Source organism: Zeus faber (assembly GCF_960531495.2).
Source record: "Zeus faber genome assembly, chromosome: 15".
NCBI classification, from domain to species: Eukaryota; Metazoa; Chordata; class Actinopteri; order Zeiformes; family Zeidae; genus Zeus; species Zeus faber.
In genome coordinates this window covers 21,326,191-21,469,187 of record NC_137194.1, presented here as the reverse complement: position 1 = coordinate 21,469,187, position 142,997 = coordinate 21,326,191, and the positions used below count along the sequence as shown (strand labels likewise).

The 142,997-nt window shown below is 45.6% G+C and overlaps 9 protein-coding genes across 12 annotated transcripts in view; 1 reads left to right on the top strand and 8 right to left on the bottom strand.

The window, feature by feature from the left end:
• Positions 1–16,335, bottom strand: part of ift122 (intraflagellar transport 122 homolog (Chlamydomonas)) — a 21,144-nt gene extending 4,809 nt beyond the window's left edge. The window contains exons 1-22 of the mRNA XM_080015783.1: positions 16,202–16,335; positions 14,951–15,017; positions 14,782–14,866; positions 13,802–13,880; positions 13,613–13,689; positions 13,431–13,497; positions 12,986–13,132; positions 12,221–12,296; positions 11,060–11,251; positions 10,554–10,692; positions 9,961–10,163; positions 8,844–8,981; positions 8,592–8,756; positions 8,254–8,451; positions 7,619–7,759; positions 7,408–7,461; positions 6,545–6,706; positions 4,918–5,084; positions 3,807–3,978; positions 2,271–2,373; positions 154–294; positions 1–44 (exon numbers count right to left, since the gene is read on the bottom strand). The exon at positions 1–44 is cut by the window's left edge and continues 54 nt beyond it. Of these exons, the coding sequence (XP_079871909.1) occupies positions 1–44; positions 154–294; positions 2,271–2,373; positions 3,807–3,978; positions 4,918–5,084; positions 6,545–6,706; positions 7,408–7,461; positions 7,619–7,759; positions 8,254–8,451; positions 8,592–8,756; positions 8,844–8,981; positions 9,961–10,163; positions 10,554–10,692; positions 11,060–11,251; positions 12,221–12,296; positions 12,986–13,132; positions 13,431–13,497; positions 13,613–13,689; positions 13,802–13,880; positions 14,782–14,866; positions 14,951–15,017; positions 16,202–16,260 (2,676 nt within the window). The 5' untranslated portion in view covers positions 16,261–16,335. The remainder of the gene's footprint in view (positions 45–153; positions 295–2,270; positions 2,374–3,806; positions 3,979–4,917; positions 5,085–6,544; positions 6,707–7,407; positions 7,462–7,618; positions 7,760–8,253; positions 8,452–8,591; positions 8,757–8,843; positions 8,982–9,960; positions 10,164–10,553; positions 10,693–11,059; positions 11,252–12,220; positions 12,297–12,985; positions 13,133–13,430; positions 13,498–13,612; positions 13,690–13,801; positions 13,881–14,781; positions 14,867–14,950; positions 15,018–16,201) is intronic.
• A 1,716-nt stretch (positions 16,336–18,051) lies between these two features.
• On the top strand, positions 18,052–19,654 carry mbd4 (methyl-CpG binding domain protein 4). Its single transcript, XM_080015759.1, has 6 exons — positions 18,052–18,492; positions 18,616–18,681; positions 18,803–18,937; positions 19,052–19,201; positions 19,298–19,401; positions 19,485–19,654. Exons 1-6 carry the CDS (start codon positions 18,096–18,098, stop codon positions 19,557–19,559), a joined length of 927 nt encoding a protein of 308 aa, XP_079871885.1. The 5' UTR covers positions 18,052–18,095; the 3' UTR covers positions 19,560–19,654.
• A 2,096-nt stretch (positions 19,655–21,750) lies between these two features.
• creld1b (cysteine-rich with EGF-like domains 1b) lies at positions 21,751–27,807 on the bottom strand. Its single transcript, XM_080015798.1, has 11 exons — positions 27,563–27,807; positions 27,138–27,264; positions 25,818–25,900; positions 25,504–25,614; positions 25,165–25,256; positions 24,250–24,429; positions 24,058–24,153; positions 23,874–23,957; positions 23,514–23,609; positions 23,289–23,429; positions 21,751–23,206 (listed from the first exon to the last, which is right to left on the bottom strand). The coding sequence occupies exons 2-11, from the start codon at positions 27,252–27,254 to the stop codon at positions 22,986–22,988; spliced, it is 1,221 nt and encodes a 406-aa protein (XP_079871924.1). The 5' UTR covers positions 27,255–27,264; positions 27,563–27,807; the 3' UTR covers positions 21,751–22,985.
• An 11,827-nt stretch (positions 27,808–39,634) lies between these two features.
• LOC307241259 (interleukin-17 receptor E-like) lies at positions 39,635–42,002 on the bottom strand. The gene is made up of 5 exons (XM_080015299.1): positions 41,899–42,002; positions 41,699–41,767; positions 41,406–41,457; positions 41,175–41,282; positions 39,635–40,903 (listed from the first exon to the last, which is right to left on the bottom strand). The coding sequence occupies exons 1-5, from the start codon at positions 41,899–41,901 to the stop codon at positions 40,077–40,079; spliced, it is 1,059 nt and encodes a 352-aa protein (XP_079871425.1). The 5' UTR covers positions 41,902–42,002; the 3' UTR covers positions 39,635–40,076.
• A 4,660-nt stretch (positions 42,003–46,662) lies between these two features.
• On the bottom strand, positions 46,663–49,026 carry LOC307241258 (uncharacterized protein; the record flags this gene model as incomplete). Its single annotated transcript, XM_080015298.1, has 9 exons — positions 46,663–46,740; positions 46,859–46,927; positions 47,019–47,164; positions 47,369–47,471; positions 47,547–47,621; positions 47,724–47,809; positions 47,941–48,042; positions 48,499–48,514; positions 48,937–49,026. The coding sequence occupies 9 exons, from the start codon at positions 49,024–49,026 to the stop codon at positions 46,663–46,665; spliced, it is 765 nt and encodes a 254-aa protein (XP_079871424.1).
• Positions 49,027–51,114: 2,088 nt separating this feature from the next.
• brpf1 (bromodomain and PHD finger containing, 1) lies at positions 51,115–67,597 on the bottom strand. The gene is made up of 16 exons (XM_080014716.1): positions 67,297–67,597; positions 65,130–65,936; positions 64,033–64,222; positions 63,644–63,931; positions 61,802–62,319; positions 60,038–60,230; positions 59,261–59,392; positions 57,858–57,986; positions 56,085–56,556; positions 55,350–55,658; positions 54,935–55,213; positions 54,691–54,838; positions 54,116–54,249; positions 53,880–53,995; positions 53,149–53,303; positions 51,115–52,207 (listed from the first exon to the last, which is right to left on the bottom strand). Exons 2-16 carry the CDS (start codon positions 65,888–65,890, stop codon positions 52,024–52,026), a joined length of 4,008 nt encoding a protein of 1,335 aa, XP_079870842.1. The 5' UTR covers positions 65,891–65,936; positions 67,297–67,597; the 3' UTR covers positions 51,115–52,023.
• A 2,715-nt stretch (positions 67,598–70,312) lies between these two features.
• Positions 70,313–108,501, bottom strand: LOC307241257 (serine/threonine-protein kinase WNK2; the record flags this gene model as incomplete). Its single annotated transcript, XM_080015297.1, is given in 32 exon segments — positions 70,313–70,411; positions 70,527–70,793; positions 70,946–71,247; positions 71,828–71,872; positions 73,523–73,621; positions 74,348–74,572; positions 74,778–75,007; positions 75,389–76,029; positions 76,308–76,369; positions 76,515–76,572; positions 76,978–77,726; positions 78,112–78,210; positions 78,814–78,865; positions 79,236–79,406; positions 80,752–80,868; positions 80,954–81,113; positions 81,440–81,483; positions 81,686–81,885; positions 83,270–83,415; positions 83,966–84,351; positions 85,573–85,782; positions 86,038–86,475; positions 87,710–87,825; positions 87,931–88,192; positions 89,616–89,835; positions 91,648–91,736; positions 93,633–93,658; positions 93,661–93,813; positions 93,911–93,919; positions 93,922–94,121; positions 96,594–96,766; positions 107,866–108,501. Coding segments are annotated over 32 exon segments (6,684 nt in total).
• A 10,547-nt stretch (positions 108,502–119,048) lies between these two features.
• LOC307240809 (caspase recruitment domain-containing protein 19-like) lies at positions 119,049–123,563 on the bottom strand. 4 transcript variants are annotated; one of them, XM_080014678.1, is made up of 7 exons: positions 123,451–123,563; positions 122,622–122,767; positions 122,351–122,507; positions 121,588–121,656; positions 120,731–120,796; positions 120,466–120,549; positions 119,630–119,739 (listed from the first exon to the last, which is right to left on the bottom strand). In XM_080014678.1, the coding sequence occupies exons 2-6, from the start codon at positions 122,763–122,765 to the stop codon at positions 120,515–120,517; spliced, it is 471 nt and encodes a 156-aa protein (XP_079870804.1). In that variant the 5' UTR covers positions 122,766–122,767; positions 123,451–123,563; the 3' UTR covers positions 119,630–119,739; positions 120,466–120,514. The 4 variants fall into 4 exon arrangements, with proteins under 4 accessions (XP_079870801.1, XP_079870802.1, XP_079870803.1 ...); XM_080014675.1 differs by lacking the exon at positions 120,466–120,549 and having other exon boundaries at positions 119,049–119,739; XM_080014676.1 differs by lacking the exon at positions 120,466–120,549 and having other exon boundaries at positions 119,049–119,736.
• Positions 123,564–125,653: 2,090 nt separating this feature from the next.
• On the bottom strand, positions 125,654–127,648 carry susd3 (sushi domain containing 3; the record flags this gene model as incomplete). The annotated part of the gene is made up of 2 exons (XM_080015296.1): positions 125,654–126,078; positions 127,573–127,648. 2 exons carry the CDS (start codon positions 127,646–127,648, stop codon positions 125,654–125,656), a joined length of 501 nt encoding a protein of 166 aa, XP_079871422.1.
• Positions 127,649–142,997: the final 15,349 nt, after the last annotated feature.

Here is a 142,997-nt window from a genome sequence, read left to right as displayed (position 1 = left end):
CCGCTGAAACTTCTTCAGCATCGCCACCTTCTGCTCTTCACTTTCTAGCTCAAAACACGAAAACACACATAACCCCGATGAACCCCTTCGCAAAAATACCCCCCCCCCCCCACCCCGAGTGTGTTCTCCCGCCGGCTTGGGTTTGGGCCTCACCCCTGGCGATGTCCAGACACTGCATGGAGAGCATCCAATAATAGTAGGCGGCGTCGTTGAACCTGCTCTCCACCACGGCATTGTGGGTAAGCTGTTCCAGCACTTTCACGGCCTCGTTCTGTCGTCCCGCCTTGTGGAATGCTAGAAAAAATATAAAGAAACCTTGTTACCGAGTGTCCTAAAAAAAAACTACAGCAGAACTGGGCAAAATAAATCTGCATCAAAGTCAAGAATCCTATTTTACACCCTACATTGCATCATCAACGCTAACCTTCCAATACTCAACGTCCGTTGACAGGCCAACGTGTACACACACTCTCAGCTGCTGCTGGTTAGTGTAAAGATGGGAGTCGCGCCACACACACACACACACACACACACACACACACACACACACACACACACACACACACACACACACACACACACACACACACACACACACACACACACACACACACACACACACACACACACACTCTTTGTACTTCTCTCATTTTCCACGTGCAATGACCGACATAAGTCCCTCTCCGCCGAGCCAAACTGGCAGGCGGCTCGTAAAAATCAAACAGTGCAGCAGTTGGGACGTTGGAGCACTAATAAACATGCATCCTATTCTTCAGGTTCCTATCAGAGAGACGGGTGGGTGGGGGGGGGGGGGTAATTAGAAGCAGCTTCTTGGAGGCGACCTCTGGCACCGACCTCGCCTCAACACGCCAAAGGGTGGGTCACGACATATTCGCCGCAAATATTTATCAGTCCTCTCAACGGGAAGAGAGAGAAAAAAAAAAAAACTCTCTCAGCTGCCGCTGGTTAGTGTAAAGATGGAGTGCGCACACACACACACACACACACACACACACACACACACACACACACACACACACACACACACACCTTTAGCTGCGTAGACGTACATCTGCTAACTATGATAAATAATATTTTATAAATATATTTCATCTGAAAATTTAAAACAATTCAGGGCCAGTGGAGCGTAAGCCTCAATTAGACACTGCTTCATTATTTTACCACCACAAACTGTTTATTTAAATAAGACTCATGTAAAAAAGCTCCTTCATTTTGTGAAGAATCTTGAAGATCTTAGCCACTTTGGGAACCACTGGAATTTATTTCCCACTATAACTGCCCCATAATTGCCCCTTACGCCCACTATGCGTACTAACCAGGTATTAATGAGGTACTAATGAGATTTATTAAGAGGTCCCGGTCGATCCAAATCACTAGTGATGAGACACAATGTTTAGTCTACAACTAAAAGCACACCATCAGCACGCTGCACAGCCGTCGTAATCAGGCTGGTTGAGCCCGGCATTCCATTCCAAGACAGGCGGAGGGAGATTATGCAGAGTGGGGAACGAGCTGGCTTGGATCATAATTATAAATCTATGAGCTGATTATAACTATGGTTACAGTTGGTAATCACCGTCGGAACAGCTTGTAGTAGTGGTGATTACGGGCACGCTTTGGATGTTGTTGCTTTTAAAAGAGGCTGGGCTCCTCCACGAGGATCATGTTTTGCAGCGGAGAACAGTCCAGAAAATCAAGAGGAAGTAATGAAATATGTCTGGGTCCGGAGCACGCCAGGCCTTCTGGTTTCCATATGAAGCACACACACGGGGCCTGCCATTATAGACTCTCGTATTTATAGATAGACCGATCATATTCGTTCTATATTCATCCCCGGAGGGAAAGTGCAGTGTCACAGCAGCTCACATTAAAAATAGGCAATAATAATAATAATAATAATAATAATAATAATAAGGTAGTAAGAATAAAAATAGGAAAAAGAAAATGCCAATATGCAATAAACCTTAGAATTTGCAGAAGAAATTGGCAATAAATAAAGTGGCAAGAATATAAATAAAAGAAAATGTAAAATATAAAAATATACACTGAACCCAAAAAATAACAAACATTGACAATAAACCTAAAAATTTAAGTAGAGCAATAAAATAAACACAAAAAAAAAAAAAAAAAAATTGGCAGAAGAAAAAATAAAATAAAGAAAGAAAGAAAAGAGAAGTTAGAAAAGTTGCAATGGTCCGGAGTAAAATTTCAGAAAAGATCTCCAGCCGGTCGACTAGAGCCCCACTCACCCTTCTGAGCCTCCTCGAAGCGGTCGTTCTCCGCCAGCCACTGGGCGTAGGGCACGTAGACGTCGTCTCTAAACTGGGAGTGTTTCTCGACCAGCGAGAAGGCCTGAAAAGGGGGAGGAAGATGGATGAGCGAGTGCCGAGGGTCCGAGCAGCCAGCCCCCCCCGCGCCAAACACACTCCATCCCTAATGTGTGTGATTACCGAAGCCATCGGGGCCGTAGCTCTTAAAACATGGAGGGTGTCCAGTGTCCTGCAGGCACAACGCCCAGGACTTAAGACTGAGAAGCACGGTGTGTGTACTGCATATATTTAATTATTTATTTTCAAACCAGCACAACGTTGTTAGAGAACAAACCGCAGGTGAGCCAAGTGGATTTCACACCAAATGTAGACGTCAACCGGAGCCGATTAAATGACGGGACGCCGGGCACCCTCGGCGTGTCTGTCATGGAAGCTGATTAACCTTAATGTCCTCCGCCAAAACAATCATAACATTCTGCTCGGTTAAGATTTCAACTGTGTGTGTGTGTGTGTGTGTGTGTGTGTGTGTGTGTGTGTGTGTGTGTGTGTGTGTGTTTGGTTTAATTTTATTGTTAGGCTTCTTGTATATTGAACGTTTAGGCATGTTTTTTTCTTTTGTTAATTCTATCTATCTAAACCCTGTGGAAGTAATGAGAGGAGGGAGCAGCATGATCTGGACACTGTCCTTTTCCCACTTCCTCACAGTGAAGGACATGAAGCTCTCCATGAACCTCACCCTCTGCTATTCGTTTCTCCCCCTCCATCTCTCCATCTCTCCTCTATCGGATTGAGTAAAACCTCCAGGAGGGGCTTCCTTCGACACGGGCGTGCGGAGGAGATTTGATGTTTTCCCGTTCTTGCAAAGCGCCCGTCCGCATCTTAGTAACGCCTCTAACCCGATTAAGGACTGCCGGCGGATTAAGGAAATGCAATATTTTCTTTCCAAATGTGCAGTATGAGGCGGCCTGACGGAGGGAGTTTGATTGGAAGCAGAACAGAGCTTTAGTTTAGTACATATGAGTGTTTTTTTTTGTGTGTGTGTGTTTCTCACTCTCTAATCATAGCGCAGGCACCGATTCAGAGGAATCTCCGCGTTGCTAATTACCTCTGGTGTTGTGAGCTTGGGTTCATTTTTTTGTCTTTGTATAAGGAAATTATACAGATTATTGTTTCATTGTTTGTATTCCGCGGTGGGTACTATAGCCAAGACAATATATACCGTTTCTGGAGGTTGGTGTTTGGATTACGGGGCTTAGGACATAAACAGAATTCTGCTTCATGCAGCTCAGCCCTAGAGAATGGCCACCCCCAGCCGGCTGCCGGCCGGATGTATCCATTCATTCCGTTCAGATAAGCATGGACCGGTCACTAGCCTCTCACGGACCAACCGGCCATCCTAGGCGGCTACATCTGTATAAGGTCCACATCACAAATTTCCTTTCCGTCTTTCTAACGCTATATATGCCACGGTGAGCCGAGCAGGCGCGTCCTCCAGGATGCAAAAGTATGTCAGACCTCGTCCCAGTGGCGCGCCTCCACGTGCAGCTGCACCAGCGCCTGCTGGTCCCCCATCTTGGAGTAGGTCTCCGAGGCGTAGCCATGGTGCTTCAGATTCTTGAAGTAGAGCGCGCACTTGGACAGAGGTTCCCGCTCAGCTTTGTCCAGCTTACGGGCGATGTCGATTAGCCTGAAAGGAAGTAGAGGCACAGGTGTTCACAGTAGGGAGGGGTGTCAAATGAGGGAACCCAAGAGCCGACGGTCTATTGTTGTGGCCCAGATTTTGCCCCGGTGGTCCCAGAAAGGTCCCGATACGCAGCTAATAGACAGTGGGTCATTTGGGAGTCTGATGGGAATTCTACCCATCGGCCCTCTTTACAATCGCACACACCACTCCCATCAGTGTGAGTGCGCTTTTGAAAAGAGTTGTTCTTTGTCAGCTTTCACTCTGTACTCCTTCTCTTTTCATAAGCCAACGGCACAATTTTGCCCTCTGTGTTAGAGGATTGGTGTCCAATATTAACAGTTATGTTGCAATAGTATGCAATAGTGGTTTTACAGGAATTGCATAATGAAGTGTTCCTACTTAGATGGAGTGAAAACCAAAGCTTGGGATGGTCAGTGAAAATGCAGCTAAATGTCATGGCAGGGCATTGCACTCGAAATAAAAAGATTTTCAGTGTGGCCATGCTATGTACATACGGTTTCTAAGAAATTCAACAAACTATCCCACATTACATCACAAAATGTACGCTTTTTTTTTTTTTACACACACACACACACACACACACACACACACACACACACACACACACACACACACACACACACACACACACACACACACACACACACACACACACACACACACACACACACACTACATTACATTACATTACATTACATTACATTACATATATCCATCCATCTCTGTAGGCTAACATTCCGAACTGTGAATGTTTGTTCAATTTTATTTTATCTTTTTTATTTTAGTGTGACCCATTATGCATGTAAAATGCTGGAGTTGTGAAGTGGTAACACAGAATCAATTGAAAAAAAATCAATTGAAAACTGAAAAAATGAAAATGGAGGGTAGAACCAATTGGTCTGGATTGAGAATAACACCCACATATCGGCCCAGCCGTGCTCTCCTATGATGTCGATGGCTTTGAGGTGCTCTCCAGCCGACAGGTACATCTCTGCCGCCGCCCGGGGCTCCTTGGTGCTCTTAGCCCAGTCTGCCTGCTTGGACATTAGCATCCGAGAGTTTTTGGGATCTGCTGCCCCTATGAAGTCCTGCAAGGCAAGAAAACATTTAGAGAGATGATAGAAGGTCATGAAGGGCTTTAAAACCCAAGACACACTAATCTAATCTAAATCTATTTACATTCAAGAGCAAGAAAGCCACGGAGCGTTACTAACATTACATGGTGAAATCCAGTGGAAAACCAAAATCAGCACAGCTGTTTAGTGGCGAGCCACGGAGGTGCGGTTGGAATAAGACAGACAAGGACCGAGCGAGGAGAGACTCTCCCGCCGTGAGCATCCTACCGAAAACAAACCACCTATGGGCCGGGTGGCCATGGAGCCACATAAATACACAGCAGGCCACACACACACACACACACACACACACACACACACACACACACACACACACACACACACACACACACACACACACACACACACACACACACACACACACACACACACACACACACACACACACACACACACACAGCGCTGAGTGAGGAATGAGCACGTATAAACATACAAAGTTGAAATTCTCTCAAAGTATATGGCGGTCTGTGCTAATTTCTGTGCTGTTTATAGAGGTGTTACGATTCTCCAAATCCACGATTCGACTCGACTCTTAGACAAGAGTCTTGATTTGTAAAAAACAAACAACACTTGTTTCTCAACAAGTAACATTTATTTGAATAATAACAATAATAAATAATAACAAAAATATATATATATATTTAACACACCTAAACAGTTTAGAGCTTTACCAAAACTAGACTCTGAAATAATAAACAGTTGAACATTTACCACGCTATTAACAATTTACACATTTATTTTATGCCCTGACAACTGTCGAATACATTTTCAAATTCTTCTTGAAGAAGATGAGCATAGCCTCGACTGTGCTGCGACTCTGATGCAAAAAAAGTCTTATTAAAAGTGACTCCACTTCGGGAAACAAACTGGCAGTGCTGTCATGATGAATCCGCAGCAGCAGCAGCAGCAGCAGCAGCAGCAGCATGACTTCCCCGATCCCGGATATAAATCCAAAAATGTCGGACAATATTACCATCGCAAAAGGCAAAAGTCGCAAAACCTGTGTGATTTTGAAGTTCGAAATCGAATGCTCCCTGATCAACTTCCGATTTAGAATCGGAATCATGACACCCCTCACTGATTAAGATTGCAGGTGTGTGTGTGTGTGTGTGTGTGTGTGTGTGTGTGTGTGTGTGTGTGTGTGTGTGTGTGTGTGTGTGTGTGTGTGTGTATGTGCACAGATCAGATGATATATGTATGGGTCGGAGTGATATACAGTATGAGCAGATGCAGGACATGCTGTGAGGGAGGTCTGTTGGAACACACAGCCACAAAGACCCTAACTTGGCAAAACCCCACGCGGTGAAGCAAAAACACATGTTCTCTGCAACCGTAAAACAAGGAACGCTTTCCGGCTCGTTCTCTCCGCGTCGCGACAAAGCTACGCCCGCTTGAGTCTGCGATCCTCTCACCTTGGCGTACTCGAACAGCCGCAGGTCGGTGTACATGCTGAGCGCCCGGGCGTCGTGGCCGGTGCGCTTGTAGAGCTTGGCCGCCTCGTGGAACTTTCCCTGGTAGGCGTGGACGTCGGCCAGGAACAGCTCATTGTCGCTCTCGCCGCGCTTCGTCCTCTCCTGCAAATCGGCAGGAGGGAGGCATTGGCGCAGAGATGAATTTATAGACCCGCGCACGCACAAGCTCACAAGACACGCGGCCACACGCAACAGATTAATGGACGCGCGTGCGCACACACACACACACACACACACACACACACACACACACACACACACACACACACACACACACACACACACACACACACACACACACACACACACATAAAAATGATTGACTCGCAGGACGAGGTCAGCATGAGCCTAAATCAGCCCTCACTAAAGCAGAGAACCACAGTCGGAAGATAGAGAGAACAAATGGCATTTTTGTGCAATTCAACAATCCTTTCTTTCCGTATCAAACATAGATCGCCGAAAAAGAAAGGGCTTTTCAAAGACTGGCTCTTTGCCCTATTCAAAAAGCTAACGCTCAGGGCAAATCTTATCTTACCAAGAATATCCGTGAAAATATAGAAAACACATGAATGCAGTTATAGCGGCCGTCATTAACCGGAACCCCAGAAATCTGCTCAAGTTCACATTTAACACTTTCCTCTCCCTGTCAGAGCTCCCTGTACGTGTGTGTGCTGAGCAGATGAATGTAGATGTGGGGATGAGACAAGGTCATTCAGATGCAGGTCCTTCCCTGCCTGGGGTTGGTAGTGAAAGAAAGTCACTCTCACTCCTTATATTCCTTTTTATAGGATATTGTGTTTTACCTCAATGCTGTTGATGAGCTCCAGGTAGCGCAGGTCCCTCACCCTAATGAAGGCCTGCCCGTGGGAGGAAAGGGAGAGGCGACATGGATCAGACGCATTATTATCCCGTATAGGACAGGAGCAGGGGGAGAGAGAAAAAGAAAAAATAAATAAATAAAAGAATAATGCTGCTTCAGCGAGTGATGGGCCGTGGAATGCGTGTCTAACTGGCCTTCTTGGCAGTGTCGAAGTCCAGTCCCTCCAGAGCCTCTGTGGCCAGGTCCCTCCAGTCGTTGTCCGTCACGCCCAGACAGGCGATCTGGTACGCCTCCTTGAACATCTTCTTCTCCAGATACTGGTACATGGGCGCGGACTGGGGGGGGCAGAATGCATCATTAGGCAGTGCCACTTTTACCGTGGAAATACCATCGGGATATCAATCTCCCCTCCCAAACGCTCAAGATCATGGAATTTTATACGGTGATTAATTGCAACAAACAATTAAATGATTTATAGTCAATATATATATTATGTAATAGTTTGAACCAATTACAGTGTAACAACACACATCCACTTAATGAAGGAGTCATTTATTGAAATTGTACAATGGAGCATAAATATTCAGTCAAGACAGTCAATTTGCCCCAACTCAACTGATGGAAATGAAGTGAATTCAACAGCTTAAAATGTCTCTTAAATCTGTATGGAAACATACATATTCAGAAATCCAAAAATGATCATGGTCTGTTTAAATAGCTGCTATCGGGCAAATATGTAGTAATTGTGGCGGCCCTAGCTTCACTGACACACAACATCAAATCAATACACCGGTCTCAGTTGTCTTTCAAAAATCTCAGCTCCCAATACCTGAGGCACCTCCACCGCCGACATGGAGTAGACGTGGAGGCAGAAGATCTTGGAGCCGTTGTACCCGACAACGAAGCCCTGCAGCTTCTGTTGGTGCACGGGGAAGTTGCTAGCCTTGATGTTCAGGTAGCCGCTGCCGGAGAAGCACAGCATGTCCTCGCACTGCGTGTTCCAGGCCACGCTGTTAGCATTGGGCTCCTGGGGCCCCGAGGGCGGAAGGGAGAAGTGAGTTTTGGGGGGGCGGAAACATATCTATAACATTTTAGCGCTGAAACACAGTTGACATGAAAATAAATAGATAAATTAAATTAAATTAAAAAGCCTGGAGTCTGTGCGACCTGGAACAGCAGCTCCTTGGTGTTGATGTCGTACACCAGGCAGGTATTGTGTTCGTCCACCACGGCCAGCTTGCTGCGAGACGTGCTCATGTCCAGGCAGCGGACGGATGTGGACAGCTTCAGCAGAGTGATGGCAAACGGGTTGTCGACAAAGATCTTCAGGATCTGCGGTGGAGGAACAGGGCCCACGTCCGTATGGGCGTCACGTCTTCATCTCAATCGCGTAAATAACTACCCAAGGTCATTACTCACGGCTCCGTTCTTCAGCCCCACCAGAAGACCCTCCCTGCCGGGGGGTCCACCAATCACTTTGATGTAACGAATGAGAGACTCCATCAGCCACTCCTTCTCCTTGACACTGGTGAATGACAGGCACTGGAGCCTCTTCTCCTACAGGAGACAGATGGAGTCTCATTACATTGAGCACATGGCACGCGTCCACATCCACACATCTGGAGCCCCGTTTAGCGCGGCCCCAGACAAATAATTTTGGTTTTATCATTTGACAGCCCCTTCATCTGGCTGTGTTCTTTGTTTAAACATCCTCTTAAATATCCCATAAGCCATGCCACATTGTTCCGTTTTTCCTTCAAACACTGTGAAGTCTGCTGTAATATCAGAAAGAAATACCACAAAGACAATGTTGATTTGAGTTGGCCCGTACAGGCACGGCCCATTCCTGTAAGGCATGACACATGAACCGGCCTATTTGTGAGATTCTTAGAATTTCTTTCAGACACAGGCAGATTAAAAAAAAAAAAAAAAAAATTAAAAAAAAACAACTCAGAATTAAGGCTACTCCTCCTCAGCGCCTGCCTCCATCGAACACATAGAGAGAAGAGGCAGAGAGATATGACCAGAGACACAGAGCGGCCGGGCCTCACATTCCTCTGTTTTTTTCTTATGACGTCTGCAAAGCGGGCGGCGCAGGCAGAGGCTGATCCTGCCGAGCATGAAAACACAGCTGGAGCCTTTTACAGAGCAGGCAGGAACATCTGGGAAACCAGCAAAACCGCAGGGCCCCCTATCTTTCTCTCTGGGTGTTTGGAGGAGCAGCTACTAATTCACCCCATTTACATTATGGTAATAGTGCAAAAATGTCTTTATGGGTTGTTTCGTAAGCTGTCAACCAGGGTGCGTTAGTGTATGATTACATAGGATAAGATTATAATAGTTGTCCTATAATAGGAATATAATCCGCGGGAAAAAAAATAAGGAAAAGCTGTGTTGATGGAGAGCATTTTTTTGGGAGGACTTGACTAAACAACCGCAGGAAGCAGTAATTGGGCAGTTTTACCGAGGCGCCATGTTCTGACAGGCATTGTCAATATCTTAATATCAAAGGCATGGCATCCCTCCTTGACCTCACCTGGCACAAGATGATGTGCTGGGAGCAAACCACCAGCAGGTTGCACTCGTACTTCTTGCAGATCTTCTCCTTGATGCGGTAGTGCATGTCGGAGGAGTCGTCCGAATACAGCTCGTAGATGAGGATCTTCTCCGGCAGCTGGATGGCCAGGCGGTTCCTGTAGATGGCGATCTTCTTCACCAGCTCCCGGCACTTGATCCTGACTGTGCAGGGAGGAAACGAAGGCACGGAGTGGACGGGTGAAAAAAAATATTCGGAGGTTGCGCTGTTTCGGTTGTATTCAGATCGCTGCTACGCAGTCACAGTTCTGTTTACAAAGCGTCCTGCAACTCCTTGAGGAATGTGACAGTTGAGGAAAAAACATGAAACATCCATAAAAGACCATGTGAAGTAAAAAAGTGATGATCTTTAATTTTTCTAAATTCTAAATCGACATTTTTTTTCTCATCTTAAAGATTGATTAATTGGTTCTGTTGAAACATTGGTACCACACAAGATGCTGAATTTTTATTTTATCGTGTTTTTTTTTTCCCCTTCATCGTGTTTTTTTTGGCAGCTTCCAGCTTGAGATGAGACCCACAGTGAGAGCGCACCTTTCTGTTCGGTGATGAGATGCTGGACGATGACATCGGTCATGCTGTCTCTGTAAGCGTAGCGGTCTTTATAGAGGCCGTGAACCGTGCTGAAGATGAGCTGGAAGAAGGCGATGGTCCCATCCTGGCAGCCCAACACCTAGACAAGAGTTAACAGTGTAGCGGTACATCCCATTATCGCCTCTAAAATAAGAGCCAAAGAGTGGGAGATGTTCCTGTTGTTACATCCCCGTCTAGCATGGCACATCGTCTGCCGGCAGCTGATTCCCCCTCACACACCCTGTCGCCTCCAGTTGAATATGGTAGAGGTGTTATTTTGAGCAAACAACGCATTAAATACGGTGGAATGAAGTGGATTGTGCGTCTCCGAGTTTAAGCTGTTCCCGCTATCAAAATCAGACAACGTGGCAAACGTGTGGTGCACTGATATCCAAACCGAAATACACAAGAAACAATAGTTCTTACTACGTCGCTGGACATCTGGTCTCCAAAGGACCTGGACCTACCACGTAATTGGAGTCCGGCTTTACCCGGCAGGTCCAGACCCAGGAGTTCTGCTCCCCGATGGTGCTGAGCCGGACCCCGTCCTTGGTGTAGAGCGAGGCCTGCTTGTCCGAGCCGCCCATCACGATGTACTCGCCCTTGGAGAAGTAGCTGACACAGCAGGGGTCGTAGGTCAGCGTCCTGTCTTTCCCAATCTGCGAAAACAAAGCAAAAGGGGTTTCTCTCATTTATGAACTCGAGGCCCGACCGGGCCTGTGCCTTTCCCCGTCTGAGCCGACACGCACATCAAAGTCCACGATACAATAAACCATCCTCCAGAGGGTCTGACCAAAAGAATCTAAAAAAAAAAAAAAAAAAAAAAATACAAGAAAATGTTCTCTCTGTCTTCTAAATAGCATCTATTGTACAGTCACTTGGGTCCATTACACCACAACATATCAGTTCCAGCATTGTGCATCTGTTTCTCCTCACACTGGGAAAGAAAAAGAAACAAAAAAAAAAAAAAAAAAAAAAAAAAAAAAAAAAAAAAAAAAAAAAAAAAAAAAACACATCTGAGAGCCTGCTTATGTCTACGCCGAAATACCGTTTTAGACGAGATAGATTTTCTTTTATTATAAGCCAGTTACTATCTAGCGCCGTAATCAAAACAACATGTTCACTTAAACAGATAAAGCGGGGCCGGGGACAATGCATAAGCAGCCGAACGATGGCAAAGAATTGAAGAGTGCATAATTGTCCATAATTACAGTTATTGCCCAAGGAGATTACTGAGGGAGGAGAAATACCGAGGGAATCATTATTGGGAGCCAAGCCGGATCACTTCCAATGCGCTGTTATGGTCTAACAAAGCCTGACGGCCCGGGAAGGGAAAAGTGTTCGGAATAACTCTCGCATTGGACTGTGCAATAAGGTTATTGTTTTCGTTCCCTGTAGCTCAATTGGGCTATTGGAGTTTCTTAAATATACTTACGTGCCCTTAGCCATGGAGGTCGACAGGCTTCTTTAAGCTGCTACCTTGAACAGATCCTCAATTTTTCGGCGCAAATATGCAAATTGGAAGCCCGACCGTCAACGGGACGGAACGTCAGGTCATCCAGCCTGTACTTGTGATTCTTGTGTGCCTTTAGCAGGTCAGCGTCGACACGAGGATTTGCGCGTCTTACCTGCCTTCCGCTAAGCTGATAGAAGGACAGCTTCTGGCCCCAGTCTGCCACGGCCAGGATGTCATTGTGCTCATCCCTACGAAAGAAGAAAGAAAAAGAAAAAGAAAGGAAGAAAGAAAAAAAGAGTGAGAAATGACTTTACACTATCAGCACCCCTGTCGCTGATGATGGCCCCCCGCGGCTGGTACATCACATCCCTGTGGCGGGTATTTTTCCCTTTTCCCTTCCTCCTCCTCCTCCTCCTCCTGAACTGGCTGTTGCTGCTTCTAAAACACTTACTCTGCCTGTAGCGGGCATCAGCGAGCAAGCCAGTTCTCCATGCATCGTCATCCTCTTACTCACAGAAAGAAGTATGCGGCGTCTGGGGTCCTACTATGTGTATGCTTAACCCCAAACTAAGTCCTGAGTGGCTGTAATAAGCGGCAGCTGTTGTTTTGCATCTCTCCATTCTTTTTTTATTCATGAATGTAGACTTTTTTTATTTTGTTTGTGTGTTTTGCTCACATGAATATTATGTACAATGACTCCTCCGGGCCATTGTACACTACACACGCTAAGCGATGGAACACCGCCTCCTGCTGGCGTTTCCTGATCCCTACACCAGAGTCACCCTCATACTCCCATACTAATGTTATTAACTACAGCCACGGTGACCTTGAACTGACAATGTGAAGACAGGATTTCTCTATCGGTGTATAAAAGCCACACTGAAGGAATGAACCTCAAGTTATTGCACACTTCAGCGGAAAACCTAGGAAAACTGACTTGGATGGATTCCAGGCGATGGACCAGATCGGTGAGGAGGAGCCCCCGGGTCGTTCTATCTTCACCTTCTCCTCCCCATTCTTGTTCCGGATGCTCACAACCCCGTTCATCATGCCAAGGGCCAGGTACTGGCCATCATTCGTCCATCTACAGAGCAATAAAAAATAAAATTATAAAAAAAAAGGAGGATAAGAGCTAATACTAGGAATGGCCACACTTTCTCCATTAGCGATACATATGCCAAACCCATAGTAAGCAATGACATGCTATAAAAAAGAAAAAAAAATCAAATTATAAGAGATGTATCAACAGCATGAATTTCTCCTTAGAAGTCACTCGCAGGTGAAAATAAATGTTCTAGTGGGCCAAAATAGGCCAACAGGCTCAATGTAGGCAGGTCTGGGGTAAATCTTATTATTATTGTTACAACTTCAACATGACTTACCCACAACATGTTATCTTGCTGCTCACTTTATGCTTGGATACAGATTTTTGTTCAGGGGACCATAAACCTTAAAAAGAGGAAGAGGAATTCCATAAGAACTTGATGGTCGAACACAGATACATTATTCAGTTAAATACCATAATGCTCTTTGCAGAAGCTCACACACACACACACACACTTACCAAAGTCCCCAGAGGAGCAGGAGGCCAGTTGGTGAGTGACAGGGTTGTAGGCAACACACTGGATAGAGTCATTATGGCTGCAAGCGCAAGCACAGACACAGACACAGACACAGACGGACACACTTAACGTAACTTAACAGAGACGGAGAGTACTGTAAAATTAAATGAATGTTTAAAGATGACACTCACGTGTATTTCAAAATACCCTCCAGTTTAGATGTCCATATAATGATACTTTTGTCCGCAGACCCTGAAGCAAATCGTTTACCTGCAGGAAACACAGTGTGGTTTAAAACGGTGTGGCAGATTTGAGAATAGTATATCCTATAAAGCCCCTTGAGTCTGTTCCCACTTAGATGACTGTTACGGATACATGGCCTCACGCTCGCGCGAGAGGTGTCTGATATCATGCGAGACCATGCAGCAGAATCGCTTTATTAGACCTGCGCTTTGCTCCCCGTCTCCCCGTCCCTGGACACAATAACCCTAAACGCAAAGTTATTAAATCAGTGTGATCATTTTCAACCTGTCCTACACTCTCTGCCTCCGTAGAAGGAACGTTCTCCACCCGTTCTCCCTCTCCCCGTCCGCTCGCTCCCCACCTCCGCCCTCTGGTGCAGCCAGCGGGCAAGTGAAGTGCTTGAGCCCGATGTCCCTGCACGGTCGCACCCCTAACCGTAAAAGACACGTCCGGGGTCCGAGTGACAAATAAAATTAAAAAATAAAACGTAATGTGAATTTTAAGACCTGTCTCCATAGAGATTGGACGTATTTCTGTTTCCCATCTTTGCAGCCGGACGTCACAGTTTGCATCGGACTCAACATTTTCCATAATGGTTTTTTTTTCCTTCTCGAAAACAAATAACTTTTAAAATATTTGTATAAATAAATATCTGTAAAAAAAAACAACACTATTTGTGCTCTATTTGGATTCCGCTCCACCACTACTTTAGGGAAATGTTACTGCTTCCATTCCCACACACTTCCAATCGCAGCCGTTCCAGCAATTTGCCAGAAATTATACTACTTCTACAGTGGGGAAATTTACATCGACACTGGCTCCCATTCCCACGTGACACCGATAAGGAACAATGCCGGTAGATTTACGGCTTCAGTGCAAGTGGGAAAGTGGCTAAACACAGTGAAATAAAGGATAGAAAATGATTTACCATCTTTGGCATAGGCCACGCAGTAAACTGTGTCTTTGTGTCCTTTAAGGGGTTGAATGAGAGTTCCATCAGATGTGTCATACACCTGCAACAAAAAGCGTTATTACCATGAGTTAAGTATTTCTTAGATCTGTAACGTGATATAATAGAATATACAGGTCCGTCTCACCAAAACACGATTTCCTGCAGCAACGATGAGTTGGCTCCCATCTGGTTTGAAGGCAAGGTCATAAATACTGAAAAAGAGTAATATTCGCCATCAAACCAGAAAGACTAACTCTGGCCAAAGATTCCAGCCTAAACAGAAAAAATTGAAAATGAAATGGGTGACGATCACGATCATGATCACGTCACTATTTTTAATATACAACACTAACAGGCCAGGGAACCTTTCTTACAAATATGTATATAAATACTTACGTAATACAGAGACATGTTATACATTTTAAGACCTTTCTCCAGACAATTTGAGTGAAATGTAAGACTTATTATTGGACAACGCCATCCCACTCCTATTCAATAAAATACTCCAGGTAGGTAAAATATATATAAGGTACAGGGCAGAGGTAAGTATTATGTAGAAATTAGCTAGTTTATGTACTAGATGAGTATGAACTGTTATTATAACAGTTTCAAGGTAAGTAATTAGGAGGTGTGGACAAGTACAAGGACGCTGTTGCATTTCTCTCTACAGACATCTATGTACAAAATGAGGTGGGTTCATCCAGAACCGGTGGGTTCTGGATGGAGAGTGTTGGGGTTTAAAAAACATCAGAAATGTTGACTATGTTGGTGCCGAAGAACTCGACACATTTTCACAAGTAGAAATATACGGATGAACCAGACAGAAAGTTTGTTTTGGAATTAAGACCTCGTGCATTCAATGTCAGGACTATTTAATGACTTTGGCCCAGTACGCTCGCAAATACAAGGCATTGGAGTCGCAGAGCAACGAATGTATTTCGCAAAAAATAAAAAAAATAAAGAAGTAAAGCAAAGATTTTGAAAATGATTTTTTTTTTTTTTTTTTTACATAAAACATACAAATCAAAATAAAAACGTAAGTGTGCAAAGGGTCAGCGCTGACTTTCAAAGGACCCACGGACACGCTGTAGACTTGATTATGCTCAGCTCAACGTGCCTAACATACCGCACGACTAGTATATTCAAATATCAACATGACACTTAATAATCTCCGTGAGCAATGAAAGGCGTCGGAAAAGGTGACTCTGCGCTAATACCGAAACACAACTTATTCGCACGGAAAAGAAAAAAAAAAACAGTCAAACACAAAAACACCATCATACTGCGCGAACGCACGTTGACATGGCAACGGCCGTCGCTACCCACATCCCCAGCGCCGGGCCTCGCCGCGGGTCGGAAACACGCCGCGCAGCGGGTGAATAGCGCGGATCCTCACCACTGTTCGATCTTGTCGCGGTCGTGCACTTTGTCTATCCACGCGGGGACCGCTCTCATCGTGCCCGCGGGCTGTGCACTTCGGGGATCTGACGCCCGACGGCGGCGCGTCGACGCTCGTTCTTCTCCGGGAAGCTTTCGCGGCTCCTTCCGGCGTCGGGGGGGGGGGGGGCGGAGCTTGTGACGAATTGGGATCACGTGACTGTGACGCCACCGACCCAGCGGAAGTGGCTGGATAGGTTTGAAGGTCTCGGCGCCATCCCACGAGACAACAAAAAGTTAAAAAAAAATAAATGAAAATACACAATTCATGTAAATATTAAGTCATTAATGAGTTAACTAACTTACCTGATTATAGGGCCTATACTACTATAAAAACACATTATAAGCTTCCGTTTATTACGGTTAGTACCGCCTTTCACACTTTTTGCTTCCGTCGAAACAAATACTTTAAAAATAATTTAACACGAATACCATAAAATCTGATTGGAAAAACGAAGTCTTCTCATGGTTTTTTTTAATATATTTTTTTTATTGTGCGCATAATTACAATGAAACGGGAATCAACAAGCAGTTGTATCCAGAGCTCCGTCTGTAAGTCTCCGGATGAGGTGGCTGCTGTGACTCCTGCAGAGCACCAGCCGTCGCTGTGTACTCCGTTTTCAATGCCCCGAAGCGTCGGCACAAACCGGGGAGGAGGGGGGGAAGCTATACTATGGAGCTTCACTCCGTAAGCCTTCAGTGTGTGTCTTCTATAAACATGTCTTCCGCCCTCGGTCCAGTTCGCTTGGTTTTCTTCGTACCGAGTCCGCGCTTCCACTTCCCGTGTTTGCACGGGTGCGCGGAAGTGACGTAAACAACGCGCCGCCATGCTTGTGTCGCTGACGACAACAATCCTTCCAAATAGGTTTGTGACTCACCGTTTCCAAGGCGATTAGATGTTTCTAGGCGTTTTTCGTTTCAGATTAACGCGGTCTCTTGTGTGGAATAATGTAGACCATTACAGATGCTATGTATAATATGTAATTTCTTATTTCTCTCATTCACGAATGTATTGCTAGACTCCAGTTCCTACATTAGAAGAGCCGATGACTGCTGGTGTGGGGTTGATATCTGTAGATCCAAACACGGGCTGGTCCACCTTAGCCTCCAGCACTGCTACAACCGGCTTCAGCTCCAACGCAGACTTGAAGATGGATCACACGTCTGCATGTAATAGTCATTTGGACACCACAAAAGACTTGATACATGAACAGAGTACAAAGCACAAGGGTGACCCATCCCTTACCCCCCGAATGACCCCTGGCTGGACCAGGGTGGTGAGGCGGCGCAGAACAGGCAAGACCGCCGGGAAAATGGATGTTTACATTACAAGGTGACCCAGTGTTTTTTAACGCTGACTGCGTCAAACTAAATGCCTAATGCATTGCTGGTGATTTGATTAACAACGATGGCAATAACATCAAAACATGTGTTGTTACAGTCCACAGGGGCAGACGTTTCGATCCAGAGCATCCCTACAAGCTTTCCTTCTCAAAGCTGAAATGGAAGACTTGGATATAGACCTCTTCAATTTTAGCACATCTGACAATCGGACGAGCAAGACCTCTCCGGAAGCCCCCCTGCTTAAGAAACACGGTAGTAGGAGAAAGAAGGAACGTGCAGTCGGACAGAAAAGGACGAAAGAAAACGGGACGGGAACATTGAATTCATCTCCGGGTAAAACCCACAGAGCCTCTCCCGCTCCAACCTCGGAGCGCAACATCAAAACCGGACGTCCGAGATCCTCGCCGCCCAAACTTGAGACTTCCCCTGAGCCTTCTCAGACCAGAGCCGATATCAAAAAGGAACCTGAAAGGCGTTCTGGCGGTGATAATACTGAGGCCAGAAACGAGATGAACACACAAGTGCTCGAGCACGGCGATTTTGAAACTGTCAAGCCTGTGGATTCCTGCAAACAGACTTCAGTGGATGGAGCCGAATTCGGGAAGATCCCTCAGAGCGGGGGACGTCTGGGAGAGAAACGACTCGGGTCGGCCACTCCGACCGTACGGCCGAGCGCCGTCGATAGTCGACACGCCTGTACCGTGAATGTTCAGCCTGCCACTGAGAGTGAAAGTGAAGGAGAGGCTGAGCGGGACGGCCACGAGGAAAAGGTTCCTGTAGAAGTAAACAAAGATTTGAATCCTGATTTGGAGGCTAGTATTGACAGAGAGCGGAAGGTGGAAGAGGAGTCGCTGCCGTGTGACATTTCCGTCGCCCTCCGTTCTCCAGTGCGGGATCCACAGAATAGTATGTATGGCCTTTGCGCTTCAAAATAGTGTGCGTGACTTAAAATTTACTTGAGGATTTATATAGTTTTCTTTCAAGCAGAGACACAGGTTTTATGCTTTTCATGCTTTTCTGTTTGTCCAGAGTCCAAGACCTTGAGCGACAAGCGAAAGACGAGTCCTTACTTCACTGGGAAGTCACTAAGAGATGGTAATAGTTAAAATGGTTAATTCATGCAGACGGGATGAGGCAGGTGATTTCTCTAAAACGTGTTTGAAGGCACAAACGTCTTTGAAGAATTTGAGAATACGTGTCTGCTACTCGTAAATAGGCATGAGCCCTCCAAGGAGAAAAGCTTTCAAGAAGTGGACCCCGCCACGGTCCCCCTTTAACCTGGTACAAGAGACGCTCTTTCACGACCCCTGGAAGCTCCTTGTTGCCACCATCTTTCTGAACAAGACCAGTGGTGAGATCAAATAGAAACACTTGGAAATATTAACTTCCACACACACATGGGATTTTATACTCATGCAAACTTTTAATATGTACACTTTGTCACTATTGATTTTCTATTCTCCAGGTAAAATGGCAATCCCAGTGCTTTGGAGGTTCTTCGAGCATTACCCGTCAGCTGAGTTCACCAGGGAGGTGGAGTGGAAGCCTATGTCTGAACTCCTGAAGCCACTCGGCTTGTACGAACTCAGAGCCAAAATAATCATCCGCTTCTCAGGTGATGATTAGGTGTCATTCATATATGCCACTGCTGGTGTTTTTTTTGGTGCCAAAATACAGTATGAAGACCCCTTCTCCTTTCTCTCCTGTACAGATGAATATCTTGCTAAACAGTGGCGATACCCAATCGAGCTGCATGGAATTGGGAAATACGGCAACGACTCATACCGCATCTTCTGTGTGGGAGAGTGGAGACAGGTACATTAGATGTATAATTATCTAATTCTGTGGTTTACGTAGTGGTGTTGTACAACATTTATTATTTTGTCATTGTTTCCAAGGTTACCCCTCAGGATCACAAGTTAAATAAATACCACGCCTGGCTCCTGGAAAACCATGAGAAGCTTGGAATATGAAACCTCGGAAAGGAATCGGCAGGAGCTGCTTGATTTGCACACACAAGTAGTGGATATGTATCAGAGCTGCTATTATTGAGCGGTTGTTGAACAAAAACTTGTACCCTTTTTTTAAACAATGCAATGTAAAATAATACATCTTTACGAAGTACTATATGTTGAATAAAATAATGTTTTAGAAAGTTTTATTTGTGAGACTTATCCATCTATCTTTCTACCTAATTGCCTGACGATCGGTTCCTCCAGTTGAAACCTGTAATCTTTTTTTTTAGCCATGTTGGCTTTTATTTCAGATTAAATGTTCTGTTCATGTGCACAGTTGCTCTCAATGGGGGTGGCACGGTAACTTAATTCCCAAGGAAACCGCAGCCTGATGCACAACACAGAGACGGCAAAGGCGTCTCAGTTTAATGTGTAACTAGTAGCTACTGTATGAGTGGGAAACTTTTTTTTTTTTCTTTATTTCATTATTTTTGGAATGGTTTTATTAATATTAACTTTTCATTAAATTGAGGAGTGGGGCAGTGGACCCCTGTCAAATTTCACTTTGAAAGATTGGACTTTGCTGACTGGTGAACGCAAGTGACGGCTTGAACTTCACAATGAAACTGCGTAAGGAAACTTTCTGTTTGTTACGTATCACCATGTTGTTAGTAGAGTGTTGGAAACTTAAAATGGTTTATTCTGGTTTGTTCTTGGTTGATATTGAAGCGGCCTTCTGCGTGGCCTCCACTCCAGTGTCCATGCCTCATAGCAATCCTCCTTCACGCCAGAGTCATTGCTTAATGGTCACATCCTTGTCTCTGCCCAAAATCTCAAGTGCACCCCAGTCCTGGACAGGCGTTCAGGTGAGCACAGGCTGCGGATATATATCGGACCATGCACACTTTAAGGCGCTTTCCCCCTTTTGATAAAAGAATATGGTGTCTAGAGCATCCCCAGACTGAACCCTCTGCATCCACCTCTGGTCTGGAAACGCACAGTCAGCCTGGAAACGCCGGCGGTCCACCATCACAACCAACAGAGGATGCTCTTCATGCAGCGCAGAGAGCATTACAGGTACAGCCTGGCCAGCCAGCCTTGAACTTTATGACTGACAGCAGAAACAAAGGAAAACCACTCATGCACAGCATTGCTCAGAAATGTCAGTATAAATTAATTAGCTTTAATTTTCTTTGCCAGGTATCATCAGGGGTGGCGAAAACCCTTCTATGGCACCAGCACAGAGAGAGAAGAGTACAGGTAAGAAGGACGGCCATATTCCCTGAACATCATCAGCACCTGACAGACTCCTCCCTGAATTACGACCATACCTCTTTGTGTGACACAAAATGCATCCATTAGTCCTACAGATGAAAAAAAAAACTGCCTTTGCAGCACCACCCATTATGAAAGCTCTGCAGCATTTATTGCTCTGAAAGCAAAAATGTGTCTGTACTAGGAAAGATCTGCGGGAGCAGCTGAAGAGACAGATGGAAGAGAAAAAAGTGGAGTTCAAACGTCAGCTGGCCAATAAAGTGAAAGAATCTGAGTTCTTATGCGAGTTTGACCGCCTCGCTGTGTCCAGAGAAAGAGAGCAATGGATTTCACACAGCAGAGCAATGACAGTATACAGGGACGAGAATAAGAAGGTACACGTTTTCATGAAACTGCTGGACATCGTGTTTACACCACATTTCTACCACCAGTAAGCGGAAAGTGATTAAAAATGCCACTGTAGAGAGTGCACTCTACTCTGTAAAATGAGCCGGGCAATGCTCGATGTTTAAATGTATTTCTGTGTGTGTGTGTGTGTGTGTGTGTGTGCGTGTTAGTTAATGGAGCAGACTTGGAGAGACAGAACTCAGAGCCGTTCCCTCGAGGCTGTGAAGGAGAGGGAGCTGCTGCGCCTAAACCCCATTAACTGGAGTGGAACACTGAAATAGGCCTCACCGTGCACCTCTGTCCTCGGCCGTCTCAGCGGCTGTTAAGACACTCATGCGTGCGGCACGTTGGATGGACTGGCATTGCTAATGGCTGTTGAATAAGAGAATATCCGTAATCGACAAAGTAATTGGTGAATTTCGGTTAATTGGACGCTAACGCTTGCATTTCAAAATGTACTTGCTTTGTTTTGCGTTGTGCTTTGCCAGAGAATACAATTTTAACAATAACCGTTTTTATGCATTTTGATTTTATTGTAAGTGCAGGAAAAAAACTATTGGACGTGACTGAAATGAACATTGAGTAACTCAAACAAACACAAATAAGGAATTTTAGCCTGATGACCCCCAAGCATTGTAATCTTTGAGAACAAAACAAAATGAAATTATGAGAATGAAATATCTCAGTGGCTTACTGAAAAAAGACCATTCTATAAAATAAAAGTGTAAATAAATAAATGACAAAAAACATCACCTTCCAAAAATGTTTGAAAATAAATAAATAACCTGTAGATAAAATTATTATTATTATTATTATTATTATTATTAATAGTAATAATAATAATAATAATAATAATAATAAATAGATAAAAAGTACCTTTCTATTGTTTTTTTTAAACCCAATCTCATCCCTCACAGACTTGTTTGATTTGAAACAGTGGTAAAAACCAATGATATCCACACTTAATCTGGCAGCAAAAACAATCAATCATAATACGCATAATATAATAAACTTTCATTGCAGACATCACATAAATTAATTTTAAAATAATCTTTTCACAAATAGGCAAGTTAAAAACCAAACTACAGACATACATGAACAGTCCTTTAAAACGAATGGATCCCAGAGTTTCAAGGAGCTTTCTTTCGCATGAGGGAAAGAAAGCAGCTAGCAGTGGTTCAATAACCTACCCAGTCGAACCACATCCCTAATCTACCATTCATCCCAGGAGAAAGCCCCCATTTCAAAGCATTTCAAAATAAATAGAATGAACAAATAAAATCGAACATACAAACAAAATGAACGTGGTAAATGCTAAAATGTTCAGATAATGTGGACGTTTGTATTGCGCAAGTTTTTTTGCTTGATGACAAATGAAAAAGCATAATAAATCGGTGACAATCAGTAGTGGTCGTATTCATTTCACCTTCCCCTGTTTTTAGGGTAGGGGATTGGGTTCAGTTCCATAGTCTCAGTGCACTCATTTTGCCAGTTTCTCTTCCAAGGTTGGCAGCTACCTAGCTCTGCTCCCAGCCATAGCCTTGGTCTGACTTCTTTTTTTCCCCAGCTTCTCAAATAATCCTGCATTGTCTCCCATTGGTAATAAGATAATTGGTATTGCAGACTCTTCCAAGTAACTCCCCCAAACTGAAAGTAGCTTCCTGATAGGCTCACACGGCGGAGATGGTCTGCCGCCCCAAAGGACTCCTCTTCTTCTTCTTATTTACCTCTACTGGCTTTGCACGTCCTCATTTCCTTCCCAAAACTACCGTTCTCCTGGCACTAGCGTCCCTTCAGGAATCCATCCAGCATGGAGTCTCCTTTCTCAGAGAACCAGTAACCGGCCATCGCCGCCACGCCCCCGATGAAGATAGCGGTGAAGGCCATGTCGCCCTTGGCGGCGAGCGTCGCCAGGGCGCAGATGACGACCCCGAAAAACATCTGCTGCAGTACCAGAACCTCGTCGTCGGTCAACTCATCGAACAGACCTTTCTCTGGGCCGGCTGAGGAAGCAGATCAAATGAAATGTAACTGCACGTCTGAAAAACCGTTGGCAGTCTGTGTACAACACTGGTGCTTACTTACTGGGGGGCTTGTTCTCCACACAGATGCTGTCCCTTCGAATAAAGCCCTCGGCACAGTCGCAGTGGAAGGAGCCCTCCTCGTTGATACAGGCCTCGTTCAGGCCCGGGCAGGCGATCGCACGTTCACTACACTCGTCTACGTCTGCACGGGTGGGAGCGGAGCGAGGGAGTGAGTAAAATGCCAAAATAACAAACAATGGAAACAGACAATTTAATATTCACATACCGAGACACTTGGCTCCTTGGGTTCTGTAGCCACGGGCGCATTTCTTACAGCGGGCTGGACCGCTGCCCATGCAGCCCACACACGCCTGGTCACAGCCTGCACACAACACAACCACTCATTTGACTTCACACCGGGCATCCCAGGCTCCGAAAACTCCATTTTGAATTGATTCATTCAAAATAAAAAATTAAAATTCATGCAGATATTGCGACAAAGCCTGCAGCAATAACATACATTTGAAAGTTATAACTTTCAACTAGATTCAATTTTGAACAAGATACCCTGATGACAATTAGATAATTAGTAGATGAGGAACTAACTTAGTAGTTAGAACATTAAAAATGGAATAAGAGAACTGACCTCTGCATTCATATGACCCATCCGTGTTGTGACAGTAGGTGTTAGCCGGGCAGCGTGCCAGCTCTGTGCCGCATTCATCAATGTCTAGAACGAAACATGTCGAGAAGCCAAGTCAAGAAACACCCGTAGGCTTGGCACAGGACTATCAAATAGTTCACTATTTGGCCCAAGAATCCAGACTCACCCACGCACTTGTTGTCGTGAAGAATCCAGCCTGGTTTACATTCCAGACACTTGTAGTCTTGCGGCGCCGAGCATTTCTTACAAGAATGGTAGCAAGCTACCCATATCAGGAGTGAGAAAAGAAACAACATTTTCAGAATATAATGTTCAGAGTCCTTGTAACAACCAGTGGCTCGTTCCATCCCCCCGGTACCTGCGCAGGCTCCGGTGCTGTGGTTGGAGCTCTTCTCTCTGTAGTATCCATCAGCGCAGCTCTGGCACAGCTGCCCCGCGTATCCCGGGTCACACACGCACTCTCCATCTCCCAGGCGAGTCCCTTCTCCCTCACAGCGTCCGAGACCTCCACACACTCCGCCCGGGCCCGTCAGACACTCTGCCGGACAGGAAGGAACACACAAGAGCTGGGGCGGGGTACCCAAAGCCGGTTCTACTTTGCCGACTTCACCGGAATCCGAAAACCCGCCCACACTAATAATTCATCTCATTGATGTCGACCAGTTGATGAATTAATAAATACACCACAGTTGAACAATAACATAACCAACAATACAGGACAGTGAAAAAGGTCACATGCACATAGAATGGAACCGAATACAGAAAAGCACAAACTGACTGATAACCAATTCAAAATGGTTGCCTTCTCAATTGTTAAAATCCTAAAAATACTCAGCCACAGGTGTGGTGAAGTGTCTAGAAGGTACAGTGGTACCTCGACTTACGACTGTATAAGAACGGTCGTATTTTAAAACAGTCGTATGTCGAAGCAATTTTTCCCATATAAATTATGAAATCATAAAGGGTGAAAATAAACAAAATACACAGCACAAACACAATAAATGTGAAAAAAAAAACATCAATAAGCCACGAACTACGTGCACACACCATGTAGGTCGTCCGCCGACTGACTGCTGACTGGCCGCCGATGCACCAACTGCAAATTTCCACGGTCATATCTTGGTAGTAGTCGATCGCAAGTCGATACAAATTTTCATGACTATCGCTACTCATATCTTGGATTAGTCGTAAGTAGATGCAGTCGTAAGTCGAGGTGCCACTGTACTACATTCTGATAAAAATGGGGTATCCCATGTGCATTTCTTTCTCTTACCTTTGCAGTCGGGTCCATAGCGTCCTGGTGGGCAGCAGAGTCTAAGCTCCTCTATACACAGCCAGTCGAAAAGCTCTGGAGCTTCCTGCTGCCTGCAGCAAACACACACACACACACACACACGCACACACACGTCATTAGATATACAGTGCATTTGCTGCAAAAATAAGTGAATACATTTTGTTTTTTACAAATATGTTTGAAGCGGAAATGTATCCTTATGATGCTGTGACTTATGATACAGTAGAACACACACACACACACACACACACACACACACACACACACACACACACACACACACACACACACACACACACACACACACACACACACTACCTGTGGAACCACCATGTCTCCACCTGATCCTCGATCTGCTCCAACAGTTGGTTGCATTCAAAATCTGTCTTTTCACACGCAGACTCTACGATCTCTAGAAGCCGAGTTTCACTGAACGGAAAGACAGTTAGAAATGGCATTTTTAACACTGTTATGGTTATATTCATACAAACATTGGCTTGCATTGGCCCTCTTATGTGTATATAACATTTCACCTAAACTCTGCGTGTTCTACGTAAAATTGACTTGAATTGAGTAATTCAATTAGTATACACTAAAGTTCCATAATAACCCTTCCCCCCGGTCACCCTTACCTGCGGGTGTACTTTGCCAACTTCTCCTCCTCCCACGCAGTATTGCCACCTCCAAAGTTCTTATTGGCTGTTCTCTCCAAACCCTGTGAGGAGTAAAAAGTAGATGCCTTATCGTGAACATTAAAAAAAAAAAAAAAAAGGAAAAATGCGAAAGATTTATTCATTTTTGTTTGTTTTAATGCTGTTTTTATACTCTCTATACTCGACACAACATAATTAGCACAGTTTAAACTTTTATTTGGGGACTGGTCTAGTTCACCTGCTGTAAATTAAAATGCTTTTCCACCTGTCTTTTGGAGCTGGACCAATAGTAAATTCAGTAACTGTACGTTCTGACGAAGGCCCCTTTGGGACCAAAACGTTAGTAATGGATAAAGAAAGTGCTGTGTTTTAGCGAGGCAGAGTGGCACGGAGTTCTTCCATTTGACTCTCTCCATCCACCCGCTAAAAGGATAGACAGGGTTCTTCTGGTATTACAAAATCTAGAACTTTCAAGTAATTTCTAAACAGTATTTTTTAAATTTTCAATGCAAAACAAATATAATCCGTTTTCAATGTGATGTATATAATGTAATCTTTATCTCATTGCCTAATATTTTTCATTAGATCATTATATATGCACATCTTTTATTAACCTCATTGTCTTAAGTTTCTATTTCAAACCATGCCGGATTAAATGTACAATTCTTTGGCATAATCAATGTCGTGAAAGCAATTGTGGACAAATGTTTATTATGTCACGATTTGAATAACAAAACCAGGGAATATCACAGGTTTCAAGATTCGAAAATCATTATTGTCACATTATACAGATACAAGGGAGTAAAATAATTTTGTTTCGGCTCCACAACATTGCAGAAATAGGAGGAGAAAAACACAATCACAATAGAACAGATTTAAGTAATTAGAATAAAAAAATAATACGATAACATTTTATAACATAATGATAATGTAATAACAATGTGCAGTGTGCCTGCGCAAGGTGCTTTGTGCGTGTTTATCAAGCACTTCAGCACAAAGGAGGCTATTTCCCCACATAGTCCCGTACTTCAAATTTCAGAGGACGAAATTCAAGATCCTCAAGCACCTCAAGGACCCGGGTAGGAACCCTGGGTAGACATGTGCGCAAATACATCCCGGTGCTCTTCGACCCTGCAAAGCCCCAAATAAGGGATAAGTGAGAGCTCAGTGGAAAGTTGGCCAAAATGGACCCAGATCCACGAACACTAGATGTCGTTTTTAAAAGAGCCAAAAGTGGATTTACACTCGTGTTATTATGTCGTATTACACCCAGGGGCTTCACAGGCAGCACCGCGGTACCTTGATGAAGCTGTGGGTGAGCTTGGTGCAGGTGTGGCAGGGCGCCGGGTGGACCCCCAGGACACGGAGAGCCCAGAGGAGGAGCACCGGAGGCAGGCAGGACCCGGACCACAGCATCGCTCCTCTCCTGGACCGGGGCGCACAGAGGACGCGGACACGTTAACCGTACACCCTGCGCCGTTTGAACGGTAAACCGACGTCGTTTGATCAGAGACTCGGGACTCGGCGTGGGGCGCAGCGGGGCGGTGGAGGAACCGGCCGAGCGCCACAGCCACGTTAGCTCACTAGCGCCGGGCTAAGGTCAGGTAGCTGCTAGCCTGTTAGCGGGTAGCATCTAGTTTACCGACGGGCCGCAGCTTCATAGCGCATCGACGTGTCAACGGGGAGTTTAGACTTGGCCCGTCCGGTCTCCATCCCGGTCCTACCGTGATTCCAAACGGGCTCGTCCGCGGCACGAAGCGACGATGCGGCTCGGCTTCTCTGGTTTTACGGTTGGAGCGTCTCACCCTTCCGGATGTTTCATTCCACAGCTTTGAAACCAGACGGATGGAAAACTTAAAAATAAATAAAGTCAATTAAAAAATTGTGTGTCCTGGATTTATTCAGCACCGAACCAACACTGCGCCCGGGTCCGGGATGGATGGATGGATGGATGGACGCGCACTGCTTCTGGTTGTTTCTCCTGCGCCATGCAGCAGGCACCGCCCAATCCCACTGGGACCGACCCCACCAACCAATGACTGAGCGCTAAATAAATAAAGCGCTAATCCCTAAGATTATTTTGTTAAACAAAAAAAAAAATCCCATATTTGATGTTCATCCAATATTTACCGAGCGGGCACTGTAAAAGAAAACAGCCATTCAATGTAGTTCCTCCTCTATGCGCTGTCGGCGGCAGGGTCCGCCTTTCACCGGCAACAATGCAAAGATTCGGAAGAAGTGAAAGTTGGTGGCGACGCCACCCTAGAATTATAAAATATGCCAACCACCTCAAGAGAAAACGAAAACAGATTTGTTTTTGCAACTTTCCGACACTTTGATAAAAGACTTTTTAAATGTTGGTATCTCATTTAAAGAAAAAAAAAAAAAAAAAAAAAGTAATTCCCAAATCACAAAAGGGGAAATTGTCCCAATTTTGTCCAACACAAAACATTCTGAACAAAACAACCAGAGTTTGAGAAGAGGAATGAATCCTGTGATTGAAATACATAACTCCCGAGTTTCCCCTCGGAGATCAATAAAGAGGCACTGAAAGAGGGTTTAACATTCAGAAAAATGTGTGTTTTATCAGTCTTCACATGAAACCCGTTTATTTTACCGAAACTAACTCGTTTCATAACACACAAGATTATTAGAACTTTGCAATTCTCACAATTAAACGTTGGAAATACTCTTGTGCAGAGCTTTAGAGAGCGGGTTTCGCTGCTTATACAAACATTGGTGTGCTATAATAAATCGTTACTTATACTATAATACTTCACATTGTGTTGAATATATGCATCGTAAAAAAAAAATATATATAAAATACTGAAGCAAATCAGTCAAACACACACGTATGCAAAGGCCTTGGGCTCAAACGAATGACGTCACTGCAAAGACAACAGCACCATGTCACGATGCGGTCATGATGAGGTTTCAGGGCCCTTGTTCCCGCGTGTCCCCCTCCTCCTCCACCCCGACACGGTCCCGGGGCAGCGACGCGGGGCGTAGCGCGGCCGACCCCGCGCTACACCCCGCCAGTCCTCGGGCCAGCGCTCGAGATGCGATCCTGAGCCTCCCGGCCTTCCTCCGCCTCACCCACGGCGAGGTGCCGCGCCGTCCAGCGACCAGTTCTGTGAGCAACCCCAGGCTCTGGGACGGGAGGCTGTAGAGATAGAGGCCACGGAACAGCTCCGGCAGCGGCCCGCCGGAGCCCGCGGGCTGCGGAAGGAGGGATGCGAACTGCACCAGGACAAAGCGCTCACCGGCGCGGCCCTGGAGGGAGTCCGCCAAGATGCAGCTTAAGGACGCGTGGAAGACATCGACGTGCATGAAGGTTCTTTTTTCGGCCTCCTCGTCCTCCTCTGCCCCGTCGCTATCCCTCCCCTTGGCTGTTTCCCACTCCTCAGCCCTCGCCAAAGCCGCCTGGGTCAGGACCAGCACCACCTTCCCTCCCTGTCTCTGCAGCCGGTCCAGCTGCGAGTGGAGCCAGGGCACGGGTCCCAGGGCGCCCAGCTCGGCCTGGCTCCACAGGTCGAGGGACACGCTGAAGCCCAGGGCCTGGAGGGACGAGCCGAGGTGACACATCTGCACCGGCAGGGCTGGGTTCCCATCGGGATGGTACAGTAACACCACGTGGCTCCCACCGAATGTGCCTGGAAAGAGAAATATTCTCATGAAAAAACCCTAAAAAAGGAGAAATGTGTGACTCAGTATAATTTTGTTTTTTTATTCTTACCTCTCACACCTCTCTCCTTAAACCATCTCCTAACATAACCTGGTGGTATGACAGAGGTATTGGGTATGTCATTTGTAATGTACACTGAAATATGGTTTATCGATAGATTCATTCCTAACCTTTGAGCGTTCTCTGCACAAAGCAAGCTACAACTATTGCCAGACAGATTAGCCAGAGAGCGATAAGGATGGGCAGGCTCAATCTCCATCGGGGCTCTAGGGAAAATAATCATATAAAATTGATGAACACATTGATGGAATATTGGAATATTTTTTACACATCAAAAACATCACATATTACATCACACAGTAAGCGTATCTCAGTAATTCTGTCAAACAAAACAAAAAAAATGAATGGAGTATGGTGAAACATTAACAATTAATTTTGGAATGGATTCGTCATCAGTGTCTTACCTTCAAAAGGACAGTGTGGCTCTGGGTTTGAATCCAACCCATGCAGCTTGATCTAAACAGGATCGACCAGAGATGAACGGCATAAGTAAGTAGAGAAAGTGGTATGGGAAATGTGGCAAAAAGGTGCATTAAAAGTTATTCAATATGAGTGATGGAAACAAACATCACCTTAATGCACAGTGCAGGATATGGTGACATATTCATGAACTCTCCCATTTTCTGTCGGAAAACAATAAAGAATAATAATACATGAAAACGTAATACTCTTGTCATTTAAAACCAAGTCGGTGTCATATGGGGTGTATGTATGAGGATATATCGCATACAGAATGGGGAGGAGCAAGTCCCCAACAGGTTACTTGAGGACATCACTCCTTTGGATTCTGACAATTCTGGCATTTATCTTTAAAAGATTGGGATGAACATCTTTAAAAATCTTATATTATTATTATTGTTTATTATTATTAATGTTGGATGTCATCATATCCACTATCAATAAATCAATTTTTATGTACAGCAAGTAAATTATGTATTTATTAGTTGTTTACACTTTGCTTTCACACACAAAATTGAGTTTTTAACTTGTCATTACTATGTGTAAAAATGGGAAATGTCCAGTTTATCTCACTATTCGTTGTTGTACTGGGAAAAAACGATCTCTCCCATTCTCGCTGACAAACTGTATTATGTGATGCAAGACCGAGATGCAGTTCACGCAACGGCCATAAGGATGGAGGACCCAACTGTCGGACGCGTTTACGGATTCGGTGTGATGCAGGCGTAAGGGTCACGGCGCCATGTCACTATTTCATTTACCTTATATAATGTAATATACTGTATGCCGTAATGTCATTTAAGAATAAATTGTCGTTAAAAATGCAAATAATGTCCACGGGGGCCGGAGGAGGGGAGTTACCGAGTGTCCTCTGGGTGTGAACCTCCACCCTGCACCCTCATGGCTGTGCATCCTCTGCCTGGAGCCCGTCAGCTCCTCGCAGTGGCCCCCGGCTGCGGCCTTCCTGCAGAGCCACACTTCCCCCTCCAGCCTACAGGGGGCGGTGACGTTCCAGCCAAGTGCGGCGACGTCCCCTCTCACTCCAGCCTCCCACATGGATACGGATACGTTGTTCTGCAACTTCTCAGTTATTCCTGGGTGGGGAGAAAAGAAAACTAAGGTTTGTTCACCGCATACAGCGTAACGTGAAAGACGAACTGAAAACAGTCAACGGTCCTTCCTCACCTCGCAGGTTTTCGAAGGGGCAGGATTTTCCGTGCAGTTCCTTTCCTTTCCTTTGCTTTCCCTTAAACCACACCTGTCAAACATGAACTATTATATATCAGGGTTTGTTTTATCACGCAGTGGGACGATGTCTTATCGCTAATAGTAATACTGGAGATCAACTGTGAGCTACCTGAAAGCATAGGCACGGCACTACAGAATTAAATGGAATGCTTATCTCTCTCCGGCCCTTTGGCTGAAAAAAAAAAAGAACAAGGTTACGCAATTAACAATAAACCTTTTTGTTTTTAATTGACTGATAGTGCTAAGTGAATGGATATGATTTATCGGTAGCATTGAGGCCTACTAACCCATTCAAGCACCGCGCCAGGCGAATCATTCCAAGACTTCTGGTACATGACACCCTCTATGCGTGTATCACTGATGATCAGCTTGAGCAGGACTTCCTCTCTCTCCCGATCAATAACAGCCTGAATCCTCGGGGCTAAAAGAAGGTCACGTCAAGGAAGTATTGTGCGATTGAGTCACAGAGCTTACAGCCTCCGTTTTAATTTCATCAGATAAATCAAATTCGGCCTTTTGTGCAGCCATTGCTGTGTCTTCCATTGTCCCGCCAATGCAGAATCATGATCAAAATCAACACAAAGTGATGTGAGATATGACCATTCAGACTGAGGTGGCACTGCCACAAATTCGGAGATAAATCCGATTTAGGACGACAAATGACATATGTTGCACTAAACATTCTAATCTTCCAGAATTGACTCGTAATACACAATACTTTATTGTAGTCACTGAGCAACGAGGTGGCACAGCACAGTACAACTATATTCTCATACATTAATATGTGTTCATCCCTAAACTTACCGTCACAGCCCTTCACGGAGACCGCGAGGTTCATGGAGCAAACTGTAAGGAGGAGAGAGAACTTTTTCATGTTCAAAGCGTCTTTGCTGTGTCTCTCTTTAGATTAGTCGTTAATACATATTATTTCGGTTAAAGTCATTCATCTCACCCCCTTGTAGCGACGGGATTGTGATGTTGTACATTTTGCTGGAGCTCGCCACGACCTTAACCACAAGAGGAATGCCAAATTCTATGGACTCCGTCAGTAACAGCCACATCTGCGGAAAATGGATACACATTTTAAACTTAAATTAAGGGTAGAACAAAAAATAACAGCCAAAATTAATTCTTATTTAAACAAACAGCAAATAAAAAAACAAAACGCCCGCTCCAGTGCCTTCGCTCAGTGGGGACGGGGAAATGTGAACTACCTGGTTTTCAGGCCCGTGCTCCTGCAAAGGTCTCGGTATGAACTTGACGGCCTTGCAATGCTCGAAGGAGCCCGGAGAGCTGAGACACACCTTGACCAACGCTGTAGCACGGGGGAGTTTACGTGTGAGACAGACGCAGGCAGCTGAGCGAAATGTGCGCATACTGTCCGTGCATTGCTTTCGGTTGTTATTTCAGACTTGTGTGAAGACTATGGGTTTTTTTTCTTCACCTCTCGGGTTGGAAAAGACCGCCAGACTCCTTCCTTCCATCATCTGCTTGTTCCCGTAGCCCTCCTCCTCCTCCTCCTCCTCCTCCTCCTCCTCCTCCCCCTCAACATATTCCTCAGAATTGTCCTGTTTATTGGCGAAACCTACAACAGCGCAAAGCCATCGATGTCAGTCATGTCATTTAAATGCCATAAACATGCTGTCCAAGGAAACAAAATAGCCTATCGGGAAGCATTTGGCTCGACGGTTGAGGCAAAACGTTTTCTGGCGGAACAAATCACACCACTATGACACCAACCAGTATTCATTCTAGGAGAACGAATAAACGATCCCTGTTAAGTTCCGAACTGGGGTGAAGCGCGGTAAGCAGCCTCCCTCTCCGTTAGCGTGTCAGAGCAAACGGATCAGCGATGGTGCGTACCTCCCAGTGAGACCCAGATCTGCAGACAGGGTGTAAAATGCCTGCAGTCGTGACGCTCCACGCAGCAGAGAACCGCCTTCAGCTTCACGTCTTGGACGACCGCGCCGAGATCCCCATCCAGGATCAACGCGCCGTAGGAATAGGCTGAGGAGAGGAGGGGATCCAAGCTTTAGACGAGCTGAATCGCGTAAACGGACGAGAAAGGCTGTTTTGGGGATTTGATGCTGCATTGTTGACCACGTTATTAAACATGCCACCTGACATACTTTGTGTTGATTATTCGGCCTCACCTTCTGTCAATGAGCAGTGGGTCAACCCCTTGGGAGAGAAAGACTTAGAGTGAACACCATACGTAGCACAATACACAAACTCTCAAGACACACAAATTACAGAAAAAAAAGGTTGTACACGGACTGTAACAATGTTCTATTTCGAAAGGGGAGGCGTGCTCTCCACACGTGCAGTATATTTTTCAAAATGTCTTGTCAAAAGACATGACCTGAGTAGAAAGGAATGGAGACGCATGCTGAGGCGTAACAGTGAATAATTAATAGACCGTAAACTTTGTTCTGTATCTATGTCTATTCTAAGTGCCGCCCAAGGCAGCAAGTAAACTGGGAAACCGCAGCTTCACTTCTGGTAAATGATATCATATCCTATCAAATCAGATCAGATCAGATCAGATCATAAACTACGTTCGATCTTTATTTATTGTCCCTCCAGGAGAAATGAAGACATGAAGAGAAAAACACATAAAGGACCCGATGAAACAATAATAATAATAATAATAATAATAATAATAATGATAATTTAAAAAAAAAAAACAAAAAAAAAAAGTTTAAACTAAACCAAAATAGGTGATTTCACAGAAGTCTAACCTCGCTGCATTTAAGTGGGGGGTCTTGGACCACGTCCAGCGCCCTCCCCATTGAGAACAGCAGCAGCAGCAGCAGCAGCAGCAGACGCAGTGGTAGCGGAGACAGAGTCCGCACGCAGCAAGCCATCCCTGGGAATATGCGCCTGGACCTCCCGGCCACAGAGCCTGGTTTCCATCAGCAGGCCGGCACCCTGTTATAGACCCATTGGTGGTAGAAAGATTAAAAAAAAAAAAAAAAGTTACTGGTTCAAGTGTATAATCCGAATTAAGGTTAGGGTGTTAATCCGTCGAGCTCCACTGAGGAGTTGACTTGGTCTCGGTGCTGGGAGCTGGGACGGAGTGGATGGGCGGGTCGGGGAGTTACCTGCCAGGTGACATGTCTCGCACAGCAGTCATGCCGTGAAGAATCACAACTCAACTCCCGCCCTCATAGTAGTGATCAAACTAGTTGGCTCGGTGTTTACGATCACACAAAATATGTCCTAAAAATGACATGGCCTCCTCTCTTGGGAAAATAATGAAAAGAAGGTAAAAAACAATTTAGGTGTGCAAGAATACCAATTATATCAAGATACACAATAATACAACATACAACATAGATACACTCAAACAGTTGTAAATGGCTCGGAATACTCACTTATGTCAAGAGTATTATGTCATTATTATGTTATACACACGTATTATTCCACCCCAAACTAGTAATGAATCAATCAAAGAAGAAAAGATGAGTTGAACAGCAATACCAAAAAAACCCAAACCAAAAATAATAATAATAATATTTACAATTCTTCTTCTTCTTCTTCTTCTTCTTCTTCTTCTTCTTATTATTATTATTATAGGCAGGCAGCAGGTAGACCATGGGACAGAAGACACAGAGACAGGGATATCAAATAGGGAAGTCAAATGCCCACGGGCATCACAAAATACATTTCCAATAACTTCAGTTCTTTAACGATACCTTATTGCGAAGTAAATTAAAAGTACCCTCCACTCACAGAGCCTCTGTCATGATGCATGATACACCACTGTCCATTCAACAGAAATAACACTTAAAATGTCCCTGCAATGAATCCACATATAGGCCTCTCACTTTTGTTGGATGGTATATTGTACCCAGAAATAATTGCGATAAACAATGTGTTTTTGCCACTGATAAATTATAAAAGCATATTAATGCAAGTACACTCTTTCAATAGCAATGAACATTTAATTCTTAAGAATAAAGATAAATTGTAATGTGGAAAAAAAAAAGTAATTATCCTAAATAAATAAAACATTAAAAAAAGTTATAAAACCAAACAACCCCAACAATAAATAAAGTTGACTCTCGAGGCTCGAGTAACACATTCTCTTCTGTCACTTGCAGGCAATTTGTGTGGTACCAGTGGTCACATTCGCCGTAGCCAATCTGTTTGGAATAAATTATCACACATTGTTTCTTGTTTGACTAAAATCTAAAGCAAACATTAACCCATCCAAACCTTTACACCCATTAAATATACACTGGTTTAAGTTGATTGCTTCTAGCCAGACACTTTCCATTTTATTGTGTCTGCTGGGAGTTTTCCCCTGTGTATGTGTGGATTTGATATATGATGATGTATTATCCCATTATCTGACAAACTATGTGTATTTGTTGCATACTATTCTTTCAATTGCGCTGCTGACATTAAAATAGTGACCTCTCTATTAATTATCTGTGTACTTGTACAAATTTGTCCAACAACACTTACCTATTGTGGATCCACTGTGGATTCTGATCCTTTTTTCCATTCATACTTATATTATATTCACCAATAACTTCTTTATTAGATATTGTGCCACTTGTATCAATTCTTTATTCTTCTGCTTTATTTATGTATTTATTTATTTTCTTGGTCTGCACTTTTTAGATGGGCCCTTACAACAACAATTATCTGGAAAGTATCTCCCTGGAATTTGGCAGAGATCACATTATAATGCTTGTTATCATCAGCTGGTTTAAAACATGCTGCTACTTTCCAGCTACGACCTTCCCTGCCTACTACTTAAACCATTAAAAAAAGAAAACACAAACAAACAAACTAAAACACCAGGTCCAGTCCACTTTATTATCAGCGGTTTATTATTTTTAAACAAACTAAGTTCCATTTGCGAAACAAAAATAAAATAAACACATAAATAAACACATCAAATACAGGAAAGCAAGATGTCCATTTTGTAATATGTGAAAACTACATCCCTATTAATAAAGTCAAACGCAAAACAAATGAAACAAAGTATAAATAAATAAATTAATAAATAAATACATTAGAGGGAAGCATGGTATTAATCTCCAGAGGCTTCAAAGATAGATTTATAGTATTTTAAAAAATCTATTGCTTTTGTTATTATTTATTAGGCGGAGAGATTTTAATTAATTTCAGTTATGAAGTGGGGAACAGCGGTTCAGAATTTAATGATGTGACACAGACCTTGAGGTTTATGGCCTGGTTAATGATCTGCCAGTTCAGTTAAAGTGGTCACAGGCACAAAGAAAGGTGTTGACAAAAACGTACTGGTATTCCCTGCTACATTGTTTTTTGTTTTTTTTACCTTGACTTTCCCAGGCAGTGGGACCAGCGAAACAGGTTTCAGTGTTGCTAGTACAGGGGTTCCCAAACTGCGGTCAACGTCCCCCAAGGTGTCCATGGAGGAATTAGAACAATTATTACCGTTTATTGTTTGAGGTTTGAAAAATATTCAAACTCACTCTCACTTATGAATGACGCAGAATTTTATTTTAGTTGTAAAATTTGCACTTTTTATCTGTAAGGCTTAAGATAGATATTATATTTGTGTAGTCACATTTTGCACTTCACACGATCTACAGTTTATAATAGGCAGATGATAATAATAATAATAATAATAATAATAATAACAATCATCATAATAATCATCATAATACTTCTAATAACAACAAAAAATAATAATAATATAATAATCATTTTTATTATTATTATTGTTATTATTATTATTATTATCATCGCAGACGGATGTGAGGAAAACACAATTTTTTACTAACTCCTTCTACAAATGTAGACCGATGTAGATCAAAATGGGATGACAGCAAATGTGGACTGCCCTGAGTACAAATGTTATTAATTTGTTTCCGTGGGTTGGAAGGCTTCTCAGCACCAGACACTTCGATCGCTACTTCCGGTCAAACTGAATCGGTTGTAAACAAATTCCTGCTTAGAATGTAAATCGATATAGATGCAACTTGAACCACGAGATCTTTGTGACGTCCCGGTTCTAACGAGACCTCAACCGTGTCGGTAGCTGCAGCGGTTGACGTGTTCCAGACACTTTCAGTCCGAAAAATGGAGGGCTGCGGGCTGGACCCCTAATAATAGGTTTCATACAGGCTATATATTTTTGGGGGTCCTAGTCCTTTTGGACCCTCATACTAGACTTGTTTAGCCATTAAATCAAATCACTTTTCTTAAAGTAACCCCACGCAGTTCATCGCTATACTTTGTCTGGCTGTAGCTCATCATGAAGCACGATTCAGACATGTTTTAGAGACTGCTTTAGTGCATAAACCCAACCATGGATTTGAAGTGAAGTGTAAAGTCAAATCTTCCAAGGCACGTAAACACCTTTATTGAATCGGTCCAGTGAGTCAACAATTCATTCCAGCGACTCGCATCACCTGACGTATTTGCTTGATTGGTCATGGAGAATAAATTGCAGCAGAGGAATCCTAAGGTTGACGGACTCCCGTGCTCGCACAGACGATTGCCACCTTAATTCAGCTTTAGACAAATTTAGAAGTGTTATTTTCATTCTCCTCCATAAAGATGTTTCACATTACACACGATGAATTCCATACATGCATCCATACTCTGTCTTTTTGGACAGTGTGCATTGTTCTGGGGTTTTATGAAATGTGACGCAACAAGATCTGATGAACATGAACATCAGGTATTTCCGGATTTGTGTTCCCTGTGTCTTATTCCCAGCATATTGTCAGTGAAGAGCGCCAACCCAAGGTGAGCAGTTCATCGAATTCCGACATCTTGCCAATAACATCGCAAGCCACTGCCACCCTATTCAAAGTGTTCAAAGGAGGAAATGGGGCGACGCTTCCTGATCGCTCACTGAGAAGCCAGATATTCCTCTCTACACTTTGCAAAACAAGTGTACATTCTTTGCATTCTCTACTAGAATAGACTTTTCAAGGTGGCACACAGAAAGTGTAAAACGAGTAAAGTTATGAAATGTCCTGTTCCTAAACACGACACAATCCCATGAAGATAAAAGGTTAATGAGTAAACCAGTGTTGTTGAATGTTACAGTGCAGGCTTTTGGTTTGAACTTTGGAAAATTGGGTGAGACGAGGGACTCCCGGTTCCACAGATGATTGTGTCCAGCACCTGGACAGCTGATTCGGTCGTGCTGGATTCTGAGGGTTAGCCATATCAACTACGTCGCCTTTTTTAGAAATGCGGGGTTCAATGTCATTCTGAGATCAGCGGTGGGGCACTTGTCCGCAGCTCGGAAGGCTAGTCTGTCAGTGGCTGCGGATGAGAGGAAAACAAATGAGGTGGCAGCAGTCAACCACGGATGCTGGTCACCAAGGAGACCTGCGTGGAACGGGAAGTGGGTTGGCCACTGGGTAGCATCACATAGCACGGACTCTGTTCGCGTATTTCGATATTTCACCAGATGTGGTATCATCCTGGTACTTTATGAATACTATAAGATGCATACTTTGTTTTCTGACATACTAAAGAACACACACACATAATAACGGCAAAATGAATAATTTGCTAGTATACTGTTTTTTGTACTGTCACTTTTCTATTTCAGGCTCATTTACATCCAGCCGCTGAATCAAATTAGGAAACAAGGCCTTCCACCACTTCCATTCCATTCTTCCATCCATCGCTTTTGGTGAGCTTGCAAGTCTGACAGTTCTTGAGATGACTAAGAATCATATCTGGATAAAAGTATGGAAAACATAATATCAGTCCATATCAGGAAAGTTATTTACAAATGGAAAAACGTTGCTTAATGTTTTGTAATGCGGCGTTCAAGGTTTGTAGGCGTAAAAAGTCATCTTAACATTCATGGATATTGATCTTTCTTTAACATAGTCGCCTGGCGCAGAACACAGAATGTTATTACAGCAGAATACAGTGCTGTACTGCGGAACAGCTTCAACGGAGTTGTTTTTTTTTTCCCATTTCAACAAACTTGAAAGAAATTTGTTTAAAAACACATATACCAATTAGAGATCAGACATCTGAGTGTTTTAAACAACACACTCGCACAATGAGGGCATCCATGAGCTTACTGTGTATGCAAATCTCGCAATCTACTTTTCATAGCGGTTAGCGCAGAGGCAGGTGTTCCGTATCGGTTCAATAGTCAAAGCACAGCTCAAAGAGAGGCTGTTAGGGTGCATCTTTTATAAGCTTTATCACATTTTAATATGTAAAACCAATGGTGAAATCTAATTAAAATAGGATGAAAACCTGTTATTGAATGCAGTGTTCTAGCTGAATTGAACACGTTGCAGTCCCTATTTTATAAGCCATCCACTACAGTCTGCTGGATACCAAAATACGACACGTGTGACATACTTGATGGATTTATTATGACACAAAAGCTTCATTAGGAGAATGAATAACAAACAGTCAGGGAGTTGCAGATTATTATTTAGCAAAGCCCATCATTCTGTGCTACAGTAAAACAAACTTTTTTTGAAAGTATGCTTTTAGCAATTATTTTTTTTCACTGTTGGTGGGGGATTAGCGGACAACCCGCCCATAAATGTCTATGGAAGGCGAAACAGAGGAGCACGTGGCTCTGAAACGCTCACAGTGCAACACAGTCTCTCTTGGTCCCTGACTCGGGTTACACCGAGGACAATAGTCCTTCACCCTCAGGTAGGTGGAATGTGAAACTCCCGTCTCCATGGCAGCCCAGGTTGAGGTTGCCCTTGCACAGGTCCTGGTTTTGCCATGCCAGCTACCAGCGGTGCGATGGCATCACCATGGTTCCAGTTGGAAAGTGCAGTCTACGACAGCCATGTTTTTAGTCGACGGGCCAGTCGCCGAGCCAAGCACAGCAACAGAATCTTTGAGAGGAGGCTCGGCCAGCAGCGATGCCCAGACCTCCCACTTTTTGTGCCTGTTGGCATCCCTCCCAGCTCCTGTATCAGACCCCTGAAGTTCTGCGGTAAGCAGTATCGGGGAATTCCTCTGAGGTCATTGGGGATGTCTCTGTTGTGGCTCTGACCCTGGAAGTACACCAGAACAACCCCATGACTCCTGCCTCTTTCCCTCAGCATGCCCCGTAAGCGTGCCAGGGCGGCCATCAACACTGGAGCCGTCACGAAAGATGGCTCACTCTGGGGCTCGTCCTTTCCGTCTTCCACTAACGCGACGGTTCTGTACATCGCGGCAGCCATCTCCGACGTACGATTTGATGTCGTGCCGGGTTTCCCTTTACAAGAATGCTCCGCGTCTTCCATCGTTTTGTCCCACCACGCCTCCCCTTTACGGATTTCTTCTCCTTCCCTGATTTTTTCCAATTCCATACTCTCCTCTCTTAACTTCTCAAAGGACCTCCTGGCCTCGGGACTCCAAATAATAATCACCTTTCCCTCCGCCTTTTGTACTTCATCCCATTGTCCATACAGCCAGGGCAGCGGACCCAGGTCCGCCACTCCAGCCCCAGCCGTGGCTGAGGCCGGCCTCTCCGAGCTCTGGTTCCACAGAGCCAAGCGGACGGCGGCACACAGCTCCCCCTGCAGGATGGAGGCCAGAGCGCACACAGCCGACACGTGGGCAGACTGCTCTGAGGAGCACACCAGCATCACAGGGTTCTGGATCCAGAGCCAACCTAGAGGCACGCGGAGAAAATCAGAGAGGAATGAGGGTAAAGTACAAATAAAGAGAGCAAATAATGACATATATCGTTAATGTTGTTGTGGAAGGGGGTGAAATGCGTGCAACTCAATCTGTAAACCTTCTAATATTCACATTTCACTGTGGACAGGTGTTATTAGAAATGACACTAATGGCTATGGTAGGTGGAAATTGGAGACATGAGATTTCAATACAATGATCAAGTGAAATGGAGGCGGGGTAAAAAATAAATAAATGGAACTGACCTGCAGTTCCACGCTTGGTCGCATGGGATACGAAGATTCCTAACAACAATACAAGTACCACAAACACCAAGGCCCCCACAGCGAACAACCCACTCCTCATGTGCATGTCTGGGAAAAGAATGAAATGATTCCATTTTAAATGTGGGCATGCATTAATGCTGAGCCATGAGTAGTTCTATCAATGTATGTTGTGCATGTATGTGAAATTGTGAACGCATGAGGTAAACACACGATCAAGGCACAGAATTCTTTTCCCACGTTGAACTGGATCCGACTGCCACACCTGCAGAAAACCACCTTATGTTAATAACAACCAGAATCAGGATTGTTTTATTTTGCCAAGTAGATTTGCACAAACAAGGAAAGTGCCTTGGTGAGGTCGGTGCATAAAAGACAAAAAGCAACACGATATAAGCAGAATATGAACTAAATATTTAACAACAATAGAAGAAGCGTGAGACCCACCCCTCCAACCCCATAACCATGCCAGGTACAGAGTATACACATGTACTGTGTTTACATACCTGCACACACAATGTCTCAGCTAGGGCACGAGGCGGCACGTTTAACTGCATCTCGACAGCGCCCCCATCCTGTAAACAGATCACTCACTGATTCAGTCATTCTTCATACAGCTGGCAACATTTTTATACTTAGTTAATTCTCTCCCTTTCCCTTGGACACACGCTCACACTCACACTCACACATACACACATACACATACCATTCTTTCTAATTGAACAGGTCCTCTGGAGTAACATCCCTCTCTCCTCAGTGCACAGAGTTGAGCAGAGAACTCCGCTGGGATGGAAGATTTGAGATACACAATCAAATTCCGCCTACCAGGTCCCATATGTGCCTCCCATGTGGACATATCTTGAAGAGCGGGGAGGAAAAATAACAGCACGGGTAAGTAATAAGTAAAAGCACGGGTGTGAAATTGTGATCATCCGAACGGCACCGTAGAAACATGAATACCAAACCCAGTGATAAAGCACTGCGATAGATAAGACTCACCAGGTTTGAAGAGGCAATGGATGTCATGGCTGTTTTGTAAAGAAAACTACAAAGAAAAAATTGAGAAATAAGCATAAATAAACGGGAAAAGTTATGGGAAATATGACATATGACACAATCAGGCTGATTCTCACCTGCAGGCACATTTGAGGGTGTTTGTCCACAGCTGATGTGTTATACAACTGCAGATAGATAGAGAAATAGATAGATACACAAAGGAGTGTTATAGTAGTGCACATCAAAACTATAGGCAATAATTGCCAATCTAACGGAAGTAGCTGAATGTTGGCAGAGCTGGGCGGGCTGGGGTGGTGGAGCTGACCTTGGGTGGTGGAGCTGGCTGGGGTGGTGGAGCAGGGCGCTTTGTCACATAGTCATCCAATTTGCTAAATACTGTATGTGCAGGCTGTGGCCTGGGGGGGCTTCCGCATGGGGGGAGGTGGGCTGTGGCCTAGACTCCATTGGTGTGTATTGGTTGCTTTAGGCACGATCTGCGCCGGGTCGAGATAAGAGGGAGACGATGCTGCGTTCCATGGGAACTTGGGAAAATTGTAACTCGTGTTGGTAGGAAGTAATGCTGCCTTCCATGGGAACTCTGAAAATTGTACTTTGGCTTGATAGGAAGTGATACTGCGTTTCACGGGAACTCGAAAAAATGTTTTTCGTGACTAAAATGACTAACCCGGACTCTGTGCATTGCTGCCTGCAGCTATATTTATTATTATTATTATTATTATTATTATTATTATTATTATTATTATTATTATTATTATTATTATTATTATTATTATTATATAACAACAACAATTGCTGGGGTCCATTATCGACACCAATTACAAAGCAGTAACATCAGTTTGTGCTGTCGCTCCTCTTTACATCAGCATTACGTCTAAAGTTTTCCAAGTTTGCAATGAACACAGCATCCGCTGACGTAAGGATGCAGTGAATTACTAATACAAGCTGATACACTTGTCGCGCATGATAACTTTATCCTAAAAAATAGAAGGTGGCTGTCTACTACCTCTCGTCCACGGAGTCCTGCCTCACGTGTCTCTGTGGAAGGAAATCACTCCGTGTGGAAGTTCCCAACAACACGGTTCCAGTCAAACGGAATGGAACATTGGAACACTACATGTCCCTCGGTTGAATTTCAACTTTTTAAACTTTTGGGACTAAAACAAAATAGACACAATTCAGACCCTTTGCCCATGAGCTGCAAGCAAACTCCACGTGTGAGGTCGCAAACAAGGAGTACTGTATGTTTTGAACTGTTTTCGACTCCTACACTTTGCGGGTTAGAACCGGCTCAAATGCCGCAAAATAACACACAGATGCGAACAGAACGTGTTTATATTTACAAAAAGGGCAAAGAGTAAAATATCAAACGAAACACCCCGCCAATGTTAAGCAGGTAAGGCCATACACACACAGACGCAGTTTGTGACCACTACAGAGCCATGGAGTCTACACCACATAGCTGGCACGGTGCAAATGGGTTGATAGGCACAAGCTCCACATATATAACAAATTGGATGATGACGTCACAAGGCGCCTTACTCCACAAACTCATCTCGCTTCACCAACCAACCGGAAGTTTTTGAACGTTGGCGTGTCGGCGACTACTTCCGGTCAAAGCTCGTCGGTTTTTCACAAATTTGTGCTCCGTATGTGGATCGATATGGATGAAACTCAAACCGAGAGATGTCTGCCATGTCCTGGTTCTAACGACACCTCAACTGTGTTTGTGTGCCCAGTGGTTGTCCACTGACACTTTTAGCCCGAAAAATGCCAAGGAGAATAATAACAATAAAAATCCGAACACTAAAAATAAGGAGCCTTAATAATAATATTAATAATAATAATAATAATAAGAAGAAGAACATAAATAATAACAACAATAATAAAGGAATAAAACAGAAAGAATGATATATGTATATTAAACTTAAAATGAACAAGAAACAATAAAAATGTTCTTTAAATAAATGAAGAAATTGGAAATATAATCCCAATAGTTAACAATAAACAATAAACCTCTGTTAACAATTCACACACAGTGGAAAAGACAAGGTTTTACAAAACAAAATAAAAAATATAGCTGCAGGCGGTCAATAACAGGATTCAAGCCCATGAAGACAATTTAGATCTCACGGTGCAATTCATACAGGGATGTTCAACAGGTTTAGTCCTACAGTTTATCAAACAGAGCTGGGTATTGGTACTCAATGCCTTTAAGGTATTGACCGAAATAATCCAATACCAGGTAGTATTGAAACTTTTCCAGTCAAACGATACCTGCATTCGATCCTTTGTGCCCAGATATAGAAAGAAAAAAACAAAAAAAATAACTATTTGTATGGATTTGCTCATCACTGCAAGCTAGGGCTGCACAATAAGTGATGTCGATATTGGCTTCCACAATTAATTTATCGTTTTTAATTAAAGTTCAGTGTCCGATTCACAAAAGATATTGCGCTAAAGTTTGGTAGCTGAGTGCAATTTGCCCTCGTTCTTCGTCTGATCACAATTATCCCCGTGTGGCGAAGGGAGGGTAGGTTGTTTTTTTCTCTTGCAAAAAAAAAACGAAAACCTGCAGATGGAATGTAACTGAGCTTCTTGTTTGGGATAAATTTTTAGTTTGTGCCATTCATTTTCCAATCATGATTATCGTTTTAGCCATAATCGTGGCTTAAGGGTTTTTCGATTTAATGCGACGTGTCATTGGCTCACTACCGCAGCAGCTACAACAGTAGGTTCACAATTTTTCAAGTCTGTCTCAAAACAACAGTCAGGTGTCCATATGAACAGTGAAAGAGGTTTTACTCACTGCCATCATTCTTACTGTGCTGGCTATTGGTTTAAAATGACACTGCCCAAATACTTCATTGTACAGTTTTCGTAGAGTCATTTAATAAATATTTCAATGATTTGAACACTTTCAAAATGTATTAATGTAGAAAAATATTTGGATGGGAAGGAGTGGTGGCATTTTACGTAACTGAATGTTTCCATTAACATGAAGGGTATAGGAGGGAAAAAAAAGGTATAGAATGAAGTACTCTTTTGGTATCTGTATCACTTTAAGGGTACTGGTATTGGTTTCGTATTTTTTTTTAACAATACCCAGCCCTGGTACCAAGATATGAGATGACTGGTCAAAAGATCAGAGTGATCACTACAATGCTGCCATGTACAGGATGAAAATAAATGTGTCCACTGTAATGTTGACACCAACAGAAGGTCCTGCCATGCCGTAACCTTTGGGTGGATTCACACCAAACTCAGTGGGAATGTTCTCATTAGTGACCACCATGCTAGGATGCACAGATGACAACCAAACTGCATAATTCCACTAATAACTGTCTATAAAGCATTGTCAAGTTCAACGGTTAATAGCGGCCATACTGCTTATCTGATCGTAAATCTTAGGCTTTTGTGCAGTTAGGTCCCGTCATGTCCTATACCAAATTTGGTGTCAATCGGTCAAAAGTCGACAAAGCCTAAGTGGAAAAAACTGTTATAAATGGGTAGGTGTTAGGTGTTACAGCCTTTTTAAAATGTTACAATTGAAATTTGCACAAACATTTTTGAAGAGCGATCTGTATAAAAGGGAATTTTAGAATGATTCAAATTATAATGAATATAATTTTATTGTATTCATCCACGTACCAGGTATTGGCTGTTTTCCACCTCCTCCAGGGTGGAGTTTGGTGTGGGAGTGCAGAGGCCCGTGGGGTGCCTCCAGCAGAGGGAGGCAGAGGGCTTCAGGAAGCTGGGGGGACACACGGAGCTCCAGGAAACTCCCGACTTCTCCAGTGTGACTTCACTGGTGTGCCAAACATCACTGCCCATTTCTGCACACACACACACACACACACACACACACACACACACACACACACACACACACACACACACACACACACACACACACACACACACACACACACACACACACACACACACACACACACATTAGATAAGACCTAATTTATTCATCATTGCCATTTATCATTATCACTACATTCGTAGTATATGCCTTTATCAGCAAGGTGCTCCAGCAGAACTTCAGTGCCAAAAATGCTGTAACGCATGTACAGAAATATTCAACCACATTCATATTTCTCTTTCTACCAATTCCATACCTGCATCCTTTACTGCCATAGCCTTTTGTGGGGTTTTTTAATCTTTATTTGGGCGTAGAACATATTTTGTAAGTTCTGTTATATTGTATTTCTTGTTGTTTTAGACTGTTAAGCATTTTTTATGTATTTGTACTACAACGCACCAACTATGACTACCATGGCAAACTGCTTGCACATGAAAACTCTACTGATTGTGATTCTCAGTCAAACATCTGCTAAATACAAATGATGGAACCATAGGGGGAAAATATACAAACTGTCCAAAACCTTTTTTATTTATTTATTTTTAATTTTACTAAAAACCTCAATCAAGTAATGAACAACCTGTCTCACTCACCTTCAAGAGAGACATTTTGAAATGGGCACTTTGTGAGTCGAAGGGCATCCACGTAGGTGTAGTAATACACCTGTTTGGCACAGAGGAAACTAGTGAGGGCACCGGGGCGCGACAACAATAACACATTCGGATCATTACAATCAATGACAAGTGGGAATTCGGACTCATCTGAACCAAAAAAAACTCACCTGTACACAGACGCACGGCAGCAGGTACGGTAATCGAAGAGTCTCAGATTGAGAGCGTGATGAGTTAATCTGAAAAAACAAACAACAAAAACCATATTGACGTTGTTTTAGTAATAAATAGACATATCTACATGGACAGAAGGACAGCCCCGATACATACGATGACAATCGGCAATTGGTTGCTGCTGCACAAGTTTGGGCGCTTCTGGTGGCACCATCTCGCCTTCACAGACGCCCCAGGTTCCACAGTTACGTTGACAGATTTAGACGAAAGGTCCAGGGACAGGTTAAACTGTGGCACCGGGTCTGATTTTCCGCACGGTAACAGCGTCAGAGCATAGAGTAAATAATAAGAATTTTAAATATTATTATAACAACACAAATTAAAAAAATAAATAAAATCCAAACTAAGTACAGCAATGTGCACAATCACTGGGAGGAATGGTAAATAACCACAATAAATAGGGAAAAGAGAAGATGACGGATCGGGTTGAATTGGATATTCTTTACCTGGTATGGTGTAGTTCTCTGTATATGTTTTGGAACTTGTATTGAAAGCTACAGACACTAGTTGACCAGCACCAGCCTTCACGCAGTCATACTGTAATTCCCACTGCAAAAAAGAGAAAAAAATGAATCATCATCATCATTATTATAAGGAACCCAGGTCGCTGGATTAAACACTTACCAATTTGACTCCTATTATATTATCTTTGGTTTGTGTTGAACACTTGACTCCATGAGCCTCACGCTCCCGCATCCACTAAGAAGGACCAAGAGGAGAAATGAACGTTTTTGTTTTTGTTTTTTTCTGAACACGAGGAATCCACAGCAATGACGTGCGACGAGAACGACGGCCTCCAACCTTAAGGGAGTGATCTCCAGACTTGTGAACGGTGACGGTTGTTCTAACGGACGACAGGATGACGAGCCAGTGCTCAGAACCAAAGTCTAGAAGAAGGCACGGCGATAAACAGATAAATACACAGAAGCCTGTGACCCTGGGGGAGGAGATATACATATACATACACACACACACATATATACACAGTATATATATATATATATCTCATGAGTCATACCTTCAGCTTTCATCCAAATATTCACACTGACACACTCATAGTATGGTTCTCTGCTCTGCAACTTAGTGGATGACAACTTGAGACGAGAGTCCGCCATATAATCTGGAGGACAGAAGAGGAGAAGGGAAGAGAGAATGGAGAGGAGAGGAGGATAGGATAGGGGGTGAAGGAGAGGAGAGGAGAAGGGGGGAATTGAGAGAAGAGAAGGAAGGAGGAGAGGAGGGGAGAGAAGAGAGATGATGAGTGTAGAAGAAAAGGAGAGAAGAGTGGAGAGGAGAGGAGAAGAGGAGAGGAGAAAAGGATAGGAGATGAATGAGAGGAGAGAAGAAGGGAGGCGATGAGAGAAGAGAATAGGAGAGGAGAGGACAGAAGATGAAGAAGAGGAGAGGAGAAGGGGGGAGAGAGGTCCTGTACATTATGGGATTGTTTTGGGGGCAGATCACAGAAGAGTCTTGCAGCTTCGACTTATCATGGTTGGGAAACATCTCCTGCTGATTTGGGGGATTTGCATGAACAAAATTGAAGCTTAAATTTTAGAAATGACCGTTTTAAACTTACCGTTCGCGCTGCGAATCTAAAGGAGGGGAGGAGAGAGAGACACTTCAAGTCAAAACGATGGAAACGACCAAAATATATATTCTTATCAGCGCTGCGCGTTTACCGTTGAATCGATATCGATCGCGCGTCTCCATCGCAACGTACCTACAAGGCATGAGGGTTGTTCAAAACGAGAACGTTTCTACTTTGTAACTTCCTTTGTTTGAAACGCGTACATCTGTCACTACTTTCATCGTTTTCCATGTTTTTTTTAAATATATATATATATATATATATATATATAATTAGATGTTAGAATCTGTCTAGAATCTGCTATGGCAAATTGTTCTCAGCAAACTCCACCATATTGTCGTTGCACTTGTCCCCCGCGTTCCTCTGTGAAGATGTCCACGTTGTTTCGGTGTTCTCTTACATTTTTTTGGAGGGGTCGTAACTCACCAGACACCGCAGCGTCTCCGAGGCGCTGGCAAGCCGCGAGGCGGACGCCAACACGGAGAAGAGTAACATCCGAGCACCGCCGGACCACATTGTAGCACTTTGAAGTCGACGACAATAAACTATTACACCTACAAAATAAAAGAAAACAAAAATAAACCAAAAATATCATTTAAAAAAAATAAACCCCCCCCCCCACACCATTTGATCTCCAGCCTTTGAAAAACAACTCCGATTTGTAACGATCCGCGTGGCATGGATCTTTGCTGCCTCGTCGGCCACGCCCCCTCCCACTCACAAACGAATAAATGTGCCTATGAAATAAATCCTGAAATAAGTGGATTAGGCACTAAATAAATGAAAAAAAAAAAAAAAAAAAGACGTTTTTTAAAAGATTATTTTTATTCATTTCAGGGGACTTTTATTTCATAATTCCACATGTATTTACTTAAGGGGACTTCTATTTAATAATGGCACTTTTATAAATGTCATGGCACCTCTATTTAATAATGCCACTTTTGTTTATTTGACGGCACCTCTATTTCATAATGCCACTTTTATTTATTTGAAGGGTTCTTTTATTTGATAAAGCTACTTTTTAGTATTTGATGACATTTTTAATCACATTACGCCACATTTACAAGCCTTAAACGCTAGCGAACGGGCCGCGGTCGTCGCACGGATTCGGAGCCGGCGGAGAGAGGGGGCGGCGCCGCGGCAGAGGTTGGGAGTCGGAGCGATCGCCCGGAGCCCGGTCCTCAGCAGTTTGCACCGCAGTCGCAAAGCTCGGCGCGGTGTCGGAGGAACCATTTCGTTCGACGGGAAATGTTTTGACCCTTTCGGTCACGTTCCGATAACAACCTAGGCAGACAGAGCTGCGAGCGAGCCGTGGGTTACATAGATATCACACTTATTACATTTAATTGCGTTTTTTTCTAGATATATTTACTCAAATCCACTTATGATGGTCGGCTTTTTTGTTGGAATGTTAAATGCTTAATAAAATGTAGAACCCCACAGCAGTTTATAGTCAAAACATTTCCATTTCAGATTTTTACTTCCATTTTTTTTTGGGGGGGGGGGGGGGGTCCTCAGCCAGTTTCCGTCCAGGGGCTATTACCGCCGTTCTTGGGGCAAACGTGACCGTAAAATACACGGGCGGCGTCTGGGTGCATTTCAACAAAACGCGACTCGAAAGCGAAGCGTGACCTTACAATGGAGACGGGAGGTGAAATACTCGCGCCGAACTTCCCCCACCTCCTCACTCGTCTCGACTCTGTGGTCACGCCAACCTTCATCAGAGCCGTTGTTCGCCGACGACGAGGACGGAGAGGCGGCACGAGGGCTTGCGCGGCGCCGTGCGCGATCAAACCGCTGACACTTGACGCCTCACGGGTTTCCACTCGCCGGGCGGCTGAATGGGAAGCTCAAGAGCCGTAGACACGACGACAAACTGGCTCTCTGGGGCTTTGACTCGAGCCAGTGAGTTTTAAAAAAAAAACAAAAAACGTTTTTTTGTTTTTACACATATGATTTGGTCTTTTGACATGTTCAAAATCATCTAATCTAACATAACTATTGTTTACACGACAAACTGCACCTTTGTCAGAGAGGGCCCACGGCCCGCAGGGACCCAACCCTTACCGTTATTTGGTGCCTAGTGAGTGATGGCAAATGTGGTGTACTTCAGTAGCTCCTGGATGCATGCCACAGAGAATTGGCCGCTGCAAAATAAATAATATTCCCATATACAAACACCTAACAAAGCAAACCTGAACTCCTACATAAAAGTACAAGTATCACTGCTATACATTCGGTGATAGATTAGAAATGAAAACGTATCAGAGTGATGATTATTTCCCCAAGATTGATGACCTATTTAACCCCGCCTAACCAAAAGTTCACTCGTTTTAGACCTACTAGGTATATCTTAACTGAGCAAAGATCACAGAGAAAGGTCATGTCTTTGCATGAGTGTTAGTTAAGTGGAGTCATTTATTACTCCCTGCCTTTTTTGAATTAGGTTAAAGGAGCGGGGGGGGGGGAGAAAAAACCCCAAAACCTTCTCGTTAACGCAAAAGGGTTTTTCACGTGATGCTTTCAGGAACAGTTCAAGAGTTCAAACGTCTCCCACTCTTGAGCAAACATATAATGAATCGAGGCCAAACGCGTTTGTAAAAAACAAAACAAAAAAAAACAACTTTTTTTTTTATTAAACTTCTATTTTTATGCAATCTGTATATATAAAAAAGTTCTACAGCCGTTGGCCCGAGACTAAGACAGTGAGGCTCCTTTCCATGTCAATCCTCACGATTCATTCACCAGCAGCCTGTGTGAAAAAACAACAAAAAAAAAACAAAAAAAAACAAAAAAAACACATGGAATCAAAACGTACGTAAAAAAATAGAAGACATGATATCAGAGTGTGGGAAAAAAAAAAAAAGAGACAAATCAGGACTGCCGTGTGTGGCGGTTGACACCAGCCCGTGGACCTTGATGAGAAAGTGAGCGGAATAAATAACGGTTGTTTTGCTCACAGGTGCAGTCTGACCTTGTGCTCTTGGAACATGTGACCGGACGCTCGATCAGGCGGTGGCGGTGGTGGTGGTGGGGGGTTCGGACCAAAGACAAACATGCGCCGGATTGCTGGTATTTTCGAGCGATGCCAACGTACAGTATAAAAATGTTCCCGTTTGAACGCAAGGGGAGGTTTGTGGAGGAGGACTTGATCCGTCGTGCCTTTTCCGTAGCGTTGATATGATGATTACGTATCGGGCCCTTCTCCGTGTGCGTAGACCCTCATCGTCGCTTTCTCAATCATGATTCTGGACATATTTGTTTTTCCTCAATCATCTCAATATTATTATTATTATTATTATTATTAATAATACCCTTTTCTCATTTCTCTCTTAAATACAATATTTTACATTTCAGATTAAATAACAAATTTGCGTGGCGGATGGTGTGAGTGTGTGTTTTTTTTGCGCGATTGAGATGTAGTGCTTTTCCCGCCAGGTGCTGCTCGGATAGGCTCGCTGTGTTTATGAGGCGTGACGTGATCCAGGAAGGTCCTGTGTTTTCCGTGTGTGTTCAGTCGCTGTCGCTGGTGTCGCTGCTGGGGTCTCCCTGCACCTTGTTGCGGTGCTGCATGGCGCGGTGGTACGCCACCTGCACCGACTTGCGGATGTTGGACTTCCGACCCTCCAGCATCTTCTCCTTGTCCAGCTCCTGGTCCACGCCGAGGGGCACCAGCTTGGACCGTGGCAGCCACTGCCTACAGACACAGACACACATTAAATTTATTAAGTATTATTAAAATACTGCAATGGAAAGGACGCCTCACCAAGTCCATTCAAGTTTCAAACACGGGTACGCTTCAAACTATTTCAGATGTAAAGTAGACAACACAGCTGGAGTCAGGATCATGACATTTTAGTCATGTCTGCCTATTTCATAAGAGCCACTGTCACAGAAGATTGCAGCATAAAAATATGAACCGTCAGTTAATTTGCCTCAACCCGACGGAATGGAAAAATCACCTAAATCACATTCTATTAGTTGTGAGATTTCTAACATTGGTTAAAATGACGCTTCAATTTGGATGAAAACACTATTGTAAAATTCAATCTGTTTCAATAATTGGGGACAGCTTTAGGATTCAGGCTTAGGAACAGGATCAGGTAATAACTGTGACGGCTCTCCCTGTTTTGTGACATCAAAAGGACGTCCAACATCGGGGTCATGCGTCCTCAGACGTCCTCTCTGGGAACGATGAGGGCAGTGAAGCAAGGCATTTTAATTTCTCACAACATTCACTTTACAATTGAATTTTATTTTCGAAGTTACACAAGCGTCCAAAAAAAAAAAAAAAAAACAAGTGAAAAGAAAACAGATTCAGCTGCACAGCGTGACCTAGAAGGGAACTCCTCTTCCTCCTCTGCCGTCTGCTTCAACCACATCTGCCCCCATTATCTTGAAGCAGCATAAGTGTTTTCGACTTTCATACTTCAGAATGAAGAAAAGAAAATCCTTTGAACGGCGAGTGCCAGTAAAATCGGAAACCACTTGTCACGTTTTCATTTCACGCCCTCCCCTACCCCGCTAAACACATCCGAACTGTCTATCAGAACGGAGAGACAGGAAAGAGCAGAGACGGCAACAAACGTCAGATGACTGAAAGGAGAACAAGTAGAGTGGATGAAACGGTCCACCCACCAGGTTCTCTTGTTGTCGAAGAAGAGGACGAGGAAGAGGTGCTCCCGGGCCTCCTGGGTCATCTGCTCCCCCAGCTTCAGCACGTCCAGGGGGGGCACGGGGATGGGAACGCCCCGGTGGAAGACCCCCTCCCTGGGCATCTTGGGGTCAATGATCTGGGAGGGAGGGATTTTTCTTTCAGTTATGAAAGACTTCTAATATTGGTATTGACACAAATTATGAATTCTTCTACCTTCTTACAAAGACGGGAGTCGAACCTGTATTTAATGTTTGGTCGCAATAACGACACCGATTTTAAAACGGATGAATGAATTCTGAAGTTCCTTTTCCAGAAACATTTAGCAAGGAAGCCTTTTCGGACCTTTCACCAAATAAGTCTCTTCTATTTAACGCTTTAATTCAGGGCTGATCCGACTGCAGCTTGACAACCACAAATATGGGCGTGAACGCACCAAAAAAGGTGTTTAGGATCTGATCCCCAAAACCGCATTTGCAGCGTAGTCTGACTGCGTTCAAGAGGCAAATTTGTGACCTGCACGAGGGGTCGCGGGTGCATGAGTACGCGTTAATTGCAAGCTGGCTCCGTCCACCATTTTCAAAATAGCAGACAATTCCATATAGAGGAGCAAATAACTGACTACCGATTTCAAGTGAACCATCTGACGAGATTATAGGCTGGAGTTTTCACTTTGGGTGGGTTCTGCAGAAGCAGCGGTGTCAGAGTGTCTCACCAGCGCCGGGTAGGACGGGTACCCTCTACATTTGGCCCACACCAGATCTAGGGCGTCCAGGGCCGAGTAGTCGTCAGAAGTCATCCAGCACCCGGAGCGGCTCCGACTCCTCACCACTAAGAAGAAAAAATAACAATAATAATACACATTTACAGGAAGAAATAAATGTATGTAATGTTGTTATTCATATTTGTGTGTGTGTGTGTGTGTGTGTGTGTGTGTTTGCGGCTGCTTACGGTGCGAGACGCTCCGTGAGCCTCCCACGGAGTAGGAGTCGTTTTCGGTGCCCGACGTCTCCTCGCTGCTGTCCTCCTGGAAGGCCGAGCGAGAGAACGACGCCTTTCCTCTGCCCTGCTTGGAGGGGGTGGTGCTGGGGGGAGGCGGCGACGACAGGAGTGTTGTTATCTCAACACGTGGGTTGTTATCTGCTTGCGGGTTTATCTCAACAACCTTTGATTACGTCGAGTACGTCATTGGGAATTACGGCGGTTTGTCCGCGGCATGACGGGTTGGTTGGCAGCGAGGACCGTGGGCAGACATGTGGTTTGCGCCGTCATGTGTGTTATGACATACACACCCTCCTCATTTTAGGGCGATCCCGCTTTTTCGCAAGCAGCCCAGCAATCACAACCATGTGAAAGTACGTTTACCATTCAAAGTTCCTCACTTGCATTGAACCAAGTCAAGTCATTAAAAAGGAAATGATCGATGACTAATAGTTACTTTTTGTGCTTGTTTTCCCAATTTAACCTATCAACCGTGTGTGTGTGTGTGTGTGTGTGTGTGTGTGTGTGTGTGTGTCATCAGTTACCTGGTCCTGTCGGACGCTGCGCTACTGCTGCTGCTGGTCGTGGACTCCGAGTCGGAGCTGGAGCGGGGGAAGCTCCTCTCGTTCCTGTACACGCGGAAGCTCTCCGTCACCGGCTGGTTGCCCCCGTCAAAACCGTTACTGGGTAAACCTGGAAAATAAAACAAACAAACGTTCCATCAGTGTCTTGAAATCAATGACGGCGGCGGTGCCATCGTCGAGGCGTGACGCGGGCGGCGTCCCGTACCCAGGATCAGGTCGTCGTTGTCGCTGTCGCTCTCGGAGCTGGAGCTGCTGTGGGGGCTGCGGGTGCGCTTCCTCTGCCGGGGCGGGGACAGCAGGGGCAGCTGCGGGGGCCCGATGGGGCTGGGGCTCACCCCCGTCCCGCCGTGGCCCACGTCCCGGTTCTTGGGCGGGCGGCCCGGCCTCTTCGGCGGCCCGGCCGTCTTGGGGTTCTTCTTGGAGAAGAGGACCGAGGTGCGGCGGCCCACCTCGGGGGCCAGTGACGAGGACGACGCACTGAGATCTGAAATACGAGAGAGGGATTATTTAGACTCACTTCTTCGTTTCTAAATACAATATTTACATTTTTCACATCCCTTTCAATTGAAAGATAATAACAATAATAATAATGTTTTATGCTTTACATCACCACCACTGACCCTTGCCACCTATCTCCTGGCTGCTGCTCTCTCCCCCCTCATCGTGTCGTCCTGTCGATGAGGGGTGATGAGGGAGGGAGGCGCCGCGTTCCGCCCCCACCACCGAGTCCCGAGACCCCAAACCGGAGACCCCATCCCGCTGGTGAGCCAGCTTCCGCTTGATGACCGTCATCTCCTTCCTCAGTGCCTTGGCCCTGCGCGACTGGCCGATGCTGTGCTTCCCGGAGCTGACCTCGTCCAGGCGCGCCTGCAGGAAGTGAAGTTGCTCCTCTAGCGGCAGCCGGCGCCGGTTCTCCGGCAGCAGGAGGTCTGGGAGGAATGAGGGGGTGGGGTGGAGAGGTGAGAAGTCTTCAAAAAATACAAATGAACAAATAGGAACATGATGGAAAAGTGTCCTTGTCCTGAGGGCCAAAACATATCCTACGCAAGTACATAAACGAAAATAGCAGGACTACACACAACAAAAATCGGAAGCTCTGCTTGTGTAAACTAGATGTGCGCTCCTTTTTTCCTATGGAGGTGATACACCTGAGTCCACCAGGGGGCCGTAGAGAACAAATCTGATCTGGTTCGTTGACGACATCCACAGACTCAACTGCCATGGCGAGCGGAGAAAACCTTTTTACATATAAGAGACAAAATAAATAGCTATCGTGGCCCCTCATGGTGACACGTTGTCCAGCAACAGGACCTTGGGTTGGGTTAAGCATTTCGCAGGGTATGTTTTGCCCTTACCCTCCTCATTGGAAGACAGCGGGTGTTCTCGGTCCCTTTCCCGGTCCCGGTCCCTGTCCCTGTCCCGGTCCCTGTCCCGGTCCCTGTCTCTGTCTCTGTCTCTGTGAGTGTCTCTCTCTCTGTCTCTGTCTCGCTCCCGCTCTCGTTCCCTCTCCCTCTCGCGCTCCCTCTCTCTCTCGTGCTGGCTGTCGGGGCTGGGCTCCCGCTGGAGATGCATGCCCGTCTCGTAGTCGAAGCCGATCCTCTCGGCCTGCCGCCGGGCGCTCCGGATCACCACGCCGCCCATCTCCCGGAGCCGCAGGGCGGCGCGGTAGAAAACCGTGTCCTTGGCGTTGTACTTGAGGCAGTTGTTGACGATGAGGCCAAAATCGGCCTCGAATGACTCGAAGGTGAGGTAGTGGTGGGACTCCAGCTGGTTCCACATGGTCTGAAAGTCCATGGGGGTGTCGATGTGGTCCAGGTAGTCTGGCACCTGTGGGCGAAACCAGTCAAACTCTAAATTCTGAGTTCAAAGTTGAGGAGACACCAAAGGCCTTTCTGTCCGGATGATAAAAGCTGAATCATTTTAAACATATTATAATCTTTCTTGGTGCTCAGGCGCCAAGATTGAAATGAGGAAAAATACTGCACACTTAAAGTAGCGTAGTTTTGGAGTATTGCAGTTCTTTTCATTTACCATTTAGACAGCAAGCAAACAGAACCACATGACACACTTTAACATTTCAACACTACAGCCACCAAAAGCTTATCAACATTAAACGTTGTTAAAGTTTGTTCCGTGTCCAGAATGTCTTTCAAATGTTGATGTTCTTGGACAAGGAATGGGAAAGGAAAGGATTTGACAGTGGGGGGAATGTTTTTGATGGCTATCTCTACACAGAAGCACATTGGAAGTGTGTGTGAACTATTCATCTATTAATGGAACAAGACCACATATACCCCTCTCCCACTGCATCAAAAACCCGGTAACACCGCTAACATCCAGCATTTGTAACCCATGGGAAAGGACCTGTCTCAGTCCCTGATCAAATGACCCGGGTTTTAAACCGCTCCACCTCAGAATAGGCTCGGATGTGAACTCGGGTCGACACGCTTATTTTGGCCCCTTTACCCGGGCGATGCAACGCGCGTTTATGTTCCGGACGCTGGCGCATAAATAAACAGGAATATCCGTGTATCGTTCCATTATTTCATATCCCAATTAGAATCCAAAATCTGCATGGGGGGCCGTGAAATGAGTGTGGGGATCGTTCATCGTTCGTGACAGTCCGATTTTTTTGAGCGGAACAAAATACTTTTTCAAAAAGTTTTACAGTTTTATGCCGTTAAGTTGCAGTCTCCTCTACTGTTTTGTTCCCAACGTGATGCACCAGCAAAAAAAATGCATTTTTACTGGCAATGGGAAAGGTGTCAATCGCCTATTTATTTATTTTTTTCTAATTCTGGTGTGAAACTGGTAGTAGAGAGGGGTGTTCCTAAGTGACACAATTTACAATGTGTGAACCAGAGGTGACTGTACAATAAAATCTCACTTGCGGGATGCGATAGTTATAGGACATAAATAGCTCATGTAAACAGATGGTGGGGCAGAGACCCACTTCAATAAAATGTAGCTATAGGAGAGGGACATGTGATGCAGAAAAGCTCTTTAGAATTGGGTTTTAAGAATCAAATAAGTGCAGGCAAAGACCTGTGTGTGTGTGTGTGTGTGTCTGTCTGTGTGTGTATAACCACGCATTACACACACACACCCATCACAGGTAATCACATTACCTCTGCCAGGGGCACAGGCTCCGTGAAAAAGTTACTGGTGTCTCTTTCCTGTAACTGCTCCAACGTGCTCCTCAACAGTACCAGGAAGGGAGTGAGCTGCATCTCTAGTGCCATCTGCTGTACTTTGATCTGAAACCGCACACGCGCACGCGCACACACACACACACACACACACACACACACACACACACACACACACACACACACACACACACACACACACACACACACACACACACACACACATTAGAAAAAATATATAAAAACACACCACCTATCCTTGAATAGAAATAGAAAATAGAATAGAAAATAGAAATCTGATATAAGATGGCCAGGGTATCTGAGAATCACGCTTCGGAAGAATTTCACTAGAAGTAAATACATGACTACCTCTGATTAGCTGGTTGTAGAACTTCCAACACTCACTGTGCGAGGAGTGCGACTTTTTATTCTTACGACACAGACCCAAAATGGAAATAGTGAGGACGTCTTTTAGCTTTTTTTTCCTCTGTCTTTGTTCGGAATGTAAGCATCCTCGTCTCTGGTGGGGCAATGATATTATTATACATCCCATCCATCACACCTACAACTTCAGGGACGCCAGCGATTTGCGTAAATGCATTTTAGAGTTTTGCATGTGGAGGAAACAAATGAATCTGGGCATTATCATCAGCATTAAGGTCAATTTAAGTTTGACAGATGATTCTACAAGTTGTTATTTCAAGATTCAAGATTCAAGAGGTTTATTCGTCACATACATATACATACTTTCATACATATATGCAGTGAAATGCAATGAACTGGAGCGCCGGCGCAGGCGACCGCGGGGGGCGGCGCCACAATCGCCATTATTTCATCACTGTTGCAAAGTTGCATCTTCCCACGTTGCCGGGGATCCTCTTGTGGATGGTGTAATCGCTTCTCGTACAAGATCGGTCACAAAAAGCCAAGGTAACCGTGCAATTATTAACGCGCTTCACAGACAACAAGCGCCTACATTCCATGGGAAGAGAGATGTGATGTGTGTGGAAGCTGCATGAGCGCCATCTGCTGACAGATGCCCGCTGGTGGGCTGCGAGGGTATTGCAAGCAAATCACGGGCAAAACATTGATTTTCAAGTGGGCGGCGAGTCCGAAAAGGTTTGGGAACCGCTGCTCTAGATGTCTCCTAAATCCTAAATCCAAAATCCTGCTGGAAATCAGAGCGGTTTCCTAGATTAAGACAGTTTGATTACAATGAATTTACTTCTACACCTAAAAGTAGGAGCAGTTTGGACCGATTTCCTACGAGGACCCTTGACAAATATCTTCCCAGGATTGTCAAAATTGTTTGTCTGTTGGTAAGACAAATTCCATGACAAAAAAACAATAAAAACCAAACACGGTGACGTGGCATGGCTCACCGTCTCCCTCTTGAGCTTCTCCCTCTTGCGGATCAGCTCCACCAGCAGCCGTGCTCTCTCCAGGTCGTGCCTGAGCCGCTGCCACGCCTTCAGCTGCTCCTTCAGAGCCGACTGCTTCTCCTCGCCGTCCCTCTGGAGCGCCGGGACAACATCAAGTTAATGAAGGCACAGATCCTGATCAGTCATATCAAACTAGACAATAGGACTCAAAAGCGTACGAGAAACAGTATAATAAAAACAAAAAAAAGTACCCATCTGATCCTTTACTTATACAGAACAACGCAGACAGACTAAATGGTCGGGGCCATTTCAACATAATGATTGATATGTGTTTAATTTTTATCTGAATAGAGAAATCCAAGCTGCTTTTGTGTCAACCAAGAATTAATACTTTGGTTTTATATATGACATGTATGATCATATATCATCCTTGGTTACTGTATTGGGGCTATTCACCCTATAGAACTGATGTTGGCTGGGTGAAGATTTGTTTGGTAGATACGCAACCATTTTCTGCTTGAATTAAATATAAATACCACCATATTGCCAAATGAAAGTAAAAAAAACTGAAATATTACATTTCTGTATGAGACTCCCAAATTGTTCCATTAAATATTTTTGGCATGGGTGGTTCCAAATGGATGGTACTTAGAAGTTGGCAGCAATTCTCATCATCAAAATGTCAATATATTGATACAGCATCGTATCATGAGCCATTTCGTCTGTATTGGACTGATACGAGCCGATCTCAGCGTCTCCTGTAGCTTTGGCGGGTACCGTGGGAAGCTGCGAGGCGGGCGGCTGCGGCTGTATCTGGTCCACATTGCGCTGCGACTGCAGGTGCGTCTGCAGCCGCCGCAGCAGAGGAACGCCGTTACGACTTTGCCTCTTCAGCGTCCAGTAGCTGTGCAACCGCTGCATGAACTGGCTCTTGCGCGGAACTGTGAGGTTGCTGGTGATTTTACTCAATCTGGGGAGAAAAAAAAAAAAAAAAAAAAAATATATATATATATATATATATATATATATATATAAAGATGTACTGTTATATTCCAAATGAGCCGAATAATCGCATACATACAGTATATTATTGTGGCAATGCTCATTTTCATTTATATGAAAGAATTATAAAATTATAGTTACGTATCTTCACAGATTCAAAACGGACGGTAGAAAAATATAGGATTGTATCTCGAGACTTGGAACAGTATCAAAAACAAAATAACATAGAGAAAGGAACATTTAAAATAAAAGAATCAGTGATTAAATTAAATAAAAATTGACAAGGATAAATTAATATGTACATACCAAATAAAGGAGACAAGAAATACACCTTCCCTATCCCAAGTCTCCACAGATTCCCTTCACTCGCTCATTTACCCATTAAATAAAACATGAAACAGTGGCTACAACGGAGGAACTCCCATGTGCATGGTGAGATATGAGGGATTGCCAGATCGTGTTATATTGTTATTGCGCCCTTTAATACACATCTTATCCTTTCCAAATGCAACGTACTGGTGAGATCACGTAGCCACATTTTGGAGGTCAATATTTTCGTATGTAATGCCTGCATGTATGCAATCTTGTAAATATCGGGAAAAGTTGCTGTTTGGGGGATAACATTCCCTTTGTAGTTGTGCGGAGGTGCCGCATGCACCCTCAATAAATAGCTCTTGGACACTATAATTTCCTTAGTGACTCCATGTGTAGAAGGTTTTATCTAAATTGGATGGGATGAAAGTGGGATTTTGCGCGATTTTGCGGTAAAGCAAGAGATATCGCTTTAAGACCCAAATGGGATTTAATTTGTTTCCATCTACTGTCCATTTTAGTTTGTGTATAATAGAATTGCAATGACAGGCTTCCTGTTCTGTTCTTAACCAGTTAGGTGGTGAGATTGAGGTGCCTAGCCAAAAAAAGCAAAGGACTTGGAAGGATATACTGTTACGTTGGTAGTACAGTGGGGTCAGAATAGGAAGAACAAGAATAACAAAATAATAACAAAACTATTTTTTAAAAGAGACATTTACTGGTCGCAGGAGAATTCTCTTTTTGGCTTTAGCGACCGCACTCACACCAAAATGCAGTGACCGGTCTTTGAACTAAGAGACAAGACCACACCGGTGGCCTGCTCATTTTAGAATTTATTTTAAGATTTTACTGCTAACCTTTAAAGCACTTTGCGGTTTGGCACCTTGCTATATTGCTAAATTTATAGTCCAACAAGAGTAAGAGTCTCCTCAGTCGAGACCAGCTCCGGATGCCAATGTCTAGTAAAAACCCAGACCAGCAGATTCAGTACCTTCTTTAAATCACTCCGCTAAACCTGCTCTTGTTTTAGTCTTTAAAAAAAAATAATTATTTTCCTGATTGTACTCAGTACTTGATTTGCTTTATTCCAGCTCTACCGCCTCTTTAGATTGAGCATGATGTGTTTTATTTATGATTTCATTGTTTTGACCTCGATATGCCTCTATAAGGCACTCCCTGAAGCGTGCGTGCGTGCGTGCGTGCGTGCGTGCGTGCGTGCGTGCGCACCTGTGGGGGGGTATGCAGGGCACGGAAACCACAGGCGCCGCAGCCCTCTTCTCCGCCAGGATTTTGCGGGCCCTCTTCATCTTGAGCCTGGACTTGGCCTTGGCCCTCTTGGCGCGCTCCGAGCTCCAGCCCTTGGTGTCGTCGTCGTGGCCGATGCTGGGCTCGTCGTCGTCCTCCAGCTCCCCCTCGCTGTGGGAGGACCCCATGCTGGCTCCGCCGACGCCCCCCAGGGGCCGGGCGGAGCCGGGTGGCGTGTGGATGTCGCAGTAGGCCGTCTTGCGCACGCTGAAGGACGTGCCGTTAGCGCCGGTCTCCCGGACCGGCTCCATCTTCATGTAGAGGCCGGCCTGCTGCGCGCAGGTGACGTGGAAGGCGGTGTAGCAGTTTGCCTTGTGGCACTGGATGCAGGCGCCCGAGCCCCGCTGCTTGCAGATATAGCAGGTGAGCTTCCAGCGCGCGGGGGGGATGTGCTCAATGCTGTCGATGGGTTCGAGGAAGACGGTGTTGGCAAAGCACACCTGAGGGAAGAAGAGCAGATGAAACCGTTTAGACCGTGGTTCTCAACTTGTCCAGCCTCAGGGTCCAGGTTTGTCCGTAGTGATTGTGTCACGACCCAAACGCGATTCCAACCACCTGTATTATTCCACAAAATGAATGGTGGGGTAATTTGCGATGCTTTTGTGCAATGTTAAGAAAAGAGGAAACACACAAAATGTAAATAAGAGCCAAAAATCCAAATAAATAAAAACCCAAAGGGGCCCTATGATGGGATCAGGAACATAACAGGTAAACCACTGACAACGGAGCTCCGCCAGGAGCAGCGGAACAGTGTATGGGCCTGGGTCTTGATCAATAAGCAAATCCTACAGCAGCTCTGGGTCTCTGGTACAATGCAGGCTCATATCAAACACATTTCAATCGGTTGCACTCTTTACAAAAACATTTCAATGTAGTTTCATCCGGTGTTTCTATGGAAAAGGCTGCGTAGCCGCAAGCAGTGGAAAAAGGAAAAGACACCACTTGCGCAAAAATCGAGAAATGCGTGTAGCTCCAACAGTGGATTAACGTGGATTTGATATGAAGCGTATACTCCCGGCACTCCGGGGCTGTGCCCGTACATTGCGTCAAAAGTGGCAGGCGCAGTTCCACTGTGAATCGCGTTGTGGACGTTACGTTCGTGGTCTAAATCTAAACGCGTTGTGTTTTCTGCCTTTGTCGCCATTTACAATATCCTCTGCACTGCCAGTGCTTTATGAAGCCGGCTAAAGCGGTTCCTGTCGGGTTTGCTCTTCGTTTTAAGTCCTGGGACAATTTGAAGATCAATCCGGGCGTTGAGTCTTTCTGGTGTTACTGTCGTTCCTGTGGACGCAACGTTGACCAAGTCACACGGTTCGTGCCTCTGGTGGGAATACAACTAAACTACTGGGAAAATGAAACCCGTTCCCCTGGTCTGGTAAAGCATCCATACGGATGTTCACGTGCACCACGGCTCTTAAATATGCATGAAAGCAAAAATGACACAAGCCGAAACAGTCCTAACGACAGAGGTGACTGGGTAATAGAAGGCAAAAACAATACTGTGATACAATTCTATTTTTTCAATTTCTGTTTCGATTTGAACATTGTAATATAGATGCTATTTGAACTTTTCCCCATATACCAACATGCACGCTAGATGGAAATACTGAAAAAATAGTCGCAATTCGTGAGCCATCTGTTCAACATCGGATTTACTCAATATTGAATGGAATCACGGTTGACCTTTGTATCCGAATAAAATTCCGGCCGGCGAACGGAATAACCCTCCCCGGCATAAGCGTCCGTTCAGCCGAAAGCGCTCACCTCCGGGATCCAGAGGGCGCACACCACGTGCGCCCAGCGAGCGTCGTCGGTCTGCTTGAAGGCTCCTCCCTTGTTGGGACAGAGCGCGCAGTCCACGGCTCGGCTGGGCGACTGCAGGCAGCGGCGGCACAGCCACTGGCCCTCGGGGATGTAGGGCACGCCGTAGCACTCCTGGTGCACGGCCAGGTTGCACATGTCGCAGAACAGGATCACGTTGCTGTTCTGACACTCGCCGTCGTTGCAGATGCAGCAGACGGCGTCCTCGTCGATCAGGGCGCTGGGGTCCGCCTGCACGGGAACAGGAGGCGAAAGGGGGGAAATGGGCTCCATGGATGCTTCAACGGACACGCGGATTTGGCCCCCACGTCTCCCGTCGACTCGTTAAGTACCTTGTTGTGGCTCTCGAAGTACGACTCCTTCTCCAGGCGGTCCATGAGGTACTCGAACACCTCCTGGGGGATGGGTGTGACGCCGTCGCTGCGCCGCTTGTCGTTCATGATGTCGAGCCAGATGTAGTCCTCCTCATCGATGTCATACTCCACCTCCTCGTCCAGCTCCTCCACCGACTTGTCGATGTACCTGGGGAGCGGCAGATGCGGCGGAAATGAATCATGAGTCATTTGTGACATCACACAGTGTCACAAATAGTGGGCTTAAAAAAAAGAATGGACTCGTAGGTTTTACTGGCGGTAAGTAGAACGCACACAATGACCGCCCACTTTTTTGGACGGCGTAAGTGAATCTCCCATTCATTCGCCCCGCTGACGTTTCAGGAAATCCTCACGCATCCAAAGAGGTTTAAGACGGGAACCGAGCCAACTGACTACCAGATGAATCGTGACCGTAAAACATTTGAATCGCAGCGGCAAAAAGTAAAAATAAATTTGAAAACGGGAAAGAAGGGCAAAGGTACAAGACTGTGTACATAATTATTATAAGAGTGAAGGAAATACTATCCCATAAACCACTGGGAATGACACTTTCCAACGACTTCCAACATAACGATAGTTTAGCGCTTCTTGAATTTAACCCATGTCAATATTATAGTGTTTACAGCGTTAGTAACAGTGTTGTAATATATTGTCGTGTGTGTTGTGTGGGTGTATATAGTTTTTTCGGTTCGGTGGGAGCAGTAACTCGCTCGCCGACAGTGACGATGGCGGGTGCGGTAAACATTTCCATGGCAACAGCGAGCGCCCGCCCACCAGCGCCGTCGCTGTCACGCACCATCGTTTCCCAGTCACAGAGTCATCCAGGATTCCTTTGTCCGATCCTGTCTCACACAACTTTAGCCACAATGTGAGGCGCTGGATGAATAACGCAGCCGCTACGGCCGGGATCCACTCACAGTATATTTGGTGTTTACGTGGAGCGAAAACTGAATAGAAGCTTTAACCTTCATTGACGACGCCGTTTTATCCGCCAGCACCTTAAGTAGCGAAGCCTAGATCCCTCGTGGATAACAAAGCGATCTTTCGACACCGACCTGTAGTAGGACGAGGGCCGTGGCGGCGCGTCAGGCCGGTCCTGGTCCAGCTCTCGGAACACGGCCTCGGGGAGCTTGACGGCGGGTCCGGACGGAGCGCTGTGGTGGTGGGACGCACCCTCTTTCTTCTTCTCCTTGCTCTTATGCTTCCCAGACTTTGGGGTGGCCTTCCCCCCGTTGGCGGCGGGGGTGTCCGGCCGGTCCTTGCCGTTTGTGCCCGCCTCGCCGCCGCCGCCTCCGCCGCCTCCGCCGCCGCCCCCGCCGTCCCCCCCGTTACAGGCCGCCCCCCCGCTGCCCCCCGTGCCGGAGGACGGGGGGTCCTCGGCCTCGCTGTCCTCCTCTGACACCACGTCGATGTTCTCGAAGATGCTGATGCGGTGGATGCGTCCCTGGATGTCCAGCTCCACCATGCGCTGGGCCTGGGCGTACGTCATCGTCTCTTTGCCCGGGGAGTGGGAGCGGTCCGATCGGGTGGGACTCCCCGGCGTGTTGGCCCCTTGGCCCGCGCCGCCTCCCTTGCCGCCGCCTCCGTCGCCGTCCGTGGAGCCCGCCAGTGACACGCGGGGGGGCCGGCCCTTCCTCTTCTTCTGGGGAACGCTCTGCGCGGGCGTGGGGTTGTCATGGTCGTAGTGGTAGAGGTGATACTCGATGCCGCTGTAGCTCTTGTAGACCTTGCGGCAGGACTCCACAGGGCACTCGTAGGGCGGCTTGGTGGCTCGCAGGTTGTGGCAGAACGTCTTCACGTCGAAGTCCAGCCCCATGGTGCCGGTGGCCACTGCTGGGACACAATCCGCTGAAGTTTTACATCTGGAACACAGATTTGAGAAAAGAAAAAAACAAAAAAAACACCCACAGGATCAAACACCAGGACTTTCTTGGCCACAACAGGCCCCAAATACACTTTGAAATGCGAGCGGAAGTTAGATGGGAGTCCTGTCACACAGGTCCATCCAGCTCTACCTTCGCTTGTTTATGTTTAAAACATATGTTTCTCTCTGCACCTGGTGTTGTGGTACTGACGTCACACTGGAACCGTTTTCTTTACCATTTTACGATGAGTGCTTGTATGTATTGATGAGGCTAATTACATGCTATGTAGTTACTAAACGTTGATTCTCGTTGTGGGTGGACGAAATCAAAAAGGTGTAAAAGTGATGGGAAACGGCTCATGCAATAAAGTAGTCCGCTCCAACGTTAGCCGTGATGTTTTACAACAATGAAGGATACAACCTGTACTATTAGCCTACTATTAGCCTAGCGGTGGCTAGCTAACAACACTGACCAAAAACACGCGTCAGATGATCAACTACCGAGGGAAAAAGGAGCGTTTTCTAACACCGATCTCTGAATAAACTGATAGATCTGTGCTTTGAGTTGATCCGACAGAAAATGTGTAATTACACCCCCCCCCATGCAGTTTAAATGACTTATAACCGTGTGCTACATTTCAGCTAAGTACTGCAGTAGATGACAAATAAATAGATCGGCAGAGCAATTTGGCAATATGCGTTAAACTTGAACAATAAAAGAGAAACGTTTGATTATTTGACGACATTGCAACACACCTAAAACACTGAACTATAAACAATAAACCTCCGTATCAACAATTCTCACCCTGTCAAAAAAAAAAGGGAACTGCCGGACTGCACACATAACCAATAAAAAAATCGGTATATATTCATACATAATGTGCACAGGAATGTATATGCAGCGGACTGGCGCAAACCGGGGACTTTTAATTGTAAATAATAGTGAATGTGGTGAAGGAATCTGGATCTGACTGTGGCTCATCGCTGCCTGCTGGTGTTTCCCTCCACAATGAGCTCACCCGACACCAGCGGCACCACAACACACCGTTCCGCAGCATTTATCACAGAATGGGAATGAAATATAGATTCCTATCGACTTATAGATGCAGATTTATAGATGTATAAAGTGTTGAGGCGGTGTAAAGTGTGCGTTTAACACGGCGAACCACACGAGCCGCACACAAACAGCCACAGCGCCGCGGAGAACTGGGAACCGCCACAGCGACGGTTTGTTTATTGATCGACCCATCGAGTGGGAGAACCGTGGGGTTAAACCCACAGAACACGAGCCCGCTGCCCGTGTCCCCCGTGTCCCGGGTGGGACCGTGTTATTGTGGATAATGGATTATTACACTTACTACTCCGCCTTCCTCGACACTGCGCGCTGCGGAAAGCTTACTCCGGGTCCGCAGGGCTGGAGCCTGAAGAGCGGTTTTTTTGGACTAAATCGAGCACTTCCCGAATGCGATCGCACCGATCGTACATAGTAGATGGATGCGGAGGCGGTCGGCGGTGAAAAGCAGCGGTCCAGAGAGTTCCGTACGGCGGGGATAATTCAGGAACTTAGCCGAACAAAAGGGGCCACCATGGCTGTGCGCTAGAGACGCGTGTAGACACATTCGTGAGACGAATCCTACTGTTGTGTTTTAAGATTTGAAATGTTGTCCTTGTGCTGTCATCGCGCTATTTCTTTTTTTTAGTTTCGTAACAATGACGAGTTCGACGCGATTTTAAAACAAAACATTTGAGGGCATTACTCAAAACAAAAACATAGCCCCTTGCCGAGTGTTTCCCGCCCCTATTGGCGAATCTGTGGATTCATTCCGCCTGTTGTAGCTACATGAGACAACTTCACTTTACTGTAAGACGGCACGAAGCCGAACCCCCCCCCCCCCCCAAAAAAAATTGTTTATATATATATAAATAAAAGATTAGATATGTTTTATACATTAATTATGCCTGTATTAATGTACATATATGTTTTAATCTTGTATATGTATGTGACATATAAACTCTCTCATATTTATACCCAGTCAATACTAGCAACAAACTGACACTTCAGCATAGAACACACACACACACACACACACGCACACAAAAAACAAACAAAAAAAAAAATATATATACACACACACACACACACACACACACACACACACACACACACCCCCGCCTGAAATAAAATGAAAAAATACAAGCACGACACTTATCAAGCACAAAATAATTTTATTTCTCTCTCAACATTTACAGTCTGTGATTGGAGTGCAGCCGACACTTGGGTTGGGTTATGCAGTGGGGAACACAGCAGGCAGAGGGCAACCCCACACGGGGCTCGAAGCAGCTTTTTAACAATCTGAGCATGTTCACCAGGGGGTGGTGTTGCCCAGACAAACGTGAAAGAGTCGCAGCAGGCGCAGCACTCTGTACAAAGTTCTGCACTTCCTGTGGGTTTCAGCTTTCTCTAAACACTGTGTCATGAATATACAAACAGTAGTGTTTTCCCTCGTCTGCTCACCATCGCCTCAGAGACGGAGAAGTGGAGCAAAAGACACCAGATACGAGTCACAGAGAACAGAAATCTCTTACTACTGGAAGTATTTCACCAAAGCAGAAGACTGCATAAAACTCTATAAAATTCCAATTAAACAGAATTGATGGAATAATATACATTTAACCAACCCCCACCCTCCCTCAAATTGGTCAAACAAAAACAAAAATTACAAATATAATTTACAAGGAAACTGTACAATTCACAGCTTGGCAGGATTGGGGCGATGCAACGTTTACATTACGTGTTGGAGATATGTTATTTTCGAACCACAGTAGTTATAACATTTACCTCTGCTTTGTGAGAAACAAAAATCAAAACAGTTGGCCATGCTCGTCTGTGATCCAAAGCAATGCGGGTGGAGAAAAACACCACAATACAAGTTGGAAACTCAAAAAGGTTACAATGTAGGAGAACGTGTTATGTTGTGCAAATCTCCCGTTTGAAGTATTATCTGAGTATTCCCGTTAAACAGAGTCGAAATCAAGAATAAATGGTCAAACTAACACAAAAGATTGTTTTAACAAGGCAAAAAGCACTGCGTCACGAGTGTCTCATTTGTGAAATATTCATATCCAGGTCCTTCCGCGGGGCGACTCTAAAGTACCGTCTTACATGAACGTTCATTTAGTACAGTGCAACAAACTACGAGTAGCAGCATCAAAATCAAGCTTTAAACATAAAATAATATGACTCAACTCAAGATTGCACAAAAATGATCACGCAATGCACATAATAATAATAATAATAATAATAATAGGTCAGTCCTGCCAAAGAGAAAAGAGAATTTAATGTTCAGTGATTTGTAACTTCTGTTCAACTTCTGCATCAAGCTCCTGTTGCACGTGTCGGGGATAAGGCTTGTGGCAAGGCCACGATCAAAGCTCTGTACAGGGGTTGAATTGCACTTTAAAGCCTCAGAAACCTAGTATCTTCTAATGACTGCTACATTCTGATTTGGCCACCACCAGAGGCATATATAAAGAGTTATGTACATTATATATGGCTCTGGACACTGCCTACCCTCCAAGCAAATCTCCATCACTCTGAACAACTGTTACCCAATTAACAGGAGGCTGTGTCCGACTGAACCATATGACCTGATACAGTGTATTTTGGCTGCTGGCTGGGTTCGCTCTCTCCTTCCAAACATTGGCTGTACATTATTTCATTTCTGCAAGGCAACTGTACATCTCACCCCTCGCCGCTATGGCACTCTATCTGTCGCAGGGGTGAAAAGTAAACAAGGATTAAAAACATTATTTTATTACTTAAATAAGAGCGTATGCTGTATTAATAGTGCAGTTGTACAAGGGCATTCATATGTAAACCAATAACAAAAAGTGTCTGCGATGCATTAAAAAATATAAGTAGCGCTCGAGCCACCGTCAAATCAAAATCGCTTGTTTGCGGACATGCTTCGTTTCACAGAAAAAGCTATGATCAAGGCACTACATTCCTTCAGACATCTTAAATATAATCATCACAAATACCGTCCCGTCATCTCAAGCCACCGTGTTTTGGATTCTAAATGTAGTGTTTTAAAGCGGACAGAAATCGGGACAAAGGCAAAACATTGTCGTGGAGATGGTGTAAAAGGAGACAGACATTTCGTTGGGACCGCCGATTGATAAGTTGAATTAGTTAAACTTACGAGTTGGGGTGAACATGTTATGCTGCGAGTTAAACCAAAGACAAAAGCATCGGGTACCCAGACACACGTACTTATACCTATATAGCATACAAACATATATAACCACTCACAATTAACTATCTGTGTTGTAAAAGGGATATCAACACAGAGTTATTTACAGTTCAAGCTCAGATTATGTACACGCGTCTCCCAGGTCCACGGAGTGGAACGTCCGCTCTGTAGACACAATGGAGGCTGTATTTGTGTCTGGGAGGAGCAGGAGATTGCCTGGCTGGGAGGAGTCGGGACATCTTATGAGCGGAGCTAAACAAGGCGGGTAACTACATAGTCCTGTTGGTGTGAGGACAGCAACCATTTTGGGGGTAGGCCGGCACCACAGGGTTTACCATGGCAGTGTAGGGCATCACTCCCGTCGGACCGAGCAGCCCGACCGGACCCAGGGGACCCGCCTGGCTCGGCATGCTCGGCCAGTGCTGGGGGTACAGGGGACCGGCGGCGGCCCCGCTAAAGGAGCCTGCTGGCAAAATGGAACCGGGTGGAAGCATGGTAGAGGGGCTGGGATTTAGGACGGCAGGAATACCAGGGCCTAAAGCGGCAGTCAGGGGGCAGGACAGAGGCAGCTGGAACTTGTTAGGAGCTGTAGGACATCTTACCTGAAAACAAAAAGGGAAGTTTAAAAAAATTGGACCAAACTCTGTGCACTCCCTGCGTCATAATCACGTCAAACGGCATGGATCTTAGCGCAACTCAATGGCTGCTCTCAAATCTCTTCCGTCCCCGAGCGCGCCCTCTCCACGCCAGATACCTCGTGTGCGGCCGGTCCCGAGGGCGGGTTTCGGCCTTCCAGGTCCAGCCGGCGTTTCTGCTCTTTGATCTGATTGAGGGAGGGACGCGGCTGATGGGCGGCGGCGAGAGTCTCCTTTGTCCAGTCGTCCACCAGTTTGTGGAGGTCGTCGGTGAAGGTGCCTTTCTTGTTGTTGCTGTTGTTTGTTTGCACCTGGGCCAGACCCACGATTGGCTGAGAGGAGTGGGAAGACGTAGCCGAGGCGATGGGCGGCTGCGTCAGATTGGAGGCTGCCTGAGTGGCGGCGGTGCCGTGGGAAGACCCTGAAAAGACAAGAGCGTTGTTTCAACTCTGGCCTCTTTAACCTTCAGCGCTCATCAATCGGCCGCTTTCTCTCTGTAGTCATTTAAGCCACTTTCATGAGAATAAACCGGAAGCTTTCGTCTTTCTACGTGAAATCCAGTTGGCTGCATTTCCGCCATTATGAATACCATCCCAGAATAAACAGCAATTTTTTACGGTGTCACGGTTACACTAACATTGAATATAAAGATACAACTTTATATCGATGTTTTGTTTTTTCAAACTCAGCAGCCAAACGATTACAGAATAACCGACGGTAACAAAATACTGCTGACAAATTTAAAAAACCAAAACTGACAAGCAAGCAACCACGACACCATACAAGACAAGACAGCACACAGCCATGCATGACGTGAAAAAACTAACCGTATGTATATGTCAATGTAAAAATATGTTTTTGCCATCCAAACACAATGTGCCACACCATGTCCAAAATATCACATGAACATCGGAAAAATAAATAAATAAATAAGTGCCCATGCAAAAGTAAAGAGGACAAGAAGGTTAAAGACAGAAGTAGGAAGTAATTGAGATAGTTACTACTACTGCGCTCTTTGCCTAGACATAGTCGTTTCAGAGTGGACCCTATAAAGAGGTAGAACAGCACAAGACAGAGAAAGTTAGGCCCGGACACGCCCGATGCCACAGGTCCGTGGGCAAGCTGCCTCAAAGCCACACACAGCTATCAAAATCAAATCGGGGGGGAGGGGGGAGGAGGAGGACGGGGGTAAAAAACCAGTGAGATGGGGAAAGAGGGAGACTCTACGTGTGCTTTGACTTGTGCGCTCGTTCCAGAGGATGAACGGGGGTTTACGTGACGAGAGAGGCCAATGCCATGTGTCATGCGCACACGCTAGAGGTGCGTAGCTCTACAGGCTTCATCTTGAGACGTTGGTAAATGATATACCTGTGCTGTTGGCAATGGCAAGACTGAGTATGTAGGGTATATAGTACGGTATAGAACCTTTATTTTTCCAAGATGCACAAACTGGACACTATGACCAGCTGAACCTGTTTGAGCCAATCCGTAATCCTTTTGGATTCCCCACTATTATGTTTGGTACCTTCCCCCTTTTACAATAAGACACATCTGATAAATCCTTTAAAATGAAACGCTAACATCTGCTGTGCTGTATTTAAAATATCTAGAATTAAGTGGCGACAATCTGTTAAATTATTTCATAAACAGACAGTCCACTAGCATTCAACAATTGGGCTCATATGACATAATATGGAGTGGTGCTCCTGGCCGGCCACATAAAAGCCCATTAAGTTGGCGAGGTAAAGCCCATAATGGAACAATATTGTTTGAGTAAAGGACGGGGATTGGAGCGTGTATGGAATGGGTGATCCCCGCTAGTACAGTGTTTGCAAAGAATGCCTGTGAGACACAAAATATGGAACCAAAGACAAGAAAAGCAAAAATCCAAACCGAAAGAGCACATAGAAAGTAGCTGGAACACATTAAGAGTCAGCACCGGTCAGAAAAAAACAAAAAAAAAAAAACATGCAAAGAAGAGGTGAAAGAAGAAGTAGTAATACTGATGATACAGCCCTTTAAATGGTGGAGCGAGTCTCCATCAGTGCCCTGTGTGGCGCCTGCACCATGCACGTCTTCCCCGTCCGAACATGAGGGGACAGAGAGAGAGAGAGAGAGAGAGAGAGAGAGAGCTCTGGCCTCTGGGGGACGGGCGGAGGCCGTCTCTGTGTTAGTAAACAGAGGACTACACACCCGGGGCCTTGGACTTAACTTGGGAGACGAGGTAAAAATGGAAATAAATAGTGGATGAAAACATAATACCAAACAAGACCGTACAAAAGCTTTGGCGCGCGCACACGCACACACACACACACACACACACACACACACACACGACTACCTTTTCCCCAAAAACACTTTACGTGTGGGGTCTGCTTAAAGCCTGCTTGTTAAAGCCAGAAGCAGTGCACAAAGCGTTTGTATGTAGGGGGGGACGGGACATTTAACCCACAAAACAGTAAAACAGTTTAATGGCATTGAGGGAAGGGGGCTAACATGAGGAACACAAAGCAAAAAAAAAAAAAAAAAAAAAGTATGTAGGTAGTAGGTAAGTGTGTCGGGGACGGGCCTCAGTGAGGAGGATCCACTTTATGAAATATAAACCAAAACAACTGTCTGGAGGGAAAAAAAGGAGAAAGGGGTGAAATAAAGAGATGACGTGAGGGAGGGGGAAATAGAAAAGAACAAATACAAACAGATGGACAGAGACACGGGTCCACTGAGGAATCTAGTGCGCGGTTTGCTACTAGATTTATAGGTCACTCTCTCTGATGTTTGGTGGTAAACCGTCCAGCCTGTAAGGGTGAGTATAAGGAAGAAGAGAAGAAACAAGAGAGACACTTCTGTAAAAGTGCACACAGACTGGGATGAGAAACCCCCACCATTAACAGCACCAGCAGAGGACACTCAAGAGACAGACGGCACAAAACCAGGAGAGAACGCAATGCTCCTATGTGTGGCTGGGATGGCTCCGTTCCATTTCTGAGAACAGACACATGCTGCCAAGCGTCACTTAAAACTTACCAATACGTGTACCTAATGTACAAAATACCACATCAACCTATTAATCTGTTGCTAGGTGTAAAATATTAGAGGATAAAACAGTATAATCAAACATGGAAACTAAGAGTGTTGAGGCATTTACATCATAGATATTAAAGACTTAAATGAAAGACTTTTCGGACAAACTGTCTAAAGTACTCGGTTCAGCGTCTGGTGAGTTTTGGAACATCAAAAAATTGACTCATTTTGACAAAGCAGACAAGATGTTTGTTGAAATCAAGACTCATACCTTGATAGTTAATGACTTTTATGACCTAATATTTGTAAAACTCAATTTAAAAAGACACTTGAAGACTTTTTATGACCTACAGGGATGTGGTCTTTCAAGCAGGAAAAGACAGTTGAGTGTACAGGTGTTGGTGAGGAAAGAGAGCGAGAGAGAGCGAGAGAGAGCGAGAGAGCGAGCGACTGTGGTGTGGTGATTAAACCTGTATAAGACGTGCGAGTGTGCTGTGTACCTTGACCGGGGCCCTCCTGCGCCGCCACGGCGTCGCCCTGCGGCCCAGTGTAGATGCTGTCGGAGGAGAGGGAGCCCTTGAGGGAGCAGGGCTGCTGCGTGTGCACCAGCTCCGGAGCGCCACCCGGCTGCGCGCCTGAGCCGAGGCTGCCGCTGGAGTAGGCGGAGCCTTCTGAGCGGACCAAGCTTTTAGCCGGGGAACCGGACGAGCTGGGAGCGCTCTCGCCTTGATGGAAATATGAGGATGAGGGGGAGGGGGAGGGGGAGGAGGTGTCCAAATGAGTCATTTTCTGAGTCACACACTGTAATGCCGTTTCACCGTTCATCACGCTGGATGATATTCTCTCTGACATTCCTCTCCCCATTATACACACGCACTGTATAATACATAATCATCATATTGTCAACGAATAATACACACACACACACACCTTTCTTCTCACCTGCAGTGGTATTGAGGTTGTTTTTGAGCTGCTGCACCATTGGATTGAGCAGTTTCCCAGCTTTGAGCTTGTGCTTGCTGGCTCTGCGTCTGCGGCCACTAGGGGGCGCTGCGTGGAGGAGGCCCACGTTGGGGGGCAGCGTTTTACCCAACTCCTTGTACAAGCGCTCAATCTCACTCCTCTGGAAGGCCTGGAGCTCAGATATCTCCTTCATGTGTCTGATGAAGAGAGAAGAGGGAAAGGCACACAGAGGTTAACGGCAGATATTGGTTTCATTTTGGCTCGAAAGGATTGCCAAGACATCACCGCCCGTCAAATACCTGCGTTTAAAATGTTTACTAATAGTAAACCAAGTGGCTAGAGGGTTACTAGGGTAGTGCAATGGCTGCAGATACATCTGCACCTAAATTATGGGTGTTCTCTTTACGCCCAAAGTAGAATATTTTTAACTTGCACTTTAGAATTAAAGCACTGCATTCTTCATCTACGCACTTCCAGGAACTTGAAGCTTACAATCTAAACTTCTCAATGATAAAACATGAAGCAAAAAGGTCCTCATACACATCTCTGCATTGTTGTTCATCGGGGTCGGCTCTTACTTTTCTCTCAATTTCTGCAGCTCCTTCTTCATGTCCGCGTCCTCAAATTCAGAGTCGTTGTCGCTGCTGATGTAGGATGATTGGGTGTGCCCTCCGCCGCAGGGCGAGGGAGCGTGGCCGTTCATGGCGGTGGGTTGTCGGCTCGGTGAATCGGAGCTCTGCACGCTGCTGCTGCGGCCCGAGCGCCGCAGAAAGGCCACTGCTCTCTTCACGAGGTCACTGCCACTGTGCTCGGAGAGGGTGTGGGACGGCGGAGGGGGTCTGGCGGGACGGGGCGCCACGCTGCTGCTGTCCTCGTCACCAGAGTCGGAGTCCGGGTGGGCAGGGTGGTGGTTGTGGTGCTGCTGGGTGGGAGTGTTGATGGTATGGGCCCTAGGAATGTGGGAGGGCGTGACATCGGGGCTCGTGGCCGGAGTGTTCTGGTAAAAGTCCGGCGGGGCGGAGTAGCGGTTACTGCTGTGGGATTGACAGCTCTCTGCGGGCACTGCCACAGCATCAGAGCCCTGGTCTGCCTTGCCCCCGCCTCGGGGCTGCGTGTGAGACCCTCCGGAGCCACTAGAGGGCGCCGGGGAGTTGCTCGTGCTGTGGCTCTTCCTGCTTTTCTCCAAGCGCCTGATAACATCTGGAGGAGTGGGAACGATCTAAAGAGGATGAGAAGATCACAATAAAAGCCAGAAAATGGTGCTGCACCATTAAATTGAGCACTTTTCCTGTTTTGAGCCTGTGCTTACTGGCTGTGTATCTGTGGCCACTAGGGGTTGCTGCAGACAGCAGGCCCATGTTGTTTGGGGGCCCTAAAATTGTTTTATTATTTTTAAATTTTTTGAAAGAACACCAAAAATTGTGCCCTACCTGATGCAATTTATTTTTGGTATTTTGGTCTTATTTGTGCATAGAAGGTTATCAAGCAATGACTTACTTGGAAACGAGTTTTGGAACTACATGTACTGGAGGCCAAATCGCTCCTGTTCCTTAAAGAAGCTTTAAGGGATAAAAAAAAGGCAAATTGTTATACAGCAATTCCATATTTTGGCAGGAGGGTTTTGGCACTGTTTTGCTTGCAGTATTACAATCACGCAAATCTAAAAATGCCTTCACAATACGGTGCATTTTCTTTCCCACCTACCGGCCACTGCAGAGTCACTGAGTGCAGCCACAGTTTCTGTGCGCTCTGGAATCTGGGGCTTGGATAGAAAGGGGAGGAAAAAAAAAAAGACCATAAGCTGAACATTTTCATTTAGAAATCAGACTGTGTGCTCAGGCTAGCAGTGTTCCTCTGACCTCAGCAGGCTGTGGATGAGTCAGTCTCATCTTTTATGGCAGTATCTCATATACAATACATAACACACACTGATACACACGAACAATATCAAGCAGCCAGAGGAGCAGACGATGACGGAGAATCTAATTGCAGCTATAATTTTATTCTTCCTTTTTTTCCCTCAACACGTATTATTCTCACTAATTACAGTGAACGGCAAAAATCAATAACGCGAAAAGGATTCAAATGAGGGGGCCATAAATGTAGTACAGACTGGTGTCTCCAAAAACCAATCCCCCACCATGCACGGCACAAAATATTTATGTACCAGAGTCTCCCCCTTCTTCTTGGCTGGCGCTCCCTCATTGCTCTGGCCGTCGGAGCCTGGCGTTAAGCTGACCCCCTCCACGCCGGCCAAGCCCTGGGCGTCGGAGGCCGTGCTGCAGGGTTGGGAGGGAGCATGCTCCTGGTACAGCAGGTTTCTCAGCTTCTCGTCCAAGGTCTTGATGGTGCGGTCGACAAATTCCAACCTGCGGGGTCCCTCGCTGTCCGACTCCCCGGGCCCCCCTGGCTGCTGCTGGCATGAGGACTGGGAGGGCTGGGAAGCCAGATGCGCTGGGCTCTGGGGCTGGGAGGTCACCGCCCCAGGCTGCATAGGCGTGGCATAGGGCTGCTGCAGGACCACTGGCTGCTGCGAGGCCAACAGAGGGGGCAAGTCTGTCGTGGGGCTGGCTTTATGGTTGGACTGATTATTTAGAGAGCAGCCCATGCTACCAGCTGCTCCTTTCTGACCAGCATTCACATCCAGCGAAATAGGGGGCACAATCGGGCAGCACGGTATGTCTGTTACTATGGAGATGCCGGAAATGCAATGTTCATCCACGGGAATAGAATTGCGGTGGCCCACACTGCCATTATTTTGTTTGGCACTACAAGGCTGAGGCTGCATCACCCGAGCTGCGCCCACATTCGGGTCCTGAGGCTGGACTGAGCTCTGAGTCGTGGGGGGGACGGAGGATGCCGGGGCCGACACTGTAGAAGTGGTGCTGCTGGACCTGACCATGGACGAAGCAGACTCTGGGGGGGAAAAAAAAAAAGAAAATATAACTGAGTTATTTAGTAGGAAGGGGATGTTTCAGTTGAACAGCTGAGGCTAGAAGAAAGGGAACTGACAGAGAAATGCATCTCTGGCCATCTTTCCTATCAGGCTCTGTCAGTGAAAGTACAAAACCTTCCTTTCATTTCTGCCACGAGCAACTGCAGTGGTGCGCTTACATAAGACCCCCCAGCTTAACCACACATACATAATGCACACTCAGTATCTTTAATATCATCAGCAAGCAGAAAAGAAAATACCCTCTAATGCCACTTGTGCGTGGAAATAAAAGCCTAATAGCTGATAGATATTATGGTGTAGTGTGGAAAACAATAATGGTAGTTTGCATGCAACTACGCTGCATACCCTTGGCTGTTGAGCTCTGAGATGAGGTCTTCTCCTTGTCTGGTATGGGCGTCTCCGCCACAGGGCAGATGATAAACCAGCGTTTGCCGGTGTGCAGCACTGTCATGGATAGAAACACAACGATAAATATTGCAACAACCATCATAACAACTGAGAGGAGGGATGAAGGAATCTCTCTCTCTCTAACAAAAAAATAAATAAATAAATAAATTGCCCCTGGAGCTATTCATCTGTCATTCCGATCATGTATTAAAGCCCTTGAAAACAATATGACATCATTGATCAAATACACAAGTATGTCTTGGGTCCTCTGACACACTGCCCTCTCTATGCGTAATGGAGAGATTGGAGAGGGAGCGATTGCGGGCCTTTAAATAAAGCAAATAAAAACAGTGTTTTTATTTTAGATGTATTTTAGTTTACTACATCTACTTGTTGCATAACAGGGACACTCTCTCCCCCACCCCCCATAGTCGGCTACCACCACAAATAGAATCTAATTCTATAGGAAACACTGTTACTGCAACTGTTGCAATCTCAAAGTCAGACCCCAAAGGGCCTCTGCAGAATGTGCGTCTAGCCAGAAAGCAGCTCTGAGGCTAACCATAACCACATGGGCTAACAAGGATTGTTTTAAATAAAAATACATCTATAAATATGTAGCCAGCTGTAAGTTAGAAGACAAAAAACCCCAAAACATACCATTTTGTTGATAGACCTGCTGCTGGGCAATGGGTGTAGAGGCCTTCAAGCCCTGTAAATAAATGTCATGGTCAGGGACAGGACAAGAAAGTATTGTGCATGTTTTTGATTTGGGTCCTATTTTATGTTGGAGAAGACCCACGTGAGCATGAGGAGAACATGCAGACACCACACAGAAAGGCCCCTGACCAGATGAGTGGATGCGGGTGCACCAAAATTAAATGTAAACTCTCAAACAGCCCTACTGCTGTCCACCTTAGATGGAGAGTTGCAGTCAGCAAAAGTGTCAAATCAGCAATAATCACATTTAATGGCAGCGTTGTTGGCAGCACTACGTGCAAAGTCATATCGAGAGTGGTGTCAGGCCCAGGGATCCAAGATGGAGCTGCTCTCATGTTCCCATCCAAGAGTTTCCTTCTCACCTCTGCCTTGAGCGCTCCTACTCCTTGGCCCTGCTGGGGTCTGCCGCTCTGGTCCGAGCTCCGCTCTCCCTCAGTGTCCTCAGTCAGCATGTCCTCTGCCTTGTCCACGATGTCCTTCAGCTGCTCGATAAACACCTCCTTCTCCAGAGGCAGAATGAAGTCATTCTCCACCTGAGGCCATACAGACCCAAAGGGAGAGAGGGAACAACAATTAAAAGGCAGTGTAAAACTGGAACCAGGGATTGTGCTGTGGATCGGAAAGCCATGCTTAAAGGATTAGCAGTTGGGGAATAATAAAATAGCCGTAAATCGTAAAACCAAAAAAAGTATACCAAAAAATGCTGAACTTGATCAGTAAAAACAATAAAAATAATAAATGAACGTAATCTCCACATGTGGGTTTTCTCCAAAATGTCTTAGTAGGTGCGGTGATTTGATCTGTAAGATTTGTGGGTGGGAACCAAGGGGGGGACAGGTATTCATGTATAATACAGGCACATCCCAAGTAAAGTAAGTTAAGTATGTTAAGAGATAAATGTTGTATAAGGACGCTGTCCCCCAAAAATAATTAATGACGGTACATTTTAATTGGAATAACCCATGTACAAACTAGGGATTTTAAAATGTGATGAACAAACGACTGACTGTGTCCTCCGTGTCAGCAGTAAAATCGAAAATCGTTTTTCATAATGGCCTATCAAAAGGTTCGGAGGGTCTCACGATGTGGTAATATGTGGCACAATGAAAGTGATGAAAGATCCCCCCCACCACACCTCATGGGGGCTTGGGCGAATTGCCTCGTTTATTTATTTCAGGATTCATTTCATAGGCATATTTTTTTTATTTGCGTGCTACGTTCACATACATCCTCTTAATGCGCTGCTGCTCCGTCTGTGACTTCTGCTGGACGGTACCCTGCCCCATCTATTTCGGCATTATCATGGCATATGTGAAAAGGTGCAAGACGGTAATTTTCCCCAATGTAGATGCATGTGTGAATAGTGAAACTCACGAGCGGTGCCGGAAATGTCAACCCAATAATTTACCAGGAACCATGTGTGAAAGGGGCTTAAACAATGGCTTTCCATCAGTGCTGAAAATCGAATCGTGACTCTAGAATAAGAACGCTATACAGCTAAGTGAATTCTTATTGATTTTCCCCACTATACACTTTACTTTTAAAAGATCAAGTCAGAGCAAAGTAGAGTAAAATAAGAAAAAAATATTATTCAGATAAAGCCGCCATCTTTACAAAACATTAAAAGTGTAGGAGACAACTTTATAGCCTCTGAAATATTCATTATCAGTATGTGACTTAATATAAATAGGTTGGGGTTGGACGAGCGAGAGAAGAGAGAAAAAGAGGGCGACGGGTTCTTTTGCTGCATTGCAGCAGAGATCGGCAACGCGGGGAAGTTGAGAGTTCTGAGGAACGGGAGCCTCCCAGCCCGTGCAAAACTACGAGTGTATTCGAGACCGATTTTCCCAAATGATGCAATCCTGCTTTTGAGTGTACCATGTAGGTGGCGATCTCCTCGGGTGCGTCTCCGTACAGATCAAACTTAAACGTGACCATCTTGTGGTTGTGGGTCTCCAGCTGGCACTCCACCATCTTGTCGCCCGTGTTACAAACCTGTAACGAAGAGCGATACATTAAACATTCTTCGCGACGGGCGGCGGGAAGAGCGTTTCTCCTCAGACGGGGCTCATATACCCACATTGAGCATGCAGAGCTTGGGCCTGCTGATCTTCTCCTGACGGGAGCGCGTTCGCGTGGACCTGCGGTGGTGCTTGCGGACCTTGCCCTCGCATTTGCCGCCGTGAATCCCTTCGTAGCCGTCGCTCATCTCCTTTCCCGAAGTGGCATCTGAATTGACACTGGTTTTGAAAACAAACAAACAAAGAAAACAAACAAAAAAAGACAGATCTCTAAATGCAATATTTCATAAAAAATACAACTGACAACTGGTTTCAAAATGGTCTTATGTGTGAGACTTGAAAACAGTGCAATGTGTCACCAGTACAAATAAGGAACAAAGTCATGCACAGCAGCTGTATTTATATATTGCTGTGCATTGCTGAACTTCACACAACTAAATGGGCTAACAATGCAGGTTCAGACAAAGAGTTGTATTGATTTAAACAACAGAGCAGGATGTAAGTGACTACTGTAAGGGCAGAGAAAAAAAATGAGGTAGTAGTACCTGTCATAGTTCTGCCCGGCCGTCTGTTTTTCTACAGTTTGATCCTGCAGACAGAATAAAATCCAGAAAAAAAACAACCAGGAAAAACGGATTAATAGTGGGCAAGTATCATGTATTTAATTTCCAGAGATTACATTTACATACGCAGGAAAAACGAGCGCATGGGGGAAGTATGCAACGTTTTTTTTTCCCAGAAGAGAAAAGGGCAGCAACTGAAAGGGGAGCGGAGGCGCCTTGTGCCTTTACCTCAGGGTGGCTTTCTGTGGGGCCCTGACACAAAGCGCCGGTGGGGCCGCTGTGCTGGTTCTGCTGAGTCACGTTACAACTTCCAGGTCCCGACGATGTTCTCTGAGAATCAAAGGGCTGTGCTGGAATCTGGCTCTGGACCTGTCCCTGTGGAGGTATTTGGCATGGATTCTGGTTGTGGTCCAGCTGGCCGGCTGCAGCTGTGCCAATGCACGGCCCACTCTGAACACTTGGGGATAAGACTGCAGGCTGTGTGAGCGGGACAGGCAGGGTGGGCTGATCAGGCTGAGCAGAGGGTGCGGGCTCAGGATGGCTCTGTTGGTGAATCTGCTTCAACAAAAAAAAAAAAAAATATATATATATATATATATATATATATATATATATATATATATATAAATAATTTAAATTGTTTTTAATTTATATTTATTACAGTCCACATGGATAACTTTTTTCCAAACTAGAACCAGAGGAAGAAAGATGTCTTTTTTACATGGATACAGACATATTTGATATCTCTAAATCAAGTTCCGCAACAATAAGCTGCATAACTCCTAAAAAAACATTAACCGGTAATGAAATTTCAAATTTCAAAGACATTCAAGGGCAAACATTTGGCAAGCGTGTACAAAATCCTGCACACAGAAATGACATTCGTTCCTTCGTGAAGCGACAATTTTAAGTGCCAAAACAAACACAATTTGAGGATGGTTATCAACCCAAGGTTCTCACACACACACACACACACACACACACACACACACACACACACACACACACACACACACACACACACACACAATTACCTGTGTTAGGGACTGAGAGCTGGTGGAAAGAGGAGGGTGTGTGTGTGTGTTGTGTGTGGTCATATACACAGCTGCTGGGTGACCACTCTGCGTAAGAGTAGATTGACATGGGTGTAGCGGGGATGTAGGCCCCGCCATGCACAACAGGGGCGTGGGAGTGGGTGAGGGTACGAGGGGAGCTAAAGCATTTTCAATGTGCAGGGGGGAGAGCGGGGAGACAGAGGGGGTGACAGGGAGAGGCTGGCCAGGAGAGAGGAAGATAGGAGCGAGGGACGTGGAGGTGGAAGAGGGGTAGAGCTGGGGAGCAGTGCAGGGTACAGAGTAGCAGGATTCACCCTCAGCCACAGCCGTCATCACTTGGATAGTGGGGTACTGTGAGGGGAACTGAGGAAAAGGAAAAAGAGGGAATGAAAAATCAAGTGATCAAAAGAAAAAGGGTTTCCTCACAGGAGGAGCCAAAACGAGCCATTGCATGCAAATGCTCAGAGTGGGATTACCTGGGGTGGGTGCGTTGTTGGCATTGATGTGGAAATCTGCAGTGGCTGGATCTGCTGTGTGGCGGGAGCCTGAGCTAATGGCTGCTGAGGCAGGACTGCCTGGGCCAGCGCACACAATGTTGATTGGCTGAGAGCCTGTCCGTCTTGTCCAATCTGTGAAATGCAGTGACCACTAGAAACATTCTGGAAAAACACAGAAAGGACATGGAGGAGGTGGAAAAAAAAAAAAAGAGAGAGAGAGAGAGAGAGAGAGAGAGAGAGAGAGATGGTTGAATGATTACAGGGAATCTGGTCCAATGTCTCCGTTTTGGAAACGTACTTCTCCTGCTGTTGACCCAGGCAGAAATTCTTCACATTTTCCATTCTGTACCCGAGCCTGGAGCAAGTCAGCATCTGCTGCACTGTAGCTCTGGGCAGCCCTAGGGTGCTGGTGGAGGCAGCGGATACACCCAATGTTATTATTTTGAGGACGGTTTCCATTAGGTCTCTGTTGGCGTGTGTCCGAGGAAACTGTGTAATGTGCTGTGCATTTTGCCACTCACCTTATGCCCTCTAGCACAGCTGCTTCTCATTCAGCAGTAGCAAAACAAAACCCAACAGGCAACCCAATAACGGTAGTTCCAATACAAATACATGTAAGATGCTTGAAAGTTCATTTGCAAGGTTCATCGCCCACCCCCCCTAACATTATTGAGCCTTCTAATGAAAAGGTGTGTTGAGAGGAAGGGAGTTCTACCTGATTCAGGAAAGCTGCAGTATTCATATAGGGTTGATACTGATGAGAAATGAAAACAAAGTAGGATCAGCTAAAACACTGTAAAACAAACCTCCAAATCGGGCCAGAGAGTGAGCCCAATTAAACGGTCGTATTGTTAAGACTGTATGCTCACCTCAGCATGGTAAGTCTGCTGAGTCGGGGGAACTTGCTGCCCTGCTGCAGTGGCAGTGGAGTACAGCTGAGCGGCCGCTACGTGAACCTGTTGAACTGCAGGCTGGAATAAGTGCTGATTCTGTTGTGGAACTCCAAGCGGCACAGCTTGGTGGGTGTGCGGCTGTAGCACTGGGGCTTGTGGTTGAAATGAAGCCTGGGGACCGTGTTGACACTGAAGGGGAGGCTGTTGTGCGTTCGGTTGCTGGGTATGGGCTGGTTTGCTTTGGTGGTTATGCTGGCTTTGAGGTTGAATATGAGCCTGCCCACCTTGTGGTGTTTGTGGCACATTGGCTTGCTGCATCTGCTGTGAGGCTTGTTGTTGGTGCTGCTGTTGGATCGGGACCTGCTGGCTGTAATGAGCAGTCGTGGAAGAGATCTGACCCTGCTGCTGACCCGGCACAATGACTGTAGTTTGGACGTGCTGAGGTGGAACTGCAGAATGGCCCGGGAGACAGTGAGCAGGGGCGGCCATAGTCGTGCCCAGGGCCGCAGCAGGATAGCTCTGGACAGGCTGCTGTGAAGGCATGCTAGCTACTGCCCCTATACCTGCTACAGTCTGCTGAAGAGGCAAGGATGATGTCGATTGCTGGAGACTTGGATCGGGGTAGCCTGTTGCAGACTGACACTGTTGTGGAGTTGGTCCTCCATGCATTAGGGGAAAAGATGAAGAGCTTCCTGCTGTTGCCACCGGCTGTTGTTGAGATGCTGCTGAGTAGCTTTGTGCAACTTGTGGTGTGTTTAAACCCGAATTTAGAGTTTGATAGCTGGCCGCAGACGCAGCATGTTGGATATTGGTTGCTGTGAGATTGGCTGGAGCTAGTGCATTGGATTGGCCAGCAAGTGGAGCAGCTAGGTAGCTTTGTCCAGTCTGGATGTACTGCAGGGGTGTATGCAGAGCTTGAATGGCAGAAGGAAGACCATGGAGTGAAAGTTGGTTCTGTAGCCCTGCAGAACTTGGCTGATTGAACAGATAAGAAAGAAATCTATTAGACAATGATGGACCATTTGAGTGTAACTTATTTTGGTCCAATGTAAATATTGTTGAATGTCAAAATATGACATCAACAGTATACAACACGGGAAGTACATATAATGAGAGGATGAAGATTCAAAAATTAGGTCATAAACATCCTTCCGAACAAAGAAGCAGGTGTGCAAAAATAAATAAATAAATAAATAAATAAATAAATAAATATGATTGCAAGGACAGAGGAAGAGGAAGAAAGCAAAAGGGAGGTTAAACTGCCCCACTCTTTCATCCGATCAGCAGGAAATGAGTGTCGAAGAACACATAGAAGCAGTGCCAAGGAGAAAGACGGCAGTGCAATTGGTCAGTGAAGCACAAAACAAACAAAATACAATTAAGCTATAGGACGGCTCAAGGATGGATTGGTTGAGTTAGTCAGCAGGGAACACGGTCTGCGAGAGCTTTTCCCCCCATTGTTCCCCAGCAAGGTCAGGGTTAGGCCGCTGATTTTCAGATATTAAGCCCCGGAGGCCTACGCAGGGAGTTAGGCAGAGAGAGCAGACAGGAGATCAAACTAGGTCCATGCAAAATAGTGTTGAGCCTCCTACAGGCTAGCAGGAAACAGCTGGATAGGCGTCGGGGCCCAGACCAGGGACTAAGGGGACTTATCGTCCGCCATGACCTACCACTCCAACCGCCTCGGTGGATTGAGACTCTCCACCACAGTAACTGGCCATGCTGTCCAGACTGCCGCTCTGGGAGTGGACTTTCAGGCTGCCGTCTCCACAGCTCTGGGCGGGCCTGTGGGGACCCTGTGGCTGGAGCAGGGATCTACTAGGATTGGACGGAGCATTAAAAGGGGCCGGTTTGCGGCAGATGATGTTGAGCAAGGACTTCTGCAGGAGGGAGAAGTTTGAGCAGTCACTTGGGTCTTTCAGAGCCCCAGACCCGAAGGAGTTCAATATCCCGCCAGGGTTATGGTGGTATCTGAGGCTGCATGCACAATGATGTGTTGGCATGGCGACAGATGGGTGTCGATGGCCCCCTTCCTGGGATCTCAAAAGCAACAAAGACAGACAGGCCTGGCACATGTGGCCTCTGTGCGTGGTATGATGGTGGCGTTGAGAATTTAGACTCAGGAGACTGCTGACGTCAGAATGTCGCCGTGGGCCCGGCAATGGCAATTCTGCACCACCACGGGTAGCTTCCGATGGCGGATCCATGCAGGCGTCACTGTGGCGCCGGCATTCTGAGGGCGTGGGGATGGGGGCAACCTGCAGCAGAGATGACGCTCTCTGCTGGGAGGGGAAGCCATCCTCAGCTTCGGAGTTTAGCTCAGCAGGGCAGAGCTCTGTTTTGCTCTCAGATGCCATGGGTGTGGGACTTATCGATCTATAGTTCTGGGCTTTGATAAAAGTGTGGATTTGAGCAATGTGGTTGGCCCTGAGAGTGTCAATAACGGATGCACTTCCTCTCCGCGCGGCTCCTTTCTGTGTCCCGAACTCTGCCCCCAGCATTGCTCGCCAGACCTCGCCTCTCTCACAGGAGCGGGGACGCTCTGGAGCCCAAGAGGGACCACTGCTCTGGCACTGATCAAACAGCAACCCAAAGGCAAAACACACGTTACTCAAAAGCAACCAACACACAAAAACACAAACAATAGAATGGGATGATGATGAAAGGCACAGTTCTTGAAGTGATTTTGAACCAACACACCTGGAATTGTTTAAAAGAGGTAGCTCTTTTTAATGACAATCGATCAATCCTAATCTAACAGAGCTGACAGATGAGCATGAATTCTAGGTTTCAGAAGTTAAATTTCCCAATATTCTTCTCCAAAGGGAATGCAACATGAATGGCCATTTCAGTATTTCTAAGCCTTTGAAGTGCATGAAAACCTACTAGAGGAATCATCAGTAAAAAAAAAAAAAAAATTTAAATCGAAGGCACAAAGCTGCACCCAGACTATTTTTAGGGATATTTTAAGTCCAAAAGATCGCTGATCATCCCTTGTAAGTCGCTTTGGATAAAAGCGTCTGCTAAATGACTAAATGTAAATGTAAATGTAAATGCATCCAATCACTTAGCGCCAATGCCTGCACTGCAGATTTTATGGCCAAGGGAAACTACCAGATGCTGTGAAGAAGCTTTTTAAAATTGCCATTTAGATCCAAAATTGAATAGATATAAGATTCAGCAACTGCATTAGATATTTTTCCACCACAAATACTCTGGACTGTATTTTGCTGGACTGTTTAGGTGAAATAAGGGGAAGTTTCCAAACTGCCACTGCCGTAGCCCTATGTAGAGTGATATTGGCAATAATACTATGATTCCATGGTCCCGGTTGGTGCATCACCATAGCAAGTGTCAATGAAGCACATGGGTACTGTTGTATTTTAATGTATTTTCAGACACTAAGCTGACAAAAAAACCCCAAAAAAAACATGGTTTCTTTGAAAGATTGTCGAAACAATGGTAATTGCAGGACATTTCATCATCCTATAGTATTTCCTGTAGTATATCCCAGGATTCTGCATGAGCAATTTTGAAGTTATCATTTAAAATAAAATCTTCTGTGGGAAAAAATACTACCATGAGAAATAGCCCTGCCTTAAAGTATGCTCTCCATGTGTGACGGGTAATGATTCAGTTTGCACACATTCTCTACTCTTAGGACCCGGCACTTGTGTGCAGGGACATCTGTAATGCTCCTAGCATGCGCGCAGATTGCTAATTTCTTTAAAGTGAGTGTACAAATATGTTAATAAATCTAATTGTAAATGGGCTATATGGGCGTGTGTTCTGCTTCTGTATTCTGACCTGCGGCGTAACCATGGTGATTGGCTCCTGCAGGGATTGGTAGAGGACACTCTGCTGGCTGCTGTGGGAGTCCGAATACACAGTGGAGCCAAGGCCACTGTCAAATGTGCTGTCTGCTGCAGTAACACAAACAAACACAGACAGTGGGGTCATCCATTCTAGACGAAGACCACAGAAATAAGGTCAAGGTCAAGAGGTGTTTAAGACAAAAAGACTCTTACAGGTCACAGAGGTGGCACTGGCAGGTAGATTACACAGCCTGTGTTGCTGGTCTGCCTCTGGCTCCTCTGGTTCCAGCAGAGGGGGCTGTGCACCATACGTGGTCCCAGTGGAGATGCCCTGAGCTGGGATGATCTGGGCCCCAAGTCCTCCTTCACCCTGGTCCGCAGTTCTCTGTCTTCTCCATTTGATTAATGCCACGCGGTCCCTGATTGACTTTCCTACAGTCTTAGCATCACTCTCCTGGAAGAAGCCAGACTCCACCTGAAGGGAAGAGGGAGAGCGTGACTGAATGGATATTTTTAGAGTCCAAAACATCAGGAGAGCAAGAGAGAAAGAGAAAGAGGGAATCTAAGAGTGCGTGTGAGAAAGAAGAGTGGGGGGTGGAGAAAATAGAAGCTCTTCTATTTTTGGGGAATCAGAGGAGCGGAGGACTATTCCCTCTGTCAGCAGCTTGGTTCAGTAGGTTCAAAACAGTACTGGCTAGGCTATTGCCAACTCTGCCAATAAGCTGCTTATGAAGGCGGGGCACACATACTGGACACCCCTACATACCAAAGAATAACACAGATACAAAACACAGTTTTATAAGACATAGTCCCTGGCAATAGGCTTGGCATGCAACATTCACGTGGCATTCCGTACCGCCCCAACAAGACAACCAAAGACATGAGGCATCATTGGTGCAAGACCCATAGTCCGTTCAGTATGGAGTCATCAAAGTAACCCAGGGGTGATTTGACACAGGGGGTATGGCTGACCACACAGTCAGCCATACCCCTGGGTTGGTAGTGAGCACGTTATAAAGACCAACAAGAAAAAAAAAAGTTTCCCTTCACACCACCTCCAAAACTGGCCTTTAAAACTTTGACTACTACACATACAGCATCCTCATACAACAACCAGGAGTGAAATTAACTTACAGTATGTTGAATATGAGTTGCTTAAATGTATGTGGAGGGCAAGCGTGCCGATGAGAAATAAGAGTTTAGGCTGTTTAATGAGAAAAGCCCATTAATATTGGATAAGCCACATAATGGGTTTAAGCTCTGAGTTATAGTCTGCACAAGTACTCCGAGAAATGTGAAGCTTTTCTGAACGAGACCTTTATCACAGGTCCAGAGGATGCCAGACGATCGGAACTCGGAAGGCACAAAACATTTGAGATGCAGCGCAAAAACAAATACTAATCAGAGAATTCTTGGAAGCTCGGCAGTTATCCACGTGTGGATGCATTCTCCCGTGATGAGATAAGGGCATCGCCGGCAGCGGCCATATGTTATAACAGGAAAACAATCTTGCTGCATAAGCAACATAGCACAAAACAAGGAAGCTCCTTGGACTCTAAGTGATTAAGGAAGAGTTTGGACTTAAGTGACAGATCAAAAATGATGCATGTAAGAACTGAACGCTTCTCACTTTGTGTGTGTCTCCTCGTCTTGATTATATATTTATACTATTTAATGTATCTGTGCCTCCAGAGACCGATCCATCTATGAGGAATATGTATTGTTGCATCCACCGATATCAAAGTTAAACCATCTCTTTAAAGTAAAGGACAGCCAACAATCATGCGGTTTAAGATGCATTCGATTGCATGAATGCATTAATAGTTCTACAACCTTGAAATACAACGTGAAAACTATAATACGCAAAGATTTTTTTATTTATTTAAATATTTACTCACCATCTCTTGCGCCACACCTTCTGGAACTTCTTTCTCCAGGTCAAAGGTGAACTCGATGGCGCCGCTTTCCTTGTACTTGCCCTTTAGCTTCTTGGGGTCCTCCACCCACAGCTTCAGAGCTATGGAGGCCTTTTTCCCGTCGTCCTCCTCCGCTAACTCCACCCTAACCCCAGTGTCCTCGGCAAAGAAGGCGTGGTTCAGCAACTCCTTGATGGAGTACCTGGGAGGGGACACCGGAAAGATCAAACTCTAGTACAGAGTTGTCAAACTCACTCACTTGCCTTCTTAAAATAAATTACAACATTGGATTTGATGAGAGAACATCCCCTACCCTGTCCATGCTTGCGTCCACACACATTCTTGAGTTTTTAATGGCGGCTGTTCTCACTGCCCCTTCGTGAGAACTTGTATTGCACTTTTTTGTGTGCACGTGTTTGTGCGCGTGCCCCACAAGCGTTAAGTTGTGATGTCACAAAGACATGCCATAATGATGTCTCACCACACAGCAGACATAGCCCTGCTCCCCCAGTTGGCGCTCTGTCTGCTGTGACGCTAGCCTTCAAATGGTAGAACTACACCAGGGACCAGCCACATTGGCTCGCCGTATGGGTGCGGGACGGAGCGTGGTTCTTTACCAGCTACACTTACGCGGTGAAGCATCCCAGACGCGTCGATGCTGTCGCAGAGAGGAGGAATATTGAAAACAACAGCGATTTAAATATATTTTTTTAAACACAGTTTGAGAATCATTTTTATGTCCGAAATAACACCAATTATTTTATTAGTTATTGTGTGAAAAATAAAAACCCTCCTTTGTGGTTTCTGCTTAATACTTGTTTAAAAATTACTTTACAACATGTTGATCTTGTTTAGACTGTCTCACATGGCCTTTGACTTTATACTTTTAAGTTTAACAAGGTCTTGCAGTTATCCAGTTAAAAGGTATGAAAAAAATATATGTACTAATATAATTGAAATGCGAGCTTCAACCGTTATTGTTGACATTGGTCAGTGGCATATGTTTGTACTGTATTGCATTACTTCTACATATTAACTGTATGTTGGTCCTTTGTATATAAAAACGGGTTTTGATCAATAAGCCAATCCTACAGCAGCTATAGGTCTCAGGTACAATGCGGGCTCATATAAAACACATTCCAATTGATTGCACTCTTTACAAAAACAGTTCTATGGAAGAGTCTTGCGTAGCCGGAAAAATATAAATAGACCTCTCGCACATAGAGTTAACAGGAAGTGCGCACTTACGGCACGCCATGCCGTGCCCGTATGCCGCGCCCACACACCTTGTGTAGTTCCACCGTAAGTGGCAGATGCGCAATTACTGGTGGCTATTTTCAATCTTTATCTCTTTACAACCTCCATTAACAGAACCATCTATGAAGTGACAACCGTTTGGAGAATTTGACCCAATTCAACTGTCTAACCAAATGTTTATGTTCCAATGTCAATAGATAGCTCTTCTGCAATAGGTAGACATGTATCATTACACTGTTATACGCTTACACCATGATATGACAAAGAGAAGACGATCAAATTATTAATTGCAGTTTGTCACAGAAATAATCGCAACCTAAAAATTCATGATCATGGCAGGCCTAGAAGCAAGGATGTTTAAAGAATGAGTTGTTTCAGTGTTTTATACTTAAGGGACACGTTTTCCTCTGTTTGATTCTGCAATTGTTTCAGTTAAGGACGTTAAGACCATCAGACTCCAAAACACCGATGCTCCCGATGTTCCCAAACTGCAGGAATACGCCCCAATGATTACAACTTGTCAGACAAGGAGAATGGACACAACCAAACCCAATAATCTGTAGTAATAGCAGCCGTTCCAGCACCGCCACCCCTGAATACAAATTATCATTATGTAAGAGTTTGAGGGGAGACGTCTGCTCTGATGCGATGGAGTGGGGGAGGTGGTCCACGCAGGGCTCAGAGGGGGGGGGGGGGGGGGTATCACCTTGACGGCTCAATGGCACAGGCAGTGCACAACGGGAGGACAGTCACTTACCGCTCTTCCTTCTTTTGGCAGATACACTCTCCGATAATCTCCTTTATTTCAGGATCCATGACCTTGTTGTAGCTGGCTGGTTTCACTCCCTGTAGAGGAAAATAAAATAAAATAAATAGACGCTGAGAACACCAAGTATAAAGGAAGGAATCTCTGCATGTACGTCCTCGATTATCTCGACAGCTGTTCATCCGATCTACTTCACACTTAGCGGGTGTATTGCCAGGGACCCAAGGACGTGCAGTGTAGAATTTGGTGCAGTTAATATTACACGTGACCTGTGCGGAAAGATCTCCCGTTCACCGCGCAGTGACGAGCAAGTGCGAGCGAGGAAATACATTGAGCGGAAATTATCCCTTTTTCAGTATCAATCCTTTTGATGCTAGAATCGATCTCCAAAACGAGACGTAGTGTTGGTGGTATCGGTACTTTTGCTATCGATCCGCCCACGCCTACAACGCAGCTCGTTACGAACAGGCATGTTTTGAACGGGCGCAGGACTAGTCATGCAGAAGCACAGAAAGTAATACAAAGATAGATAGACATCTACTAGCACAGACTTCTGGAAGGAGCGATTTCCAGACGTCTGGTAAATATGGGCCCAGATTATTAACCACTGAGCAGAGACACTTTGTGCTCCTAAAAAGAATTATGTTGGTAGGTAATGGTCCGTAGTGAACATGCTGTATGTAGCGAGTAGAGAATTCTAACAGCGATCACAGTTCCTCTTTAATCAATCTCGTATAGTCTGCAATGGTCAATGCAGTGCACGCTCATATGCACACAAAATAAACATAATACCGTATCCACAGAGTGCCGCTTCGATGCATAATATCTTGATAATAATATCGGCACAAACGTAATCTCTCCTTCAAGGCCAGGCCATGAGAGCTTCACACGTCCGATTCCTGGTGGGCTTAAGACTCAGTGGTGCAAGATAAATACCCCTCACCAAATCAGCAATTACATAATGACCTTAGACGCCCCCTGATCAAATAATTGTTTGCCGTTCAGCTAGCTGGGATAGTCGGCGAAATGGAATGGAATACACCCAGGAGGCTTCTTGTGCAGAACTAGGGACATTTGGACTCCCTCCATTAAGCCATATGGCCAATGAGTTTTCTTTAGTGGTCTCAAGAAAAAAAGCCTGTAAAAGGGTTTGTTGAACATTTAGAATTGAATTAATATACCCTACTCCCATTGCTTAATCACAGTTCCGTCTGTTTTGACACCAACAATGAAAATGATTGGATTGCAGGACAAAGATCCTGCAATCCAAATCAACGCATACACAGTGGATTGGTTCAAATCCAGAGTGTATGCACAGAAATGTGGTTTATAATTCTTCTCAAACACGTGCACTCAGACAGCCATTATATTCTCAAAATCAATTTCATTAGATAGATAGATGTTAATTGCTTCCTAATATTGTTTCTAACTAGTTCAGGATTTAGTATCTAAAGTATAGAAGCTGCAGTCCATAAAAACACAACTTTGTCCACTGAGGATATAAATGACCTGCTGTCTCGGCTGCAGGAGACGCAGAGAACTCTGCAGCAAAGCGTGTCTTGAATATTGCAGAGGGAAAGTGACACGCAACACAACAATTATTTAATAAACTATTATTATATGTATGAAATTGCTTTATTGAAACGAAATCAGATGAGGTCTGTACCATACATCTTCCAAAGAGCATTCCGAGGACTTTTTGAACAATTTTGTCCGTTGATGTGCAAAACATCTAAAAAAAAATTCACGGATAACTTTTGATCAATGTGTTTCCTGGGTCACAAGAAACAAATAATAATTTTTTCATGATTATCTGGAATTCTGAGCAGCTTCAGAGATTCACACAACTCACTACATTAATTGAGGTCTGAGTGGTCTTCTGGATCAACAGATTAAACATTTTTTTTAAATTTATATATATTTTTTTATAAATCAAAACAGCTGGAAGTACTCGTCATTTACAAGATCACACTCACACTGGTGACTTTGCGGTAGATCTGGCGGCGTTCTGGCACTCGGAGTAGGGGTACTCCGAGGTGGCCATCTCCAGCATGCACATCCCAAAGGCGTAGACGTCCACAGCCTCATCGTAGTGCTCCTCATACATCTCCGGAGCCATGAACTCTGGCGTGCCTGCAGAGAGGAGGAGACCGAGAGCTGTTTGGCGAGCGGTTTTCCATCGGGCATTAACGGTCACGGTCGTTTCAAGCTGTGCCTTGAAGAGTTGTTGGTCAATTCTCTCACCCTATCACACTCTTGGCAACGACGCTCTTTTCAACGTCGCCAGTCCCAGATCGCCTATCTTGACCGACCCCGTAGGCCCGGTGATGAATATGTTGTCGCACTTGAGGTCCCTGTGGATGATCGGAGGTGTGCGGGTGTGGAGGAAGTGGAGGCCCTTCAGGATCTGTCTGCACCAGCTTCTCAGCACCTTCGGCTTCATCACCTTGAAACGCTTTAGGTAGCTGCAGTGCAGAGACGGGCAAAGACATCACCAGATAACCAATGCACCTAGGAAGCAACCTAAAGGAAATCAGCTTTATACGCTAATGTAGAAAAATCGAACCCTTGATGAAGAATTCTCAATGCGACAACAGGAAAAATTTTAAATACCATTTAATACATAAACACATGGGCCACAGGGAAAAGTAATGAATATACAGTGTTGCAAGACCACCACACTTCCACCGGTGTGGATTTGAGGTGTATATAATAAAACATTTGTGAGACAGTGAAGTGAAGGATTATGGGAATTCAGGGCTCCAGACTAACTCTTTCCACTAGTAGCCCTGGTGTTCCCGACTGAAAGTTTTAGGAGCACCAGCACAACATTTGGGAGCACCAAGTGAAATCCACATACAACACAATCATATTGTTTCTTAACTGTATTACTGCTAATTAATGCTTTGGCAAAAAAATATATATACAATTTACTGAAACAACAATGTGCTGTTTTATTGTAAAGGCCACAATGTGAAGTAGTGCTTTCACACACACACACACAGAGAGAGAGAGAGAGAGAGAGAGAGAGAGAGAGAGAGAGAGAGAGAGAGAGAGAGAGAGAGAGAGAGAGAGAGAGAGAGAGAGAGAGAGAGAGAGAGAGAGAGAGAGAGAGAGAGAGAGAGAGAGAGAGAGAGAGAGAGAGAGAGAGAGAGAGAGAGAGAGAGAGAGAGGAGAGAGAGAGAGAGAGAGAGGAGAGAGAGGAGAGAGAGAGAGAGAGAGAGAGAGAGAGAGAGAGAGAGAGAGAAGAGAGAGAGAGAGAGAGAGAGAGAGAGACGAGAGAGAGGAGAGAGAGAGACCACCCCACCCCCCCCCCCCCCCCCTACAATGAAAACACTGTGTACTTATTTTCTTTGGTGAAAATAAAACTTTAAGCCGGATCACTTTATGCCACTCCAACTCAGAAATTGTGCATGGGCGTTCACGTAACGGACGTGTGGAAAGGCTCTCCGGTTCACCACATGGACAGTGACAGGCACCAAGCAAGCACGAGTGAGGTTATACATGCGTAGCATAAAAATAAAACATTTAAAAAAAGGAATTTTACTTATTTTGACATTCTCAGCGTGAGGAATGAGGCGTGGAGTGTGAACTGGTTGAAATGCGCAAGTCTCACGGTCAAAGCGTGAGACTCGGCAGTTCTGTATAAACAATTGTGAAAAAGTATAGTATAAGTATAATAAGTATAATATAATTTTAGTAACGCAGGTAATAATCTGGAGCCGCAACTTAATCACCGGATCATCCGCACCACGCACGCCACAACGTCCAAATCCTCCATCTCCTCGCTGTTGCGTACATACATCGTCTTTGGGCGCGCAGGTGAATGAGCTTTGTACGTGCGCTCTGCTACTCCATCCGTGAGACCACGGGAGCAACAGACGGACGAAAGGGGGATATTTCGATAGCGTGAAAATATTCCATATGGTGGTAAATATTGCGATATCAGATATTATCGAATATCGGCCCAAGCCAAGGTGGGGGAAAAAGCAGGGATCCGGTAGGAAAAATGTATTATAATGAATGTCCCAAGGAACGTGGTACAGTCGGGGGGGTTAAAGGTAGTGTCCTTATGCCATGGGCACACCACACAACTTTCAAAGTCATCAGATAGCTGCACTGTTCACACTACACAACTTTCTGTCTTGTGATCAGGAATCTTTAAGTCGTTTTGGTTTCAGACTACATGACTGATTGCCACGAAAACACATGCGAGAAGTCACACCGGAAATGGCCAGAATTATTTGTTATTTTTTTCGATTCAGCATGATCACCGTATAAATAAATAAATAAATGCAGAATTGAAATGAGAAATACATTAAAAACCCAGAAAATAAAAGTAAAATGGGCGTGTTGTGTGTTCCTGGCTGCTGCCCAGCTGCACTCCCGTCTCTCCCTCTCGACTCCCCCCCCCCAACTCTATGTCTGCTCCCATTGGCTATAGCTCGCTGTGTCACCCCGGACTCGATTCCGACACGACCAGATATTAAACCTGCTCGATGACTCGCGGCCCATCGGTGAGGAGTCGGATCGCGTCCTGAACAGTTTGCCCCACACACTCGTCGCTCACGGGAGCGCGCTATGGTTTTCCTCTGATCTTTGACGGCAATCAGGCCAGAATCATGTAGGCTGAACTCGGCATTAGGCGTGAGGGTATTATAATGAGTGGTGTGACACTTATCAGACAGTCTGTTGTAAAGATGAGAAGCGCGCACGCGCGCACACACACACACACACACACACACACACACACACACACACACACACACACACACACACACACACACACACACACACACACACACACACACACACACACACACACACACACACACACACACACACACACACCTGTTTGTTACGTCAATGTCCTCATTAAAACATCCGTATGTGGCATCCAAAATGAGTGCCTCTTGACTTCAGCAGTTTACACTCACGTTTTAAGTGTCCCTGATGTCATCAGCTCCGTTACCAGGACGATGCACTTCTTCCCTTTCAGGGGTGACTCCCAGAAGTCATAAAAGCGAACAATGTTGGGATGTTGGAGGCCCTTCAGCATCTCCGCCTCCTCTTTGAAGCGCTGACGCTCTGCTTTGGACAGTTTGCGGTCCTAGAGGGAGTACAGGGAGGGAAATGAAGACAACAAATATTTAGCACTCGATGGATGTGGTGCGGGGCGATGGTCTTGCAACGGCACGTTTGCTTTTCAAGAACTACTGGATGGAACAGGTCCTTCCTGAACAGCCTGTTTGTTTACGTTTGAAAGCGAATCCGAAAGGAAGAGAAAGAGCACATTTTTATACATATAATATAGCCAGGAGTTTGCTCACCCAGGAGATATCTAGGACACTGGTTTCCTCAAGCCACCATAGCAGGAGCAACAGTAACAATAGTGACTACACAGGCTACATGCTGACATCGCCACAAAAACAACATTATTTCTGCTTATGAATTCCAATTCCCATGATACAGAATTTAAACAAAACTCCCTGAAATATTTCAGTGTGTACTGCAGGACATTTTCGGTCGCATCTTATCATCAGTACCTTAGCCTACAAAATGGATCTCACGATATCTCAATATCATGACTGTGACGATATGATACGGAACTGAAAAGACTAAACTATGATATTGATTTATTGGCCTGTCCTAATCTATCCATGAGGGAGGGATGCGTGGTTAGCCAGTGTAATTAGGAATGGAGTAGGTGATTGCTCTGCTGGCCCCCAGCGGAGCACAGGCTCGCACATAGATATGGTCACACCCAACAAGAGCTGCAGCAAAAGGTTACAGTCAATCGATCCTTACCTCTCCATCCTTCACCATCTCCCCCATCCACTCCCCTCTGCTTTTCTCCCCTCCCCCACATCTGCAATCCTTCTCATCTCCTGCGCCCCTCACACCAACCACTCCCTTCTCCATCACACACACACACACACACACACACACACACACACACACACACACACACACACACACACACACACACACACACACACACACACACACACACACACACACACACACACACACACACACACACACACACACAAAATGCTGAGTCCACTCTTAAGAGTCAAAGGAGCACCTTCATCTGTGCGAGACGGGATTTTTTTCTTATTCTTCTTCACTGCAATCCAGCAGCAAAAACATTACGTGACAATACACGCAGAGTGCTGATCACGGATACACGTCCTTGCCACACCCCTGCACAACCCCACATCCCCTGTTTATTCTGGTAAGAACACGGTAAAATGCAGAGTACAAACACAACCTGGTTAAGATGCTTCTAAATAAATAGAGAAATATTTGCAATGCTGCATTGTGTTGCTGGGTGAAGTGGGGTGATATGATGATGAAGCACGCACCGTGTGCATGCATGTGTGTGGCATATTGAGTTTTTCGTGCAAGTGTGTGGGGGGTGGGGATTCTCACTGCACTCTTCTGAAGTCCTATGAATTATTCAGTTCTGCAGAGAGCCCATTCTACTGAGCCAAGCTGAGCTATGAGCTGGGGATGGGGCGGGTAGTTTAGGCTGGGTTATCCCCAAGTGCACTATGCTGTGCAGGAACAGCACAAGGACTCAAGTTTAACCTGTAGGGCAGTCTGTTGAAGGGACATTTGAAATCCCCCTGTCGAGATTCATTTCCACACCCCACCAGCACATTTTGCGTGACTCTGACGCAAGGTGCATCCATCTTTGTCAAATGATTCTCATATTTATTTTCAACAGCCCTCCCCCCTCCTCAACAGCAGTCTTCCCCAAATCCCCAACAACTGACCTTTGCATGGACACACAAACAAACACTCGTCTGTTTCCCGACTCAGCAGACGTGGGGTCTCCTGCATAATTGAGGTGCCAATGGTATACCACGCGGTGTCGTGCACAGCATGGGAAGATACACAGACAGACACAATGCATCCCAGAAATGACAGAAACATCCATGTCCCCATACCGGATGGTATGTGATGTGTGTGTATGAGTGCGTGCATACACACACTGTATATGTCTGGCTCTTTTATTGCCTTATTGTTTGTGACAGGCATGTGAGCTCTTGACAGGCTTAACTTGATTAAACGGTTTCTGTTCTATTTAAATTGCCACAAGTGCTTAAAACAAATTAACTCTGTGTTTATGTCTAAAGAATCTCATCAAGTGTGCACTATGCACTTGGTCAACAAAAACACAAAACTAGTCACAGCATAGGGTGGAGCCACCCAAGCAAGATTAAAAATATCCAAAGCCACCACAATGGGAACCGGCACAAAAAAATAAATTTATAAACATTGTGACATGAGCAGGAAGTAATCTATAAAGCCCTGCTTTATTCGAATGCCACCCACTACATCTGTGGGGAACTATCAGTGCAGCTGATCTGGAAACTCGCAGACACACCAGGGTGAGATACTAACAGTGTGGGCCTAGTTGCCAGAGGGAATGAAGAGAAAACTTGAAATAAAATTAGTGCTTGGGGTGAGGATACATTTTGTGTACTCACACAAGGCTCTTTGTATCTGATTTTTGTATTAGCGGGCATTCTCCAATACCCCATTTTAGCCATTAAATGGGGTATTGGGGTCTTTGGACCAATATTCAATACCAGTACAGTGATATCCATGGTTTAAAGTATGCATGAAATGATTCATCTAGATATGTACTTGCACAAGAGAAAGAAAACATTATGCGATGATTACAATCTTCAGTTAGCCAATGAAAACATTTAAAACTAAAAGCGAAAGAATAATAATAAATAAAGAATATTGAATTATATTTACTGTTAATCATCGGCCTTTTGGGATAAAATGCTGCTGACATTCGTAACAGTCAAGTCAGTGCTCTGAAAATGAAGAGCCTGACTTGGCCCTGATGGGGCGAGCAACACCTTCATTCATCATAAATACCATCCACTATTTTCATTTCCCTCATATACATGCTCAGGTTCGGACGGGTGCTGGAGTCTGTCTATTCCTACCTTAAGACAGACATATGGCAGAGGGATACCCTAAATGGAACACATTAACAATGCACTCCATGGCCAATTAGGCTATCTTCATGTCTTTAGACAGGGGAGTAAACCAGAGCACCTGGTGGGGTCTCTGGTGCTGCAAGGAAATACGTTGTGAGAAAAAAACAAAATCAATACTTCATTCATTCTTGCTCTACAGCTCTGTAGTTCTGATCAAAATCAGCTTCTCTCATTGATCTGCCCCCCTGCTGCCCCCGATTCATGGTTAACAAGGACCATATTAGGGACATTTGGGTTTAGTTCAATTTAACTTCATTAGGCTGATAGTGTGAGAGAAATTTACATTAAATATCACATCTTATCAATGAGGCTCTAGTGTAAAATATACACAGCTCATGGTAGGTATCAATGTGTCAAAACATTTGGCTAAGATTAGGGCCAAAAGCTGTAGTTTGCATAACAAGCCTCCGTTGAAATCATTAAAATATGAGACTTCACTACATGATTGAAGACCTTAACTTCCTTAAGTTAGCATCTTATTGAAGTGGCATCGAAGTTTCCACTTATAGAAAGGATAATGCAGGACCATCAGCAAGCATCATGCCGCATCATGTCCCATCAGTCATGAAATACAGGCGATTTGGCCAGCAGCTGCTCCGTGCGGCCTGTTATTTTGTCTTTAGAGCAGCTGTGGGAAAGCACAGGCTACAAAACTGACATTCAGGGTGGTGCTGTGAGATATTTAATCCAAGGCGGGACAGCGAGGCCAAGAAAAGGGTGAAAAAAAACAAAAACGTGCACATACCAGCCGTCAACAACAATGACAGGCATGACGAGACAGAGGGGGCATCGCACCAACCCCATGGCAGCAATGTCATTTGCAGTCTTCTGTTGGCATATATTGGTACATCATGACACAATTTTGCAGTCAGAGTAAATCCATGTTAATTGAACGAAATCCTTCCATCACCACCCTGTCCAAACAGAAGCATTAAATAACGCTGACAAAAGATGATTATCTCAAAGTAACACCCATACAACAATAATAGTCACACTGATGCCATATCAAGGCATACCAAGCCTATGTCTATACAACTGATGATGTGATGTGTGTATGGGTGGAGTTGTTGCGGAGATCATGAGACTGTATTTGGAGTCCAAGGAAAATGGTGATAAGGAAACACACCCAGAGACACTTGACTTCTAAGTTAAGTCACAATTACAGTCATATCTATATTAAGCCATATGTTTCTCATGAAAAAAGGCGAGTGCGTGGTGCTGCTTCCCCCTACAAGTGAATGAGTGGATCTGGACGGATGTAGCCTGGAGTTGTCCAGCTCAGACTAAGGCAGAGTCAAATGGGGTACTGCAGGGGAAACTCAGAAAAAAGAAAAAAAAAAACAATTATAAAAAACATTATATATATATATATATATATATATATATATATATATATATATATATTAAAAAAAATGCATATAGAGTCCAACATTTGTTAATTCCCCCCCTCCAAATGCCAGTGAACAGGGTACTCAGCTGAAAAAAAATCTTAGAGGGGGTACACGAGTAGAAAAAAAGGTTTGAGAACCACCAGATTAAGGCATAAAAACCTCCTTTAAAGCTCTTTAATGTTACAGACGAAAATGTGTTTGACAAACCGAGATGAAGCTACACAAATTGGCTTGTGTGTGTGTGCGTGCGTGTGTTTGTCTGTCTCCGTGTGAGCAAGCTCAGCATTTTCCACGTCCAATAGATAAATGGTAATTCCATACAATGAATTTTATAATTTGTTAGATCCAGAGACCAAGGGAAATTCCCTCCAACGCAGGGGGCTTAGTCTGCTCTGTCCAGTGTGAAGGGATTAAGCCAGAGGAGAGGGCAGGCCTCCGAGGTGCAAATTAGCATGATCACCTCTGGCCTCTCTGCTACTCCGCTCCAGCAGCCCCCATGTTACTGAGAATGGGAGCGAACCACGATTGTAGTAGCAACCTACTTCAAAAATTACTGCTCTTATGTATGGCTTCTTTAACCCCTTCCTACTCCCAAAGGCTCTTCCATCCCGTTATCATCCATGATCGAGAGGGAATCGGGTTGCTCCAATCTTCTCGATTGAATGCTTCTAACAACGGTTTGTCCGATTGCCATGATTGCCGGGGGTGGAAGATCGCATCGCGGGAGACGCATCGCTGAAGTAACACAACACCGACAGAAACCAAACTGAGCCACCAAATAGCTTCCAGATGGTTCAACGTGAGGACGACTTGGGATCCAAATTTTAATCTGTTCTTTGTGACCCCGCCCCTTTCTGCAGCGTGCAGCACAGACTAAGCTGTAGCAGCCGTGCAACTCTCCTCCATCTTTCACTGTTGCACTCTGACCTCTTCTCGCACCTCACTTTAATTATTTTTTTTTTATTAAAGGCCAATGATGCATGATGTGCTAGAGGTGACCCCTACTTTCTGTCCGGTAAAGCCAGATGCCAAACAGCTGGAAGTGATATTCTAAAAGCGCATACCCTGAGGGACATACCAAATCGTAAAAAAATAAAGCGAGCAAACAGTTACAATAGCCGTGGTGCTATAACAGGCGGGGGGCGGCTTCACCCAGCTGCTTTTCGAACCAAATCAACGTAAGCTAAATGGGTACAATGCCCATGTAAACTAATAAAAGCTAATGAAGCCGGTGGGCACCTGTGCACATCAGAAAGCGTGTGGGTGGCCTGGGCAGTCAGGGGGCATGTGTCCCTGTTCCCGGGACACAGACGCTACGGTCTGGAATTGAGGCGTCACGTCAGCATAGCGTGCGGGGCACAGATGACCTGAGCTGAACCGGCATGCCTGGTAACTCTCTTCCCATCTCCCTATCCTGTTTTATCAGCCGCTGCAGAGTGGAGGCACAGAGCCAGAAAGACGGACTTGATTGAGCTTAACGTCCCAGTGTAGACTTAACACTCAACACATTCACTGGCAAGGCCAAATTAGATACAGCCGTATGGATTACTTCAGATATGAGCCATTTCAAATGCTATAACAATGAGTTCTTTATTTGACAAAATAGTTTAACATCTGGGGTAATTTGATTGAATATTGACTACTGAATCCCAACGAGCCAAACGATCCCTAAAGGAAGTGGTTCCCAACTTGAGGCCAAGCCTGTCCCCTGGACGTCAAAAATAGATTAATAAAACATTTTGCACAAAAATCATGATATTCCAGATCATGTCTGGAAAAGCAATATCCTAAAAGAGGGAGTCGACTTTGTTGAAGGTTCCTCAGCATCCTGCTTCACATCTCGTTCTTACTAAAAGAATATATATCTTAGTGCTGTAACCCGCTGTTCAGTGCAATAGACAAATGCTATTATTTTCATATGGTGGCTACGTGTGCGTGCATGTGATCGAAGTAGTGGGCGGTTGGTAAGACTTCCGAACCGTCAGCCACATAAAAGCTAGCTACATAATCAGCCTTTCCAGGAAAAGTCCAACACAAGTTGTCATTTTTCTGGAACAGGTTGTTATTATCTCTTGTATCGGTACAACCAAAGCGGCTTACAGGTCAAATGAGCTTGTACATTAGTTTGTATATTAAAAATGAGCCCTGTCTTCATTCCGCAGGGGATAAGTAAGGGACCAAAACAGGAAACAGAGAGTCAAAGTTCATACGAATAACATATCCTAAATTCCAAAAGGGATCAAGAGCCTTAAGGTAGTGTCGTGACACCTTTCAACTCGGGGGGGGGGGGGGGGGCTTGGCCTTGGGGCTCCTGTTTGTCTGCTCCCCTGCTCCGTAGAAGGCTCCGCCAGTTAAATAAAGTTCATCTGTGTGGAGTGTATCTAAGGGGGCTCCTCACTGAAAACATGTATTCCTATAGCCCGTCAGCAAAGGGGACGAGACCAGAACCGCCTCATGTCGATAGCCTTGGCTGTACTTTCGCCCGGGGCCCTTTGTGGACGGCGCGCACATTTCAACAGAGCTCGCAGGGCATTTATATTTTGACCGCATTCGCCGAAACGACAGGTGGCAGTAGAGGCAGGACATACCCTGTGAAGCAGGGAGTAGTACACAGCGCTGATCTGCAAACATGGCTGCACCCCATCTCATGCCCTAGCACCTGCGTGAAGCAGAAACCTCCTGGTATCTAAAAAATGTTGAGAATGCATATCTTTGAGAATACATCGGTCACTCACATTCTTCACCCTCACTACAAGTCAAAAAAATAATAATAATAAAAAAATAAAAAGTAGACTACTCCTACATGACACACATGTTGGTCCATGACAGCCTTTCATTGAGTGGGTGGGCAAACTATATAAAATCGACAGCACCTTCCCACAAACCAGGGAAGTGGCTGTTTCCACAGACTCAGGCCTCATTAACCTGGTATCTGCTGCGGCTTCAGCAAGCTGTGCCCTCCTCCTTTTTTTGGGGGGTTTTAACTTTGGAAATCACACACACACGCACACGCACGCGCCACTGGGCTCGTCCATATACAGACGAGAACACCCAAACAGAGACTACAAACAGAGCTAAAAGTAAACCATTACAGAACCAGGAAGGGTCGGGTTTAGAAATTGAATCTCAATAAACAAAGATCGGAGGAAGAGTTTCCTCTCAATGGACAATGGAGAAGGAGAAAAAAAAAAAAAAAAAAAAAAAAAAGTTACCACAAGCATCTCCTTCTCATAGATCAACATCCCTCTCCGAGCCAGGGCTGTCTGCATGACGGCAGCAGCCCGGGCAGAAAGGCATGTGGGTTTGATGAGCACACAGATAGAGAGAGAAAAAGACAGAGAGAGGGGGCATGAGTACACAGGACCAGATGAAAATGTACAAGCAGAAATGCCATGTGCCTGTTAGAGGGAGGGAAAATCACTGAGTAAATTTACCGGATTAAAAAAAAAAAAAAAGGAAACAGGACCTTCCAGATGCACAGATGGAAGAGAAAAATCATATGAGAAGGACATAAAATCTTTACTGCTCACAAAAGGCAACTTAAGCACAGCTAATGCAGGCACCATGCTGCCGAAAGCGCTCTGGCGCGGTAGGGCAGAAGGTGGCTCCTGCGGTCTGTCCAGAGCAGATCAGGTTCCTTAAAGCTAACTTTCTTCCGCGGGTCACGTGAGGCAGGGCGTCTATGTCAATGTTATCAATGGGAGTAAAGCTCGCCGCTCGCTGCGGTTTCATTGCTGCGTGCCTTGGGATTCTGTGCTCTATGCAGTTCTTGTTTTGGAGGAGTGCCCTGGACAGTGGACACTCTGAAGAAGAGAGAAGGGAAAAAAAAAAAAAAAAAAAAAAAAAAAAAATCGAAATCACAGCAGAAAAGCAACCTGCGTCATCGTCAGGATTTTTTTTCCCTCCATATTCCAATCGGATGAGTTTAGAGTCTAACTTGTTATGAGGACAGTTGGAAGCAACTGGAGGACAAACTTGGGGCGGCTGGAACTATGATGTCATCAAGTGAAAAAACAGAACAGGCGTAGATGGAAATAGATGGTAGAAAGTCGGTCACTACCTACCAGCAAAAATAACTGTTGACCAACTAAAAAGGGACTGATGGGTGATTCTGTGGTTGCCTCGCAACAACAAGAGAAAAATGTGCTGCAAGCTGCTCTGCTTTGCTTTTTAGGATTCACAAAAAACGCTTTGCAAAGGTGCGGTCGCCCAGCCTAAATGAGCTACTGGCACTCTGTACTGGAGCCTCACATACAACATGTTTGAACTCGCTGATGATCATCATCGAAGCCAAAAATGGTGTTACCACAATGACAAAGTCGATCTAATGAACATCTATATAGTATATATGATATAGTATATCATCTACTCAGATGTAACAAAACTATCATCATTTAATGAATTTAATAAAATCATTTAACCATTAAAATTCATGTAATAATTTAATGAAATACGATTCAAAATATTGTGCATTTTGTCTGAAAAAAACAAATGACTAACGGTTTGTCATGTTACTGTGGCATGATTAATGTCAATTATCCATTCAGACTACAATGCAATGCAAGTGGGATCGAACCAGCAGAGTAGCTGGTTTCCACAGGAGTTTATGTACACGGGTTGTATGCACTAAAGCAGGGCTATTCAACTAAAATCTGAGCTATTACCGGCTTAAGGGGCCAGACGATTTCATCATGCGGGTTTTATTTCTGAAACATATGTTCTATATTCTTTAAAATATCTTGGTCTATATCCAAAATTCGAATAGATTAATAAAATGAGCAATTCCATTGGTTTTTTTTTTTTACAGTTTTATATTCCACACACACACACACACACACACACACACACACACACACACACACACACACACACAAAAGTGTGAAATATGAAGAAGGAAACATCTTGTAACTTCACCTTCGCTATTAAAATAAAAAGACGTGTATATCCGGAATTACAAGGTTCAGCAGAAAATTCTGTTTAGAACCGATGGTTTAATTTTCGTAGCTATATTTTTCAGTTCATTGCCATCCTTCAAATGTATTTAAAAAGGGTCAGTCTGCATAGATGTGGGGCCACATTCGGGCCCTGGACCGCCAGTTGAATAGGTCTTTACTATAGCAACGACACAATAGTCCGAGAAAATTAAATGAGGACAAGACAGGTCTTTTTATATGATTAAAATGTATTCCATAGATCAGTAGATCGGAGGTCGGGGGGTTTATCGCTGCCGCTGAAGACACAAAGGCTTCTTGTTGTAACTTAGTGTGGTTTATCACATCTTCTGCTGTGTCAGATTATGGCTCAGTCACAGATAGGAAGGAGATATCGCTTTCCACACACCATCGGTATTCAAAAACACCGTCACGCAGTTGAAGTTGAGCGTCTAACAGAGTGTCTCATAGTCTCATGTCGGATGCCACACCTTCAAATGTATTCTGGGAATATGACAAGACATGATGAGGCCGCTGTCATACACAACCGGGTCACTTCTAGTTATTGCATCAGGTAGCACAAATTGTTTTTTTTACCCAATTGTCCCTTAACTACTGCCCAAACATGTTTTTGAGCTCGCTAGACAACGCAATGGTGTAGGTCACAGGACCGCCACACGGATCACAGCAGGGTGCAGCTCACATCAGCTGCCTCCTGTCCGATTACCTCCTGTCCCAGATGGAGGCAGGCAGGGAGCAGAGGAGCTCACACGCAGTCGCAACGCTGCTGGGACAGGGCGCGCACACACACACACACACACACACACACACACACACACACACACACACACACACACACACACACACACACACACACACACACACACACACACACACACACACACACACACACACACTCTCTGAAGTATTACAATACCTGTTATGTTCTATCACATGGGCAAAAGGGGTTAACACAAACTGTAATTTCAGTGTGAATTGCAGAAACTCAAAATGATCACTACTGCGAATAGTGAAAGGGAACAAAGGGTCAAACCAACGGTATTCTCTCCATGAGGGGGCAAGTCACGCTTACTGTAGTCCCCTTAAGCCTCCTGGGAGAGAGAGGGAGAGAGAGAGAGAGAGAGAGAGAGAGAGAGAGATAATCCCCGCTACAGTCTCAAAAGGACGGAAATAATTAGTTAATACCTTTGCCCAGTCTAAGCCGGCGATTTTCATGTGTCTGCAACACAAGAAGAGATAGACCCTCCTTGTGCACCTACAAAACTGCTGATCTCCATTACAATGCGAATACGTTTCCACAGTGTCTGGCCTCGTCAATATTCCAGCCACACTTAACCATTTAAAACTTAGCGGCAACCCATTTGCAACATAGTGGATTGCCTGGGAAGTCCAACTGATTGACAGCTCCCTGTGGACACCAGCACCGTCCCGCCATGATGTGTGAACCTTCATTTATCACTGGTAGAGTGGAGCAAGAGAGCTTCCTGCGAGGCTCCATGACACCCTATTAATGAAATTCCCCACAGTGGGAAGCAACCCGCCAGTCAACGTGTGCGAGACAGAAAACTGGCATTTACTAATGTATTTACGACCCCAAATTCCTAGTAAGGACACGCGATGCACACATTCTTATTTCAACACTTTATGCTCTTTGACCAAGCCCCTTGTGAGGTCTCAGGTCTAGAGCACTTTACTGAAGCCGTAGAAGCAACATGGCGTGGCGGGCGGGTCACCTGAGCCTTGCCTTTGTAAAACACAACAAAAAAAACATTTAGGTTCGATGTCAGCGACATGACACAGTGACATTTGAGTGACGGGGGAACAGACTCAGTACGGTACCTGCAGCTCGCACCAGGCAACTTCCACCCACGTCTCAGTGTCCAGGCCTTTGTAGACGGTCTTAAAGGATCCCCTCCCCAGCTCAATATCAAACTTGAGGAATCTCCCCCCGGGCGAAGTGGACACCGCTTTCATCTCCGCCTCCTCCTCGTTCTCCTCGCTGGCCGCTTTGACAGCGGCTTTACTGCCGTCTCCGCCCTTCTCCTTCTCCTCGTCGGCGCTGGCGCTCTCCGTGGCGCTGTCCTTCTGACCGCCTTGGCTCTCGGTGCTCGACCCTTCCTGAATGAGGGCCCTGGCCCCCCGCGCCCTGTCCACGATCGTGCGGAGGTTGATGTTGAGGATCCTGCTCTTGTTATCGCACGCGTTGTCGGGCGGCTCGAAGGCCTGCTCGTCCGACTCGGAGAACCACAGACTCCTCCGGATGAATCTCTGGTGCACGCTCTGCTGATAGCTGGACGACGGGTACGCGCTGGGGTCACTCCCTCCCCTCACCACCTCGGAGGAGTCCACGTTATTGACATTCCCGTCACTGACGCCCTCATACATATTTATGTTGAGTTCACACTGAGAGCTGGGTACAGATTGGTATTTCAGGCCCTGGGGAGCCTCGGTTGACGAATCGCCCCTTGGCTCCATCCTTAAATCTTCAACGACGTCTCCAGGTGGTGGCAGCGGCGTCGTTGCCCATCTCTGGAAGTTCCCGACACTCAAGGGCCGGAGGTGAATACCTGCGACGCCCACTTGGTGACGCAGTTTGTCAGCAGAGGCCCGTTCGATGTCATGGACTGGGAGGTTTCAGCCCAAACTGCAAGAGATTGAATGCAGCAAGTTTAGAACCAGAACAACACAGTCGTTCCTTATCTGAAGGACGCATTGCTCATATGAATGGACACCATTGTTGTTGAATAAAAGATTTGGGGTACATGCGACGCAGGATGGAGCCTACCGTATTGTTATATAAGAGATTGGACACACACACACACACACAGTCCACACACACACACACACAGTCCACACACACACACACACACACACACACACACACACACACACACACACACACACACACACACACACACACAGGTGCGAAGCGGGGTCTCCTGTGCAGAGGCAGTGAGAGGAGGGCGGTAGTGCAACGGTGCAAGGCACGACTTCAAATTATGAATTAATTCATTAAAAAAAAAAAATGACTTCCATAGCCAGTGAGATATTTTCCTTCACTCAAATATCAGATTTTAAAGGGCAACATCTTACCCCTCCACCGTTCCGGCTGATCCACGAGGCGGTGTTGCCACAAGCCGGCCGCGCCGCAGCCCGTCAGCCCCCGGCGGTCCCCGACAAAAGGTGGACTATTTCACGGACCGCGTATCCTCGCGTTCGCGCGGAGGAATATTTCAACAGCGCGACGTTACCGAATGCGGCTTCTCGCCTCGGTTTAACGGGTGGGTCCTCCTCCGAAGTCCTCACACGCGTCTACTCCCCCGGCGGGAGCCAATTTCGAACCCCCCCCCCCCAAAAAAAGAAAAACAGCTGCGACGACGCCGGGGGCTTCGAGCTTTTCCCCGGAGCCGCGACTTCCAAGCGAGCTCCCTCTTCCCAGAATACCGTCCGGCGCCGTGCGTCGAGAGAACGGTTCGCTTGCCCGGCAAACGAGTCGTAGTCCTCGCCCTCCTCCTCCTGCGGTTAATTCTCAACGTGGACCGGCGTGTGTTTGTAGCTCGTTCCCCACACTGATATGCCGGGTTCCCTCCCCATTCACACCGCCGGGCTCCACGCCCCTGGTAACCACGGCGGGAGCGCCCAATCAAAAGGCGCTGGGAACGACCTGCCGTGCCGCTGCGGAGGACAGGGGCTGTTGATGAGACTCTCAACCGCCCAGAAAATACAAATAAACTGCAATAAGGAGCTGGGTAATTTGTGCAAATAAGCGGCGTACTGTGAAAAGCAGGCATATAAAAGGGCCTTTTGGATTTCCGAACGCTCACACGCCCCATTACAGCTTCCTCCAATCAGGTGCTGCTGCTGCTGCTGCTGCTGCTGATGATAATGCTAATAATAATAATTATTATTATTAATAATAATAATAATAATAATAATAATAATAATAATATGTATTATTTAATGATTGAACGAATATGACGTTATATTTTGTATTATATTCTATCGTTATTTAATTGTAAATTCTAACCTGTATATTTCTGACCTTGTCTATATTCCTTATTTTTATTTTGCCTATTCCTAATTTTTTCTTTCTACTTTTGTTATTTTTGGTGTGCATACTTTTTCCATCGATGGCATTGCGTCCCTGGCCTGTTGCTCACTGAGCTGCTGCAAAAGTACTATATCTTATCCTATCTGATGTGATGTAATAACAAGGATAAAACAAACAAAAAAAAAAACAAGCAGTTCACCTCCACAGGCTGCATGAGCTACAAATCCACCAGAATGTGTTTATCCTGTAATTTGGTTCAAATAAATTATAGGCCGAAAGAAAGACTCAACTATACATCATCAAATTCATCATCACCATCATCATCCTCATCAACATTATCATTATCATCATCATCTTTGTTATCCTCAGTATCATCATCATCATTTTCATCATCACTATCATCATTATCATCATCATCTTTGTTATCCTCAGTATCATCATCATCATCATCATCTTCATCATCTTCATCGTCATCATCATCATCTTTGTTATCCTTAGTATCATCATCCAAACCACGTGTCCAGAGGGTAATTTGGGGCAATAAAAGTCATGAGCAGCAGCAGCAGTAGCAGCAGCAGCAGCAGCAGCAGCAGCAACACAGCAGGTGAACAGGGGCTAAGAGAGACCAGATAATCAATGTTGTTTGGTAAAAGTCTGCCAGTCTGTTAGTGTGTCTGCAGCCATGCCTACAGGTCCGGTGACATTCTGGTTGGTACGTAAGTGATCTCATGAATAGAGAATGTCTCTTTAGTTTCCAATTCATTGACCACACTGTGTGTGTGTGTGTGTGTGTGTGTGTGTGTGTGTGTGTGTGTGTGTGCACGCGCGCACGTGTGTGTGTGCACGTGTGTGAGTGAGAGAAAGAGAGAGAGATTCACTCACTGGTGAATCCTTTGAGATACAGTAGATACCTGTCATTGAAATAAACATCCAACACAAAATGTCCTATCTCAATGCTCAATAAAATGAGCAAATAGCATCGTCTGCAATGTGTCTCCCAACAGTGTGAGTCAATAACACTGGAATTGATCCTTAAAAGCTCCGTCAATTGGAATGTGTTGAATAAACAGAGCTCTTTAACAGCTTGTATTTTACTTTACTACTTTCTGCTTATGTGATCATTAGTGGGCTCTGTGTTGCAACTTGTACGTTGCAAAGTGTTCAACGCTCTCGAGAAGCGGAGGTGCACATGCTTTTGACGAAGCCATGTTTGCTTTTGCAACCTGCAAAGCTGTAAAACTAAAAGCTCTATGGAGAATCCTGGGGAATTGGATTTGCAGGAGGGTCGATGCTCCTCTGGAACGGGTCCAGAGTTTGAAGCGAGCGAGGGAGAAGGAGGCCACTGATAGCGCATGATGAATGGAGAGCAAAAAAGTGCTGATATATTGAAAAAGCGAAAAAAAGAAAAAAAAAAAGGAGATACTCTAAGCCCAAAACGAAGCTGTCGGCGCCGGCGGAGGCCTCGTTTGCTTCTCTGTCATTTAAATGGACTGACCTACGGACGGGGATGTGTTATATATGAAAATAAAGAACACACACACACACCTCCATTGATTTGCTTGTGCTGTCTCTGACACACGTTGGGCGATACAGAGGTGACTGGTAGCACGTACGGTAACCCACATGTCCAGATGCGTCGGAGCCAACAAACAAAGATTGATACTGTTATTAAGAAAGAGGTTATTCCCCGGAGGGAGAGTCCAGCGTTGCGAGACAAAAGATGATGTAGCAAAAGCATCAGACCAGGGTGAATGAAAAATCCTACGAAGGTGAAAGCATTGATTTTTCCCCATCGAAAGACGAAAAAAGAGAGAGAGAGAGAGAGAGAGAGAGAGAGCCCGGTGAGGCTTTACACCACCGGGGAAGAACCACTACCGCAGGAAGGGTGACAGGAAGCCCTCGAGACAAGTATTTATGGCGGGACGGGTGTCGCTGCGGCGTCGCTCCGTTCACACCTGAGGGAAGGGGCCGCGGGTCGCGAAGAAGGAGGAGGAGAAGAAGGTGCTGTGACTTTTATTTCACCCTTTGGGTCACTTGGCTATATGTCTGTTTTTGTTTTTTTTGGTCAAACCGTCATAAAATTTGCTTTGTCACTGACGTCCAAAACAGTCGCGGTCGCATCCAGGCGTTTGTTTGGCTTTCATGGTGTCACAGGTCAAGCCTATGATATTCCAGTAAAAGCCAAAATAGGCTAAATACCCACAACCCCCTCCCCGGCCCCTCCCTGAGCTATCTCCCGCTTTACAGCTTCGGGGAGTGTGTCCCATGAGTCCGTTTTAGACACAGATTGCACTTTGAATAATTGATCACAAAAATAACCATCGAAAGCCTGGACCAGCGGCGGAAAAGTGACTTCATGAGACCCTTTGGTTTTTGAGGTTGGTCCAAATAACAATGACGTTGCTGTGCTTGAGGGTGATTGACAAGAAAGCTCCGTGCTTTTCCTACTCGTGCAATGAAGGGCCCGTTTTGACACATCCTGCCGTTTGAGCTCCGGCTTGTGTAATCTGCGGCATTTCCTCGTTGGGCAATTCACTTGGCTGTCATTAATACTCACATGATCTAATTGGAATTGTGTGTAACTCGGCAATATGACGCCACGATCCCCGCTCGAGGTAGCCCCGCCCTCGGTCATGTTGTGCTGTGTGCGGTCATGACCTTTAACACAAATTTAAAAAAGATAAGAGGAGGCGTTTTAGAAAACCGGGTCTACACTTTAAAGGATCTCACGACAATGTTTTGGGGTTTTTTCTCGCTGTGGCGTGTTGAGAAGAGGATAACGTTCCGTCTACGTTTGGGCTTGGAGAGGCGGGACAAGGTCGACCCTGACACACCGTGGATATTTGTTAGGCAGGTATCTGCCGGCGGTTGTATCGGAAAACACCCTGGCCTTTTTTTCCCTTTTCTTGAAGTGGAGAGAAACACGCACCGCCGGCTTGTTTACCCCTCGCCGCATCGCTGATGATGTGGCGCCGTGGCCCACAGCAGACAGGGGCTTATAGCGAAGCCCGGAGAGGCGTGATTTATTGTCTGGCTCTGGCTGCAGATGATTTGGTTTAAGTTGCTGGAAAGAGTAGAAATTTAAAAAACTTTGAGCGGGAAATCTGATGCATCTTGTCAAATATCTCCATGAAAACCATGATAAAATATCAATCAATCAACATCCTACCGGTGAAAGGACTTGGCCTGTGGCAGGTGTCCCTTGACCCAACCCTAAAACAAGACTTAAAAAGTATATTTATCTTTTGGCGGTTATCTTTAATGATTATAACAATTAAGTAAAATGATGAATCCAGCAGGTTTACCCTCATAGAAACCCTCCTCCTCCACCTACCCCCTTCACACGACGGCTGGAGTATGCACACCAACCCCGTTGCTTGTTGTCTATCTCCACAGGGCGTGCTTTATTAAAGCTGCGCCTCGTCGCAAATGAGACGGTGCCGCTTGTTTTCCCTGTCTGAGCGTGACATCGTCTCCGCTGCCTTTTCCGCCCCGCTCCCTTGCCTCTATTATTGGAGCGGAGCAAAGAGCAGCCTCGTGGTTCCGTTCATCTCTGACAACCTATACGCCTGCTCCAGCTGCTGCAGGGGAGCGGGGGAGTGCCAGAAAGGTGGAGGAGAAAAAAATAATAATCCGCCCCGTCGAGCAAAGTGATCGACAGTGTTGCTCTTCAATCCACGTGAGCGCCGAGTGGCCTCGATTTTGAAACGGATTAAACCTTTAGAAATGACTTTTTTTTTTTTTTTTTAAACCAGCGTTGTTGACAGCCTCAGTGGCCTCAATTGAACTATTATTTGACCTCTGAACAAGCAAACATAATCAGACGTGTTGCTCTTCTCCTCGTGGACACCGTCGCCTTCCCCTTTTCGCGGAACAGAGTTCACTTGGACGCAGTGGACGGATTGACATGTCACAACCGTGCAACCGTCAGACCAAAACACCATCGATATTCCAAGCAAATGATTGACGGCTCTCCTTTTGAGAGCGGCGGTCATATGATGGGATTTTGTGTTCACTTTTTTAGGCTGTGCGGTACCGTCAAAACAACAATCTATCTAGAGGTTTGCTTTGGTGTCAATCACTTTAAATCATGAATTATTCAGGCCAATGTAGTATATGGCAATGTAGAAAACACAGTACGGTACCCCAGAGGGAGGAAAACAAAAGGATGAGATGACATCATAGTTCACTGACTGAAGGAACTCTCTTTTCACTGCGGAGAATCCTACATTGCTAGTCATTGTTCACGTGGAAATCACGTGCTGGCTTTTCACTTTGGTAATTGAGGAATCGAACAGTCGAGCTGATTCCAAGTCGCGCTCACTCGGTCGATGTATGTTTAAAAAAATGAAATAAAAAAAAAAACATGAAACTGAATGTAAAAGTAAATCTGCACCGAATGAAGAAACAGACAGCTAACAAACCGCGTGGGAGTGCGTGTTTCAGAACGGCAAGCCAATGCACATGGACGTCCGCGTCCCTCTTAATGGCACTGCGCGTCGGTTTCCATTCGCCCGGCTAATGGCTCTGTTTTCAAAGGTTACTTCCTCCACAGCTGTGCGCCGGACTAATTAGGTCAGAGTGATAACCCATATCCCGACCGTAACCAACGCTCATAACGCTTGTCGGGCCTCTTGTCTCTCCGCTTCCACGAATAGACAACCGAGCGTTATGTATTCATACTTTCATATGATCTCTTCCTACCCAAGGCCCCGGGTCCCCGGCACCCGCGGCCCTCTGGACATGAACCTCGACAAGAAGAGTGCCAGTGAGAGCAGGCTGGACCTGGCTCTGCTGACGGCCAATGCGTCCCAGCTCAAAGCGGTGCCGGAGCACGGGCCCGGCTTCTCCCGCTACGCCCCCGTCGGCACCCTGGTAAGCGTCTCCATTTGTTTGCAGGTCACCATCGGGGGTCCTGCTCACCTTCATAGGTGAGGAAACCAACACCGCGGTAGGGCCTCCTCCGTCTGTCGGCCTTTATCAGCCCCCTTTGGTCTCCCTCCTCCCCTCGTCCTGGATCTGGGAGAGGGTTGCCACCCGTCGCGGGCAAACTCTTACCCCTTCACCGCCGTCAAGTCCACTGTCTCCCGACAAACATCCAATTACCAACTGGAACCTAGCCGTAACCACGGCAACCGCGCCTCCACCAGGTCAGAGTTCAGAGGGTTTAAGCGCGGCTGTCAGCACTCGCAAAAGAAGAGGAACGAAGCTGATGTTTGTGTTCGCACAAATGTGTGTGTAGTTGTGTGTGTGTACAAGCTCAGGTTTAAGGTCTGACCAAAAGGACGTAAAAAGCGGAAAAAGGTCGTGGGCTGACGCGTCCGCCGCTTCCAGAGAAGTCTTCCCTCTGCTCGACAACAGCTGACGTGGCTGACAGCACAAATCCATTAAAGGCAGGAAGACAGGCTTGCATAATATCAATGTAGGCTGGAGTGCAATTAATTCTTTCTTTGACGGACTGAATGCAGGCTCAAACAACTTGTTATGCGGTCTCTGTGTTAAAGGATTTTTACTCAGAGCAATCTGCACTCATTTTATGTTAAATCTAGTTAGCGTCCTCAACGATTTACTGTTTAACCAACAGCCCATTATAAATGATTTCTTACGATAATTTCCATATGGGAAGACTGGTATTTTTATTGATAAGTAATGAACATGGACTATATAATTATGTATGCCATGGCCCCAGCTGTGAGACTTTTTTTTTTGTCTTCGGTATACTTGGTCTGGCTTGGTTTTTGTCTTCAAAAAGCACCTATTTTGCTAATTGATCATAAAGAAAGTCATTAAAAGTAAATCAATTTGCACACATTATTTCTGCCTGTTTTGACTCCCCGGGCCATCCATTAATTACAGACACAAGGTTTTTGTTTTTTCTACGACACCCTGCCGCTCACGCCCCACACGTCTCATTCCCGTCCCATCCCTTATCCTACTCCTCTTCTCCCGTTCCCTTTTGCTATCTCTATTGACGTCCCCGTGCCACCCCAACCTTCATGCGGCTGTGACTGTGTCTCTGTGCGCCAGAGCCAGTGGTGCATGCTGTGAATGGCCTACATACCACGCTGCAGCCCCCACCCCCACCCCCACCAGGCAGGTCAGAGGCAGCTCAGCCCATGAACGCAAACAGGGGTCCTCCCACCATTTAACCTCTGCTAGTGTGTCAGGGGAACACACACACACACACACACATTGGTTTGTACTGGGACACCTGGGACCATCTAAACATTTATTTTCTTGCTCTATTTAAATAATTCCGTCATGCCGTCAGTATACATCATGATTCACCATATTATGTCAAATGACTTGTTTGAAATCAAAGTAATAATTTGCGTCGGCCCTGAAACAACCCCCCAAAATAGGGACTTTCTCCACCTGGCGTTCCCTTTTTGGACAACACGTTTAATTGGCTGCCTAATTATAGGGTTCAGTCAGAGACATTTAAGATCTCAGGACTCAGAATCACTTTAGAGGTGTGTGTGTGTGTGTGTGTGTGTGTGTGTGTGTGTGTGTGTGTGTGTGTGTGTGTGCGCGCGCGCGCGTGTGTGTGTGTGCGTGCGTGCGTGATTTTAGCAGGGGTTAATGGGGGTTTTCTGTGTTTGGATCAAGTGGGATGGGACCTGAATGATGAGCAAACCCACTGGAGGCTGAGCGTCCTCGAAGACCTCGCGATCATCGTGGTGGTCAATGTTTTCACCACAGCCTTGGGAGTCCAGAGGCCGAACCACAGCGACTGACCCGGTAGTGGAAAAACTCATTCGGGTATTCTCCCCTCTTTCCATTGCGGTCGGTAATCAATGAAATTTTCCCTCCCCGACATGAGAGAAAGACACGTTATACTTCTTGTACTGTGTTTTTACAAGGCCCATTCCTCACCCATCTGGACTTTCCTTTCGTCAACATGTTTGTTGTCCTTTCAGCTCCACTCGACTTTACCAACTGACCCCCCCTCTGCTCCGCTACCTGACCCACAAACACACTGACCTGACCCCTCCAGGCGGCCACAGAAACTTCCACTGGGGAAAAAAAAAACAAAAAAAAAAACATACACAGAGACCTAAATAGATAGTGTTCACATACCAGAACATCATTGTCCTCCACCACTGCAGGAATGGAGAGAATGAGAGCGAAACACCAGCAGAGAGAGAGAGAGAGAGAGAGAGAGGGGTCTGGTTCACAAACAAACCGGCTATTTGTGCTAAACGGACAAACAGGAAAGTGGCGATAACAACAGTCAGGGACATGTGAGCTTTACCGTCTGTCTCCTCTGCCGTGGCCCTGAGTTACCCCCAGCGTGAGCCAGACAGGAGCACACACACACACACACACCTGCACACAGACTGGTGGCTGCATATTTAATGGCATTTATGAGGCTGAGGCAAGACTTCATGTGTCACTTTCTGGCCGCTCATGTGGTTTTTGAGACTCATGTATGAAGGACAGGGTGTGCCCAGAGCTGACTCCAACTTTATGATCCACTTCCACAGGTTTCCCCAGCGGCGCATCTTGTTCGCAGCCGCAAACGTCAGGCCTAACATTAAATTCTAACAGTGTTCGGTTGTGCCTGTCTCTCTCGGCTGTGGGAAGAGACACTGTGCGTCTGTGACTCCATGGCCCAGCGGTCGGTGAGTCAGGGAATCAGCGCAACACAATCTCCCAAACACAACTACTCGTTAAAATGGAAACCTTAATTAGACAGGGTCTCTGCACGGCGCCCGAAAACCTCAATTTGTGCATAAGCGTCTGACACTCTTTTTTTTCTTTCATTTCAATTATTTCTCCCAGCATGAATGAGAACGGTGCTCTGCATAACTTTTCATCCGCTAAATGCACGACGCCCCAGGTCCAAATCTGTAAGTAGTTTGAAGATAAATACAAATAAACGGGGGAAAAAAGATGAAAGATGAAAAAAAAAATAAAAAAAAAAGAAAGAAAATGGCAAACGTAACATTTCCATCCTCTTCCTCCCCCACAGATACCACTGGTAACCGTGGAAACAGCCAGAAGGGCCAAGATCCGGATTGATGACACACCCCTCCGCTCCTCTCAGGGCTGATCCAAGGACAGATACTGTACAATACGCATAATGTATTTCTGTCGTTCCGGCCTCCGTGGTTGGATCTCTGCGCAGCGTCCCTGAAGTGCAGCCCACCAACTACGTTCGCTTCCGATATCAACAGATGTGGGCGTATTGAATTGACTGGCAAAAAATAAAAGTTGTTATTTTTGAAGGGGGAGCTATTAATAGCTTTCTTGCGGGAACGACGTTGCCGTCATTCCAACTGAACAATCACCCAAGTGACACCTCCAGCTCTCCTCCCCACCTCGCTCACTCATCCTCCTCGGTTCTGTATCCCTCACTTTGCAAAACAGACGCAGTGGTGTGCTGCTCAGTCCACGGCAAGTACTGCAAAAAGAAAAATCAAAGTGGGTGTGAGTGAGAACATGAAATTGGCCCTGGATTATCAGTGGAACCATCTGTTTCTCTACAGCAGTCAAGTGACAAATGAGATTGTAAGTGAGTTTAGGCCTCAAAAAATGTATTGCCCTTTATCTCATGATCAAGATGATATCCGGTATTGAATTTGGATATTGTGTTTTCGCTGGTAGGCCTTACAGAGCAGAAGAGGAACACCAACAGTTCATTTTCCATTGTTCATGTTAGCCACTGCAAATTAGTGAAAGCAAAGAGTGCCACCTAGTGTCGACTGCGGCTTTCTTTGTGGATCTGAATATCAATTTTGTATATTTGCACGTCATCCACAAACTTCAATATGAAACGAAATTTTCCCCACGATGACAGCATGTTAGTATAATAAAATGATGCCTGCGTTTAGGAACGGGGATGCTTTCACAATTAATTGCGTCTTGTTCAACTTGCACTTTCAGTTAAAATGATATCATTATTATTAATAGCAATAGCGTGTTGAATAGCTAACATACTGGAAAAAAAACCCCACACAACTTCAGATGATATGCAAACAGTTGTCACTTCTTTTATTAGGCTGTCAGGTAACTGGAAATCATTACTAATGATTTAGGAAACACATTATTCAAGCATACAATACAATACAAACGCTGAACATCACACATTTAAAGGCACTGAAGGTGCGTGAGCTGGTGAAAGTTTTGTGCAGAAAATGCACATTAAAAAAGTGTGAAGTTAAGGTGAGCCAGCTTTTGTTCAAGGGGGATCCATTCAACAATACAGAAATTTGGCCTCGTCGGGCAGAATGACTAGCTTAACATCTGATGGACCTCAGCAAGATGCATCCTCTCAAGTTATCCAATGGCACTCCACAGATTTTATTTCATTTTAAATAGAAACCTCACTTCAAATAGTTATCTGGGACATACCGTTGGCGCACGCACCCATCTGGCCGGCTGTCCATGTTCTATCTTGGTTTAAATCTCTGATATTACGAAGATCAAGTTAGTATTTACAAATAGTTACAATTTAAGTGAATAGCACCTTTTAGCTCTGCTTAGTGCGAGAGTTTGGCATCGAAAAAGCAGCATGTTCGACGACTAAGAGTATGTGTTTGTACGGCCATTTTTTCTCTGCTCCAACCTCCAAGTGTGGGAAATGAAAATGGATTTTGCGCCACCGCCCAGTCCGGCTGCAGAACAACGAATGAAGGGACCCCCCGATGCCTCACCTTCTGCGAGCAGAGAAAAAAAAGAAACAGCGGAAAAATTATGCGGGCTAAGTGAATGAAAGACAGGGAAATGTAACGTGGCGCGGGCTGAAGATGAGCCGAATCCGTGAGGTTAACGCATTGTAAGCTGAAAATACACATCGATAGAACGAGTTGAACTTTTTGAAAAGGCTTTGATTCCCTACAGAGCTGCATGAGCGCTGTGCCGGGGCGTAAACATTTTCCTCTCTGGGTCAGGCCTCCTCGGGGAGCCTGCAGGTTTTGTCGGCCTGGGATCACGGATGAGCGCGGGGCAATAAGGGAAAGTACTACTTCTTCAAGCTTTCATTGAATGTGATAACAGCTGGGTATCTTTGTCCGTGTACAGTACATCCCCGCAGGGCCCACAGGAGAACAACCAACAAAGAGCTGCAGCATTATCAGAAATACATACAGGCCAAGCATAAAGGCGTGCTTACAGTGTGGAGTGTGGTCATGCTGACGACAACGCCACAATAATAAAATAATACACTTACATGATGCTTTTGTTCAGGAAAAATATAATGAGCCGTGTACAGCCCGGCACAGGTGCGAGGTAGAAGACATTAATAATAACTTCTTTGCATGAGAAACAGAGAACCAGTGTTTGGGAGAGAAAATGAAAAGGAGCGTTTCTGGACGTCTCAAAACACATGCACCTATCAATTTAAAGTTTCTGCGGAGACAGGGGGGAGTATCACATCGTCTTACCTCCACACACTCCACACTCCATGGAAGAAGAAGAGAGTGTGGTGCGGCCTCACGCAGGCCGGAGAATTGCACACTCAGCAACGACTAATTATATGGAAATATACAGGGGGCCATGATGGGATGGTTACACAAGTGAGAGTGAAATAAAAGGTCAACGCGACGACGTCTCCTCCAGCGGAGGATTCATAGCGGCTAACATTTTGCTGAGCGAGCCAGGGCAAAATTGAATGTCGAAAACACTTCCCCATCAGTCTGCAGATCTCACCTCGGTAATAATAGAGCATAGCAACGCCAACGACAAAGCTGAAGCAGCTCAGGAAGAACATGGGTCCTGCAAACAAATGGGCAAAGCGGGAATTACCCTTTTTCACAAGGGCAGCATTGGAATACATCATGAAGGAAACCGACTTGATATGAAGGTGTGTGCATGGATTATATTTTTCTTAATAATTGTGTAAACTAAAAAAAACAAAAAAAAAAACCTTTCTTAATATGAGTTGACAAGAGCAAAAGGATCATTGGATGGATGCGTAAATGACAGCAATGAATGAAAAAGGGGACCTAGAGAGCGAAGGTTTTTTTTTTTTTTGAGGACGTCTTAAAAACCCGCTCTTAAAGCTCAGGAAGCCTCTCTTGAACTTTACGTCAAGTCTCATGACGAGGACTAAGCGCACTCCGCGCCGCAAATGACCCCGATTTACCGGACGCGGAACTACCTCTGAAGAAGAGGCGCCACTGACCGTTGAAAGGAATGCCGGGCGGAGGAGGGCGCTTTGGAAGGGGGGCGGGGGGGGGGCTACACGTGAGCTAAACCGACCCACAAAGCCAGAGCTCTGGACCTAATTTGACAATGAGTCGCGGTGTGGCGTGGTGCATTGTGACGCCCGGGGTGAAAAGGTCATCAGACAGCAGAGCTTAATTAGGTTTAAAAAGGCTTAAGGCGGGAAAACTGGGGAGGGGGATAATCATATTAAGTAAGTAGTCATGCAGCTGTTTTAGGCTGCTACACGTGTAGTCAGGAGAGTTCATTTGGCCGGGTTAGGTCCACAATGTCTTGAATATAATTGAACATATTTATTACAGTATATAGGCCAGTGGAGTTAATGTGTAGATTCGATTTACCCTTGTGGTTTAGTTCACATCCCTCCGTCTGGGCTGCCACGGTGTTCGTCCTTTTTGGTTCTTCCCTCTCTGGAAGAGAGATATTGAAAAAAAAAAAGGAGGTCAGCGGCCGAGATCCCACAGAGATCCACGCGATGACCCCCTCCGATGTGCCTTTCTCCCAAGTCACGCACAGGCCGCTCTCTACACCTTAAACAGGATAATCCGGTGAGGTGACAGGAAGGCGCAGACGCTGGCGCATGTGTCATGTTTGATTTGCCTCAAGTTGTTTACACGAGGGATCAACTCCGGCCTCAACTCCGAAGTCGCGAGCGGCAACCGAGACCTGCCAGTTAGTGGACGCAGACAAACTACTTAGAAGACAGACACAAGATAAGGTATTTGTCACAGGATGACACTGCTACAAACGTTCTTTCATTACTAAGAGGCCCATTGGGACGAGTACAACTATTGTGAGAGAGCTATATTAATGTCCACTTCTTCAGTTCCGACCCTTTTAGAAAAGCTTTTCCCGAAAGTTATTCAGATTTTTCGGCCTTTTACCGATTTGAGCAATCACCGGTGTCCTTGGGTGTTGTGAAAGACACTCGCGAAATGTATTTGAATTTGTAATCCCTTGACAGGGCGGTTTCGTCTCTCTGAGGCGTGAGTACCTTTCGGAACAAAGTATATCCACAGCATTTTGTTGCAGATTTACATGATAGACGAGTGGTAATGCGACACGATAAGCGGGTCTCAAGCACGAACGCATGTCTGCTCGTACCTCTGCGTCCCTCTCTGGTGGGCAAGCTGAAGTAAACCTCCTCGGCGTGGATGTGAAGACCGCGGTAGAATTCGTGACACGCCTCCTCGCCCTTCAGCCGCAGGTGCTCGAGCAGATCGGCCAGGCGCACCTGGGTGGGAACGCCGAGGTTCCTGAACTATCGGGGACAAGGAGACGCGCACCCTGAGTCTGGGGTCTAGTCCTATGGGTATTTCCTCCGCCCAGGGAACCACACCCCCTTTTTGTTCGCCGTATATTTAAATTAAGTCACCCTGTGGGCTTCCTTGTCATTGAGGATCTGCGGGTAGATCCTGTTGAGCTGCAGAACCAATCTGTCGACCAGCTCCAGGCCCATCCTCGGGTCCGAGCACAGGACCGGGGCGTCCCTCCGCAGCTGCTCGGGGGACTCGTCCATATCTGGCCAAGTTGACGACAAGTTGGCGTCAGGTTTTTGGGAATGAGTGGCTGGATGGTAAAGATCTCGGTTGGAAAGAATTCACCGGGGTTAGGGTTAGTGCTAAAAAGTTGTAATGTAAGTATGGATGGAGGAAAGTGACAAAGTACTTTGTCACTGTATTACAAATCCATTTTTAAAATATCAAGTACAGTCAGTTTCAGAGACTTTCTGACTTTCAGAGACTTAACTTTTATTCTACTATGTTTCAAAGAAAAGATCTGTACTTTTATCACAGGTATAAATACCTCAAAAACTAAAAAATAGGGACTGGATCTATCAGTGATTCATTAAGCCCACATGTAAATCACTATGACACCACTTGTACTAATATGTTTATGTATTGTGTTTTAGAAAATGGTACAGTAGGTATTTATGAGGTAGTATATAGGCTGTTATATCAGGGCACTGGATCGCACTTTTACTTGGAATACTCGAATACATTTAAGTGCAAGTACTTGTGTACTTTTACGGAGAAGTGTCAATTTCGTGCTTTTACTTTGACGAGATGGGTTGTGTGTCAGGGTATTTGTACGTTTAGGTCCGAGCACTTCTCGCTATTTCTGTTAAGTGTTGGATCAAACCCAGATAAAAGAAAAAAAAGAAGACATTCTGCGATGAATCCCATCTGAGACCACACACAAACCTGATACGCTGCGGGACGGCTGTTAGTCTTCTTGTCCAGCTGTGTAAAACTTGCAGCTCTCCCAAAATGTCACCATCGTCATCCTCGTCCCTGGACGGAGTGCGCATGCGCCCCGTGGTCAAACCCACAGACCCCGAGTCCTTGGCTGAAGCGCCCCGCTGCATTCCATTGACCTCGAAACTCGGAAAAACTCGACGTCGTACTTGGAAAATTGCAACGGAGCGACAATTTGAATCAGGACCACAGGGCCGGTTGCCCTCACCCGGGTTTACCTACACGAGACATGGCGTCCGTGAAAGTTGAACAAGGTTTGCTTGGCGTGGGGTTTTAATTTGCAAATATGTCTTTTGAGCTAAACCACTCTGTAGTTTTTATGTTACGTTAACAGTCGACCGTTGCATATTTTAAAAACCTGCCAAAATAAATGAACTTCAGGCTTCCACGTTTTCCCGATAACGGAAGAATACAACACGATGAGATCGGAAGTGTGGACTGTCGACGCGGAATTACCGATTTCCGAGTTCCGAGGGAACGCAGCATTACGGCCGGGGCTTATTGCGTGTGACGCGCCGCGCACTGACGGCGGCTTATTTTGAGACGCAATTCACGACACTTAGACGAGTAAACACAGCAGGGGGTGAAAAGACTCCGAAGATGCGTTTATTACATTCGATTCCGAGACAATCCGACCAGTCTCGGCGAAAATACAAATAGAATATAGGCATGACGCACGCACGCACGCACGCACGCGCGCGCACACACACACACACACACACATACACATACACACACACAGTTTCTGTTTAATAAACTGAAGCTGGTTTGGCTGACTTGTAAATATAATATTAGCACGTGGGAAACAGAGAACTCTCTTTGCCCGTACATCATTGAGGAATCCTAAATGAATTACATCAAATTCATCGTATCACCCCCCCCCCCCCGCGCCCAGTGTGGATACTTTCCTTAAGCACAATCGCCCCATTATAAGGAATACTTTAAAAGTCTGAGACTAAGACCCAGCTGCAGACACAGAGGTTCCCCTGGTAGCCTCGCCTCGCCTGCAGCTGCACGCTCCTCAATTCTTAAGAAGAGACTGAGCCGACGTTTGGACCGCATGAACTTTCTTAAAAGTGCAGTGGGTCTCTATCACCGACAGGTGGCAGTACCGCCACAGGTATTTACTAAAAGGCACACAAGTTGATCGTACCAGTGTACCTTCCAAGTCTTGAACTGACACTTCAAACACCCCCCAAAAAAATCACATATCTATGTATTTTTGGTGTTTGTAGTATCAATTCAAATATATTTAAATTCAAATAAGTTCTTACTGGGGTCCTCATTCACATAGGGTACTGTAGTACGCTTTTGGTCACAGGGCGAATTCCCTTTACAGTGATTGACAATTGTAAATAAGTTCTTCACGACCGTACGGTTCAAACATTAACTGGACTGCCCTCACACAGATATGATCCGTATGGAGCATTCCTCTGTCGATTTTTTGCTCACGCCCTTGGGCTCGGTGGCGGCGGCGGGTGGGTTCAGTAAGGGGGTCTGGCCCTCCCGGGCGCCGTACAGCTGCACCAAACCGTCACTGGGTCCCGCTGCTGAGCCGCGGGCTGGACAGCAGGTCCATGAAGGTCCAGAGCGTGGAGCGGGGAGAATCCAAATCGGGCCGCCGCCGCGGCCCCGCCCCATGCTTTGTGTGAAGAGAGGATCGTACCCCTGGCCAGGAAGCGGGCTCACAAGAAGGGCGGGTTCAAAACCACCCCCCGGAGATAGGGCGGTAATGTCGGAGGGGCAAGGCTGACATGATCTGTGGACAAGACAAGTCAAAATGTTTCTCTTTGTTTGTCTGTCTTTGAGGAAGCTTTTTTAGTTTTCGTCATTGTTTTTTTTGTCCGTGCAATGTTTTACCCAACGTGAGTCCATTTCTCACCTTTTGCCGTCCTGGAGCGCAGGCTTGTGGTTCTCCCACAAACACAATGGCTTCTTGTTGCCGTTGTTGTTGTTGTTGTTGTTGTTGTTGTTGTTGTTGTTCCTCCTGACCCTGTGACTGCGGATGGATCTGCCCCCGAACGCCTCTCGGCAATCAAAGTCGCTCTCCCTGACGCCGCGACAGCTTTGATTAGCGCGACATCCCTTTGAGGCCGACACGCCACCACATCTCCTAAACGTCTATGTCTGCGCAATAAAATCCTCTCTCTCACCTCTCCCGTTCCCTCTTTTTCTGCCTCTGGTTACAGTCGTGCACACAGCAGGTGATGAAGGCCATGGACATCAACAGAATGATGGCGGAGCTCACAACAGACGCAGCCAGGGCCACACAGAAACCAAAATCCTCAAAGGAAGACAGAGCTGTGGAGAGAGAGGGAGACAGACATGAGGGTTTGTACCTCTGCCTTTGCGTTGCCTTTGCGTTGCATTGGTACTCACGTTTACAGTAGGTGTTCCCGATCCACTCCGTGCTGTTACTGCTCATGACGCACATGATATTATTCCCCACCAGCCTGTGCTTCTCCGGACACTGCAGGGAGATGACGGTCCCCACGTCGGTGCCGTTCCCCCGGACGATCCTCTGAGTGCCCAGCACCGGCAGAGGCACGGGCATGCACTGGCCTCGGGGCGCGCCTAAAACAAACAGTTGATCACGTGTCGGTGACTTTTGGTGTCTAATAGCACGGGTTTGACGACGCGTGGCTGGGTTTGCAGAGCCCCACCACGATATGATCTCTGACTCATCACGACGTACGGCAGGTGAGAGAGGGGCGCGCCAAACGGAAACACTCAAAACGGAACGAGGTCACGACAAAATCCGAAAAGAAGGAACGACAAACGAGTCGTGCGGCTCCTGGTCATTCCTCGGCTATCGGTGCTGATGACCCCCCCGGCGACGTGGCGTGACAAAACACAAACCCCTCTGCAGCAGCAAATTCTCACAGTATCAAAGCAGGAAATTTGATAAATCATGAGACAATGAGGTCTGCACGCCCGGTGGAAACACACGCCGGCCATCTGGAGCGACGTCAAATCACACAACCGCTTTTCATTCAGCTGTACACTAAGCATATTATTGGAGTTGACATTTTGTAGTGTGTGTGTGTGTGTGTGTGTGTGCCGCTGATTTACGAGTGCACTCCATTAAACATGTGCAGGGAGGAATGAGGATTTGTCAAACTTTAGGCAGCGTATTAAGGGACAGTAGCCTACAAGAAAGGAATGTTGTTATTTCAAAATATAATTTTTTTTTTTAGAGGGGGGAGTGGGGTATATCAGATTGAGTCAGTGAAACAGATTGTGAAAGGTGGACTGACAGAAGCCGTTAGAAGAGGAAAGGATGAGAGAGCGACTGATACGACATTAACCTCACTAGAAATAAGACTTTTCATCAAACAGTTGCGGTGGGGGTGGGCAGCGTTATCAAACTATATCATGCTTATGTAACAGGGATTGCAGAAAGCATCAGTTATCGTTCATGCAACGTGTGTGTGTGTGTGTGTGTGTGTGTGTGTGTGTGTGTGTGTGTGCGTGTGCGTGCGTGCGTGTGTGTGCGTATGTCTGTGTGTGGGCGTGCACATAGATGCTATACATGCGCGCGCTTGAAGACAACGTGGAAACGCCGCGCTCGCTCGAAAAGGAAACTCGCACCAGTGATGATGACGTTAAACAGTGCGTGTCCTTTCAATGCCCGAGATCTCTCACTTCCAGATTCCAACACAGCTTATTTGAAAATGTAGTGGATAAAAAAAACAATGCTCTAGAAATCCAGCCATCTTTCTTGAATAATAATAATAATAATAATAATAATAATCATATTATAAAAACAACAACAATAATATTAATAATAATAAAATAACTTGGGACGGAGATTTAACGCATAAAAGCATATGCTGAATTACACAATTATAGTAGTATTTCTCATCATAATGTTGGTGTGTGTCAAGTTATTTTACACTCAATAAAAATAAATAAAAACTAAATATATATGTTTTAAAAAGAAGGCATTGTGGCGAGCTGATTGTCGAGTGCCCCCCCCCCCCCCCCCCCCCCTCCAAAAAAAAAAAATATGTCATCATCCCCAAATCTAGACATTAGATACACGCTGGGTGTTTTTTTATGACTTACCTGCGATATTTTGGGCGCGACTGACATTTTCCAGTTTGGGAGACCTTCCGGATCCACCTGCTCCCGGAGCAGACATCCCTGCACGGCTCCGCTGGGTGCAGGTAGATGCACGGTCCGGGACTCTCCAGCTCTCCTCAAACCCCTCTCTCCCTCTCTCTCTCTCTCTCTCTCCCCCCTCTCCCCTCTCTCTCTCTCTCTCTCCTCTCTCGCTCTCTCTCTCCAGCTCTCTCTCTCCGCCTCCCTCTTAACCCTCCCTTTCTCTCTACAATGAACTCATCACCACGACTCTGAAGATCATTGGAAACGTCACAAAACGTCACAGTGTTTGAACGACCCGAGCACGATCCTACAACTCAAGAGCCAGTTCCCCACGGTCGAATTGCGATTGATTGAAGTGGAATTTGAAGAAAAGAAATGCAAGTGGAAATGACAAGCAGTAATGAACAGAATGACAACCTAGAGTCTAGAATCTCTAGGGCTCTGGACTTACATTGTAAAACCAAAAGTGTCTGCATCATTGCATCTGTGTATCAAAGATACACAGATACGCAAAGGCGAGGGGTTCTCAATCTGTGGTCCAGGGATCCTCCAAGGGTCCTTGAAGATGACCCATGGGGTCCCCAGCAAAATGATTAACAGTTCAACTTCACTGTTGTTTAATTTACCACAAGCCGTGGGCAAAATCAGAATATGTGCACTTACGACTTTTATCTCTGTAACTACAGCATGGGCACGTATGGATAGAAGTTGCGACTAATTCATATCTAACATCACGTTATGACATTTTTTGATTTTTCTCAGATAGGGGGGGGGGTGTCCCGGAGACAAAATGTGCCGGGAGCAACCTTGATGTGATAAAGGTTGAGAATCGTCAGCGTAGGCTGTACGCACAAAGTCGGATCTTAAAAGAATGACAAGAGTTTATGTTCCACGTCATGATACGCTTTGCCCCATCAATCATGACATCCACCTTGAAAATTAATTATATTCCCTTTCAGTATAAATAAGAATGAAATAAGAATGGACTGTATTGAAAATGCCTTTCTACTGCTATTTCAAGGCCAGCGTAGGTAGCTACTAACTACTAACTACTAACTACCCTTTGTTATTAAGCTCCCTGGCTAACTTCACAATGATTAGAATCATCAACCAGATCATCAGTCATCATTACATCAATCAGTCTTCAATCAACCAGTTGACATTTTCTCAAGACCTTGAATCATAATTTGGGGGCTCTATGGCGCGACATGGCTCCACAGACAGGTGCTCACTTCTCCATCCTTTCTTGTGTTCTCGCAACAACCATTGACAAAATCCAGCGCTATATAAAGCAAAAGATAAAGCACAACATGGAGCACAACCAGTTTCCGTTCTCCAGTAATTGCCGGTTTTTGACCGGGAAAATCTGTTGAAGACCAACATATTAAAATTTCTCCGGTCATAATGTCCGGTGAAAATAGTTCCCTCTAAGCACAATAAGTATTAGTGCTGGGGTGGATCTTTTCCATTAAAAAGATTCCGCAGATCTGTTCATTTCCACGCTCGGCAAGTTGCAACGGGAAGCCAATCAGCTTGAACGATCTAAAGCTCATCAGAGACAGAGCCACAGCGACTACAAGTCTGAGTAGAAACACAAAGATGATGTGTCGATGGGACACAAACATCCATAGTGTAGTTTGGTGGGTTTTTTTATCCTTAAGTAGCAGACGGTAAATATTCATAAAAATATATGTAAGATCTGTGTAAAATATGTCGACGTGACGTCCCGACGAAGATGAACAGCACCACAAACTTTATTATTTATTTAGACCTACTTGTCATATTTATTTTGTTTTCATTTGATCAAAATGTTATTTTAGCGAAATGTTAATTAAAGCAGCTGCACTTATTACTTATTGTTCACGAACGGAAATTATTTTATTTCAAGTCGTAGTATTCGTAATATTTATTTATGTTTTTTTTAAATGCCGTTAATTGACGGGACTTATTTTACTTTGAATATTCAATAAAAACTGTTATACATCTACATGCCATGATATTGCTATTCTCTATATAACCTGCTTATCAATTGTTTTTAAGCTCAATAAACACAGATGATATTTGACTGGAATCTCTCTCATTTGTCCGGGAAATTTAAATCCTCCAGGACACGCTGACCGGCACCAATTTTTTCAAAGGGAAACTCTGAGCACAATATAGAGCACCATAACAAAAAACGATTTCAGCTGCGGATTGAAGAAAGTACAAATACCACGCCACCGAACGCATAGGGTTCATTGTTTCTAGCCCAGAACGCTCCTCGATCACAGCCCATTTGGAGGGTGCCAAGATGAACCCCATCTTTCTGATGCTGTGGCTTTCCCTCCACCTCAATGACAGCTCTGGCTCTTAACGCACCCCGTGGTTGTGTCGTGATGCTCCGAGCGGGTTTGGTATTGGACTTTCTACTCGGTGTTCCCGCCAATAAGACGCACTTGACTCTCGTTCAAAGTCCCGCTCGGTCCCAGGGCGATAAGAATGCATCGGCGTGTCTCCGCCTTGGGCGACGAGTGGCTCGCCAGGCTGGCAGAGCCCTGTTCACCTCCACCACGTCCTCAGACACACGAGGGTGTCACAGTGTTTATGAATATGTAGATGAGAGGTGCTTACAAATGCACGGGAGGCTCGGGGGGCCCAAGGACTTGGCTGGATTCCTGTATCCATGTCCAATGTTTACGGCACTTTGAGTGGGGATGTCATCAGGAAACACATCTTGCCGCGGTATTTTAGATGATGAAACCAAACATTGGGCAGAGTCGTTACCCCTTCAATCCAGAGGTAATGACTCTCCAACCTCAGAGGTTGAAGCGTTCTGTTTATTTGACAGAAATACACTTCGATACCGGCAAGAGGAGAGAGAAGCAGGAGGGAAGAGAATGAAAGAGAAGACAGGGGACCTGTGATGAAAAACATATCTTTTCGGCGCTTGTGCACGAACGCTTGGGTCTCTGACGGGCCGACTAACACACAAACCGTGAAATAAGACAACCCAGTCCGTTTTTTTTTGTGGGGTCCCTATAAATAAAGCATGTGATCCAACAAGCCGTTCGGATTTGCGACCCCTTCCTACGTCACATTGGGCCTCGGTAGAATTAGAACTGCCCATCCCCCGCCTCCCCCAACTGAGTATCTCCACCCCTGGCTTGAGAGCTGCCAAGCACCGCCGAAAGTGGTGGCTTCACAGACCGGCACAAATCTTTTAAAAGAAAGAGGAATTAATACCAACTGTCCGTGACAAAACTGCAGAAGGCGGAAATGCGAAAAAAAAAAAAAAAAAAAGTTATGCCGTAGGTTGACTGCAGGCTGCACCGCACCATCCTTTGTGCGTTTCTCCAAACAATACCAATACCAACAGTGTGTTTCTATTGTAGATGTTATTACTTTCCGACGTTTACTCATTGAATGAAAAAAAAACAAAAACAAAGCCCTGAGCTCGAATCATGGCAACTAAAGTCAGAACAAACTTTTAAATGGGGCCTTGTAAATCTAATACGAGTGAAGATCAGCAACTGGATTTCTGGATTATTATTATCTCTCGTCCCAAGAAGCAAACAGTTCTGGAGTGGGCGTGGGGAGCAGCAACATTTTCATTTGATGCGACACACCCACTGAAACAGAGCATCAGGAACAGTGTTATAGAGGCATGATAGAATGACTAGAATGCATGATCTGGGTCGTATTTTCAGCAAAAAACTTCAAGGACATGTTTTGGGAAGCTCAGAGACCTATATTAACCTGTTGAAAAGCAGCATAATAGGTCCCCTTTAAGGAGTTAGTTTGAGTAAAGCTTTGCACTTTCTTTCGGTGTGGATACAGTTGCTACAGCAACAGATAATGTGTTCTGCCATATAGTCTAGCGTTTTGGGTTTCTCAGTCCGTCACTTCAACCATTTCCACTTTGACGCTCACCAACTCAGAACAGACGTGAAGCCATAAGCACGACACAAAAGCAGGTGAGAAGTCAAAGTCCACGAGGTCTATTCCAAAAAACAGACAGGGATCAAAGCCAGTAGATCCGTCAGAGAAGGCAAACTTAACTGGCAGGGAACAGGCAGAGAATCAGGCTCCAGGGAAATCGGGCAGAGGTTCGGACGGAAGGTACAGGAATCAGGAAGTGGTGCGGTAAAAAGCTCAGTGTAATGCAAGAGACAATCTGGCAGAGAACAAAGGGAAGTGGACTCGTATTTATACTGAGGGACTAACAAGGGAATGAGCTGTAGGAGGGGAAACCAGGTGGAAGGGAAGGGAGTGACAGCAAAGCAAAGGGGAGTGAGCGGATCTGAAATGACATGGAGGTGACACGGCATGAAGAAATATCCAGATGAAAATAAAACGTGAAAACAAAGTAAAATACTGGGAGATCAGATCGCTGTCTTTGATTCTGAGGGCTCTGTTAAGCAGGCCAAAGCAGGCAGACTGGGATCTGATACCACGATAGATATCGCTGCATCCCCTCATCCAAACCAGTCGATAATGACATAATGTAATGTGATGTAATAATGTAATGATAACTGCTTTACAATATGAAAATGGACGGAAGCAGATGTTTAGTTAGAAAATGGTTAGAAAAGTACAAAAAAAATTGAAAGTAAAACATAATATTAAGTATTATAATGACCTAGTACATACCAAGTAATTCTCAAGAATTGGCGCAAAAATTCAAGAAAGTATAAAAAGTATAATATGCTGTTACATTTATATGGAAATAGTAAGTATAAACTTCATATTTATACAGTGAATATTAGTCAATCAAAGAAATTGCCTTGAAATAATGCTAATTATTTTACATTTTTAGTTTTGTTTTTTAATTACTATATATTACCTATAACAACCTACCTATTATTATGTTATTTCATGGTACTGATGAACTTTTGTACCAATATTCTTATCCCAAAACTTTTATGTCCAAACTTAAAGTATAACCTGGATCTACTAAAAAAAAAAAAATACAGTATACAGTAAATGAATTAGTTTTATACGGTGCATAAGTACCTGACTGGTCACGTACTTATGGTACAGATAGCTGAGAATAAAGCGGTATTAGTTACTATGAAGCAGATGGGCGACATTCCTAAAAGCAGAGGGTGAAAACTGTGCAAGACGTCCTCGGCCGGAGCTCCTTGAGGCTGCTGGGAGTTCTATTATTAATCTGCTCTGACAGGAGCGGCAGGGGACGGGGGGCAGGTCAGGCTGTGTCCGTCCTGGTGCCGAAGACGCCGTGACACGGTGGCTCCTCGCGGATTTCGGAGCAGGAATATCCACTCCATCACGCTGGTAATTAAGTGAGACGGGACAGGCACCATACCTTGCTGCCAGCAGCCCCATCAACACTTGCACCGTAACAAGGCCACATATGGCTGGAGGTCTGGGAGGAGGAGGAGGAGGCTGAAGGTGTCCTCTCCCCGGCGTGTTGTTTCCGAAAAAAAGAAACCAAAGTGGTCATCTGTTGGATACAAACTCAGTAGAACATATATTACCCAGTCCTTGTCTGTTAAAGGGTAGGTTTGCTGATATAAAGGTTATATAGGATTATTATTTACCTTTGGTACCTATGCAAGCAGTTGACCAAGTGTTTTTTTGGTCTTCTGCCTCTGATTTCAGGGCCAAATGTTTCTCCAGAAGATGTTCTTCCCTCATCAGGAAGTCCATGTCCCTTCATTTGAGGCATTGACTGCTAGACAGACGGAAGGTAAGAAGCTAAGGACTAGAACAATAACAGTTTAAGAGGAAGTTGAGTGTATCAAGGACGTCTGAGGAAAAGTGGCAAACTCAACCTAAACCCAGCATAGCAGGAAAAGGCCAAGAGAAACACCACAGTATACTGTTGTGCTTTTACTGGCCGTTTCCCAATATGCTGAGTAATATAGCTTCTCAGTATGTCAAAATGGTTTCAAATCAAACTATCCCTTTATGCCAAACTTCCTCAGGGTTGTGTGTATACATACACCAATCAGCCACAACATTTAACCACTTGCCTAATATTGTGTAGCTCTCCCTTGTGCCGCCAAAACAGCTCTGACCCGTGGAGGCATGGACTCCTCAAGACCTTTGAAGGTGTCCTGTGGTATCTTCACCAAGACGTTAGCAGCAGATCATTTAAGTCCTGGAAGTTGCGAGGTGGGGCCTCCATGGATCGGGCTTGTTGTTCCAGCACATCCCACTGCCCATCGGATCGGACACTAACCCCGGCCATCCACATGATGTAGAAAAAACATGATTCATCAGACCAGGCCACCTTCTTCCATTGCTCCATGGTCCAGTTCTGACGCTCAAGTGTCCATTGTAGACGCTTTCGGTGGTGGACAGGGGTCAGCATGGACACTCTGACCGGTCTCCGGCTACACAGCCCCATACCCAGGAAGCTGTGATGCACTGTGTGTTCTGATACCTTTCTATCATAGCAGCATTAACTTTTTCATCAATTTGTACTACAGTAGTTCTTCTGTGGGATCAGACCAGACGTGCTAGACTTTACTCCCCATGTGCATCATTGAGCCAATGGGCGTCCATGACCCTGTCGCCAGTACACCGGTTGTCTTTCCTTGGAACACTGTTGGTAGGTACTAACCACTGCATACTGGGAACTCCCTACAAGACCTGCTGTTTTGGAGATGCTCTGACCCAGTCCTCTAACCATCACAGTTTGGTCCTTGTCAAAGTCACTCAGATCCTTACACTTGCCCCTTTTTCCTTCCAACACATCAACTTCAAGAACTGACTGCTCACTTGCTGCCTAATATATCCCACCTCTTGACAGGTGCCACTGGAACAACATCAGCAGACAAGATGTTATTCACTTCACCTGTCAGTGGTTTTAATGTTGTGGCTGAGTGTGGCCATGCGCTAAGGGTGTTGAGGTAATTGCTTTATTTTTCCTTTTGGTTTTGAATAGTGTGATCCTGAAACCCAGTACCCAAACTATTCACTTGACTGATCAAGACTGGAAAAAAGGCCTTCAGCAAGAGAGCTCCAAACATTGGCATCGAGGTGTGTCGCAGCTCAGGAATTGACGAAGGGATCATCTCAGCCTTCTGCACGTACTTTGCCTTCAATCTTGCATACCCAAGAACACCTAAAGAACGCTCTGATGTTCCTCCAAAGGCGGATAGTGACCAGCCTCTGCCCATAATCGCCACTAGGCAAATAAATCTCCTCTATTGACTCCACTACGCTTTGTCCATACCAGCGCTCCAAATGCTACTGAAACCAGGAGATTAAATGGACTCCCAGGGAAATGATACTTACTCTGTGGACAATAGTTTACTGTATATGTCACACAATACAGCCGTTTTTTTTTTCTTGTTTTTTTTAAAATAAATAGATAGATAGATAGATAGATAGATAGATAGATAGATAGATAGATAGATAGATAGATAGATAGATAGATAAATAAAATAAAATAACATAAAATAAATAAATAAAAACACAACTAAATACATAAACAAATAAATACATCGATAAATAAATGAATAAATGAATAAATGAACATATATTAAAGAGTGCATTCCCACAAAATTGAGGACATTAGTCAGTTTTCTACAAAGGGATTGGTGCTGGTGGAATAGCATCACAGCGTATAGAAGCATCTAAAAGAGGAGGAAGGAGGCAGGAGACCACCTCATCTTCTGCCATGAGTAGCGTTGGGTGGTGGCAGCGCAACCATGGTCTTCAGTGCTTCTCTCTGACGCCGACCTTATTTGGCCGCTGCAAATGGGAATACCTCCACGAAGACATCGACGGAGGTTTATCTACAGTGCTTCCTACGCTGGGTCTGGTTTGGTGCTCTGAGGTGGCTCAACGTGTCCATAACCTTCAATAATCAATTATTTGGATTTTCCACCTCTACCTCTCTCTCGAACCCTGGCAGAGGCACCGCCCGAGCGCCCTTCGTGTCCTGGGGAGGAAAGGAACTGCGGGAAATCAGAAATAAAACGTGGTGATCATAGAAAAAGTATAATCTGCTGGACTGCTCCGTGTGACCTGAACCAGACAGGATGTTAAAACACTGAGCCTTTTGAAATGATATTGTACATATGTATATAGCATGTACATGTAGAGTATGCCTATTTACATATGTGCATAGGCAATTACTCAGATAATAAGTTCAAAATATCAACCAGCTTGAAATGCAAGAACTGTGTCTGTCATGATCTCTGCCTTCTTCTACTTTCCCCTCCCTCTCCTTACCTGTCCCATTAGTCCAACTCCATTCACCTGCGCACACAGCTGTTCCCGGTCTATAATCTAACTACTATATATGCCTCTCTCACCAGTCACCCATTGCCAGATTGTCTTCGATGCTTGCACCAGACTCTCCAGTGTTCTCCGGACTGACTCCCCGCTACCGACTCTGCCTCGCTCTGACCACATATCCTGCCTGCCCCTCCGCCTGTCTTCTGTCTGCACTCCTTGTTATCGAACCTGCCTGTCCCCGACGACGTATCCTGCCTGATCCCTGCCCGTCTTCCGTCTGCTCTACAAATAAAAGACATTACCAAATATCCCTGCCTGTCTTTGTGCTGCAATTGGGTCCTAACCACACCCGTTACAGTACAATCTGGCCAACAATGGACCCAGCACATAACCCAGAGTTGCTGGCACTCCTGGGAAGGGTGGAGTCACAGCTCCAACACCAGGAGGCTGTCCTAGCCTCCACCTCAGCGGACGCTCGGCTAGCAGCAGACGCCGGGTGGGGAACCTTTGTCTCTACTGCGGTCTAGCTGGACACTACATCTCCGGGTGTCCGGTAAAAGGCCGGGCTCGCCAGTGAGGGAGGAGGTCCTGGTGAGCCAAACCCTCCTCCAACCCACGCCCCCTGTGTCAGGCTCAGCTGCTGCTGCCCAAATGCTCACATTCCCTCGCCATACTTATTGACTCTGGTTCCGATGTTAACATCATCTACGATAACCTAGCACGGCAGCTGGGTGTTGGTCGAGTTCTCCTGCCTTCTCCGGTTCCTGCCACTGCCCTGGATGGCCGCCTCCTGGGGACAGTCACCCATCAGAGGGTGCCCATCCGCATGCTCCTGTCCGGCAACCACACCAAGACGATACAGTTCTGCATCCTGCACTCACCTCGTCACCCTCTCCACCTGGGGTTCCCCACACCTCAACTGGACCACAGGGGCTATTCTGGGATGGAGTCCTGCGTGCCATCAGGTCTGCCTGAAGCAAGCCGCCGCACCTCAGCCACCCACCAGCTCCGCACCTGACATGTTGGGGGTCCCCGCCGAGTACCTCGACTTCAGGGAGGCCTTCAGCAAGGCCAAGGCGACATCCCTTCCTCTGCACAGGCCATACGATATTGCCATCGACCTCCAGCCCGGCTCCACCCCCCCCCAGAGACCGCCTGTACTCCCTGTCCGCCCCGGAGAGAGAGGCCATGGACACCTTTATAAACAATGCCCTGGCGGCGGGCATCATCCGTCCCTCCTCATCCCCGGCAGGGGCTGGCTTCTTCTTCGTGGAGAAGGACAAGTCGCTTCGCCCCTGTATTGACTATCGCGGTCTCAATGACATTACGGTCAAGAACCGCTATCCCCTGCCCCTCATCTCATCCGCCTTCGAACTCCTGGAGGGGGCCACGGTGTTCACCAAGCTCAACCTACGCAACGCCTACCATCTGGTCCAGGTTCGAGAGGGGGACGAATGGAAGACGGCGTTCAACACTCCCTCTGGTCACTACGAATATCTGGTGATGCCCTTTGGTGTCACCAACGCCCCCGCCATCTTCCAGGCCCTGGTCAATGACGTGCTCAGGGACATGCTCAACAAATTCATCTTTGTGTACCTCGACGACATCCTGATCTTCTCCCGATCCCAAGCTGAGCACGTCCAGACGGTCCTGCAGCGCCTCCTGGAGAACTCACTCTTTGTGAAGTGTGAGTTTCACGTCCTGTCCGTCTCCTTCCTGGGGTATGTCATGGGGAGGGGGACCATCCAGATGGACTCCACCAAGGTCACCACCTGGCCCGCCCCGGACACCCACAAACAACTCCAGCGCTCCTCGGTTTTGCCAACTTCTATCGGAGGTTCATCCGAGGCTACAGCATGGTGGCTGCCCCACTCACAGCCCTAACTTCCTCCAAAGTGCCGTTTCTGTGGTCCGCCGCCGCCAACGACACCTTCCTGGCCCTGAAGGCACGGTTCACTTCAGCCCCCATTCTGGTATTGCCTGACCCCGAATGGCAGCTCGTGGTTGAAGTGGACGCCTCAGACGTGGGAGTCGGAGCTGTTCTCTCCCAGAGAACCGCCTCCGACCAGAAGCTTCATCCCTGCGCCTTCTTCTTCAGGTGTTTGACCCCGGCCGAGAGGAATGTAGGCGGCGCCCCTGCGAGGCACATTCTGGACCACACCCTCATCAGGAAGTTCCATCAGCGCCATCCTGACCAGCCCTCCAGACCGGGTCAACCCTCCCGACCGCAGACCCCACCACCTCTGTTGTTTGCATCCTCCAGAGACGTTTCAGAGGCGGAGGATGTTGACCCTGGGGGTCCCTGCTCCGATGAGGACGTGGCCCATTTAGCGGAGGACGAGGAGATGGACGGGGTCTCCAACTACTCCGATGATGATCACGTGGCCCATTTAGCGGAGGACGTGGAGATGGACGGGGTCTCTGACGAGTACTAGCCCTCCTCTGGACCCCCTGCTCCCACCCTGCATGGACTTTTGGTGTTTGGTGGCGTTTGGTGTTTTGGTTTTCTTTTTTTCCCTCGTTCGTTTGGGACGTCAGGAGCCGTCCCTTGGGGGGGTTCTGTCATGATCTCCGCCTTCTTCTACTTTCCCCTCCCTCTCCTTACCTGTCCATTTAGTCCAACTCCATTCACCTGTGCACACAGCTGTTCCTGATCTGTAATCTAACTACTATATATGCCTCTCTCCCCAGTCACCCATTGCCAGATTGTCTTCGATGCTTGCACCAGACTCTCCAGCGTTCTCCGGACTGATTCCCCGCTACCGACTCTGCTTCGCTCCGACCACGTACCCTGCCTGCCCCCCCCCCCCGCCTGTCTTCTGTCTGCACTCCTCGTGTCAATAAAAAGTCAATTATCACCGACTATACAAAGCAATGTGCGATTGCTGCCATTATAACCCTATATATTGTCTGTCTATCTTTCATCATTTTGCTGGGTCACTCTCATGTATAATGCAAATTTAAAGATGTTCTTTCAAGGGCCAAACTTCATCCTCACTTCTCTCTCTCGCTCTAAGTATCAGCTTGTGTGTGTGCAATGACATGATTGTTTCCGGTTGATCAAATGGACATTTGATGGGGTTTAGACGTTGCTCTTCTGCTGCGTGCTCTTGTGCTGCTCTTCACAGCGTTTTACTCACCTTGAGACATGAGATATTCGGCCAGGTATGTGATGCATAGAGACGGTTTATTGGGTTTATTGCGTTCTCTTTTCACCGCCATTGAATTGGTGTAGTTCCAGAGTACATTATATTCAACATCCTAGAATTCACGGCCAGGTCTCACTAATGTACCTGGAAAAAAAATACGCATTCTATGTCGCGGCAGACTGTTATTGACAAAAAAGGGAAGATTGAAAGGAAGTCGCAGATACTTCATTCCTCTCTAACAAATGTAGTCGCATGCGTCCTTCTTTTTTTTTCTTTAATAGACGTTACCTCATCAACAGAGATTTTCACCTGATGAGTTTGAATTAGCCCATAATGAGTGGATTATGAAGCTAAGACAATTAATAAAATAGAGGAGAAATGTTCCTGGTTCCTAGTTTTATTGCTTTATTATCAAGTCAAGTCGAGTTTATTTATAAAGCCCTTAACCACAATACAGTCTCAAAGGGCTTCACAAACCCACATTTCACATAGAAATCAACATCCTCCCCTTGTCTGAATCCTTATCCGGGCAAGGAAAAACTTTCAGAAAACCCTTTGGGGGAAAAGGGAAGAAACCTTGAGAAGGGACCACAGAAGGAGGAATCCCCCTTTCATGATGACCAGGCTGCAGCGGATGCCGAGTGGGCAACAATAATAATATAATATGACGAATGACAGGATATTGTACAACTACTACTTTTTTTTGTATTCCAGTAGTAGTTTTTTTGTACTTTTTTTTTTTTTGTCCTTTACTTTATTGTAGTACTACTGCATACTATGAAATGTCAACACCAGACAGTATTGAGAGTCTATTTGCTGGTGCAGAGCTTTTCTTTTTGTCGCTGTCGCGGGGACGTCGCTGCACCGAGGCGCGACGTGTTTTCGCGTGGAGACGACGCGAGGGCACGGGCGTGAGGGTGCAGCGCGAGCGCAGCGGGGAAACGGCAGGAAACGGTTGAACCCACTTCCTCTCGAGAAATGAAGAAGTGCGCGCGTTGCTTCCCCCACCCGCCCCGCCAAGGTGAAAGTCGCTCTCTGCCGAACGACATCTGCCTCTCGTTCGACGCGTCCCGGGCCCGGTGGGCGGCAGCCGGAGATGCTCGATAATAGATAAGGAAAACAGATGCAAAAGAGAAGCAGAGAGACGAGGAGTCAAAGGGGAAGGGAAGGGGGGCGGGGTGGTGAGGTGAGGTTCCCGGAAGAGGAGGAGGACCTGCCTGTCGAACAGGAAGGGGGTTTAAATAATCTCTGCTTTCAATAACAAGATAACTTACAAATGTCTGTACTCCCACATAAATATTACAACTCAGGAAGAGAAACATACATTCTGATCCCATTGAAACACCTGCCAGGTTTTGAATTATTTTCTGCCGCCAATGTATGGATGGCTCCTTAAAGAGATAACATTATTTTGCTCCAGTGGTAATCATTATACATACATATACATATATATATATATAATTCACCATGGAACAATCTACTTAGCAGCATCGATAGATCAGAAACGCTAATAAGTGTCATGTCAATTTTATATGAAAAGGGGAAAGAAGGGGAAAGGGACGAGCCGTCGTGGCGTGGCGGCGGGTGCGGCGGTCAGGTGGCGATGGTCCAAATTCTCTCCCTCCGAGGACACCTGACCACAGCGTGGGGAAAACCCGGAAGAAACATAACCCTTCCGCTTGACGTGTAACTGTTCGTTGTTACTTGTTTCTTGTCTTTGCTCCGTGCAACCCGGGGTCGTGTCTTCAGAGCTCTTATGTGTTGATATGTGGAGCCCTTAAGACGGGGGCTCGAGGCCCGGGGACAGAGGGCGGCCTCGGTCAAGGCGTCCGTTCACCGAAAACATCACCCATGTGTAAAAGTTAAACTATCAATATTATTTGTATCATTTAGTATTATCTGTATTTATTTTATATACAGACACACCCCGTATCTGACGGCGTGTACAAGTTTCCGTAGTGTAGTGGTTATCACGTTCGCCTAACACGCGAAAGGTCCCCGGTTCGAGACCGGGCGGAAACAACTTTTTTTTTGCTCCGTCTCGAAACATTCGACACAACAGCCCGAGGTGACACACGCCCACGTCATTTGCTTATTGCTTTACACGAAGTGTGACGTCCGCGCCGGACACCGAGGACAAGCCCCCTGCTCGTGTCGTAACTTAACTCGTGTCACTTGGCAATGAAGACCGTTCTGACCCTGACTCTCAATTCCCACCGTGTCTGTGGCCGCACAGAAAGAGACTGGACGGGAAGGAAGACGGAGCGAAATCCGCCGCTTCAGAGAGTGACCCAAGTGACTTTTGTCGACACACACACACACGCACGCACGCACACACACACACACACACACACGCACGCGCACAGGTGAACAGTTGGGGAACGGTCAGCAGTTTGTTTGTTTTCAGCTCCTGTGTCGCCAGCTATTAATCCATCATTTTGACACACACGGTTTAATTTAGGTCAATATTCGCGCCGCCCTCGTGTTCTTTTAGAAAATCGATGCCCGCTTGTAAGCTTACGTGCCGGCACGCAAAACGAACACAGAGAGGAGGGAGCACCGAGGAAGAAACAGGACGCAAAATGAAAGGAGGACGAAAGAAAAAGGCAAGATATTATTCAGGTGGATGGATGGATGGATGACCCGGAGGGTGACGGCAGTATTATAGCAGCTCGCATCCAAACGAGTCAACAACAACAATAATAATAATAATAACAATATAACAATTAAAAAATACATCTCCAAATAAGTACAATAAACCTAAAATTATATACATTTTTTTTCTTTTCTTTTCACTCGTTCATTTGTTTCCGTATGTCAGGAGTCTCGTATCCATGGCCCTCGCTTGCTCCTGCCACTGGTACAAAATGGGCAAAACGTCAATAGACCTCACAGGGCAAACAGGAACATTCAAGGCTCCATCAGGCTCAATACACCGTCAGTGTCCAACAGATTGCTGAGACTTTCAAACCGAAGCGTCTGGGAGGAAGAGGAACAGCGAGTCAGTGTGCGGAGGGGGGGAAGTGACATTGTTTTCCTGTAGTCGCAGGAGCATTATCTTCTCGGGCTTGACGGGAAGCTTCTGCGAAAACATCTTTTAAGCAGAGGAGCTTATGTGAAGTGGACGGCGCACGGTTGCCATGGTGAAGACTGATTGTATGGACGCTGATGTACGGGATGGTATTTATGTTTACGAGGGAGACTCTCTGCACCGAGCTCTGACATATAAAGTTCCAGCCCCACAGTCACTCTGGATCTCTCTCCAGTTTGGACCAGACAAGTGTGTCTTAGTTATCCGCAACCCTAAAAAAAGACAAAAGTAACATACATATATACATACACATACATATATACATACACATACACGCGTGTATACATACACATACAGCAGGGGAAATAAGTATTGAACGCGTCAACATTTTTCTCAGTAAATATATTTCCAATGGGGCTATTGATGTGAAATGTTCACCAGATGTCGGTAACAAGGCAAGTGATTCACGCATGCAAAGAAATCAAAACATATATTTCCATAAATGACGTTATGTGTAATAAAGTGGAATGACACCTTATATATAGATATACACACACACACACACACACACACACACACACACACACACACACACACACACACACACACACACACACACACACACACACACACACACACACACACACACACACACACACACACACACACACACCAGACCTCAAACTGAATTCTGGTCTTAATATTTGTAATATTATTTTTAATATTTAAGCTTAGAAAGCTGAGTAATGTATCTATACAACACCTGTAGCCATAGACACCTCATTTATCCTCAGAGGGAAACTGGGAAATATGGATAATAGATACACATAAATATAGTGAGAGAGAGAGAGAACATCTAAATTGACTGGATAAATTGAGACAAAGCCGTATTTGAGTCGAACCCCCGCATATTTACTTGATCATTTTGTCTGCATCATGTCTCCAAAGTAGTGTGCACAGCAGGAGGACCTTGCGGCATTGCCATGGTAACCCCGGTTCTTTTCAAGGTTATG

Coding starts and splice junctions, on each gene's coding strand:
- mbd4 (XM_080015759.1), top strand. CDS start 18,096: ATGAACACACAAGTGCTCGAGCACGGCGATTTTGAAACTGTCAAGCCT. Junction 18,682..18,802: donor TGGGAAGTCACTAAGAGATG/GTAATAGTTAAA, acceptor ACTCGTAAATAG/GCATGAGCCCTCCAAGGAGA. Junction 19,202..19,297: donor AATAATCATCCGCTTCTCAG/GTGATGATTAGG, acceptor TCTCCTGTACAG/ATGAATATCTTGCTAAACAG.
- creld1b (XM_080015798.1), bottom strand. CDS start 27,254: ATGCTGTGGTCCGGGTCCTGCCTGCCTCCGGTGCTCCTCCTCTGGGCT. Junction 24,154..24,249: donor CAGCACCGGAGCCTGCGCAG/GTACCGGGGGGA, acceptor TGATATGGGTAG/CTTGCTACCATTCTTGTAAG. Junction 23,207..23,288: donor TGTGGAGAACAAGCCCCCCA/GTAAGTAAGCAC, acceptor CTGCTTCCTCAG/CCGGCCCAGAGAAAGGTCTG.
- LOC307241259 (XM_080015299.1), bottom strand. Junction 41,458..41,698: donor CTGAGACATTGTGTGTGCAG/GTATGTAAACAC, acceptor GGTTTTCTGCAG/GTGTGGCAGTCGGATCCAGT. Junction 40,904..41,174: donor GACCAAGCGTGGAACTGCAG/GTCAGTTCCATT, acceptor GCGTGCCTCTAG/GTTGGCTCTGGATCCAGAAC.
- brpf1 (XM_080014716.1), bottom strand. CDS start 65,890: ATGGGGCTGGACTTCGACGTGAAGACGTTCTGCCACAACCTGCGAGCC. Junction 64,223..65,129: donor CGGCCCTCGTCCTACTACAG/GTCGGTGTCGAA, acceptor GCCGCTCCCCAG/GTACATCGACAAGTCGGTGG. Junction 63,932..64,032: donor ACTTCGAGAGCCACAACAAG/GTACTTAACGAG, acceptor GTTCCCGTGCAG/GCGGACCCCAGCGCCCTGAT.
- LOC307240809 (XM_080014675.1), bottom strand. CDS start 122,765: ATGGACGAGTCCCCCGAGCAGCTGCGGAGGGACGCCCCGGTCCTGTGC. Junction 120,797..121,587: donor ATGTGAACTAAACCACAAGG/GTAAATCGAATC, acceptor ATTTGTTTGCAG/GACCCATGTTCTTCCTGAGC. Junction 119,740..120,730: donor TATGCTCTATTATTACCGAG/GTGAGATCTGCA, acceptor CTCTGCTCGCAG/AAGGTGAGGCATCGGGGGGT.